Consider the following 144179-nt stretch of genomic DNA (forward strand, 5'->3'; position numbering starts at 1 on the left):
GGGACCGAAGCCCGAGGCTTTGGACTTGGAACTTGGTATGACTAATGGTACAGAGAAGGTGAGTTAAATTATGAATCTAATTCCCCTCCTCACTCCAGTAACAAAGGAGGGTAGGAGGGGATTACGCACCACCACCACCACCACCACCCAGGTGTTGAAAGGGATGTTTGTATTTTGGTTTCTTGCTATACTTATGAAGCAAAGATATTTGCTAATCTGGCTGTTAATTGGTTAAATGGAAATGGAGTGTTTGGATCCCTAAAACTGGGTGAACATAATTGGTTGGGGCTTGAGCTAATAGCACAGTCTAGTTTTATAGCCAAACCTCCTTAATGATACTGTGAAGCCCTGGGGGGAGGGATAAGATATAACTCACCTGGCTTTTAAGCAGTGGGAACCAGAGTAGTCACTGTTGCACTCGTAAATTTAATTACCAGCCTCATAGGACACCTATAAAGGGATTATGAAAATGTAAATTTATTTTTGAAAAAAAGCTTATAGACACATAGTTACATTTTAGGGAAGAATCTGAACCAAATGCAATACCTGTCAACTGTGAAGAGAAAAATAAAATGGCTGTAAGCCTTCCAAATATATTTTTTCTTTCTTTCTGGTAACTCATTTTCCTTTCACCTTTTTTCCATTCTCCCTTTCTTTCTTTTGCCCCTGTTCCACTTAAGTAGAACTTTTAAAAATGGTGCTGGAATGTGCTTACTATATTAAATCCCAGTGCCCACCCCAAGTTGGATGGGTATCTCTATGATATCTTGGGGCCCCATTTTTCCATTTTTCTATAAAGGTTATTTCCCATAGTTGAACTCTGTAAATACACTGTTTAATGGGATATTTTGCCTAGATGATCCTCCAGCTCTTGTCTCTCTCTAACCCTGTAGCTATGGTCTATCATATGTCTCTTTGGAGACATATTATATTACTAATGCCGTTGTGCATTGGGGAAGAAGACTGCATGCTTTACTGACCTCACAAACAGGAGACCTTGGTTCAAACACTGTCTTTGGCACATAAGAGTTGTGCGACCCTCTCTGAGCCTTAGTTTTCTCATCTGTGAAAAGGACGTGATATTTATTGTCGCACATACTTTTCATATTTGTCCCGTGGATCAAGGAGGATAATGTGGATAAAACCTTTTGCAGAATATTAAGTTCTCTATGAATTTCAGCTTTTAATTATTACATTTAACTTCATTATTTTTGGTCAGCTGTTTTTCAAACACCAAATAAAACCCTTTCACAGAGCTGCAAAAAAAGTGATGTCCCGTTGTTATCACCAAATCAATTGGCCTTTTTATCTCAAGACATATTAAGGCTGCAGAGGTTGGCTGTTGGTGAAGAAATGTACCTTTGCTTGATGAAAATATGGTAACTAGCTAATCAAAACAATTGCATATGGAAATTACATTTTTACATTGTAGGGTACTGGCTCATCTCCAGAAGTAATCTTAGTACCTTGACCCAAAGCCCCTGATAATTTCTTTTTGGTGATATTTTGCTAGCTAACAAAGAGATCTGCCTGCTAAGGTAAGAAAAGAGGCCTGCCTAGAATTAACAGTATTGCTTTAATTCTTGTGCTTTTATACACATTATAGTTTTTGCTGCTGTGACTTTCAGGAAGGACAAAAACAGCAATGTCATAAGCTTCTGGCCCTTTGCCTCACAAAGAACTCTGTATTTTCAAGTGGATAACATTTCTCCAACCCCGAAAGACTAGAGGCAACTTAAAAAGATAGATGGCCCCTGAGCTGACAAGTCATTCTAACCACTTGAGAACCCCTGAGGCATTTTTGGGAGCCAGTAACATGATTGCCTGTGGATCTGCCAGAGAATCCAGATGGCAGCATTGAAATGACTTCAGTGTGTTGACAAACATTCAGACACAGTGTTGTGTGTGACCCTCTGTTTTTCAGGGAGTGCAGCTTCCATTTGTACCAGAGGAAAGGAATGGGAGGAATTATCATTAATGTTATTGAATGTGATTTTCTGCAGCTCCCTTAGATGAAGAGGAAAAAGGGAGAGGGAGAGTAGGGTATGATCACCAAGCTTCAGAGAGAGAGGAAAAAAAATACACATCCTTTCTCATCACACTGAGTGTCTGGCTCAGACTACCTCAGGAGGAGGAAGGCAGCTGTGAGTAAGTGGCTCTTCTGTAGTATCTGGAGAAAGGACTAGTGGACAACAGCTTGTCACCTCTGGCATCAGAGTAACTATGTTGGACTTTCAGTTCTATATGAGCTGAGCATGATGGGCAACCCAGGTCTAGTACCCTCCCTTTCAAGTATGAAAATCTGAATCAATTAGAGAATAAATAAGCTTTTTCATACCTTTCTGCCCTGGTGGGTGTCAATTCAGAGTCTGTTCTCAGGTTTCTGTGGGTCTTAGAAACCTATGTAAGATATATGCTTGACTTCACCTAAACTCTGCCTTCCTCTTGAACTTGTCTGGAGAGTGTCCTGCCTCCTCACCTTTGCTAAATGCCATTTGCTGCACTGTAAGGTTCTCTATCACCCCCATCCTCCAAATCTCTGCAGACCTTTTCATATACTGCCCTTCAGGATTAGCTTAAATGCCACTTCCTCAGTTGATCATTCCCTGATGCTTCTCCAGTCCCACCTACGTGAAGTGATTTCTCCATCATTTGATCTTCAAGCACTTGATACTATCATTTTGCCTTAGTATATTCTAAGTGAAAGAATGTCAGTCAGGAGACATGGGTTTGAGTCATGTCTGTGGAACATATTAACTATGTGATCATGACCAAGCCAATTAATTTCTCTGAGTAAAGTGGAAATAAATCAATAAACAAATATTAAGGTCCTATTATATGCCTACATAAAGATAAAAATGAAATAACCTCTGTCCTCAAGAAACTCACATTATGCCAAGAGTAGCAGGGTGTAATGGATAGAAATCTAGCCTGGGAGTCAGAAAGACCCATGACCAAATGCCTACATCTAATAGAGATTACCTATGTGAACCAAAGCAATTCATTAAACCTCTCAGTGCTGCAGACAACTATCTAAACCTATAAATTGCTTCTCCATTGTAGGTATAAATTGGTGGAAGAAATTCCCACAATGGGAATGTTCCCTAAAAAGTGAAATCGAAGGAATAAACATTTTTATCTGCGAGGTGGAGGAAGAGGAGAAAGAGAAAGAGGAGGAGGAGGAAGAAAAAGGAGGAAGAGGAGGAGGAGAAAAAATTGCTTTTCTTTTTTGTACAGAGTTGGAAAACAAGAAGAACATGGGGAATGCTATAGGTGTACTTTACCTAGATTTGAGCAAACCATCTGATATTGTTGCTAATAACATTCTTCTAAAAAAATGGAGACCCATGTTTTCTAAAATTTTCTGATCTTACATCCCTAACAGTGAAACATTTTTGAACACATACTCTTAACATATGCATATTTACTTGTCTATAAATTATGTATGCTGCTGTACTGATAATTACATATCAAAAAATATAAACAAAATAGAAATTAGAAGAATGAGATAAACAGGGTAATATTTGAAAAATGTTTTACTTAGTACAGAAAGCATTCTGCTCTCAATAAAATAATAAAGACATTTTTGGTGAGAGTAATGCTTCATTATTTATGCAAATCTTGTTTTAAAACTTTGTGATACAAAGATTCAAAGGTCAGGTTCTAAGTTCAGGTTATTTCAGCACTTGGTTTTAATGACTGTCATAACTGAACAAAGAAACTTTACAAAGATATATGGATGCAAATAGAAAATGTTCGTTGTTGGCTGTGCTGACTTAATCATGATACTTGTTTTTCAATCCCATCCACTAATTTTGCAAATTATGAAGTTCAGCTGGTAAATTTCCATCTTCTCTAATGTCAATGAGCTATTCTTCCAAATTAATCAGGAGATTTTGAATTTTTATATTTTTGACAATTAAGATCAAAACCCTTCTAACTTTCTTCATCGAGAAGATTTTTAAACAAGTTAAAATATGTGTTTACAGATTTTTCAAATGTGCAATTTTTAAAAAGATGATACACTTACATGGTTTGCCAGAACCAAGAGGGGAGAAATCAAATATCTACTAGCAGATGATGATCACCAGTGTCAAATGCCAGAGGTCACGAAAGATGAGATCTGAGAAAGATCATTAGATTGGACAATTAAGACATCACTTGGAGACTAGAAAGATGGTATTAACTTCTATGGAAATAGAGGAGTTCAAAGAGGGTGGATTTAGAGAGGGATTAGATGACTTACAATTGATCCTTTCTATGTCTACTCATTCACTTCCTCCAAAAAATGAAAAGAGTGAGTGTTGGACTCTTATTCACCAGTCACTATCCTGGAGAAGTATCTGAAGCAACCTAAAGATGCTGTGGTATTCAGGCAGGAAATTTTTCCTGCACAGTTTCTGGGTGTCCCTAACTTAAGGTTAGATTTAAAAAATGCTGGGGCTTTATGTATACAAAATTGGAAGGCCAGAGTGGGAAGGGTTGACTGGATGAGTATTGATTTAAAATGGTTGAAGAGGTAGTATAGTTATGTTAAGACAAGTCAACAATTAGCTATCACAGGGAGAGTTGGATGTGACCCATATTCCCATCTTCCAAATGATTTAAAACATGTATGTGGCATTAGTCTATGGAGTCCACTGGACTAAATGATCATACAATTATATGGAGCCCTGGTTAAATAACCAAACTCCAAGAATGGTGGTCAATGCTTCAATGTTAACTTGAAAGGAGGTTTCCAGTAGAGCATCTGAAGGACCTGTTTGGCTTTGTGTTATTTAATGTTTTAATCAATGACTTAGATAATTTAAAGAATGATTTGGGTAAATCCATAGATATCATGTTTTTTCACCAAATTTACAGATGACCCAAAGTTGGAATGGACAGTAAATACACTAGATGAAGTTAGTTTTCAGAATATCGTGACAGAACCTCATACCAAGATAAGGTCAAAATGGGTACATGATTTAGACATGAAGGATGATATCAGAAGCAAATTAGGGGAGCAAGAAATAGTTTACCTGTCATATTGATGGAGAAGGGAAGAATTTGTGACCAAAAAAGTGATAGAGAACATTATGAAATACAAAATGGATAATTTTGTAAATGAAATTTAAAAAAAGTTTTTGCACAAACAAAACCAGCATAACCAAGATTAGAAAGTGGAAAGATGGGAAACATTTTTACAGCCAGTGTTTCTGATAAAGCCTTCATTTATAAAATATATAGAGAACTGATTCAAATTTATAAGGATACACATCATACCCCAGTTGATCCATTGTCAAAGGATATGACCAAGTAATTTTCAAATGAAGAAATTAAAGCTATGTATAGTCATAAGAAAAATGCTCTAAATCACCACTGACTAGAGAACTGCCAATTAAAACAACCCTGAGGCACCACCTCATACCTATCAGATTGGCTAATATGACAGAAAAGGAAAATGATAAATATTGGAGAAAATGTGGGAAAATTGTAACACTAATGCATTGTTGGTAGAATTGTGAAGTTATCCAAACATTCTGGAGAACTATGACCAAAGGACTCTCAAACTGTGCATACACTTTGATCTAGAAATACCACTACTAAGTCTATATCCCAAAGAGATTACAAAAAGGGAAAAGGACCCACATGTACAAAAATATTTCTAGTAGCTCTTTTTGTGGTGGCCAAGAAATCAAATAATATTATTAGCAAAGTGGCTATAGAAATATCCAAAGTAATTATCTCAAGAGATGTGGAAAACTATTTTGACACAGTGCATACATGGAACTAAATTGAATTTTTCTTAATAAGGTAAATAATATGTACCAAAAACCAAGGGCTTACTTTATCTTTAAAGAAAAGAATTAGAAACCTTTCCAATTAAGTCAGGAATAAAGCAACAAAGACCATTGTCTCCATTATTTCTTAAGTATAGTTTTTTTTTTTCTTGACTATACTTATATTTTCCAGGGGGGTAAGAGGGAGACTTCCTTCACTCCACTACCTCTAATAGACAAGACACATTATCATTCACTGAATATTCAATTAAGTTGAATAAATATTAAACACATAACATGTTGGAGGCACCATGATAGACACTGGAGAAGAAAAGACAGACAAAATAACCTAACCCACAAAAAGTAAAACCAGGTCTTACTCTCCATTAGCTCACATTCTACTGCAAGGATAAGACATATTTGTGAATAAGAATATGTGAAGCAAACATAAAGTAATTCCTGAGTGGAGAAGGGCTGGAAAGTGCCAAACCTTGAGTAGGTCAGGAAGGGTTTTGAGTAGAAGGTAACATCTAAGCTGACCTTTGAAGGAAGTTAAGGATTACAAGAGGCAGAGATAAGAAGGGAGTGTTGTCATGTTGTTTCAAAGGATTCTTTGGAAAGGCTCACAGAGAGGACTGAAGACTACTGGTTAGTACTCTTTGGATCATAATGAGGTCCTCACAGGTGGACCACATATACCTTCATTCTAAAAGACCCATTCACCCAAAGCTTTCAGAATATGGTGACCCATCAATTCTAAGGTAGGTGTTTTGAGTTATTTTTCCAATAATGGTGACAGATTGGTATAAGTACCAAACTTAAATTAGTCTTATGAAATACTGGCTGGGTGACCAAGCAATCCCTGGACACATTTATACATCTGCCCACTCCAAATGGCGTAGTTTCTTGTTGTGAACCTCACTTCAAGTTATCATGAAAGTAAAACATAAATGAGCATGATCAGGGAGAACCAAGTATACAATTCTGGTCTCTGGTACAACTGGACAGAAAATTCAAGGCATTAAGAAAGCACTGCTGGCGCCATGATTTTGTGGCTAAATTAAGGCAAGTTCTTTCATTTAGCATACATTTTCATTGCCCCGTGAGATCAGAAAAAGGAGAGATATCAGTGTGGACTGGAGTAGTCTGGGAAAATATCAAGGAAAAGGCAGGGCTTGAGCAGGGCCTTGAAGAATTGCTAAGATTTTGATAAATGAAAAGGAGTTAGAAGAGAGTTCTAATTCAATAAGGAAACATCATCTTTTCTTTATTTTTCTGTATTTTTCCCCATGGCTTTCATCCAGTACAGAAATTCTTCAGTTGTCTCTTATTGAACTATTTTCCAGATCAGTTGTTTTTTTTTATATGAGCAATTTCATATTTTCTTCTATTTCTTTAGTCTTTTGACTTTGTTTTATTGTTTCTTCATGGCTCACGGAGTCATTAGTTTCCACTTGGCCAATTTTAATTTTAAGGAGTTATTTTCTTCAGTGATGTTTTGTGCTGTTTTTATGATTTGGTCAGTTCTTATTTTTAAGGAGTTATTTTCTTCAATATTCTTGTGCCTCTTTTCTTATGCTGTTAATTCACTTTTCATAATTTTCTTACAAAGCTTTCATTTCTTTCCATTTTTCCTATATTGCTTCTATTTGATTGTTAAAACATCTTTTTGCTCTCTTTAGTTGTTCTAGGAATTTTTGTTGAGCTTTGTGTTCAATTTGTATTTTTTTTAGGTTATACATATGTAGTCATGCAAAATACTTCAGTAAGAGTCATGTTGTGAAAAACTACATTTCTCTCTATCCTATCCTGCCCCCCATTTATTCTATTCTCTCTTTTCACCTTCTCTATCCTCAGAAGTGTTTGCTTCTGATTACCCCCTCCTCCAATTTGCCCTCCCTTCTATCATTCCTCCCTCTTTTATCCCCTTTTACCCTATTTTCCTGTAGGGTAAGATAGATTTTCATACCCAATTGAGTATGTATGTTATTCCCTCCTTGAGCCAAATCTGATGAGAGTAAGGTTCACTCAATCCTTCTCATCTCTTCCTTCTGCCCTTTCATTGTAAAAGCTTTTTCTTGCCTCTTTTATGTGAGATAATTTACCCCATTCTCACTTTCCCTTTCTCTTTCTCCCAATACATTCCTCTCTCACCCCTTAACTTTATGTTTTAGATATCATCCCTTCATATTCAACCTACCTTGTGCCCTCTGTGTGTGCTTGTGTGTGTGTGTGTGTGTGTGTATTCCCTTAAACTACCCTAATACTGAGAAAGGTGTAGTGAGTTAAAAATATCCTCTTTCCATGTAGTAATTTACTCAGTTCTATCAACTATAATATGTCCCTTATGATTTCTCTTTCTTGTTTACCTTTTCATGCTTCTCTTGAGTCTTGTATTTGAAAGTCAAATTTTCTATTCAGCTCTGGTCTTTTCATGAAGAATGCTTGAAAGTCCTCTATTTTATTGAAGATCAATTTTTTCTCCTGAAGCATTATACTCAGTTTTGCTGGGTAGGTGATTCTTGGTTTTAATCTTAGCTTCTTTGACCTCCAGAATATCATATTCCAAGACCTCTGATCCCTTAAGGTAGAGGCTGCTAAATCTGGTGTTATCCTGGTCGTATTTCCACAATACTTTGTTTCTTTCTGGCTGCTTGCAATATTTTCTCCTTGACCTGGGAACTCTGAAATTTGGCTACAATATTCCTAGCAGTTTTCCTTTTGGGATCTCTTTCAGTAGGTGATTGGTGGATTCTTTCAATTTCTATTTTATCCACTGGTTCTAGACTATCAGGGCAGTATCCCTTGATAATTTCTTGAAATATGATGTCTAGGCTCTTTTTTTGATCATGGCTTTCAGGTAGTCCAATAATTTTTAAATTATCACTCCTAGATCTATTTTCCAGGTCAGTTGTTTTTCCAATGAGATATTTCACATTGTCTTTTATTTTTTCATTCTTTTGATTTGGTTTTATAATTTCTTGATTTCTCATAAAGTCATTAGCTTCCATTTGCTCCATTCTAATTTTTAAGGAATTATTTTCTTCGGTGAGCTTTTGGATCTCCTTTTCCATTTGGCCAATTCTGCTTTTTAAGGCATTCTTCTCCTCATTGGCTTTTTGACCTCTTTTGCCATTTGTGCTAGTCTATTTTTAAGGTGTTATTTTCTTCAGTATTTTTTTGGGTCTCCTTTAGCAAGTCATTGACTTGTTTTTCATGGTTTTCTCACATCCTTCTCATTTCTCTTCCCAATTTTTCCTCTACTTCTCTTACTTGACTTTCAAAACCCTTTTTGAGCTCTTCCATGGCCTCACCAATTCATATTTTTCTTGGAGGAGATGGATGTAGACTCTTTGACTTTGTTGTCTTCTGGTTGTATGTTTTGATCTTCCTTGTCACCAAAGTAAGATCCTATAGTCTGATTTTTTTGCCACTGTTTGGTCATTTTCCTAGTCAATTACTTGTCTTTATAAGGTCTTTGCTAAGGTAGGTCTCTGCTTCCATTGTGGTGGGTGTACTGTCTTAACCTTCAGGGGGTTTGTACAGCTGTTTTCAGAGATATTTCTGGGGACCTGTAAATTTTCAGTTCTTCCAAGCTAGTATGATTAAATGAGAGGTGTTTACTCCTCTCCTGGCCAGTGCTCTGGTGTGTGGGTGACCATAAGCACTCTTTTCTGCCTTGGGACTCTAAGGAGGATTCCCTTTCCACCACCGCCACAAGCTCTGCCACACTAGCACTCCTCTTCTCCCTAGAACTGCCACCCAGGATTATCACCCAGATCAAAGCATGGACAAAGCAAGAGAATCCTGTCTCAGCTCCAGCAAAGAGAGCCCTCATATCCCCCTCTGATAAGCTGCTGGATCCCCCCACCATCTGTGGGCTGAGAGCTCTGGAAGTAGCTACTGCTGCCACCACCTTAGGCCTGGGGCTAGACCAAGCTTCTCACTCATCCAGGTCCAACAGATCATTCCTACTGACCTTCTAAATTGTCCTTGGTATTTGTGGGTTGAGAAGTCTGGAAACTACCATAGCTGCTACCACAGAAACTACCACAGTCCCCTGAGACTTGCTCCAGTCCCATCTGTGTCCATGTGGCCTACCCTGCACTGTGCTCTTCTCTCAGACCCCTGCAACAGATCTTTCCTGTTGACTTTCCAGGTTGTCTTGGGCTGGAAATTTGTTTCACTCTGTCATTTTGTAGGTTCTGCTACTCTAGAATTTTAGAGTCATTTTTAACAAGTATTTGGAGGGGTTTGGGGGAGAGCTCAAGCAAGTCCCTACTTTTACTCTGCCACCCAAATCTGCATTTTACTTTGAGGCTTTGTTTATGGAGGTTTTCAAGTCATTGTCTTCAGATTTTGTATCTTGGGTTCCCTATCATCATAGTTGCTTTTCATGGTTAGATTCTTTTCATTGTTTTTTCCTCATTTTTCCAGTTTCTTTACTTTAGGACTTGATGTTGTTTTGTTCTCCACTTACCTCTTGGCAGTGGAAGTGAGGGAAAGGGGAGGATGTTTTGTGTATTGTTGAGTTTTCATAGACTGCTACTGCTAGCAGTCACAGTTAGTTTACTAGAAGGTTTTTCAGTTTCAGAATGACTGGACTGCTGGTTCCCTTTCAGTTTTAATTTCTTGCCCTGATTGAGTTTACTGAAAGCTTATGGGCAGTACTAAAGTCTAGAAATGAGTCCCCATTCTACACTTGGGTTCAGAGCCACATAGCTATGTTTTTGGAACTTATTTCTTGTTGCTTAAACAAGTAGGGCCCCTGCTTCTTTGCAACATGATGATACCCATGAGCATTTCTCTCTGACCTAGAACTGTGACCCAGAATTGGGTAATGGGCAACTGAACTATCGGATGATACCCATTCCTATTCCTAATGCAAATACAGAGATCCCCTAGTATCTCTTTCTGCACAGATGTTCAGTCTTCTTACTGTCTTGCATGCTGGGCTGCTCCCTGCCACTGGTGCCACCACCAGACCCCAGTGTGCTTATACCTAGTGCTGCTTCTCTGTGTTCCTTGCAAACCTCAATCTTGGTGTCCACAGATCTCTCTATCTGTTTTTCTAAGCTGCCTTTAGTTAGAAAAATGACTCATTGTGACTTCTGGTTTTCTTAATCAGAATTTGGTTTGTCATATTTTTTGGTTGTTGTGGAAGGAGTATATCGGGAAAACTAGGAAAAAACAAACGTGACCCATCATCATCTTAAGAATTCCCAAGCATTCACATCAAATAGACTTTGGCAAAGATAATATATTTTATTCCAGCTTACTTGAGATTACTATGATGTTTTAAAAGTTCAAGAGATATAATTTTGGGGTACTTAATCATTTTATAATAATTCTAACATCTTACAAATAAAGTAGATCAGTGACCTTCTTGAATGCCGAAGAGTGCTCAAGGTGGTGGGCTCTCAGTTTAAATGCCCTTGGAAAAGTGAGTATTCCTTAGGGAGGCAATCAATTCTGATTGGTTAATAATTAATGAAAGACAATGGATATTACAATGAGAAGGGCACCTATTCTGGTGAGGGACTGGGGGATGTAACTTCAATCCTGTCATTTACTTCCAAATCACCCCCAGCCTCAAATAAATTTAGACCAAGGATCCATATCCCCCACCCAAGCCTGAGCAAAACACCTTCGGCCAGGACTTTCACTTTAGATTAAATTCTTTTCAGGGTTGGGTGACATAGCAATACTTAGATTGAGGAGAATGTTATTCCTATCTGCTATCATCAGTCCTGTCCTTCAGAGGCTAAGGCTTGAAACGAGAACTTTAGAAAAAGGAAGAGAACTCTGGATCTCCCCAAATCATTGGTTATTAATAATGATTTCTCTCAATACTATACCATGTTTCATCTTTTGTATAAGAAAATGATGATTCTGACCTACTATAAGGAGGCTAAGCCCTTTGAGTTGTTTTTCAAGCACTATTGATGAATTTCCACTGACCTATCTCTTCTCTCTGGGCTTGCCCCTTGTGACTAATGAGATTAGGTTTGTAAGGAATTGCCACAGAACTGACCTGTAGAGCACAACTAAATTAACTGGCTAATACAATAAAGTTCTAAGTCATGACCTGGCCCTCATTAAACACTAGGTTTTAAGTCAGGGATTGACAATCTCTTTGGAGTGTTGGCACCCAGTTGTTGAGACCGTACAGTACTATGGAAAGAGGGCTGGGATTTGGATTCAGAGCACCTAGGGTGACATACAGACTCAGCCACTTGCTACTAACATAGGCAAGTAGCAAGCAACAGACTATGTCTGCTCTCAATGAACCAGTGCAGGGAAGCATAAGGAAGATCATTGCCTTGTAGGATAGTCAGATTTGGTCATAACAACCCATGACACAAAGAAAAATTCAAAATGGCCTTCAGTCTTGTGTGGCCTCTTTTTGTTTCTGCCAGTGACCATGGTATAGTGGTGGAATACGGGGTTGAATCCTAGTTTTAGGCCATTTATAAACATTAACTTAGAAGATTGTAGTCTAAATGTAGACATACTACTAAAGCAAAAATTCTTTATTTCTGAGGGTGGTATGGACTGCATTGGCTATCTAGTTAAGCCTAAAAACCCCTTCTCAGAATAATGTTTGTTATCTACATTCATAAATGAATAAAATGCTAAGCTTCAGCTAGATGATGGTGAAAATAAAGATGTAATTTTTTCCCACACCTGGGTTCAGAGACCCCCTGAAATTTATACATGGATTCCTTGAGTGTCTGTAGACCCCAGGTTAAGAATTGATGTACTAGAGGAACTGAAGCATATCAATCTTGACATTCTTACTATAAAGGAAAGTAGAAGGCAAAAATAAGTTGCAGATAAATGGAAATATGGCTTGTAGGTTCTTCTTGGAGATGCAAATGAAGCAGTTGGTAGAAATGATTGTCTCATCCTTACAAAGTCACTAAAAACACCATTTCATAGAAAAGTGGGCAATATTACAGTACTTATTATAAGCACTTCCAAAAATATAATTATTAAAATAAATTTACCTTATATAATAACATCTTTTGCAGAGGATGAAAAGGGAGAGAATTCAGTGAAGAACTCAGTAAGACCCCTAAATTAAATCAACATATACCTGAGTATTTGATAATTTCAATACAAAAGTGGGCTTTGAAAACTGTGAAAAGAATCTTGGAAACTATTGTTAGAAGATAAGAAATGAGAGGAGCCAAAGGCTTATAGAAAATAAAGAAATTTCGTATGTATATATAATAAATTTTTAGGAGAAGTACTGGAAATGTTAATTAATCAAATAACATCATAAAGCATGAAATTGACAAGAAAAACTGCTTACCAATGTGGCAGTAATTTCCAAATCGGTCAGCCAGTCAATCAACAACAAATATTTATCAGGCATCTAATGCATTCCAAACACTTTGCCAGGAGCTGGAAATATAAATATAAAGAAGAAAGCAATTCCTCACTTTCAAGAAGCTTACTTCTATGTTACATGTTTATATGTATATATGTGCATTTTGGGGGAGGTGGGGAAGAAGGATAGGGACAACATGTACAGATGTAGGTATATCCAAATAAATACAAAACAAATACAAATATAGTTCAAGAACGAGGGCACGAATGGTTGGGAGATCAGGAAAGACTTCATCTAGAAGGTAGTACTTGAGCTGCATTTTGAAATCAGCTGTATCTATACAGTGGACTAGTTTATTTATCAGAGAAAATATTAAATTAATGTCAGGCTATGAGAATAAAAATAGGAGATAGTGTGTAATTAAAGTAACTCCAACATGACCTAGTAAACAGCCTAACACTGAAAAGTAGGAAATGTTTAAAGAACAGAAGTTAGCATGGACTAATGCCATTTCCTAGAGAAGTGTAACTATTGTAAAACCAAGTGCCAAAAGGAGATGAATAAAGGGGCTTAGAAACTGCTTTAATCATCCAACATTAATCTTTATGACAACTGCAGAGATATATAAGCCAAGATTAATGCAAGTTAGAAATATGCCTATTTGTAAAAGCCTACACAGAATAGAATATCATGAGCAGAATCTCCTCATAAAAGAAAGCAAGAAGCAATGGAAAGAAAAGTATGTTTAGAGAAAACTTGGCAATATACTCAACAAATCATCCTATAGGCATATGTTAGCTTCTGTCAAAGATCAGATTAAGCACCATTTCTTCTTCCCCTGAAATATTTATTTATTATATATGTAGGTGTATCTTTTACATACTTTTATATGCACAGCACATATCACCTTATCTAATTTCATTTTTATCTTTGTACCTCTGAAAGTTAGCCCAATGCCTGATACATAATAGGCTTTTAATAAGTTTGTTCATTTATTGTTTTGTTGCTATAAGGTGAAACTGCAATATGAATAACAGATAAATCTCTTGAATCTTTAATGTCTCCCTATCTACTGGTTCCTAGTCTCCCTCACCCATATAAAAAAAACTGTCACCATCCCCACTAAATATCATTTTATATTTCTCCTCCCCTTCTTGGATAATATCCTTAAAGAAATCATTTATATTTGAGGTCTCCACTTCCTCTCTTCTTGTTCTCTTTTAAATCATCTACAATGTGGCTTCCTATTTCATCATTCAGTTGGAACTGTTCTTAAAGTTACCAAACATCTCCCAATTGACAAATCTAAAGCCCTTTTTTCACTCCTCATTCTTCTTTCACTCCCTACAACACTTAGTATTGTTGATAACCTCCTATCTGATACTCTCTCCTTTTGAAGTTTTCATGTCACTAAAGACCATGTGCATTATTTTCTCCCTGTACCATGTGGTCTTCTATATTTTTCATTGTCTATTCATCATTTCTTTACCAACTCCTTGGTTACCTTTTACATCTTCAGATTTACGCCTTTAATAATGTTTCTTTTATGTAACATTCTTAGTGATCATTCTCTTTTTCCTTAAAATTCAGGGTTTTCTTCACTAGATATTAAAGCAATTGAAATAGATAGTTGTCATTTATTCCATATCAAAAATTCTATCCTGTGCGTTTCTTAGATATAATCTGGAAGGAACCACAGGCAAGCCTCTGGTTGTGGAACATGCTGTGTTCTACAATCTCATATAATGAAGCCCAATCTTTAATATGTCGATTGCAAAATAATCCATTAAAGATCCAAAACCTCATTAAAATAAAGACAAATCTTTAGTTCTCCCAGGGTTTACAGAGAATCATTTGAATTATAAAACTTTTGATGGAAAAGAACATTTTCAAAAATTAGCACTAATAATATTATATTATTATCTAATATCTAGTATAAATGTGAATACAGTATTATGCTGCTTTTAACAGAATTGTTGTTGCTTGTCTTTCTTTCTGAAAGAAGACCATGGCATCAGGAAGGAGATGCCATGACTTGCAAATGAATTGGATTTAAGTGAAGGAGGACTGTGCAAAGTGACCAGCCTCACTTTTGCCTCTGAAGCCATCTGTATCCAGTGGCAAGACATAGATTAAGACAACTGGAGATGGCCCTGATGCAGTGAGAGGCCTTGGCCTTTTTGACAGGTATTTTTATACAAAATCCAAACAACCTCTGTATCTGTAGACCCTAGCCTTAATTCACACTGACTTTTTTTCCCTGACATACAAATAGCCATATCTAAACTAAATTTTCTCTTTTCTCTCTGGAGGTCCCTCTATCTCTCTGTCTCTCTCTTTGATTCTCTTTCTGATTCTTTGTCTTTATGTCTCTGCCGCTATCTCTCTGAATGTTGCAGATTCTATCTCTGTTTCTCTCTCTCTCCTCTCTCCCTCCTTCTCTCTCTCTCTCTCTCTCTCTCTCTCTCTCTCTCTCTCTCACTCTCTCTCTCTCTCTCTCTCACTCTCTCACTCACACACACACATACACACACACACACACACACACAGACTCTTCCCATTTTATACCTATACAGAAAATGTTGGGTCTCCCAAACCTCCTCACACATGTCACAGTGATTCTTATTCATTCTACCATTCATTTTATTTTTTTCCTCTTTTTACACACACTACTCTTCTCGCTACAAACTCCCAGGAAACTCAGTCTGAAGTATAGGTCTCACTATGCTCCTTTAATCTCCATACCCAAGGATGACTTTCTACCACCAAATCTTTCCTAAATACCATACATCTGAAGTAAACTAGGGCCTAATTTGGCAGCTATCATGAGCACTTTGGCTCATTGCTTCTGCACCAAAATAAAACTTGCTGGAAAGTATGAATAAAGCATTGGCATACTTGTCAGGTAAGCTATTTCTCAAAAGTGGGTCCAACGATAAACAGGATCCTGTAGTCTATTGGGGAAAAGTGAATAGGAAAATCTTCAGAATAACAGTCTGGAGACACAACTAGTCTGACTCCTTTAGTATTTTTGGACCCCGTCATCTAAGGTCTTGAGCTCAAAGAATGACCACAAAAGACCTGGATGATACAAATCTTTGTTGCAATGTCAGTAAAGCTCAGATTCTCAGGTCCTTTGAACTATTCTTTTTCCCTTGGAATGTGTTGATGTCAGTGATTAGGACATTCTGGTAATTAGAGAGGCTACAGAACTCTGACAAAAATACCAGCATTATGGAAACTACTTCCTGCCCTATCACTTGCCTCACCCCCAGAGAGTTTCACTTAGGCCCATTTTTAGATATTATGTGGTGATTAGATAAGCTGAAATTTTGCTGACTTCTGTAAACTGCTTCTAAAATTATTTTTCACTTCTGTTTGTGACTAGCTTTCCCACTCCCCAAAGTCTGTTGGTTCATACAAACTTGGTTCGATCCTGGGTTTTTATCCCCATCCTCCCCCAACCCAAAGGTACATTTTTTTCTTTGGCTTATTGTCCCCTTCTTAGAATAAAACTATTGGGGAAATCTGAATAAAGCCTTGATATGTTAATATCTAGGTTTCCTCAAAGGTGGATCCAAGGACAAGTAGAGTATCATGGTCTAACATTCTTTAAGGGAAAGTGACAGAAGAACAGAAAAATCTCTGGTGACATAAGTAGTAGAAATTTTTCTCAAATGAAGGAAACAAGGATGGCCTAAAGAGATATATGAGTAAGCATTTACATAAATATTACCTTAGAGTTTGCAAAGCACTTCCCAATTATCCTCTCATTTCATCCTTACCACAATCCTAGCAGGTAAGTGCTATTATTATCTCTACTTTGCTGATAAAGAAATTGAGACAGACAGAGATTAATGACTTGAATAAGGTCACACAGCTAGCAGGTAATTGTTGATAAATGCCAAAAAAGTAGCATTATTATTTGAGAATATTACCAGCAATAATAAAGCCCAGTGGGTGTTTGGGGTTTTTTTGTTCCAAACTGCTAGATATCACAGAAAAATCACTGAGACTTCCCTGTACAAACACAGATCCTCAACTCTTCTTTGACTTACAGTCATAGAAGTGCCTGCTGCAATGAGGTTAAATGCCTTGCCCAAGGACACTGTCAATATGAATCAAAGGAAGGACTTGAAACCAGGTATTCCAGACTGCAAGGCCCGGGCTCTATCTACTATGTCACATTTCCTCTCAATGGACGTTATAGACAACAAAAAAGGATTTTTTAAAGCTCTCTGGAGAGCGAGAGGCTTAGGATCTCTGTTGGTAGTGGATAGAGTGATGATAAAGGAAGAAAGATTAAGTTTTTATTGTGCTCCTTTCTCTTCCAAAGAGAATGATCTTTGGACTGAGAAAGAGAAAATGAAAAAAGTTTTGAAGAATTTGAAATCAAAGATAAGTGAGGAGATTATAAGACAATACCCGCAGAAGCTTAAGTCAAGAAGTCCAGATAAACTGCATACTGGTCTGCTGGAAGAATTGACAGATACAATTGCAGGACCACTATTGGTGATCTTTGAAAAGCAGCGAAGAATGAAAGCCCTCTGGCTGCCACAGGAGTGCCAAAAGTTCAATTTTCAAAAGAAGCAAAACGATGGGGTCTTCAAAGTATAGGCCAATAAATTTTGCAAGATTCTAGCAAAAAAACGTTAAACAGAGTTTTTGTGGCCATTTACAAAAGAAAAAGAAGTATTGATGACTGCAAATCTGCCTGGCTTCAAAAACAAAAGGCCAGTATTACTGATCTAAATTTGTTTAATTTTTCTTAAAAAAGAAAAAGAAAAGGCCAGAGTAATTAGGCCGGCACCTCAACATAATTTCATAGGCATAATATACGTATATTTCTACAAAACATTTGACCAAGTCTCAATATACCCTTGTGGACGAGATGGAGAGGTGTGGGAGAAATGATAGAATAGGAAAGTATATTTGGAGGTGGTTGGATGTTCAGGCCTCAGAACTAGTCATTAATAGACTGATATCAGTTTGGAAGATATCTACTAAAACTTCCCAATGATCTGTCCTTGGCCTTGAGATGTTTATCATTTTTATTGATGACTTGGATAAAGCCATAGAGAGTATTCTTGCAAAATTTGCAGAAAAGTTGCAAAATTAGCACAAATGTGAGAGGATAACAAGTACCCTGAATGGCCAAATCAAGATCACAAAAGACCATTAAATGACAAGATGAATAAAATAAGAGGAAATCAAAGAGTAGATCATGGAATACAAATGCATATTAAGAAAATATACTAAAATCCAGAAATGCAAGATTCTAAGGTGGAAGTATAATGGAGGGCATTGTGTAATAATCAATTTAGGAAGAAAAAGAAGTGATATGGTCAGGAAAGAAGGAGAATTTCTATGAGAAATCCATAAAGATAATCAAAGTAGCTATTTATATATTGTTTCAAAGTTTAAAAAGCACCTTATATATGTTATCTAGAAGATTTAAAGTTGCAGGATTAAGTTCAGTAAAACAATTTCACCAGTCCAATGGGGATATTTCCAGAAGAAGTCAATGAGAATTGTAGAAGAATGAAAGAATATATCATTAAAAGACTGGTTGAAGGTACTGTGAATGTTTAACCTGAAGAAGAGATGACTTAAGTGGGGATTAATATATCTTTATTTATTTGAAAAGCTAAAATGTGGAAAAGGATTTAGATTCATTCAGATTCATCTTAGAAGAGCAAAGGGATAAAGAAGCAAAATGGCAGATATAAGTAAATAAGAGGGGAAAAACTTCTAAAGATTTTAGTTTTCCAAAAGCAAAATTAGATGCTTCAGAAGGGAAAGAGATCTCCCCTTATCTAACAGGACTTTTAGGAGAGGCTGATCACTTTTCAGCAATGTTGTAAGCAAGATTCTATTGTCAGAATTTTCAGACATTGCTCCCCTCCACATACTCTATAGTCCAGACATCATATTGGCTCACTATTTCCCCTTTTTCATCTCAATCTCTCTCTCTCTCTCTCTCTCACACACTCTCTCTCTCTCTCTCTCTCTCTCTCTCTCTCTCTCTCTCTCTCTCTCCCCTTCCTCCCTTCCCTCCCTCCTTAACTTTCTCTCTCCTATCTCACTTTTCTCTCTACCCTCCTTTCTCTCCTCTTCTCTGTTTTTCTGTTTCTCCTCCCTCCTTTCTCCTCTCTCTTGCCTTCTCTATCCTCTGTCTCTGTCTCTGTGTGTCTCTATGTGTCTCTGTCTCTTTCTGACTCTGCCTCTCTCTAATCTATCTATCTATCTATCTATCTATCTATCTATCTATCTATCTCTGTCTCTCTCTGTTTCTCATTGTCTCCACCTCTTAAAATCTCTGGCTTCCATTAGGATTCAGCTTAAATCCCATTTTGTGAAGGAGGATTTCCTGATCCCCATACCTGCTACTTCCTCTCTATTTACCTTCCATCTAAGTAAAGGTGACTTTCATCATTACATATACATACTGTCTTCCTATTTTAATGCAAGCCTGTTCAGGGTAGTTGAGAATAGGGATTTATTTTGTTTGGGGACCTAGGGAACAGCAAGAGAATTAACTATTATAATAAAATGAAAGGTCCTGGAGTACAGAAACTGTTATCCCTGAATTCCTAACACCTAGCACAGCATTTAATAAATGTTTGTTTATAGATTAATTGATTGAATTTATGTCATGAGGTCAGTAAAAGCTTCATATTTAAGAATAATTTCTAAAATATTCTTTCTTATGGTGCGTTAGTGTCAGCGATTTGGTAACTGTGAACATCAGAGGATGTAGGACACTGAATGAAAGTCTAGGATATGTGTTTCCCATCACCAAGCATCCTTATAGGAAGTAAAAGAGGAGTTGAAGAATATCTGATATTTCAAGTAGACAAACTTTCTAGTTTATTGTATATTTGCAAAGTTCTATTAGTTTCACCAAATGAATATGATCCCATCTGATGAAAAAATGTTTGACAGTCTTTAGTAATTACAAATGCTGCATTTTGATAAGGATTATAACAATAATTTCATCTGTAAAATTCACATGGACTATGAAGAATGATATTGAGCAATCCTTTTTCTCCTTACTTCACCCCCTTCTAACAAACAAGCAAAGGCTTTGGGAGATATGGAGATTGAATGATGACCCTTCAGTACTCATACTGCTTATATGAAGGACTCTCTATATTAATTTTGAGAAGTATTCTCAAATTGCATAAGAGGGTATGTTCTCTTTCTGTAAAAAAAAAAAGTGAGGAACTGTGTCCATTTCTAGTAAAGATGATTATATAATTAATTTTTCCCAGTGAGAATACATATTTCACTGAGAAGGATTATTCATAGATTTCTGGGCTGCTAAGGGAGGAGGGTAGATCAATTAAAAAATCCTTGGTAACTGTAACAATATCCCAAGTGGGAGACATCTAATTAATATATGAACTTCAATTAGGTTTAGGTACACAGACCCACATTTTTGTGAATATAGTTGTTTATTTTTTGTTATTTTCCTTCTGTAATGAGTATAATTAGTACTCTTCCCCACCCTCCTCTATCCATCCACTCTGGCTTGAGCATACTCCCCTAGAACACGTGTAAAGTTGAGCTTGTCTTTCGTGGTCGCTTCCCATAATAAAAACTGTTCAGCCCTGAAGTGCTTACACTTTAGTATGACAAAACAATCCTCTTAGACCCTTAGTACCACGATGGCCTCTGAGCCAAGAACTCTTAACTCAGTAGACTTTTAATGGATAAACAACCTCTTCTCTTACTTTCTCCTCCCTCTCTCTGGAATGCATGACATAGAACTGTCTAGAACCTCTAAGATACCCCATGATTGGAAGAGAGAAGATGACCACCCCTCCACACACATACCTATAGAAGCTGCTCCCACATGGCATCTAGAGGGTGTGCTTATCTAAGTAACCCTGAATCATGAGCTGAAGGCCAAGGCTACCTTTTCTGTTTTGTGGTTTTTTCCCTGAGCACAGGTGACCAAACAGTGGTACCCCGTTAGGAGATGTTTAGACAGTGCAAAGCTGAGGTAAAGGAGAAATATCTATTATGAAATGTTTTAAGGTTGTAAGTATTAAGTTCTCAGGCAAGTATAATAGGAATTTGGTGTTACTATATCATAGCTTAAATATAAACTTACAAACATATGATTCTTTTATGTTTAAGTTTTTCTTTTTCTGTGGAGAAAATACATTGCTGAACTATATCAGATCCATACTGTACCTTGAACTCCTTTTTAACTCTTTCAAGGAGACCATTGACATGAGCCAAATTTAAACTTTGAAGAATTTTCTTTGGAGGTTCAGAATGGAGACAGTAAAGAACCAGATAGTGAGGGGTGGAGGGAAGAGCCTGACCTCTCTTTTTAGAGGCCAAGATCCCCTAGGGTTAAGTCATAAATGTGAATGCAGGGCCAAAGGCTTCTTAGTGGGAGATGGTGAGTACCCCAGCCCCCAGGGACCCAGTACGCCTGTTAATACACTTTTATTGATTCATTTTTCTTTACATCACAGTCATTTCTGTGGAGAGATATCCCCTCCCATCCTTTGTGACAAAGCAACAACTAAAAGAAAAGCAAGTAAAGACTTTTGATACAGAATACCTGACAGTGTATGTAGCATTGCATCCTTGTAATCTCATCTTTTTACCATAAAATAAGCAATAAGATTTATTCTCAAGGACCTTCACAGGTTGTATTTAGACCCTCAGAGTTTGACTTCCTTTCAGTGATCCTTTCATTTATATTATTGTAGACTTTGTAAACAATGTTGACTTCTTTTTCACTCAGTGTCAGTTCATAACAATCTTCCTATGCTTCTCTGAATTCTTCACATTCATAATATCTTACTTTACAATAATATTCTATTACATTCATATGCCATAGATGTTGGTTTTTTGTTGGTCATTCCCTATAAGCACCACCTTGTATAAGTACTCCTTGGTCTCTCTTGCCCCCTATAGGTCACCACCTAACTTATGTACCTTTTTATTTTAATTTAATTTTAAAAATAAATAATTAATTATTTTATTTAAAAAGATCCCTGTGGTAGCCACCATTATTTTGGCTAACTCAGATGTTCTAGGTGAGCCTCTTCAGATCAAAGACTAATCAGGCATCATAATAAATATATTTGGGCTATTGTTGCACTTTGCTTTTTAAAGACTAAATTCTGTTTTTTACTAACAGAAATCTATTTCCTTTCCCTCCAAACCACTCATCCAGCCAATATAAGAAAGAGAAAGAAAAGCAAATCCCTTTCTAACAGATACTTAAAGTTGAGAAAAGACAATCCCTGCATTCACTACATCAAAAAAGTCTCTGTATCCCAAGTTCATTATCTATCAGGATGTGGACAGCATGATTCATCATCCATCAGTTCTCTGGAATAATGGTTGATTGCTGGGTTGATAAGAGAGTTTTTAAGTCTTCAGAACTGCTCATTTTTGTAGTGTTTTAACTTCTTTTGAGAACTGGCCAAATTGGAATAAATGCCTGAGGAGAGAATTCCATTGGCAAATAGAATCATTAGTGCAGGTGGTTGGGAACAGGTACAACTAAGCCCAGCTGCTAAGAATTTTTTAAGAGTGTTTGCTAACCAGTTGTAAGCATATCTGACAAGATGAATCAGAAGTGGACAAACACTTGCCAGTATCATTAAATAAACCTTGCAGCTTGTTTTATTTTTGCAGAATTATGCTAGTTGGCTTTAGAATATAGTACTTTTCTGGAGGTGCCCCCACCAAGAGGACATGTGGCAGAAGAGTCAACCCAGTACTATAGTGTGACAGGCAGCCTGAAGAAATCTAGCTCTTGAAGTGCAGTGGGAGGGAGTATTCTAAGTCAAATGTCATCCTTGGTGATATGGAGTATAGAACTATCAATGATTTCTGCTGCCTCAGTAGTGCCTTGACAAATGATGCAAAGGTAAACCAAAAACCAGATTAGAAAAGTTAGCGTGACATAGAAGACAAAATTATGCTATTCATGAGTGCTAGGTCTGGTCCTCAGATACTTACTAGCTGTATGACCTTGGGCAAGTCACTTAAACTCTGTCTGTCTTCGTTTCCTCACCTGTAAAATGAGAATCATATTAGCTCCTGTCTCCCAGGATTGTTGTGAGGATAAAATGAGTTATTCATAAAGCATTTTGCAAAAATTAAATGCTACCTATTGTTAATCATTATTATTTATTATTATTAATCAGGATCCCTGATTCACCTAAATGGTACCCACTGCAGGAACTTTCCATAAAATTAATGTTGTTATACACACAAAACTCTATAAAATGGTAGGAGTGAAGCATCAGGCTTTATGAGCACAAGGAATCCTTAAGCTCTGCAGCCACACTCATTGTTGATTCACTTTTTTGAACTATACACATGAAGAAGTGAATGCTAGTGGAGCAGCCAAGCAACCCTTTTAGTGGCTAAAATAATGGAATCGTGAAATTACAGCCCTGAAAAGGAGAAATTGTGTAGCATACTAGATAGAGTAACTAGATTGGAAGTCAGAAGGAATAGATTTGAATTCATCCTCTAACATGTACTAACTAAAAATGCCCTGAAGAAGTCTTTTTGTGAACATTATTTCTTCACATAAGTATGTAAACACATATATATGTATATATGTATATACATATAATAGTACTGCCCTCATAGCATTGTTGAGAGGATCAAGAGATGATATATCAAATACTATGTAAATGTTGCTATCAGTATTGCTGTCATATAGTTTAAGGGTTCTTAACCTTCTTTGAGTCATAGACCCATTTAGGATTCTAGTTTCAGAATAATGGTTTTAAATGCAAAGAAGTCAATTACATTGAAATACAGCAATCAAAATATATTTTTAATTAACTATTTTTTTAAATAAACAAGTTCTTGAAGTTTATTTTTAGTTTTCAATATTCAACAAATTTTCTTCCCATCTCTACTCTCCCCCCCCCATTGCAAGGTGGCATGTATTCTAATTGTGCCTTTCCCCAGTCTGCCTTCCCTTCTATCACCCCCCTCTTTCCCCATCTCCTTTCCCCTTACTTTCTTGTAGGGCAAGATAGATTTCTATACCCCATTGCCTGTATATCTTATTTCCCAGTTGCATGTAACAACAATTATTTAACATTTGTTTTTAGAACTTTGACTTCCAAATTCTCTCCCTTCTTCCCTCCCCACCCTCCCTCCTTGAGAAGGCAAGCAATTTGATACAGGTTGTATATGTATCATTATGTAAAACACTTCAATAATAGTCATATTGTGAAACACTAACTATATTTCCCTCCATCCCATCATGTTCCCCTTTATTCAGTTTTCTCCTTTGATCCTGTCCCTTTTCAAAAGTGTTTGATTTTGACTACCTCCTCCCCTAATCTACCTTCCCTTCTATCATCTCCCTGCTCTTATCTATTGCCTTCCCTCCTACTTTCTTGTAGGGCAAGGATGTCCAATCTTAGGTTTTTATTGAAACAATAGACAATATATTTTGATTTGCCATTTTAGTGAGAGCTCTGAGGTAGCTCAGCTTTGTTTACTAAAGCATCTGTGTAAATGTCTATGCTCGTAAGTGGGCCGCAAAATCATACTTCAGGCCAAATGCAGCCCCTGGGCCACATTTTGGACTGCCCTGTTGTAGGCTAAGATACCCAATTGAGTGTGTATGTTGTTCCCTCCTTAAGCCAAATCTGATGAGAGCAAGATTCATTCCTTTTCACCTACCCCCTCTTCCCTTCCGTTATATCAGCATTTTCTTGCCACTCTTATGTGAGATAATTTACCCATTCTATCTCTCCCTTTCTCCTTCTCCCAATATATTCCCTCTCACTTCTTAATTTTATTTTTTAAAAATGATCCTTTCATATTCAACTCACCCTGTGCTCGCTCTCTCTCTCTCTCTCTCTCTCTCTCTCTCTCTCTCCAGATATATATATATATATATATATATATATATATATATATATATATATATATATATATATATTCCCTTCAAGTATACTAATACTGAGAAAGGAACCATGAGTTACAAATATCATCTTTCCATGTAGGAATGTAAACAAAACCGTTCAACTTTAGTAAGTCCCTTATGATTTCTCTTTCCTATTTACCTTTGCATACTTCTGTTGATTCTTATATTTGAAAGTCAAATTTTCTATTCAGCAATGGTCTTTTCATTGAGAATGCTTCAAAGTTCTCTGTTTCATTGAAAATCCATATTTTGCCCTGAATTATTGTACTCAGTTTTGCTGGGTAGGTGATTCTTGGTTTTAATCCTAGGTCCTTTGACCTCTGAAATACCATATTCCAAGCCCTTCGATTCCTTAATGTAGAAGATGCTAGATTTGTGTCATCCTGATTCTGTTTCCATAATACTCAAGACCATGTACTTCTGCCACCAGTTTTCCAACTGGTCCAACAGTTTTCCCACTGACCTGATCAGTTGTCTTTGGCATTTGTGGGTTGAGAAGTCTGGAAACTGCCACAGCTCAGTGATTCAGGGCCCTGAGGCCCGCTCATCAGGTGTACTCTGGCCTGGTCTCTTCGGGTACAGCCCACACTGCACTGTACTCCACTCCCAGCTTGGTGTGATAGACCCTTTCCAGCAACCATCCAGCCCCTTCTTGGTCTGGAGACTTGTTTCACTCTGTCATTTCATGGGTTCTGTAGCTCTAGAATTTGTTTAGAGTCATTTTTAACAGGTGTTTCGAGGGATTTGGGAGAGAGCTTAAGTGAGTCCCTGTTTTCATGCCACCATCTTTAAGTTAAGCTTAAGGTCATAGGTCCTTGATTCTAGTCCAAATTGTACCCATAGCATGAATCCCTTCTACAAAATCCCCAACAAATAGCCATACAGCTTCTCTGTGCTTAGAGTATATTCTAGAGCCTACTAACATAGTTCATCAAAACAACCTGCAAGATTGATTTAGTGATAGTGGCAGGTGTTTGTCCACTTCTGATTCATCTCATGATGGTTAACAAACACTCTATTCTGAAGATCTTCAGCGCTGAGGAATTCTTTTTTAAAAAACAAATTATTTATTTATTTATTTATTTTTAACATTCATTTTTAAAAATCTTTGAGTTTTGAATTGTCTTCCCCCATCCTGTTCCTCCCCAACTCATTGAGAGAGCGAGCAAAGTGATATCAATTATACGTAAGAAACTATGCAAAATATATTTCTATATGAGCCATGCTGCCAAAAAGAGGAAAATAAAGAGTTAAAAATTATGCTTCAATCTGCACTCAGACTTTATCTGTTCTCTTTCTGGAGGTTGATAAACTTTTTCATCATGAGTCTTTAGGAATTGTCTTGGATCACTGTCTTGTTCAGAGTAGCTAAGTCTTTCATAATCAATCATCCTTACAATATTGCTGTTAATGTGTACAATGTTCTCATTCTTCTCACTTCATTTTGCAGCATTTCATATAAGTCTTCCCAGGTTTTTCTGAAATCATCCTGCTTATTTCTTATTGAACAATGGTTTTCCATCATAGCCATACCACAACTTGTTCAGCCATTCCCCTATCGATGGGAATCTTCTGAATTTCCAATTCTTTACCACCACAAAAAGAGCTGCCCTCTCTCTCTCTCTCTCTCTCTCTCTCTCTCTCTCTCTCTCTCTCTCTCTTTCTCTGTCTCTCTCTCTCCATATACACACACATATATACTTACTATAAATTATTTTCCTTATTTTAAAATCTCTTTTGTATACAGACTAAGTAGGGGTGTCATTGGGGAAAAGAGTATGCACAGTTTTATAGCTCTTTGGGCATAATCCCAAATTGTTCTCCAGAATGGAGGTACAGACATGCTCACAACTCCACCAACAGTGCATTAGTGGCCCAATTTTCCACATGCCCTCCATCATTTGTCATTTTCCTTTTCTATCATGTTAGCCAGTCTGATAGGTGTGAGGAGGTAAGTGCTAAGAAATTCTCCATCTTCAATCATACAAGTATTTATTAAGTGCCCACCATATTTTAGGCACTGGGTAAGCCTGTGGGGATACAAAGGTAAAACATGCTCTGCACCCAAGGAACTTACCCTCTATATATAGAGACAACATGTGATATATATTTGTATGCATGTGTATATTGTATTATATACTCAGAATAAAGAGATAGGGAATGGACCCATGGCTTCATTAGTGTGAAGAACTTTCTCTATCTCTGAGAGTTGGTGTTTTCCCTTCAGATTCTAGTCTTAAAGAGCTGTCTAGAGTGCTGAATGGTCCAGTGACTGACTTGCCTTGGGTCATATAGACAGTATGTAGCAGAGTCACAGACGCAAATCAGAACTCCCTGGCTTTGAGGCCAGCTCTTTATACACTATGTCATGCTCCCTCTCTATACAAAATCAATATAAAGTAATTTTGTCTTTAAGATTTTCATAGCTTTAGTTGTTAGGAACATTTTCCACTAAATTGAGTTGAAAATAGTTACTGTATTTCTTGTACCCTCTGGTCCTAATTCTACTTTCCAGGATCAAAGAAAATAAGTTTACTCTTCGAATCATAGTGTAGTATAAGGCACATTAGATTTGGAATCACAAGCCTGGGATGGGAATGAATGCTTTCTCTAATACTTTCTGTATGACCATGAGCAAGTTACTTAATCTCTCCTGGACTTGGTTTTGTCATCTAGAAAATGATAGCATTGGGTTAGATGTCTCTAAAGGCTTTTCTAACTGAACTCTATGATCCTTATGAACCCTTCATATATTGAAGTGATCCAAGATGAAGCAACCACAAAGACAGATAGTGCAACTAGTATAACAGAAAAAACTACTTTGAACAATGTGAGAAAGCCACTGACTGTGGGAGGGAGAACTAGAGGCAGCCCAGTATGGAATGATATTATTTGGTGTAGGGTTTAGTGGTCATTCTAAGCAAAGATCACCAGTAGATGAGGAAGATGAAAAGCAAATCCTTGAGTAATTACAAGCCCTGAAAGTCATATCCATAAAGCAGAAGACAGGCTTTCTGCATTCTCAGAGAGAAAAAAATCATAGGGAACAGTCACGGATTAGTCATTTCATTCTCCGTCATTCAGGTGTAAAGTGACATTATCACTGACACCATCATCCATTATCATAACTGAAATCTCAGAAAGATTTAGCTCTCACAATCATGCGTACCTGAGGAATGACTCAATAGGTTGAGCAAGGAATGTCAGCAATAAGATCTGTAGAGACACAGGCTAGTTACACCCCAGCCTGGTATAGGGAGTAGTGGCATGAAGATTCAAAGAATGTTGACATCTGGTGAAGACACCACTGCTGAATTTGAGTCCCCAAAGTGATGTTAATTACACTAATGATAAAGAACATAAACTCCAGGAGTAAGAGACTGGTTAGTGAATGGACTGGCCAGATGTGATTTTCCTGAGACCCAATATAGAGCACAGGCACATTGTGTTAGCCCCAAAGGTAATATTGGGCTTCATATGCACATAGTGGTATTCAATTGTTTTGGGTCTTTTGTGGCTTTCTAAAGAGACCATTCTGACTTAAGTAGACATGTTGGGAATAAGTCTCATAGACCTCAGGAATGGTGAACTCTTGGAGAATGAGTTATGGAGAGAATCCATCAGTCTGGGATAGCAGAAAGAGTAGAATAGAGAACATGAGCAAGTGCCTACCTCTCCTTCCCACCATCTCCCCAACACCATCTTTCTCTCCTCACACACAAGAGATACAACAGAGACAAGATATTTAGTCTCAGAGAACATTTGACCTCTTGGAGTCTCAGTTTCCCTAACTGAACAAACGTGGGGGGTGGGGTTGTCATGGTTGTACTGGTGACATATTTTTCTTTCCATGTAAAATCTCACTCCAGGCTATTTCTAGCAACACTTGGTAATCCATTAAGGGAGGGAAAACGTGGAACAGTGAAGGAAGGAAGAGAAGACAGATCAAAGCAATTAAGTCTAACGTCCACAATGAAGAAGGTTTCCATTCCCCTGGCAGGTATTGTAGGACAACAAGAACAAATAATTTTAATATCTTTACAAGCACACTGTAGTTGAATAAATAAATGTCAGTGCACAAATCAAAGTGCCTTGCCAGTCAGACTGCCATCAGCATTTTCTCTCCCGATTGTCCCTCTGTTGGCAGTACAGGAGACAGTGAAAGCTGAAAGCAACCAATTGGTTTACAGCCTAGTCCAAGCTTTCCATGGAGACAGGCAATTTGATATGCCCTATTATCAAAGCCACAGCAAACATCTGCCATGGGAAAAAACCTTTGCATAGCTCTGTCCAGAATCAGTGAAAGGCCAGTTCAGCACATTAGTAGAAGTTGGTTTATGGGAGTACCTGGGGAAATGACCTGCAAAGCTGGTTCCTTGGCTACATGGTATTTAGATTTTAACCCATCTGGACCCACTCTTAAAGGCAGAGCTATACCTAGAATATGGCAAATAAGGTTTTGTCCAGGGGCACCATCATGGTAGGAGATGGGGAATATGTTCACTTTTCAGAAAGATGACCCTTTTTACTGGGGTAACCCTACAGCCCTCTGCTAGCCCACATAGCCATATCCAGTCATCATTACAGAGTTCTGTTGCCCTAGACCCTTCACCAAGGAGAGCTCCACCCAGAGTTGGACTGTTCTTTATGCTGCGTACCCAACCACAACTATTTTTTCCTGAAGTGAAACTATTTCTGGATATAGTTCTTAGAAGTCTATTGGTATTTAGAACTATATCTCACACAAAACTTTCATGTGATTCCAAATAAAAATATTTTGTGATATAATCTTGGCTACCCTACAATTTTTGTTTGTTTGTTTCTTTGTTTGTTTTTAAGGGGATTCTGAATTGCTTAAAATATCTTGCTAATGTGAAGGCCCAGAGAGCATTTAAATTGCTGGCTGAAATATGTTTCCAGGAACTCTATTTGACTCTGTTACTATTCTGTGGCCAAAAAAGGCTTGGAAGTTTCTGCTCTCATCTTCTTACTTTCCAAAGACATTGTCCAATTGATATCCATCTGAGTTTAGGCAAGTCTGCCTTGGGCCAAGAAAGGTCTGGAGAGGAGTTGTTTAATTATTTAGCAAAGTGACTGCCAATACATAGCCCTGACAAGTTTCCTTGACCACATTCTTTTTTATGTTGTTTGGACAAGCTATTCAGAGAATAATTATGCTAGCTGTAAACCAAGCCTGTAAATGTACCTAAACAAATAATGTAAATACAATTATCTGCAACAAGCAAACTAAATGGATGATTGTAGGTACTATTTAAATTTAAAGTACAGGGTTGTTTTCTCTGTGTGTGCGTGTATGTGTGTGTGTGTGTGTGTGTGTGTGTGTATGTGAGACATGCGAATGAAATTGACCTTGAAGAAGAATTATATTTCTTCTTTTTCCCCTTAGTTTTCATTTATTTATTTATCTATCTATTTAGTTATTTATTCATTTATTTTTTGCCAAGGGAAAAGACAATGTTTATTAAGGGTTTGCTATATTGGGTTGTCTTAAGAAATCCCACCCTTTGTGATGCCTGTTTGCACAAGTGCCCCAGATCAATCTGAACTGAGATGGATTGAATCTGAGTGCCTTCATGGAGGCAAGATGGAGATTATATATACAAAGGTTGTGGGAGGGATTGAGGGGTGGTCTGGGGTGACTAAAGGAGGGGTTTAAGGAGGGACTTGAGGAGCAGTCTAAGGAGGAGCTTGATGGAACTGGGATGAGGTCAGACTCCAGGGTGGGAAATAGCTGAAGGCTACATGGAGGTGACAGACAATAAAGGGATAGGGTAACAGAGCTAGGGTATAGATATTTTGATCAGGATTAAGGGTGGGAAACAGCCGGACAATAAAGGGCTAGGCTAGGCAGAGACTTGGACCCAATGATAATGCAAGGCCCATGGCCTTAGGAGAAGGCCAGATCCAGTTGGAAGACTCAGGAAGAGTTCAAAGGGGCTCCCAGAGACTGTACTCCAGGTTCAAGGGGGTTCTCAGAGACTGTACCCTCATCATTCCCCCCCAAACAAATAGGACCCAAATTCTTTTGGGATCCAAGGGGGTTCCCACATTCTAAACCCCATCATTCTCCCCTCAAACAAATGGAACCCAAATTCTTTTGGGGTAAAGGGTGAAATTTCTTACTGCTGACAAGGGGGGTAGAGCTGTCCCTGCCTCCATGGGTCCCACTCAAGTGATACATAGTCTGAGCAGTCATCTGGAAGTTGATAGCTTGGAGCCTGGAGGAGATAAGCTTAGCAAGGAGGTTAAGCAAACAAGCAGCAAACAGGCAGTATAGGAGTATAGAGAAAGGACAATTTCCCTGGTGTAAAAGACAATTTCCCTGGAGGGAATTAAAGATGACTATTTCATACCTAGCTCCCCTAATCACTTGTTCTATGTACCACACTACTTCAGCGTTCAGGAGTGTGTGGCACAGCCAGATTAGGTCAGGGATATCTAAAAGCAAGCTTGGTATTTGGTGAGCCTGTGGCTAGCCAGCCACTGGTGGTCATCTGCTTCTAGGATGCTCTGAACTCAACTGGGAGTCAGAGCTTCTAAGGGTTGGTCAACTAGAGGTTTAGAAGCTTCCTCAACTGGAATGGCTATAGCAGCCAAGGTGTCTAATTGTTTTGAAAAATAGGCAACTGGCTTGGGGTCAGGTCGTAAGGACTGGTCTAGGATTTCCACAGCCTATCCTCTCCTTTCATCAACATACAGAGTGAAAGGTTTTTCTAGATTAGGTAGAGCTAATGCTGGAGTGGTGGTCAATTTAGTTTCCAAAGTCTCAAAAGCTTTAGCTTGTTCAGACCCCCATTCTAGAAGGAGTGAGTCGGGGCCTTCAGTGGAGTCATAAAGAGGTTTAGCAATGACACCAAAATTAGGGATCCAGAGTCTACAAAATCCAGCCATGCCTAGAAAGGTCCAAAGTTGTTTCTTAGTGGCTAGAATAGGAATAGACAGTATTGTCCTCTTCCTCTCCAAGATTAAGGATTGAGAGGTAGGCATTAGTTTGTGTCCCAGATACTTTACAGACTGGCATGCTATCTGGACTTTGTTCAAAGAGGCCCTTTAGCCTCGAGTACCCAAGAAGTTAAGGGTTCCTGCAGCAACAGCCAAAGAAGCCTCCCAGGTGGGGCTACAAATAAGAATATCATCCACATACTGAATGAAGCTACTCTCAGCTAACTTCAGATCCCTTAAATCTTTTCCCAAAGCCTGGCCAAATAAATGAGGGCTATCTTGAAACCCTTGAGACAAGACTGTCCATGTTAGCTGACATGGGCTTGATTCCTCAGGAAGTATCCATTCAAAGGCAAAAATATGTTGTGCGTCTGTGTGCAGAGGTATACAGAAAAAGGCATCTTTGAGGTCCAGGGTGGAAAACCATTGGGTACCCCAATATGGATTGGGCCAGTGTGTAGGAATAACAGCTTCATTAACAGCCTTGAGATCGTCAACCATTCGGTAATCTCCATTAGGCATTCTTACGGGAATAATTGGAGTGTTGCATGGAGATTGACAAGGGATTAGAATTTTATGCTTCAGGAATTTTTTCAATTAATGATTGCAGTCCTTCCCAAGACTGAGGCTTAATTGGATATTGATGGTGATCAGGGAACACATTGGAATCTCTGAGGCAACTAATGGCTGGGGTGGCATGAGTAGCTTTCCCAGGAATTCTCTGATCCCAAACAATTGGCTTGACTGTCTCCCACACTTCTGGGGGAATGTGGAGAGGTCTGTTGAGCAGAGGGAAAGGGGTGATGGGAGGTTTAACAAGAGAAAATGGACTCCCCAATTTCACTGTCGGGTCCATTCCCAACAAGTGGGCAGGGCCAGAGGAGAATGTAAGGGAGGAGTGTTCAAACAACAGATCCTTAATGCCCATCACCCAATGGGTCGAGAGGCGCATAGGGCTAGAGCAATTAGTTAAAACAAGAGAAAATAGCTGTGATAAAGTGGGTAACCTTACCTTCAGCCTCGATTTTGCCCACGACTTCCGCGAGAGAGGTGGAGAAAGTGGCAGCACTGCCAAGCCCCAGGCTTTCCCCTCCTTCCCAGTCTTGAGAAGTCTGGAGGACAGGGTACTGGGAGGAGGCTCTACCACTTTTACAACCTTGGGGATAATCCTTCCTACAATGTCCCTCCTAGTTACATACTAGGCATGGTCCTGGAGGCATGGATCCTGGAAGCTTCCTCCAGGGGGCACCCTAGAGAGGCACTCCTTGGACCAGCGACCCTCCTTGTGGCATCGAAAGCAGGTTTCCCCACTGCCCAAACTGCCAGGCTTCCTCCAAGGGAGCCGCCTGGAGGGTTGCTCCTTGGGTCTTTTCCTGGCCATGGCAGCAGTCAAGAATAGAGCATGTTCTCTGTCTCCAGCCCTTTCCCTGCATATTCTTTCCTCTGCTTCAACCAGTTCTCTATTGTTGAAAACTCCGAAGGCTGTCTCCAGTAATTGGGCCTGAGGTGTTTGGGGTCCCATTGCCAATTTCTTCAGTTTCCTCCTAAAATCTGGGGCAGACTGATTAATGAAATACATGCTAAGGATTGCCACCCTTCAACACAATCAGGATCCAAATTTGTATACTTCTTAATATATTCTACTACACAGTTTAGGAAAAGGACAGGGTTTTCCTTTTCTCCCTGAGTAATTGCCCTAATTTTTTGAAAATTTATCTGCTTTTGAAATGCTGTTCTTAGGCCTTCTAGCATGCAAATTACAGTATGGTCTCTCTTTTCTCTATCCTTACTCTTTTGATAATTCCATCCTGGGTCGCTATTGGGAACAGCAACTGCACCTGGGGGATATTTTGTGGAGTTATTGCTACCCAAATGATCCCCAAATTTTTGGGCTTGTTCCCAGATCCTCCTGTTCTCCTCAGTGGTACAACAGATAGAGAAGAGGATATGCAATTCACCCCAAAAAAGCTCAGATTGTAGGGACAGATCCCTAAAATCCTCAGTAAACTTAGTGGGGTCTTCTGAGTATCTCCCCAGTTTCTCTTAAACCTGAATGAGATCTGAAATGGAGAATGGAACATGCACTCTGATTGTCCCACAGGGTGAGGCAGGCACTTCCCTCAGGGGAAAAAGCCTTGATACCTGAGGAGGGGTAGGGATCAGAGGGAGAGATACCCCAGAGACCCGAGTGGTTGCCACCTCAGAGAGGGGGACTAGGGGAGCAGATATTGCCGTGGGTGCAGGGCCCCTGAAGGGACCACAGAGGGAGGCACCTCAACAAGACCCTTAGCTGGAACCTGAACAGAGGTTGCCAAGGGGGGAAGGGCTGAAGCCCTGGGGGCCATAAGAAAGGGGTCATCCAAAATGTCCTGTTCACCCGCATTGCCCCTTTGTGGGGCAGCTCTAGCTGCAAACATGTTGCAACCTTTTAAAGGCAAACTTTTGGGAATTAAAAAGGATTGAGCCATTTCAGGCATTTGGGCTGGAAGTCCCTTCCTCCGTGGTAAAGGAGAAGTTAGGAGTAAATGTGAGAGACAAACAAAATAAAACAAGACAAAAAAATCCCACAAGAATGTACCTGCTGGAGTTTCCCAATTCCTTAGCATGAAGAGAACCGAAAGAATCTGGCATATGCTCCTGGATGGGGTGTCTGTCCATGTCCTCCATACTTCAGAAGCCGTGCCGAGGTCCATGGCCTCCAATACAGCCACTGGACCAAGAACCAGCTGAGAGCGACAGGCTGAGTGCAACAAGACAGCCTCCTTGCTGTCTGACCTACCGGGACCTGCTGAGGTCAGGCCCGAAAAGCACCTCCCAAATGCTTAGAGAGTGAGAAGGGGATTGGGAGAGGGGGAGGTCCACATACCTTCTGTCTTGGCTGCAGAAGAACTTGAGATTAGCAGTATTATAGGTCAGGGAACCAAATGAAGAGGTTTGGGGTTGAGGGGTGCTTGACACCCCAAAGTACCGACGGGGTCCTGCCAAAAGAATTCAACTCAAGCCTTCTCAGCCAAGGGAAAAGACAAAGTTTATTAGGGGTTTGCCATATCGGGCTGTCTTAAGAAATCCCACCCTTTGTGACACCTCTTTTGACAAGCGGGCCAGATTCAATCTACTGAGCTAGATTGAATCTGAGCCCCCCTTAGCTTTTACGAATAATCAAATGAGACAAAATGTAGGTTGTTTAAGCCTCTCAGTATCAATGCACTGATGTATAGAAAGGGATGGATTTTAGTTACATCTTGACTATATGCAACAAAAAAAGAAAGAATTGTATACTTAATTTCTTGCAAAAATAAAAAAGGAGGGAAGAACTATCCTCCTCCCTTTCCCCCAAAGTTCTAGAACAATCCCTAAAGTGTTTTTTTGGGGTTTTTTTTGGGGGAGGGGATTGTATCAACATTCCTGGGAAGTAGCACCAAGTTTTGTTACTTTCATGTTACATTTGGGCAGCAAGTTGAGCAATGAATAGAGCCTCAGGCTTAGAATCAGGAAGACCTAAGTTCAAATGTGACCTCAGATACTTATTAACTGTATGACTCTGGACAAGTCACTTAACCTTTGTTTGTCTCAGTTTCCTCATCTATAAAATGGGGATAAAAACATATCTAGGGTCATTGTGAGGATCAAATGAGATAATAATTGAAAAGCACTTAGCATAGTGCAGGTGGCACATAGTAGGTGCTATAAACAGGTTAGCTGTCATTATTATTATATTTATTCTGCTTACATGGATTTGGCCTAATGTTCAGTGTGTTGTTTTTTATTTTTGTTTTTTTTTTAAATGATAATGGAGAGATAGCACAGCATGGTAAATAGTGATCTAGCCTGGGAGCCAGGATGATTGGGGTTCAGGTCCTTTCTCTAATATGCACTGATTATGTTGCCTTGGTAAATCATTTCACCTCTCAGTGCTCTAGGCGGCCTTCTAAGACTATACATTTTAGAGAAAAAGTGCTAATCTGCATTGGTAGAGGAGAATACCTCATCAGGGAGTTCTTTATTACATTGAAATTAGAGGTCCAAGTCTCTATCCCTTTCCTTCTCCCAATGGACCACCATCTGTTATTTCACTGATCTAAGGAATTCTTGATGAAGAAACTCCCTTTACCCAGGTCTTCAGACTCCAAGGATGGCTCTCCACTATGGTACATTGCCTCTTTCAATGTCCCACACATAATACCTAGCAGTCTTCCTTTCAGTAAATTTTATTTATATCATATTTTATCAGAGTCTGGCACTAAGCTAGCTACCATGTTGAAAGAAAATAAATAAGGAAATTAATTCTAACTTGTTGGTACTCATACTGGATTAATGCATTATCCTTTCCAGAAACATTTGAGTAATAATATACCCTGAAGACATAACAGCAACCCCTATTGATAAGATTTCAGACTTTAAGGTGGGTCATTGCACAAAATGCTTTGGAGGCAGCAGTGAATTACAAGTGGCCTTCAGCTAGATGGTACAGTGGATAGTACACTGGGCCTGGAATCAGGAAGACCTGAGTTCAAATCTGGCCTCAGACATTTACTAGCTATGTGACTGGGCAAGTTATTGAACCTCTACACAGATAGAGTATGGGTATGATAATAGCACCTACATCACATGATTCTTATGAGGATCAATGAAGTAATATTTGTAAAGTACTTAGGTTAATGCCTGGCACATAGCAAGTACTTAATAAATGCTTATGCCCCCTCCCCTTCATTTTTTAGGGGTAGTTGATATTCATCCAAAGACTTTAGGCAGAAAGGATCAACACGACTCCTTTCTTTTCCCAGTATGGGACTGTAGAAAGTCAGAGTGACATACAAATAGAAAAATGGAAGGAGAGTTTCTGCTTGAGGTTGCCATGAGGAATGTGGAGCCAGTTAATAGCAGCAACTCTGGTGCCAGATGAATTCTGGGAATCTATAAGGCTAAGCAAAGAGTATTGGGAAATTGAATGAGTGATAGAGGATCCCTCTACAATTCCAGGAAACTATAGCACCATGCTGAGAAATGGAAACTCAGACCAAGAGAGAGAGTGCACATGATCCATTATGCGGATGCTAAGTATGGCAGACCATAGAGCGAAAGAGAGAAACTAACATGAAATTGACTTCAAGGTCCATAGTAACATTACACAAAGTAGGAACTTTATTACTGGAAGGAGCCCGTAAGTATCATCTTGCTAAAGAGACCCTTTCTCTTTTCTACATTTGTGCAGTTGTTCATCAAGCAAGGGACAGAATAGCAAGATTCTACAAAGATTTATTGTTCCACTTGAATTTAAGGTTCTTCAGTGATTCTTTTCATTTAATATTCTTCACTTTACAAACCTGTTTTGTGACTAATGCTTTTTGATAGCCTCAGTTCCATGAGCCAGATTCCGATGTTCCCAGAAGGAACTCTGTATAGGGCTAAAGCAAACAGCAGAGATTATAATTAGAGAGGGCTGTCCTTGATTGAACTCAGATCATTTGTCAGAAGCCAAGCTTTGATGGGTTATATATCTCTGATGCTATGGATAACTCTGGCTCTGCTCCTGATTCCTAGTACTAAGCTCATCAGCAATAAGAAATAGCAATGATAACATTTCTAATTTCCTTCCTAGTTCAGCTCTTGAAGGGGATACTGCAAAGGACCATAATAAGAACTTCTGTTTAGTAATCCCTTGTGTCGGGTAAATCTGCTTTTCACTGCTCTCAGACAGTAATCCCCTATAAAAAAGTCAAGTTTTTCCTCTTTTAATCAAAGGTCTTCAAGCTTTGAAAGGTCCAGATGCCCCTGAGTTTTTCTATGGTATTTCTAAATACATAAAGAGAAGCCTAAAAATACCAAATTCAGTCCTATTCTTCTAGACTTACTGACAGGCAATGGAGCTCTAGACTTTAAGCTAACAGTGAGATCTGGATTATTGGAGGAGAAAGGCTATCAGAACTTACTAATCTGACAGATATATGATCTCAATATCCCACAAGAGCCTAGATCAGGATGAATATGCTGTTGCGAAAAGTGAATCACACTGGGAGTCAGGAGATGGGGGTTCTAATCCTGGAAGTATCACTGCCTAGCAACATGTTCTTGGGCACAGTCCTATGACACTATATTCCTCACTTTCCTCATCTATAAAATGAGAGGGTTTGGGCTAATCAGGGCTTTTTTATTTGGAATCAGTGACTTTTTAAAAAATATCTTCATAACTGCACTTCAATAATGTTGATTTCCTTTGTGAGTCTGTGTATTTTATTTAATGCATTTTAAAACATTCTAGAAAATCATCAATAGGCCTCATCAGACTGTCAAAGGGGTCCCTCACACACACACACACACACACACACACACACACACACACACACAAACACACACACACACAATCCTTTAAGAATCTCAGCATTAGATTATCTCTAAGGTTCTTTTCAGTCCCCAAACCCTGTGATCTCTAATAGTAGCCACAGTAAGAGGAAGAGGAACATCCTCTATGTTGAAAACATATGATTCTAAGAATCCTGTTAGAGGAAATGAGAACCCAGGAAAACTAAAAGAAGAATTTTTTTTAAATTGGCACCAAAAAAGGAACATATTGAAAACAAATGCTTAATTATCTCATATGGTTCAGATATATAGGTAGAAAGATAGATAGATAAATAAATAGATAGATAGATAGATGGATGGATAGATATGTTAAAGATACTCCTTCATTTTCTTAAGCCTTTGCATTTTCTTGTTAATTTTCCTCCATGAACAAAGCCTCAAAAAAGACAAACTAATACTTTAGCTGTTTGAAGAGACTCATCCTTTTCTTTTTTCTTGCCACTAGTGGAACAGGCTCTCAACCACTCTTCAGTGGGCCATATCCTAAACACATCTTTATTGTGTCATGACATTTAGCTTTCATTACTTTCCTTTGGTTGAAGTGGTAGTAACGAAAGCATACAGGTAGTAACATGGTTGCCATGAGTGTGCTACTGAAATTAGAAAGGCAGTACAGCTAATTTTTTTGAGAAAGAAGTACTCAATTGTTGTAAAACAAGCAAATAAACAAAACAACAACAAAAAAGTGAAGGTGCCAGCCTTTCTGCCAGATAGAGGCAGATTATAGGTAATTTATATGAACAGAGCTTGCCCAGGCTTTGGGATTAGTATTCCTAAATTAATTTTAGTACTGTAGAGATGACTAGGTTGACAAGACAAAAAACAGAAAAGCCAGGTGAGACCTTGTATTGGTAATTAGCGTGGGACTTTTTTTACTGTTTTTTTTTCCTTTTGGAGCACTTAGGTAATCAAGTGCCTTTGATGATTCTGGCCGGCCTTTGATTCTTTGATTAAATTGGGAGTCTTTGATGACCTGCTTACATCAAGGGAAAGCCGAGTTCACATAGGTTTGAGTCACATAGTTGTGATGCCCTTTGACCCTGAACAGGGTATATAAACTCAGAGGTTAGCATTTTGCTTGGGGCTTTCACTCACTGGAAGAGTGTTGTGTGATTTGACGAGACAAAACTCTGGGTAGCCACTGGAGCCCCCTGGCTTTGAAAACCCAGATATTGGTGCTTCTCTCTCTGGTAACTATGCAATTCTTTGTTCAGACAGCTAGAGGCCTGTCTGTTGATATGTGTGTGCTTCCTCTGTCTATATTGTCTCTGTTTGTAATTTCTGTTTGTATTTGTTCTGAAGTTCAGGGTGCTGGCTTTTCCCCCTGAACTAAGTGAATGATATATGTATGTTTGACTAAAGTAAGATTGTTAACCCCTTAAAGCTGCTTTCTTTAGAAAAGAAGATCAAAGAACCTGTGCTGGCAACCCTTCTGTGTGCTATCATTGTTGGCCTTACACAGCCACAGTAGCAGCAAACTACATTGTTGTTACAGACCTCTGTATGGCTACCACAGCGATTTTCCTTATTTTTCTTTGCATTTCCTTGTGTCATGTGGTTCTTGGGAGAGTTTTGTGTAAGGACCATACTGCAAGCTCCTGGAGGTCTTGCTGTAGTTTAGTGTGCATAAGAAGGCCTAGGGAATAATGATATTATATCACAAGGTCAAAGGCACCTGTGCATTCAACTATATATCTTTTGAACCCCTCTTTGTTCTCTGGGAGTTAACTACGCTAGAGATCAAGATGTCAGAGGTCACAGGGACTTAGTGGTACACAAATATTATAATAATATAGTTGGCATGTGGAATATGGAAGAAGAGCTTGATAGACTTGTGGACAAGAAGACATTTTGGGGAAATACTCCCTAGTGTGAAAGGTTACTGAGAAAGCATACAAATACTTAACAAATCATAAAAGATTGAGAAAAAACCTGAGGATATAATTCACTAAATTGCTGTTTCTGTGCACTATGATTAGTGTTTATTCATGCACTTAAAAACTCAGTGCATTATATTTAAATACTCTGATAGATACTAGGGAGAAATACAAAGATAAGTCATTATTCATGTCCTGAGGATCTTACAGTGAAGGATTCACAAATATAGAATGAATATTTGAAATTTATTAATAAACCCTAAACCTCATTTTATTCAAAAGTTTTGAATGTCTCTATTATAAGCCAAATCTTTTAAATGTTCTCACTCCTTATGGCCTCCTGACTTTCCAGGCTTCCTTCAAAAATCAGCTCAAATCTTTCCTTCTGTAACAGGACTTTCCTGCCCCCCACCCCAGTGTCTTCCCTCTGAGATTACCTCTAATTTATCCTGTGTGTATTTTGTGTGTATATACATATCTATACAGATATACACATGTATACATATAGAGGGAGAGAAGAGAAAGGGAAGGGGGGGGAGAGATAGGGTGGCGCAGTGGATAGAGTGCCAGGTCTGGAGCCAGCAAGACCTGAGTTCAAATGAGTCTTCAGACACTTAGTAGCTCTGTGACCCTGGGAAAGTCACTTCATCCTATTTGCCTCATTCCCTCATCTGTCAAATGAGCTGGGGAAGGAAATGGCCAACTACTCCAGTATCTTTGCCAAGAATAACCCAAATGGTGTCATGAAGAGTTGAATACAACTGAAATGACTGAACAAAATGTCCTTTTCATGTTGGCTCCCCCATAAGAATGCAGGCTCCTTGAGGTCAAGGACTATTTGTACCTTTCGTGGTATCTACAGTACTTTCTATGGTGACTGGCACCTAGTAAGTACTTAAATGATGTCTGGTGACCTGAGTTGACTTGTTGACATTGTATTTATATAGCACTTTATAACTTTCAAAGCCTTTCACATAATAACTCCTTTGATCCTCACGATGAGCCTGTGAGATTTATAATACTAGAATGTTAGAGAGAGAAAGAACTATCAAATCTAAAATTTCTCATTATAGAGACAAGGAAATGAAAACTTAGAAAAGTTACCTGTATTGCTAAAGGTAACATAAACAAAATAAGTGGGGGAACCCTCACTTGAATGTAGGTCTTCCCAGGCTTTTTTCCATTACTTTATGCCACTTCTCTGAGGCAGACACCATTTTGTATGTTTGGCAGAAGTAGTGCACTGAAAGATCAATGATTTGTCCAAAGTCACACAGCAACTTAGACACAAATCCAGGACTAAAAAACAGAGTTCCTTTCTCCTAACCTAGTATTTTTCTGCTATTTGACACAATGATTATTTTTTTCCTGTCTTTTCTTCAATGAAGATTCTAATGACCTATGAAATAGTCAAAAGATGGGACAGAGAAAAATGAAGCAGAGAACTGCACCTAGATCAATATTTTTCAAAAATCTGAATTTTCTAATTAATAACTGGCAAACTTATATAACCAGACCATAAATTTGAATTTAAATAGACAGTACCCTGGTAGACTTTAAGAAAATGCAGTTTCTCCAAGAGTAAATGAGCATTTTTCTAATTACTTTAGGAAAAGACTCCATTTAGACCCCAGACACCTCTAAACCCTGCTGCTGGTCACAAGGGGCTCCAAGATAGTGTGGATGAACGGACTATGATGTTGGGTTTTATCTTTCTGGGTCTCAGTTTTCTCTTGTGTAATATTATAAAAATTAACAAATTCTCAATATATTGTTCTTATAATTTCCATGGAACTGCCTGGTGTATAGAGCCTATATTACTAACCATAACTTCAAACTAACAATGATGAAGCACGCCTCCTGCCTTTTGACAGAGAAGTGGTAGACTAAAAATGCAGAATGAGTCATATCTTTTTGACAGGACATGTTTTGGTTTATTTTTATTAACTGTATTTATTTGTTACAAGGAAGAGCTACTGTTCTTGGAAGGACATGAGTTAGTAGATAATGATGGAGATTCGGTAAAAGAAAAGAAAAAAAAGATCTTCAATAAAATATTCCAATTATTTAGGAGAAAAAAGCTCAGAAGGATATACAAAACAAGTGGTAATGTTGTTACATTATTAAATTTAATCAACATATTTTTTAAAACAGCATAATAGAATTTCGTGGGTTCATACACAATCCTGTTATTTTTCTACTCTTCTTTGTATATTGAAATGTTTGGATTTGCTGATGATTGTTAGTTTCATAACAAAGACAAAAACATCTAAAATATTCTATGATTCTATTGCTATTATTAAAGAATAATTACAATATATAATATTATATATAATATCTATATAATACATAATTATAATATATTATTTATATAGCACCTTAATGTCTACATGGGGCTTTCCTCACAACAATTCCATGAGCTATATAGGGCAAATATTACTATCTTAATTTTGCAAATGAAGAAGAGAATACTTGAAGAGGGTGTATTTTTCTTCATTTATTTAACAAGCATTTATTAAATTCTTACTGTGTTCCAGGCATTTTTCTGTACTGGAGATACAATAGAACTTGTCCTCAAGGAACTTACCATCAGATAGGACAAAACAGTTCAGAAATACATGTGGTGCAAGGTAGGACTAAGATAAATGTATAGGACAGGTCCAGCAAAGTACTGAGAAATTTGTGTAGAGAATGACCACTTTTACTTGAGTTTTGTGTGTGTGTGTGTGTGTGTGTGTGTGTGTGTGTGAGTGAAAGGGAGAAGGTGGAGAGAGAAAGCAAGAGAGAGAGAGAGAGAGAGAGAGAGAGAGAGAGAGACCAGGGGGATGAGAGGGAGGGTAAATGATCATGAAAACCTTCCTGGAAGAGTTGCAACAAGTAGAGACAAGAGAGGGTCCATTCCACACATGAGGGAAAATGTGATCAAAGAGACCATGATAAGAAGCAGAACTAGGAAAAGACAATAAAGTTTGATTTTAACATAAAATATTTAATAGGGAGTAGCATGAGACAAGATTGAAAGGGGAGTTTGAAGCCAGACCTGCCCCCAAGTCACACATCTAATAAATGCCAGAGACACATTTTTTAAAGGTAGGCAGGTCAATAGTATTCATTTACTATATTTATGCATAGTCTTGTCGTTTTCCTTGAAGCATTTAGGGTAAATATTCGATCAAAAATTTCTTTAAAAACCTAAGTTTCCCAAGTAGTGATTCAAAAACTTTCATCTTTCAAAATTCAAAGTTATGACACATTAAAGTGGCAATAGTGATTTAAAAAATAGATTAGTTGTGGGAAAACATGCACATTAATATATTTTTGACAGAACAGTGAATTTGTTCAAGTGTTCTTAAAAACAATATTTAATTAAAAACAATGAAAAACAATAAATTCTTCATGTCTTTAGACCCAGTAATCCCACCACTAGGCATATGTCCCAAGGAGGTCAAACTGGGGTTTATGAATACTATCTTTCTTTAAAAAACATCAAATATGAGAAATTCTTAGACACATTGGAAGACTTCTCTAAACTTGTACCGCCTTAAGAAAACAAAGCCATCAAAACACTATCTCTTTCTTTAACTACACATATATTTATGCATATACACTTATATTTATATTACAGTAATATAAATGAGGGAACAATAAAATCAGTGTTGTCAGAGCCATTCAGACAGCAAAAGATGAAACCTACTATGTATCCTCTTAGTGGAGAGACCAGGGGACAAAAGTTGTTGAGTATTGCCTATGTAATCAGACATGGAATCTGTACTGGTTTAAATATTTTTCTTTGTGACAAGAGAGGGAGGACTCAGTGGGGGAGGTGGCAAATGGTGGCACATAATCTTGTAAAATAGACAGGAATGTAAAAACAAAGGCATCGATAAAATTTAAAAAAATAACTCATACATATCTCACCATACTACCAAATTTCATAGTAATGGTTTTAATTGCTGGTACAATTTTATGACTGGTTTGTCTTAAACTATGCCAGATTTCATGGTGATGACCTTTTCTTTGGTCCATCAAGCTGTTTTTAAAAGTGTCACTAGACCAACAATCTAGCCCATTTATTCCTGACTCAGTCATATATATGTTTGCTTTCTCTTCTTACTGAAATTTCACAATACCAAAAGAGGCATTTAAAGTCCTCACAATCTTGAGAGGAAATCTTTGAGGCCAGCACTAAAACATCTTTTGAATGGCACTGTTAAATCATAGAATAATTTAATGCTGAAAAAGTGTTGCATTGAAGACATCATGCATTATTTTCTCATTGAATTCAAACCCTTGTCTTCCATCTAAAGATAGGGATTAAAGAATTATAATAAGACCTCTCATTCTGCTCTCATTCTGAATATTAGATATTGCGACCAAAAAGATGGTAGTGGAAAGTACAAAAATTAAAAGGTTCAAAGTACCATGTGTAAAATGCATTCTACTCATTTAAGCTTTCTATGTCTCAATACTGGGGTGTGGTAATGAATAGTAATTTCTGTGTCACAAAATGATTAAAAAAACTCAGTCATTAACTCAAGAACAAGGATCACAATGTAATTATTTCCTTTAAGGTAGAAAGGTATGCATGGGAAAATTTGTGACTTCTCAGTCTAAATATTAGACAGTGAATATATGATGGACATCATCCTTCTTACCCTTCTCGTGGGGCAGATTGTAGATGGTGAAATCCCTGTTGTAGCAGGTCTATACCAATTACACAAACTAGGGATTATCAGCCTACCCTTAGTCTGGCTTTGCAAGTTGTCTTAGCCAGAATCCCATAGTTCTAGGCCCACCCTAGACTTATTAAATTTTCTAAAGATTATCTGCACTTGTCTCCCCACTTTGACCTAGAACACTCCCATACTAGATTCCCAAAAAGCCAGTTCTAAAGTCTCAAGCACACACATGTGCACAAACATACATGCTCATTGGAGTCCTTCCTCAACCAAACTATCCCAGAGGCCCCTTCTCATTGGATGTTCAAGCAAAGCCAAGTGGCCATAGAGTTTATCTGACTTCCCAAAATCCCTTAGCATCCAAACTAGAACCATGGGATTTTCTGAGGAGGTTTTGCATCCAGATTCTTCACTGGTTCTTTTAAGAGCAATAGGGACATCTGATTAAGATATTAATAATAGCTAATATTATATAGCACTTACCATGCGCTAGGCACTATGCTACGCACTCTATAATTATTATCTCATTTAATCCTATTATTATTATTATTATTAATGTTATTATTATCTCCATTTTGTCAATGAGGAAATAGGCAAATTGTGACTTGCACAGCATCACACAGCTGGATTTGAACTCAGCTCTTCCTGGTTGCAGGCCCAGCACTCTATCCACTGCACCACCTGCTTCTCTGTCTCTAGCCATATCATTCCTGAGAAGGAATAAGTTATAGACGTAAGGGGCAGTGATTCACAGGCTGATGTCAAGGTTTGACTTCAATGGTCAGAAAAATATTTTGAATAAAGCAAATTTCAAAGCTTTGAAGAGCAATGAGCCAATTCTCTATTTCTGCTTCAAAGAAATAAGCCAATTATGTGTTTGGTTAGCAAGTAGTTCCTTTATCATAAGCTATTAATGGTCTTTACTAAATAAAACTGTTTCAATTTCACAAACCTTGTGTTACCATGCAGGAGACGAACTCAGTCATCCCTTTCATGTGAAAACACTTCTCATGAAAACATAAAGCATTACTTAAACCAAATAACTCAGTTGGGGAAGCTTAAAAGCAAACAGGATAATTCATTTCTGTTGTAAGAAAATGCACATTTGTCAGAAATTGCACTAAATTAATAGCAGCTAGAATGGGACAGGTTCATCCTATGTTGAAATTGTTCCTTCTTTACCCAGCTTCCCTGTTCACTGCCAGGAAGATTGGGTTCCTTTGCTAGGAGCCTGACAACATAAAGGGCTGTCCAAAGGTCAGAGGTATAACTAGGAATGGGTGGCTGGGATTTTGCTTCAAGCTGCTGACCTAAAGGTCTATCAGTAGGACTTGTTCATAGCATTTCGACAGAACAGAAACAACAGAACTTAGGACCCAGTTAAACAACAGAACTTAGGACCCAGTTATCAAGAACTATTGTTTAAAATAGTAAGCCACTTGATGGCTGACTGAATGTCCAAAAGTTTCTTTTTTGCTGCATCAAGGTGGTTGTCTACCCCCTCAACAGAAAGTATGCTTAATGTTACCTATCCCAGGCATTTTTTATGGTACTTGTCCTGGATATAAAAATTAGTAATGATGGATCTGAATATTTGTGGATCTGTAATAGCTTCTCTGTTACAACCATCCCCCAGCTTCATCCCTATTCATTCCTTGCTGTCATCTATCCATAATACCTATGTTTTTTTTTTCATCCTGGAGTGCACTGGGGAAAGGGTGTAGGAGAAGGAAAGAAATAATACTGATAATCAGAAAAGTCCACAGTGAGAAGGAAAATTGCTTCAAGTGATGCTGAAAGCTAATAGTCCTGCTGCATAAAATAAGTAGCCCTTTTCTAAGAACTAGATCACTGAGTAAAATGGAGTCCACGAAAGATGTGTCCTGAATTTACAGTATGTGAGTTACGATTCCTCCCTTGACTGATCCACTTCACTACTGTCCCTTTCCCTGTTAATAGAACAAAGCATTTTAAAATGTTTACTAGTAATTTTTTGAGGAAACTTTTTGTTCAATTTTCTACAACTGATTAAGTATTCTAATTATGAAGAGCTATTTGAATTTTAGATAAGTAAAATGCCAGTCACTCTTTTGCTCCTTGGTAAACATCAAACTCAATTTCTCTCAGAACCCTTGGTCAGAAATCATTCATTGTATGTAGGCTACAGCCGCTGACTCAGATCTAGCCCATATGCTTTCTGAGACCCACTTTAAAGTAAACAGGATTTATCAGCCTTTTCAAAATAAATAGTTCCTTGCTGAATATGTCATTTATCAAAAAGTTTTAGTCCAGATTTTTCTCAGGGCTTCAAAAGGTTTGTTGTGGATGAAAATCTGCCCACTAAGGCTAAGCTCAGTGAGGCAGGAGATGGAGTGGGAGCCAGGCAGCCTATCAAAACTAGCATGAACAAGCACCTGAAATTCCTATATTTTCTAAGAAACAGGCATGGTATCATGCAGAACATAAATTCAAACCATTGTTTTTCATTCCAAGGATTCTATAGTCTCTATAGTTACTTCTTAATAGCCAAAAAACTCATAATCAGTCTGTAAAAATAGAAACTTTGGACTGTAAATGAATAAATCTTTGGCGTCTCATTTAAGCATTCAAATAGTATTTCCTGATAACGGATTCAGCATTCAGTTTGCCACAGAACTTTGCTCAAAGCGTCTTAAACTTGTTTGACAGTGATGACTTTTTGAGGGGAGGGGAAAAGAGGAAGCTAATTATGGTTCCAAGACAAAACAATGATTTTTTCATATCGATGATTTTATTCAAATGAGAACTGGAAAATATAGGCATTGAAGTAATATCTAGTTTACATGCTATTTAGAAACTCCATTAATGTCACTTAACGCTGAGCCTTAGGACAATCAAGAATATTTAGAGACAAATATTAATCACAAGTCTATTTCTATTCAATTCAGCAATCAATTATTAAATACTTCATATGTGCAGGAAGCAAGAGGCTAGAAATTCCATCAGCCAGCAAAAACTGTGTGTGTATGTATGAATGTATATGTATATACACATACACATATGTATATGTGTATGTGTATATATGTGTATGCACACACACACGTAATATATATACATATTTATATTTATATATGTATACACACACATATATAGCCAACCAGCATGACATGGGAACCCAAGGATAACACTATGTTAAAATACATGTTAACTTACAAAATCATTGTACACAAGAATAGCTGCTAGTATCATTTCACAAAACAACAAAAAGAAAAACCAGCATTTAAAATTTAGAATACAAGTCAATAAATGACTTCGTTTCATTACAGTTATAAATCAAGGCAGGGAGAATTATCAGTTGACACATAAAGAAGGAAAGTCTCTATGGGGCAAGTGGGCTTCTAAACTGAAGCTATTTCCCACTGGGATTTTTAGTATATAAAAACCCCAAAATAAAAAAACAACACACTTGATTCACAGTTAGTCATTTGCCTTAGGGAGTACTTTGTTGTGTCTCAGGTGAGAGAACAGAGATTTCCTGGTCTGCCAGACTATAATTGAATTTGATGGTTTCCAACATAAGAGAGTCTATCTTTACACAAACATTGGTCTAAAGTAAGATGAAATAGGTGTTTGACATGGATGTCCATTTACACCAAGAAAGAGAGTTATTCTAAAATGGCATTATTCATGGCAAGAAAGGCAACATGCAGTACCTCCTGTGAGTGATTATATTTCTTCCCAGGGTTTCAGAAATATTTGGCAGCTCGATACAATGAGAGCAATGTCATACTGAAACTGGAGTACCACCTACAGGACCTTCCCATCCCCTGGGAATCCTTATCTACCTGGATTCTGCACTGGATCTCCTCCCTCTTAGTGGTGAAAACTTTTAGTAAAGATATATCTCTTTGTTTTATGCCTCATTTGGTTTCTATTATTAGTCACTGAACTTAGTTATATCTGATGTTTCATTTTTCAAGGAATCTTGAATGGTCTTGATATATGGACAAGAGACACTTTGTTATTATGTTTGATTGTTGAATAAAACTCACAAAAGCCTGCTTGTTTTCTATCAACACCTTCATTGAGGATGTCTTTAATATATGTATAAATGACTCTCATAAATATTTGAGATGGACAAGTAGGTATATAGGTCAATAGTTACTGATGTTATGTGGATTACATTTTTTTCAATCTTCTCAGCCTTTTGACATCTTGCATATTGTGCCTTCAGTTTTCTAACAATTATATCCACCTCTAGAATTGATTTTCTTTCTATATATTTGGTCCATTCAGATGCTTTTCCCCATCTTTGTGTTCTTTCTACTTTTTTAAAAGATCATATCTAAGGTTGTCACTTTAGGGTTCAGGTATTGGAGTGTCACTGTCCTTAATGAAAAAAAAGCTTTTAATTTTTACTTTTTTCCATTTTTTCTTCTCCTTGTGGTCGTCCTTCCTTATCCTTGAATGCCCTTGAGATGATTTTACTTAGTTAAATATCTTGCTAAGCTTTCTCTAAACTGGTTTTACCCATTGCTTCTATCTGCTTTATGACATGATAGTTCTTATAATAATGCATCATCCTTCGTAATATTTTTCAAATGATTTTATATTCCAACATAGAATTTTCTTTGCCAATCATCTCTATCCATTTGTCAAATATGCCAAATTTTTGCTGGCTTTGGCAACTTCTGGTATCTTTGGTTCTCCTTGTGGAAATTGATGTTGGTTTAACCTCGGGATTAAATTATTACACTCGATGTAATTTGTGTTATACTCATCTCATTTTTCAATTACTATTTTACACAATTGAAAGTTAAGTCATTTCAATAATTGTATGTCTTATCTTTTTCTCATTATACCTCTTACTTATTTTTCCTAATGCTGATCTTAGCTCTGTAGACTCTACACAGAAAGCTGACTCACAGACAACTCCCACATCAATAACGAGTTTTTTGTTGCCTGTTAAAATGTAATCTATTTTATTCTTTCTACTGTTATCTGGGGCTTGTAATTCTGGCCCATAACAAATGTTTAATAAATGAATTTTCACTCATTCATTATGGTAGTCCCCCAGGACTTAAGCTGGTTAAGGTCTGATGAGCAATGATTGAGAAGAAAATGGGATTTCCTAAGGTGTTGAGTCATATAGAGAGCTGTGGGTGGAAAGGATTATTAGTCTTAAGTGGACAAAGAAGAATCCAAAGCACCTGAATTAGAATTGGGATCCAAGGCAATTGGTACATAGGGCAGCAATGGCAGCAGAAATAAGGAAGCCATGTTTGTAAGTCTGATCAAGGAGGGGTGACTGAAAGCTAAGCTAAAGCATAAGTAGAAGGAGTCACTAATGATGCTTGTGATGTGGATTCTAGTTACGCCCGTAATGGCCAATTGGCATGTTTCATATTTTATTAACTGCAGGTTGTTCAAATGCATTAGTGCTGCCTTGCCTGCTGACACTTCCAGCATCTACTATACCTGCTTATAGTGGGATTTGGAAATACATACACAAATTTCACAGAATCTCTGAATTTGGAGGCCATCTGGTCTGATCTGTCCCTGTTATATTTTCAACAAGTTGTCTCTAACCAATGCTTGGAGATATCTGATGAGAGGAAACTCACTATTTCATGAGGGATCCTATTCTACTTTTGACCACTCCTATTTTTATTAACTTTTCCTTAAATTAGTTCACAATTTAATTTAATTCAATTTCTATTGAATTTCCAAGTAGCAGTGAAATTATACAGCATCAGTCTATTATGGATAAAACTGGTGCAGGTTCCTGGCTTTCTTAAATAATTCTCAATGATTTATAAGTAGAAAGGGACAAATCAGATTACTCAGAGATAAATGCTAGCAAGGCACAAACAGCAAATAATTAAGGGACAAGAGATTCTCTGGTGGTAGTAAGCCTATTATGGAAATGATTGACCATGAGTCCTTGCAGCATAAGGAGGTAAGAAAAGTCAAAGCAAAGGTGATAGGTGACTAGAAAATTAAAGTGAGATTAAGCTACAGGAGACTATGATTAAGATGAAAAATTGATGCAGGATGAGGGAGGGAGTGGGGGAGGCAGGGCAGCCGAAGATGATTATTGTGAGAAGAAAGAATTTCAGAGTTCAGGATCATGGAGATGAACAATTTTTGAACTCCTCAAATTGTTTATCTTTATCCCACTTTAGTCACCCATCAGATGACCCTATCATTCAAAACTACTTCACCATTCAACTGAAATTGTTCTCTCCAAGGCCATTAATAATCTCCTTATTTCCAAATCCATTACCTTTTTCTCAGGACTTAACATTCTTGACATTGCTACGAGTATGGAAACTTCTGCATTCTTTCTTTTCCTCCAAATTATCTCTCTTCCCTGAGTTTTCACGACTCTGCTTTGCTTAGTTTCCCTTTCTAGTTTTAGCTGGATGCAGCTCCAACTCCTTTCTAGGTTTATCTTCAATATCCTATTGCCTATGTATGATTGTCTAAGGCTCAATCCTGGTCACTCTTCTTCCTCTTCCCTCTCGATTTTTTCATTAACTCCTATGGTTTCAAATATCTTTATGGAGAATTCCCATCTATAATAATAATAAAAAATAATAATAATAAATAATCCCCTTTATATAGCTCTTTATGACTTTTAAGCATTTTATTTTTGATATCTCATTCCATTCTCACAACAACTGTGCAAGGTTAATGCTATTATTATCTACATTTTTGTAGATGAGGAAACAAAGACTTAGAGAGTTATTATCATGGATTGTTGCAGAATTAGCAGAATTGCTAAGTCTTTCACAATTGATCATTATTACAATATTGCTGCTACTGTGCACATTGTTCTACTGGTTCTTTTCACTTCACTCCGCATCAGTTCATATAAGTCTTCTCTGGGTTCTTTCTGAAACCATCTCCTTTATCATTTCTTATAGCATTGTAATATTCCATCACAATCATATACCACAATTTGTTCAGCCATTCACTAACTGATGGGCTTCCCCTCACTTTCTAATTCTATGCCACCACATAAAAGGAGCTGCTATAAATATTATGTATATGGGTGTATATATATACATATATGTGTGTGTGTATGTGTGTGTGTGTGTGTATGTGTCCTTTTCTTCTTTCTTTGATCTCTTTAAAATATAGATATGGCAGCAGTATCTCTGGGTCAAAGGATATGCACAGTTTTATAGACCTTTGGGCATAAATTCAAGTTGTTCTCCAGAATGGATAGAGCACTTTGAACACCTATATGATGAATCAATGTACCTATTTTCCAACTTCTCTTCCAGCATGTCAATTTCCTTTTCTGTCGCATTAGCCAATCTGATGGCTCTGAGGTGGTGCCTCAGAGTTGTTTTAGTTTGCATTTCTCTAATTATTAGTGATTTAGAGCATTTTTCATTTAACTATTGATAGCTTTGATTTCTTGTGAAAACTATATGTTCATATCCTTTAGCCATTTATTAATTCGGGAATGATTCTTATTTAAATAAATTTGGCTCCATTCTTTATATATTAATATATATATATACATATATATACAACATTAATATCCTTTATCAGAGAAACTTGTCATCAATTTTTCCCAGTTTCCTGATTTTCTTCAAATTTTGGATGCATTGGTTTTGTTTTTGCAATTAGCATTGAGGTTGGGATTATTGCCTTGCTGATACAACATTTTATTGAAAATTTTTGCATCCCAACATTCATTAGGGGAATTAGTCAACATTTTTCTTTCTCTGTTTTTCTCCTGGCTTAGGTATTAAAACTACATTCATGTGGAGGAAATGAATTTGGTAGAACTTCTTTATATATTTTTTAAAAGTAATTTATATAGATTGGAATTAATTGTTCTTTAAATGTTTGTTAGAAATTGCTTATAAATCTATTGTTTTTTCCCCCTCAGGGAGCTAATGTGTTGGTTGTTCAAGTTCTTTTTATAACATAGGGTTATTTAAATATTCTAATTCCTTGGTTAATCCAGACCAATTTTTATTTTTGTAAATATTCATCTATCTCATTTGCATTGTCAAGTTCATTGGTATATTGTTGGGGAAAATAACTCCCAATAATTGTTTTAATTTTATAGTTATTGGATGCACATTCATTCTACTTTTTTTGATACTGGTAATTCTGATTGCCCTGTTCTCCAATCAGTCCTCCCTTCAGTCACCCCACTTCCCCCCCCCCATTCCCTTTCCCTTTACTTTCTTGTAGGGCAGGATACATTTCTATGCCACATTCCCTATATATCTTATTTCCCAGTTACATGTAAAAACAAGGTTTTTTTTGAGCATCTGCTTTTAAAACTTCGAGTTCCAAATTCTCTTCCCTCTTCCCTTCCCAGCCACCCTCCCTAAGAAAGCAAGTAATTCAACATGGACCACACATGTATCATCATGCAAAACACTTCCACAATAATCATGTCATAAAAGACTGACTATATTTCCCTCCATTCTATCCTGTCTCCCTTTATTCAATTTTCTCCCTTGACCCTGTCGCTTTTCAAAAGTGTTTACTTTTGATTGCCTCCTCTCCCTATCTGTCCTCCCTTCTATCATCCCCCCTTTTTATCCCCTTTCCCCTACTTTCCTGTGCAGTAAGATACCCAAATGAGTGTGTATGTTATTCCCTCCTCAAGTCAAATCCAATGAGAGCAAGATTCACTCAATCCCACTCACCTGCCCCTTCTTCCCTTCCAACAGAACTGCTTTTTCTTGCCACTTTCATGTGAGATAATTTACCCCATTCTATCTCGCCCTTTTTCCCTCTCTCAATATATTCCTCTGTCAACCCTTAATTTTATATTTTTAGATATTATCCCTTCATATTCAACTCACCCTGTGCCCTCTGCATATACATATATACATATATATGTATGTATGTATGTATATTCCCTTCAACTATCCTAATACTGAGAAAGGTTTCATGAATTACACACATCATCTTTCTATGTGGGAATGTAAACAAAACAGTTCAACCTTAGTAAGTTCCTTATGACTTCTCTTTCCTGTTTACCTTTTCATGCTTCTCTTGATTCTTGTGTTTGAAAGTCAAATTTTCTATTCAACTCTGTTCTTTTCACTGAGAAAGTTTGAAAGTCCTCTATTTTATTGAAAATCCATATTTTGCCTGCATGATACTCAGTTTTGCTGGGTAGGTGATTCTTGGTTTTAATCCTAGCTCCTTTGACCTCTGAAATACCATATTCCAAGCCCTTCGACCCCTTGATGTAGAAGCTGCTAGATCTTGTATTATTCTGATTGTCTTTCCACAGTACTCAAATTGTTTCTTTCTGGCTGCTTGTAGTATTTTCTCCTTGATCTGGGAACTCTGGAATTTGATAACAACATTCCTAGGAGTTTTCTTTTTGGGATCTTTTTCAATAAGCATTCAGTGGATTCTTTCGATTTCAATTTTACCCTCTGGCTCTAGAATACCAGGGCACTTTTCCTTGATAATTTCTTGAAAGATGATGTCTAGGCTCTTTTTTTATCATGTCTTTTAGGTAATCCAATAATTTTTAAATTATCTCTCCTGGATCTATTCTCCAGGTCAATGGTTTTTCCAAAGAGATATTTCACATTGTCTTCCATTTTTTCATTCCTTTGATTCTGTTTTATAATATCTAGATTTCTCATAAAGTCACTAACTTCCACTTGCTCCAATCTAATTTTGAAGGTAGTAATTTCTTCAGTGGTCTATTGTACCTCCTTTTCCATTTGGCTAATTCTGTCTTTCAAGGCAATCTTCTCCTCATTGGCTTTTTGGAGCTCTTTTGCCATTTGAGTTAGTCTATTTTTAAGGTATTATTTTCTTCAGTATTTTTTGGGTCTCCTTTAGCAAGCCAATGACTTGTTTTTCATGGTTTTCTTGCCTCACTCTCATTTCTCATCCCAGTTTTCCTCTACTTCTCTTACTTGCTTTTCCAAATCCTTTTTGAGCTCTTCCATGGCCTGAGAGGAGTTCATGTTTTTCTTGGAGCCTTTTGATGTAGGCTCTTTGGCTTTTTTGAGTCCTTCTGGCTGTCTGTTTTGATCTTCTTCATCACCAAAAAAAGATTTTAAAGTCTGATTCTGAGTCTGAGTTCTTTTGTGCTGTCTGCTCATGTTGCCAACCAACTACTTGACCTTTGAGCTCTTTGTCAGGTTATGACTGCTTGTAGAGTAAAGTGTACTTTGTCCCAAGCTCTAGGGGCTGTGCTGCTGTTTTGAGAGCTACTTCTACTCTATAGTCACTGCAAGCTCTGCCACAGCAATGCTCCTCCTCCCCCAAGAACCACCAACCAGGACTGTGACTCAGATCCAAGCAGGGCAAAGCAAGAGAATCTGCCTCTGTGCCAGCTACTTGCACTCCCACTCTGTTCTCCCTTGATTCCTCCCACTGTGTGAGCCAAGGACTCTGGAAGCAGCTGATGCTGGAGCTCTGGAGGTAGTGTCAGGAACTCCCTGCTGCTGCCACTGCTGCTGCCACTACTGCATCACCTCTGCCATCCCCAGGGCTGGGGCTGGACTGCTCTCACCCTGATGCAGCAGTTTTCCCACTAACCTTCTCTGTGGTCTTTGCCATTTGTGGGTTGAGAAGTCTGGTAACTGCCACAGCTCAATGATTCATGGCCCACAGGCCTGCTCTGCCCCATGCCTGGTCTGTTTGGTCCTGGTGTGGCCCAAACTGGGCTATGCTCTGCTCCCAGCATGGTGTAATAGAGCCTTCCCAGCAACCATCAAGGCTCTCCTGGGATGGAAACTTGCTTCCCTCTGCTATTTCATGGATTCTGCAACTGTAGAATTTGTTCAGAGCCATTTTTACTGGTGTTTGGAGGAATTTGGGGGAGAGTTTAAGCAAGGCCCTACTTTCCAGCTGCTATTTTCACCTGATATAAGTATTTACGATATAAAATTTCCCCTACATACTGCTTTTGATATGCTGCCTCATTATTTTCATAATCTTCGATGAAATTATTGATTGCTTTTATGATGTTTTCTTTGACCCATTTTTCTTTTTAGGATTAGAGGCTTTATTTGTAGATATTTTCAAGTCATTGTACTCTTTTGTGTTTGTGTCTTGAGCTTCTCTGTCACCATTCTAGATGTTTATGCTCAGGTGTTGTTGTTTTTTAATTGTTATTGTTGTTGTTCACTCATTTTTACAGATTGCTTCTTGATTTTGGACTTTATTTTAGAGTTGGGCTCTACTCACCTCAGGAGTGGACAACAGGCAGGGGAGTCTTTCTTTTGTGTCTTTCTGCTGCTTTCATAGCTTGGTTGGGGGCCTGCATGTTGTTGGTGCTTTCCATATGGTAAAAATCTGGTCCAGTTATAGCCTTCCACATCTGTATTTTGCTCCTCAACTAAGAAGGTCCCTGGTACTTAGAACTAGATGAGGGAGACAGGGCTACCAGATCTCAGTTGATTCTGTGCCTGGTACTGATACAGGGGTTCCTGAGCTCTCTTTCTGACCAGGTATTCATTCTCTTTACCATCTGTGGGCACTATTCCCTGACATTGTTGTCACTGTAGCCCGTTGCCATTGCTTCCAGTGCACTGTGCTCTTGGACAGTCCCTACTCCAGTGGCCACAGATCTCTCTTTCTGTCTTCCTAGACTGCCATGGGCTAGGAAAAATGACTCACTGTGACTTTCTTGGCATGTCCCCTCAGAATTCAGTTTGGCATTTTCTGTGGTCATTTCATTGAAGAAGTTTTGGGGGAAGTTTGGCAGTTGTGACTTTTCATTCCACCATATTGACTCCATTCCCTCCATTCTTTTCTTACAACATTCTTATGAGTGGAATGGACTCTCCCCCCCTCACTTCCTATTGAAAATCTTCCCTTTTATCAAGGCTTAAATGAAGTGCTACTTCCTCCTTGAAATCTTCTTCAACCTTCCCTCCTATACTACCTGCTGTAGCTGAAAATGTTCTCTCCCTTTTAAGATTTCTCAGTTTGCCTAGATCATTCCTTTGCAATTTTCTCCTGTACTATATCTATTTGGATTAATACACTTTCACTACATCTGATAATAAGCTCCTTGAATGGTTAGATCCTATATTGAATTTGCTTTGGTATTATTCTTAGTGGCTCACAGAATAAAAGTGCCTCAGTAAAAAGAGGATTGGTCTAGATGAGGCTATGTGGGCTCTTCTAGCTCTAAATCTATGATTCCACAATAGCTGTAAAATAAATATTTGCTGAATCGAATGATAAGGGAAGGGAAGAAAAGGGAAAAGAAAGGAAGGGAATGAAAGGGAAGAGAAGGGAAGGGAAGGGAAGAGACATGATGTGATATGATATAATATGTATTATAATTAATATATGATATGACATGGTATAATATTACAAATCATAAGATATATGCGATTATAATATCTGATAAAATAATTATAATTTCTGTCGTTCTCATTTCTATTAACCATTCATTTGTGCCAATAAATTCAAAAATTATCTTTTGGACCTCTAGTGATTCATAACTTTACCTGCCCTAGCAAAGGATAGAAATTCAGGACAAAGCCCTCACCAAAGGCCACCAATGTGACTCTGGTAAAATATGATTGAAATCCTTTGTTGAACACTTGATCTACTTCCTATAAAAGTAGCTCTCCAAAGTAGCTGGAGACTGAGAAATTGGACTAGGATGATGTTTACAATGATGTTTACAATTGATTTTACATAAAAGTGGTTATTAACAATTAAATTTATTCAAAAATGGAATAACTGCTTGTTAGGCAATGAGTACCTCCATCTCTGGAGATGTTCAAGCAAGGCCACTTGTTCAGTGATATTGTATGGAGGATTGTTTCAGTAGATAAGGAACTACACTAGGTACCCTCTGAGGTCCCTTTCTAATTAATCAATTCTATTTTTTTAAAAAAAAAGGAAAATTCATGAAGCTTTACACCTACTGGAGCAGTGCAGTCAAATGAGAACCCGAACAGCTATGTGTATAATTACAAACATTTAGTCAGTGAGTAGCAAGTAACAGCTGCCAGTAATACATCTGATGAAAGCTAACATTTATATAACATTTATTATCTCCTTCAGTCTTCTTTCTATATTCTTCCACTCGGGGCTACTTGAAAGAAGCAGATTAAAGCAAGAAGAGACAGAACCTCTGGTTTGTTGTTTGTTCGCCTGACTAGATCTAGTCTACAAAAGATTCTGCAACTCCAATTGTTAAATAAAAAACAAAAGCCTAGAATTAAATTTAAACTTATTTTTCAAGTTCAGACAGAACCAAAATGTAAGTTCTTTCAACTGTACCTGTCAAAATCACTTTCCATTTAAACTCAAGGTGACTAACTTTTACCATTGCTATCAAAAGTAGAAGACTGCAGGCATGAGCTATAGCCCCTTTGTATAAAAGGAAGGACTGAAAGTTGTCGGGTCATATAGAGCATAACCACAAGATGATGAAAACTAAACTGCAATAAGATAAAATATAAGGCAATGTTTTAATTCAATATTTATTTATGGCATATTTTTAATTATATAGCTATGCCATAGTATGTCCAATGAAGACAGTAGATAGGAGTGAGAGAGAAAGGGGAAAAAAGAAAGAGGAAGAAACAAAATGATGAAAAGAAGACAGAGCCACACAACAGAGAAGCAGAGTGAAGAGAGGTTCAGTAACTAGTTAATTACTTGTCACTTCCTCGCTTCTGCATAGCTGTCTGTGGAAGATGGAGAAAACAGTCTGGATAGCTCTTGCTTATGGGGTCCCTTCTTTGTCTCAATGTTTGTTTTCCCAGCAATGTGTATCCTTAGGGAAAATATCATGTGCCTATTCATGCTTTAAGCTACTTGAGGTCTTGGGAGGAGAGGAAAAATAAAGAGGAAAGACAGAGGATAGAAAAGAATTTGAATAATTGTGACTATGTATCAAGATATTTAAAATTCCAATCTTGGTAATAACTCTGGGTTCTCCCTTATCCTTTGAATGTCCCTTTATCAGAGGTCGTGGGACCTTGGCAGCCAAAGTTTATAGAACTCTTGCAAATATACACTCTGTAGGCTGAAAAAATCAAAGTAGTGGTCAAACATAATAGGAGAGGTTTATCTCCTTTGTCTACTGGTTAGGCAGCTGGAAGTCAACATAGAAGCTTTGGCACAGTTAGATACAGCAAATTGGCTGCTAATTTCCCAACCTCCATAAGAATTAGCCATGAAAGGAGCAATGTAGCACTTGAGCAAATCACAGCTGGTACAGTTTACTTAGCGTTAACATAAGTCACTGTATTTACTGATGTGCTGTGAAATGTCATGGTGTTCTCCATTAGTTACTTGGTAAGTAAATTGGAAATTCTGCTGCAAGGGAGCCTGTAGTAACATGCCAGTACTTTCAAGGCTAGTTTAAGCAATTTATAGCACCTCTTCACTTTGAGGAAGAGAAACACAGTCCTAAGGTTCCCAGACTCATTTTTGGTTAATATGCTGAATAACTGCCACTGTTCCAACCAACCAAAACATCCTGAACAGTATTAAGAGGACTGATGCTTTCGAAAATAATTATTTGATAGCATATGAAGCATCTCTTTCACACAGCGTCTTTGAACTAATTATCTGGCATAATTAGACTGGTAGGAAGAAGTCAGAAAGAAGCAAATCATTTTCAGCTTAATAACCTCCTAATTATCAAGCACACAGCAGGGGCTGTGGATAAAAGGGAGGTGTTCGGCTACTGAATCGCTTTACAAAGCTCCTCTGTGCTTTCTGTCCTCTCTGCTTTATTACATTGATAGCCCCCAAATGTTGTATTTATTAATAATTTTATCATGAAGCAATACAATTATGAATTTATGAGTTTAACAGAACTCCTTTCTGTGCCCAATAGATTTTCCTGTCCTTACAAATTATTAAATGATAGTGACGTTTTCTGTCCTCCTCACTAGCTTCCCTAGAAACCAACAAGCAAAATCTTGTATAACTCCTCTATCTCTTCAAATCCTCAAGGTGCTTGTTTTACTCATTTCTACTTCTCCCAGGAGTTTTGGGTTTTGGGGGTGGGGTTTGTTGTTGTTGTTTGGTTTGGTTTTTCTTAGGGGGAGAGCCTAACCGTGTGACCTAGGAAATCTAGGTAGTACAATGGATAAATCACCAGGCCTGAAATCAGGAATACTTGCATTCAAATCCAGCCTCATACATTTACTAGCTCTCCATGTTTGAGAAAATCATTTAACCTATGTTTGACTCAGTTTCCTCATGTGTAAAATGGGGATAAAAATAATACCTTCCTCCCATGGTTGTTGTGAGGATAAAAAAAAATTTGTTTTAAAGAACTTAGCATGATGCCTGACACACAGTAGGTGTTATATAAATGTTAACCACTACTACTACTGCTGCTGCTGCTACTCCTATTACTCCTACTACTACTGTTGTCATTTTGCTTCCATGGACCTCAGTTGCCTCATTTGCAAAAGGAAGATTTTGAACTGATTGATCTCTAAGGTTCTTTTTACTCCTATAATTTCTATCATTTCTTTTGGATTCAGTAAGTCAAACTTCTTTTGGTTATAGCAATGGCCTTGAGAACTACTTTATATACCTTTTTACCAGCACAGTTGAGTCAAAATTCATGAATAATAATTTTAAAATATTAAACTAATGTAATAAATAAGAAGTTAGGGTGACATTTATAAATTGAGGAATGTTTAGAAATTAATAGGTAAAATACAGAATCATAACAAGGAGTTGGAAGGGACCTCTTAGATCCATAAGACTTAGGGCTGAGAGATACCGTAGAGATCATCTAACAAATTTGCCATTTTAAGAAATAAGAAACTGAGCTCTATAGAGTGTGTAACTTTCCCAAGATCACATCAATAATGAATACCAGGGACTGAATGATACCTCAAGTTCTCTGGCTCTAAGTAATCTTCTTCCACAGAACACAGTTGCTTCGTGAAGGTCAAAGGCCATTTGAAACAGGAATCTTCTATAATATACTTGTGCTTTTTTTCACTTTTTATTGAACGGTTCCAGTAACAAAACATTCACTAAAACCTGAAATAAGCCATTTCAGTTTTGGGCAGCTATAATTATTAGAAAGCATGGTTATATAATGATTTGAAATCTTCTTTGTAATTTACATCCTATTTCTTTCTTCTGAAGCCAAGAAAAACAAGTATATAATAATGCAAACAATTTTTGTTGTTCAGTTGTTTCAGTCTCTTCATAACCTGATTTGGGGTTTTCTTGGCAAGGACATTGGAGTAGTTTGCCATTTCCTTCTGTAGCTCATTTTTTTTAGCTTTTTAATTTTTTTTTTATTTTTTTATTTTTTTTATTTAATATATTTAGTTTTCAGCATTGATTTTCACAAGAGTTTGAATTACAAATTTTCTCCCCATTTCTACCCTCCCCTACACTCCAAGATGGCATATATTCTTGTTGCCCTGTTCCCCAGTCAGCCCCCCCTCCTGTCACCCCACTCCCCTCCCATCCCCTTTACCCTTTCTTTCTTGTAGGGCAAGATAAATTTCTATGCCCCATTGCCTGTGTATCTTCTTTTCTAGTTGCATGCACAAAGTTTTTGTTTTTGTTTTTGAACATCTGTTTTTAAAACTTTGAGTTCCAAATTCTCTCCCCTCTTCCATTCCCACCAACCCTCCCTAAGAAGTCAAGCAATTCAACATAGGCCACATGCGTATCATTATATATAACCCTTCCACAATACTCATGCTGTGAAAGACTCACTATATTTTGCTCCTTCCTATCCTATCCCCCTTTATTGAATTTTCTCCCTTGACCCTGTTCTCTTTCAAAAGTGTTTATTTTTGATTACTTCCACCCTCATCTGCCCTCCCTTCTATCATCCCCCCTTTTTTTATCTTCTTCCTCCTTTATTCCTGTGGGGTAAGATACCCAATTGAGTATGTATGGTATTCCCTCCTCAGGTCAAATCTGATGAGAGCAAGATTCACTCGTTCCCCCTCACCTGCCTTCTCTTCTCTTCTCTTCCTACAGAACTGCTTTTTCTTGCCACTTTTATGCAAGATAATATACCCCATTCTATGTCTCACTTTTTCCCTCTCTCAATAAATTCTTCTCTCATCCCTTAATTTGATTTTATTTCTTTTAGATATCTTCCCCTCTCTTCAACTCACCCTGTGCCCACTCTCTCTCTCTCTCTCTCTCTCTCTCTCTCTCTCTCTCTCTCTCTCTCTCTGTGTGTGTGTATATATATATATGTATATATGTATATATATATGTATATGTATATGTACATATACACATACACACATATATACATAAACATATATATATATATGCATATTCCCTTCAGCTACCCTAATACTGAGGTCTCATGAATCATACACATCATCTTTCCATGTAGGAATGTGAACAAAACAGTTCAACTTTAGTAAGTGCCTTGCAATTTCCTTTTCTTGTTCTTTTTCTTGATTACCTTTTCATGCTTCTCTTGATTCCTGTGTTTGAAAGTCAAATTTTCTATTCAGCTCTGTTCTTTTCACTGATAAAGCTTGAAAGTCCTCTATTTTATTGAAAATCCATATTTTGCCTTGGAGCATTATACTCAGTTTTGCTGGGTAGGTGATTCTTGGTTTTAATCCTAGCTCCATTGACCTCTGGAATATCGTATTCTAAACCCTTTGATCTCTTAATGTAGAAGCTACTAGATCTTGGATTATTCTGATTATGTTTCCACAATACTCAAATTGTTTCTTTCTGGCTGCTTGTAGTATTTTCTCCTTGATCTGGGAGCTCTGCAATTTGGCGACAATATTCCTAGGAGATTTCTTTTTGGGATCTATTTGAGAAGGTGATTGGTGGATTCTTTCAATTTCTATTTTGCCCTGTGGCTCTATAATAACAGGGCAGTTCTCCTTGAGAATTTCTTGAAAGATGATATCTAGACTTTTTTTTGGATCATGGCTTTCAGGTAGTCCAATAATTTTTAAATTATCTCTCCTGCATCTATTTTCCAGGTCAGTGGTTTTTCCAATGAGATATTTCACACTGTCTTCCATTTTTTCGTTTCTTTGGTTCTGTTTTATAATATCTATATTTCTCCTAAAGTCGCTAGCTTCCACTTGCTCCAATCTAATTTTTAAGGTAGTATTTTCTTCAGTGGTCTTTTGGACCTCCTTTTCCATTTGGCTAATTCTGCCTTTCAAGGCATTCTTCTCCTCATTGGCTTTTTGGAGCTCTTTTGCCATTTGAGTTAGTCTATTTTTTTAAGGTGTTGTTTTCTTCAGTATATTTTTCAGTATTTTTTTGGGTCTCTTTTAGCAAGTCATTGACTTGTTTTTCATGGTTTTTTCACATCCTTCCCATTTCTCTTCCCATTTTTTCCTCTACTTCTCTAACTTGCTTTTCCAAATCCTTTTTGAGCTCTTCCATGGCCTGAGACCAGTTCATGTTTTTCTTGGAGGCTTTTGTTGTAGGCTCTTTGACTTTGTTGACTTCTTCTGGCTGTATGTTTTGGTCTTCTTTGTCACCAAAGAAAGATTCCAAAGTCTGAGACTGAATCTGGGTGTATTTTCGCTGCCAGGTCATCTTCCCAGCCAACTTACTTGCCCCTTGAGTTTTTCAGCGGGGTATGACTGCTTGTAGAGTAAAGAGTACTATGTTCCAAGCTTGGGGGGATGTGCCAGCTCTGCCACACCAGCACTCCTCCTTCCCCAAGGAGCCCCAACCCGGACTGGACTTAGACCTTCAGCAGGCTGTGCACTCCTGCTCTGATCTGCCACTTAATTCCTCCCACCTGGTGGGTCTGGGGCAGGAAGCAACTGCAGCTGTAATTCTGTAGCTGCCCCACCTCCACTGCCTTAGGGGCAGTGGCCAAACCATGAACTCCTTTTTTCACTCTGTCCCCAGCAGCTTTTCCCACTAACCTTCTCTGTTATCTTTGGTGTTTTTGGGTTGAGAAGTCTGGTACCTGCTGCAGCTCACTGATTCAGGGCGCTAGGGCCCACTCCACCCAGCTCCTGGTCTGGTTGGTCCATGCAGCCCACGCTGGGCTCTGCTTCGCTCTCAGCTCCATGCAGGATAGACTTTACCCAGAGACCATCCAGGCTGTCCTGGGCTAGAGCCCTGCTTCCCTCTGCTATTTTGTGGGTTCTGCAGTTCTTCTCTGTTGTCTTTGGTGTTTGTGGGTTGAGAAGTCTGGCAACTGCCACAGCTCACTGATTCAGGGCACTAGGGCCCGCTCTGCCCGGCTCTTGGTCTGGTTGGTCCACGCAGCCCACACTGGGCTTTGTTCCAATCTGCTCCTCTCCCAGTCTGTGCGCAAAAGGCCTCACCCAGCAACCATCCAGGCTGTCCTGGGCTGGAGCCCTGCTTCTCTCTGCTATTTTGTGGGTTCTGCAGTTCTAGAATTGGTTCAGAGCCATTTTTTATAGGTTTTTGGAGGGACTTGGCAGGGAGCTCACACTGGTCCCTGCTTTCCAGCCACCATATTGGTTCCGCCCCTCTCTCTAGCTCATTTTTACAGATGAAGAAACTGAGGCAAAAAGGGTTAGGTGACTTGCCTAGGCTAGATTTCAGCTCAGGTCTTCCTGACTCCAGCCCTGGGTGCTCTACTTACTGCACCATCTAGCTGTCCCTATCAAGGTACATGGAATACTATTGTGCTATAAGAAATGACAAGCAGGATGGTTTCAGAAAAACCTGGGAAGACTTATATGAACTCATGCAAAGTAAAGTGAGCAGAACCAGAAAAACATGGTAATGTTGTAAAGAACGATCAACTGTTAACGACTTAGTTGATCAAGACATTTCCAAAGTACCCATTGTTTTTTGTCTGAAGAGAACCATGACATCAGGAAGGTGATGTCATGACTTACAAATGAATTGGATTTAAGTGAGGGAGGGCTGTGCAAAATCATTGGCTTCACTTTCTTCTTTGGAGCCATCCGGGTCCAGTGGTGAGATATAGATCAGGATGACTGGAGATGAACAAAAGACAAACATCAACAACGACTTTCCCTATGACCTGGGAAAGACCTTAGCTTAAAAAGGTTGAAGTTTCCCAATACATCTGGGGCCATCTCTGGTTGTCTTGATCCATATCCTGCCACTGGCTCCAGAGGAGAAAGTGAGGCTGGTGACTTTGCACAGCCCTCCCTCACTTAAATCCAATTTATTTACAAGTCATGGCATCCACTTCCTGATGTCATGGTCCTCTTCAAGAATGAAGGCCAAAGAACCCATGATGAAAGACACTTCAGAGAGAAAACTGATAAACTCTGAACATAGAGTGAAGCATTATTTTTTTCTCTTTATTTTTTTTGTTTTTTTTTTAAATGGTTTCTTTCACAATGTAGCTAATAAGGAAATATGTCTGGCATGTTATGTTATATGACAGAAAATGACCAATTTGATTATTTTCCTTGAAAGCGGCTTATTAAATATTTAGAAACACAACCTTGGTTCTAACCCTTGATATTGCACTACCTAGTGGCAAGGCTCTCCCCTTTCCCCTTAGCCTCAATTTCTTAATCTGTAAAATAAAAGGGTGGGGCTAGTTGATTCCTTGAGGTCTTTTCCAGATCTAGGAGCTTTTAATCTTAGAATGAAACAATCACTATATTTGAAAATTGACTCTCTGCTCCTTGAGATGGCTGATGGTACTAAAGACACAGAATCCAGATGGTCACATAATTGCCTTGGCTTCCCACCCTGTTTTTCAAAGATAATCTCATAAAAACAGGAGAGAGGGCATTTGCAAAAATATGCTAGTAATCATTTTAAAATCCAAAATACAGACCACAAACTAAGGACATGAAAACCTTGGTGAGAAACAAACATATGGTGACAATGGTGATAACTGACAGTTTTATATAAAAGTTATATTACTTCCCTTTCTATCATTTGGGCTTTATGCCTCATTAATCAAATATAGTTTGGCAAGTAAAATGCCCAAATCTATAAAATCCCTACATCTGTCTGGCTCATTGGCCCTGAGTTTTATAACTGCTTTAGGGCCTAACTATCACCACCTGTTCACAACTTCTTCTATTGGCATGTAACCTGGAGCACCAGCACAAAATGGGGGTGGGGGATGGAGAGGGAAGCACTGAGCATTATTCTACAGTGAAAAATGTATTCATAGAGGCTTAGAGATGGAAAGGATTGCTTTTTACAGATGAGGAAACAGCAAGAGAGCAAGAATATGTGTGTGTGAGAGACAGACAGAGACACAGAGGGAGGGAGGGGGAGGGGAGGGGGAGGGCGGAGGTAAGGGAGAAGAAGGGAGAGAGAGAAAGATTTCCTCAAAGTCGAACTGCTTGAGGTCTCTGCATTTTAATTTCCATTCATGCCTGGGACTCATCCAAAATACAGCACACATCTCTCATTTGAAGAAGGCCAGTTGATCAGGGATAATTACCCAAGGCTTCCTCTTTGGGCTGTTTGTTACTTATGGGATCTTGTAAAAGGTGCTGATCCTCAACCTCATGTGATATTATCATGGTCAATATGCACATGTTTTCTAGGCTTCATTGCAAGTTTGCTCATTTATGAAAAAAAAACTTATCATGTAGCAGCATGAAAAGATAGTTAGCAAGCACGCATAAGATGAAAGCACAAGAGGGATAAGCAGGCTATCTGTCTCCAATTTGGATATATACAATACTTTCACTATATCCCCATTGCAGTCAACAATGTGTTAATCTCTTACTTTGCCCTCAGACCTCCATGGCATCACACAATCTGTCATCTATACTTTTTCTTTAATCTCTATCTTTGTATGTTCATATCCATTAAGTGAATCCTGCTAAGGTTTCTGCAATAATGAACTTCAAACCCCATATGTGGCACTCATGATACAAACTGAAAGAAGACAGATTAGGGAAACCACTTGAGTTCAGTTCATTGACAGTGTTTATTTGGTTGAGTGTATAGTACATCTCCACGGCAGCTGGGGCAATTTAGTTCACATTCATAACTTGCTCACATGGGACATTTCACTTGAATTCTATCTCTCTAGATGTTCTGATAATAGTTTTGCTAAATTCAATTTTTAGAGACCAAGTTTGTACTATAAAATAAATTTACCAGAAAACAGTTCTAAAATTAAATTTTGAAAATAACAATCAGGAAGAATAAAATATACCTATGCTCTTCTATTTTCTCTTAATTAATCTTCTCTTTATTAATTATGATTCACAAAAGATCAGTTTATAAAATTGCATAAATATCCTCAAAACATCATTCAAATCCACTTTCTAATCAATCATGGACATTTATAGGTCCATTGACCAGTATGTATCAAACAGCATATCCTATGTGAAGGAAATGTTCAAAGACAAAAATCAAATAGTCATTGCCTTCCATGAGCTTACATTCTATGGGGGAAAATAACATATACATGTGTATGGACATACACATATACACATACAGTTATCCTTGCCACATCAGTGGGGTTAGGGGTATTGTATCCCCATTATCTGGAAAATCCTTGTAAAGCTTTTTGGCCCTCCCATTGTTCCCCAGAAGAAGTATGAATTACTGTGGTGCTAAAAGATAAAATATGTTGATATTATACAATACTATACCTACATTTTATGCTTTTCTGAATTTCTAAACTTTTTCTGTATCATTTGCTGGCCTTCATGTGTTATCTACAGCTTCTGCAAAACTCCCCCAAATTCCCATTTAATTTCTCATGCCGACCCACAATATATTGAAACCACATTGGGGAAAGTCATGAGGTGGAAGAGATAACTGTGTATATATACATACATACACATATATATGTATACACACAGACACACATAAAAGCACAAGCTAATTAACACTGGGGATCAGCAAAGGCCTCTGCAGGAGATGGCTTTTAAGCTGAGCTTTAAAAGAATGTAGAGACCCAAAGAGCTGGAAGTGAGGAGAGAGTACACTGAAGACATAAAACTGGCATTTCCTTTCAATTATATTGCATATAAAGATAGAATTTTACTGTATTTCTGTAGAACCAAGACCAAGTTTCATTCATTTTGATTCACACAATGGGCCTGGGGGATGAAGGTGTAAGGTATTAGATGCTTTAGCTGGTATAGATACTACCACTAGTGCCTTTAGAATGAATTAGAAAATGTGGAAAGGGCAAAAAAAGTGAACAGAACTCTCCTCACTTGACCTGCACCCTACCCCCTCTCCAAAATCTTCTTTCTGAACTCATTGTACTTAAGCCAAGGCAGAAGCCAAGTAATGAAGGAAGCTGTGTAGGAGAGAGCATTGGATAGGTCCTTGAGCAGGGGTGGGGAACCTGAGGCCTCAAGTGCAACCTTTTGACTGGGTCCAAACTTCACAAAACAAATCCCCTTAATAAAAGGATTTGTTCTGTAAAACTTGGACTCTGTCAAAAGGCCACATCCAAGAGCCTAGAAGGCCACATGTAGCCTCTAGGTCACAGGTTCCCCACCCCTGTCCTTGAGCCTATAACACTGAGCCACACATTTCATACTACCTGAAGTATGAGGTCAAAGACAAGATTTCATTTGATGTCAGGTACTAACTTGGATACTCTGAAAGATTGCTAAGTTTTATTAGTGTGTTTAGTACTTCCACTGACACTAGCAATAACTCTTCCGTGGAGTCTTAGTTACCATGGCCAAAAACAATTCATTTCCTGGTCTCCAAGCTTCTGGTGATGAGCATTCCTCCTCCCTCTTAGCAAGACTTCTTTTTGGATGACAGATGCACCATCTAGACTGAAAGTTTTTCATTAATAAGCTTCTGAGACCCCAGGTCAACACCATGCCATGGTGAGACATCGAAATAAGACTTTAATGCAGCAACAAATTTTAAGGAAACATTTTTTATAGCCAGCAAGTTTACTAGGTTTATTGTGTGACGTGTGCAAAGATCGTTTCTCCACACTGAGCAGCATCCCAGCATGGTGTCTTGTATAGACTTCGGTGGTCCATAATTTCACTGTTCTAAGTATTCTTTCCACAATGCAGATCCAATCCCTCTATACCAAAGGTTCTTAACCTAGAATTCATCGATTCTCAGGGAGTCCATGAACTTGGTTTAAAAAAAAGTTATATATTTTTACTTCTAACTGAAACATAGCATTTCATTCAATTATGATTTTAAAAAAAAACAACCCACGTGTTTAAAAGGGGTCAATAATCTTCATCAGACTTGCCAGAGCAGTCCATGACACAAAAAAGTTGAAAATCCCTGCCATTGTATTTAGTAGATGGTCTTCATGAGTTGTCAGAACCAAAAAAAGTCACCCCCTCTACCAAGTCTGGCAATAAGCCTATCCAGAGTTAGCTAGGTTGGTCCTCAGATGACCAATATATCATTCATCACAACAAGCCAATATTTAAAGCCTTTAACTTGTCAGGATCATCAGAGCACAAGTTCTACTGACACAGCCTTCAACTAATCATGCAATAAAAATTTATGAAGCATCCACTGTAAGACAGGCTATATACTGGGTATACAAAGAAAAAAAATGAAATAGTCCTTCCCTCCCAAGAATTTATTACTCTTTTTGATATAGAATGTAAGGTAGAACATGTAGGGGGTAGGATACGTGCACACATAAATATATAAATATACAAAGTAAATGCTAGACAATGATAGGAACTCAGGGTCACCTCCATAATACAATGGGAAAAGGAGCTTCCTTCTGCTTCTCAAGTAATGTTTGCTTTCTGCCATACAGGAAAAAAAGATATAGCTTTTACCCTAGTCTGAGAACTGACTTTCTAAAGCAAATGGATTGAACAGCAGACTTTGGTCTTTTGATTTTTTTTTATTCTGAAAAGAATATGCTAAAGAAGTTAGGATCCATACTACCTTTCCACTTAATTCAGAAAATCAGGACTTACATAACCAAATTTCTTACAGGGTGATTTAGGACAAACGATAAAATGACAAAGCATTACATGTACTTATGAAATTCTTTAGCTCCTCCATGGCTTTAAAAAAATAAAATTACTATCTATTGGGTAACTTTTTTTCGAAAGTCATATCAAGAGATTATTTGCTTTGATGTTTGGGAGTATCCTGCTTACTGGTATATCTAGGCACTGGCCCCAGGCTCAGATCTGTCAGCTTAGTGACACAAGCCAAATTTACTAGTTTCTTGTCTCATCATGGTGACAGTAGAAGTACAAAAACTCAGTACTATTTAAGACCTGTCATATATTCTTTTCTGAGTTATGTTTTGCAGGAGATTGAGAGCAAACAAAGACCTTAGTCCTTGTAAGTGTTGGCAAACGGGTGTGGGTGTGTGTGTGTGTGTGTGTGTGTGTGTGTGTGTGTGTGTGTGTGTGTGTGTGTGTGTGTGTGTATTTTGGGAGAAGGTAAGGAATCGGACCTGAGCATAAGCCCTGAGAGTGGCAGAGAACTCTGTTGAGACAGGACTGGGAGATACTGTTTTTTTAAATTTGAAATTTGTGACATTAAAATGATTTAGAATTTGTGTGTTTGTGGGAGGGGGAGAGATCCCTTTTTAAAAGTTCTGAGCCACCTGGCCACCTATAGCTGGGTGAGCAGGTCACTAGTTTTCATGAACTTCCCATGCTTATGCTAAAGATAATGAATCTTCCAAAGCGCTGGGGAAAAAAGTCAATAACATTACTCCCTCTATTTTTTTTAATCTTAAAAAGATAGTAATTCTACTTGAATAGCAAATTACTAAAGGTCTTAAAAATGTGAACAAAGTTTAGAATGATGGTAAACTATATTTTGTGCCTAAGTTTATACACACACACACACACACACACACACACACGCACACGCACACGCACGCACATATATACACACATATACATATATACATATACATGTATATGTGTATATGTAATATATACATATATATGTATATATATACATGCATACATACACACACTCATATATCATTATTGTGATAACAGACAAAGAATCACAAAGATTAAGGAGGATAGAAAATCCTGATGAGAAACTAAATCTATTTCACAATTTTGTTCAGGGCAAGTCTCATTGACAAAAAAGATAGTCCAATCCCAATCTGACTTGCTTGGTTAGTGGGATTCATTTAGGAAAAGATTTCAGTTAACTCAAGCTAGACAGCAGTAGCCTTAAAAAATAAAAATATTGGCCCAAGAGGCTCAATGATTCACAATTCAATTGCTAAGGAAAAGAAAGGGGCCTGATGTAGATAGACTGTTTCTAGAGTCAACTAGAAACAGAGAAGGGGGAAATTGGGCATAGACTCTGAGAGTGGCCCTCCTGCCATCATTTAGACCAACAGGTAGAGTCCCCATAATGTGGATGGCTACATCTTCCCTCACGGTTCTAGAAATAACCTTCAGGACTGGGGAGGGAGATGTCCTACTACTATTATTCAGTAACTCTTATCCTGTTTGTTACCCCACAATTACCAATCACCTGGCTAATAGACCCCTAACATAAAATGCATCAATTAGTTCTCTTTTATGTGGGAATGTTTTTAGAGAAGGTATAGCGAGAGCCAAAGTATAGTAACACCACAAACCAGGACTATACTCTCTTCTACCATCTTGGTCCTTGGAGTTAGTGGCCTCAGGCTTAGAGAGGTTGCTACAAAAAAAAATCCTCCCCTCCCCCTCATTGAGGTCATTTCTCAGTTTAGCATTCCTGATCAAAGTCACTGCCTTGATGGCAAGATGTGGTATCTTGGCTCCCTGGCCATTTCATAGTTGATCTGTGTCATGCAGGCTGCTCATCGAGGAAGGCTCCTTAACAGACATGGCTATGACTACCAGCAGACTCTTTTATTGACTCTAAATCTTAGTCCAGGAGAAATGTTGTAGAAGTGGAAAATGCAAGATTTAGCAAATGATTGACTATGTATGGCGAGGAAGAGTGAGGCATCAAGGATTCACACCTATAGAACCTCAAAGGGAACCTTCTAAAGGCCTTCACACAAAAGAAACAGAAGAAGAGTTCTCACTGGTTTGGCCTTTGATTTGTTGTTGCAGTCTGAGAAACTGGAAAAGAAACTCAGTTAAGAAGACATTAAGTCAACATATGTGTCAGATTATAAATGAATCACTTCATTGAAGGAGCATATGAGTTCATACATAATGGATGGTCCAATGACCCACATGTACGTGCTGTTCTATTAATATTTGTTGACCGTGATTATTATTTAAGTTTAAAAGGTCATATAAACCATAATCCAAAGAATTATAAAGCCCCCAAACTCCTTTTTGATTGTTACATAACACAAATTCCAACATTTCTAGTTTATTCACTTACCTAAGGTCTAAAAGGGAAGGCACAAACTCAGTCCTTCCACCAAAGAATGGGCAAATCTATGGAGCAGAGATAGTTAAAGTAAATTATAACAAAACATCCATTTAGAAAACAACATCTTAATATTCCCTTATTCCCCACTCCCTCAAAAAAGGCAACTAACTCTAACAGACTTTTTTTAAATTTATCAACACAAGAGTTTGTAAATGGAGACAAAAAGTATTGTGCTATATCTCTGTGACCTTAGGTAAGTCACTTCTTCTCTAAGGCTCTGTTTCCTCCTCTATTCTATGATGAGGTTGGCCTAGATCTAGGTCACATCGAAAATCCTTTCCAGGCCTAATATTCTGTGAACATATGCTATCCTACTGGCTCCACAATATAAATCATAAGAACAATCTATAACATGGAGAGAGAGAGAGACATATTCCATCGCAAATTGGGCTTACCAGACACACAGAATAAAACAAACAAAACCTCGACAAGACAAGTTGAAGCATGCCAGATAAAATTATCAAGATTGCCAAACACTATGCAGGGAACATGATAGCAAGGCGGTAGGGAGTAAATGAGCAAGATCTTAGGGATTGTCATATTGTTTCATGCTTCAGCATAATATTAACTCAGTTAAAGCAACTGTAATTGTCTGAGAATTGAGTAATGGCAGTACTTACACAATCAATCACTGGGCTTTAGCTGCATCCTCTGCCCCAGCTTCCCCTATCTGTTCATGCATATGGAGTTGATTGTGGATACAAAGCCTTTTTAGGTTGAGCCTATAAAACTGTAAAGATTCATTGAAATTGATTTCTGGGAAACAAACTTTTTCTTCCATATTTGGATTTTATGCCTGCCTTGTTTTTATGGTGCAGCATCTTTCATGGACATCTGAAGGCAAGCAGTGGATATGCTTTTGGAAAATTGTCTATAGATCATATCTTCATGAATCCAACCTTTGAAATGCATGAGAAAAAATATTTTTAAAATTCATAAGAGGAGCCCTGTGACAAATACTTTTGTAAGAATAGTCATTTTGAATTATAAAAATTCTGTTTCTCCTTGGTTAAACTTAAATTTTTTTTCTCATAGTGGATTTTCCTAATGGAAAGCAAAACCACTCAGTAAAAACTCATTTATTTGGATTTCACAAATTCTGAATCTTTGATCATTTTGCCAAGGTTGGCTACCCTCCCTTTGCTTAGTTACTATTTCTTAATTGTAAATCAGTAGTGTAAAAAATATTGAAGGGCTGGATAGCCATAGCATGGTGGCAGGTAATGAGTAGAACTTGGAGTCAAGTTACATAAGGATTTGATTCTGGATATGAATTTTACCAGCCCCAGGTTTGAATTCTATTTCTAAGTACATTAAAAAAAAGATCTTCTCCCCACTCCCAATCTCACTGGCTTCAGAAAGCTTTAAGAAGATTTAAAAATGCCTACTAAATAAAATTGAAGAGGAGGTTTCTTCAATATGTTCAGCATAAGTCCTTCAAAAGCAATCAAACAAATTGAGACATTTAAAATCAGTCTTATCTTGTTCATTAAAGCAAGTTATCAAGCTTCAGAAATTCAGGGGGCATATATTCATTTTTTCTTCCTCCTTCCTTCCTCCCTTCATTTCTTTCTTTCTTGCAAGGCAATCAGGATTAAGTAACTTGCCCAGAGTCACACAGCTAGTAAGTTAATTGTCTGAGGCTGTATTTGAACACAGGTTCTCCTGGGCCAGTGGTCTATCTAGTGCACCACCTAGATGCCCCAATTATTTTCAAATATTTGAAGAGTTTTCATGTGGAAGAGGAGAACTGGGTGGTTCCAGAGTATAGAACTAGGACCAAGGCATGGAAGTTACAAAGAGGTAGATTTTAACTCAGCAAAAGGTAGGAATTGCTGACAATCTAACAGTGGAAGCAGATACAATGCAAGTTAGTGAACTCTCCAGTATCAGGCAAGGGTTAAAAAACTATTCCTGCTTCAGGTGAAAGTTTATATTAAAAAGAGCCCATGGGAGACATTTGGGTACCTTGGGCATAGCTTGAAAAATGCATTTCTTTACCTTTGAAGTTGGGTCCATTATATGTTACTCTCAAAAGGACTTCCAGGAGCCAGGATGGTGGAGTAAGCAGTAAATCTCTATAGTTCTCCCATATTCACCTCCAAAAAACCAAAAAACAGTAAAATAGTGCCCCAGAACAAATCCTGGAACAGTGGAGCCAGTAGAAAGATGGGGTGGAGTATGTTTTTTTAGCTAGGGAGACTTGGAGGATCAGCAAGAAAGGTCCATCTCACTTAGGTAAAAGGAGAGTGCATTTCAGGACAGGAAGCATCCCAGTAAGCCAGCAGCAAGCCCTACCTCAGCAAACCAACAAGAGATCCTGAGCCCCAGTGTGGTGGAGCCAGCAAAAGCCAACACCAGGAGAACCCCACCACCACACACACACACACACACACACACACACATGCCTTAGCATAGCCAGGGGAACCAGCAGACTCTAGCTCTAAGAATCACCATGTGCTTTGTAATTCTGGGTGGACAGGCATCCTCCAGCAGCTGGACCTCCACATGCTTCAGCAGACCTTTGGACCAGTAGGCATCCTCCAGTGGCCATATCCTGCCTTCCCCCATCCTCCCCCTTCACCCCCCCCTGCACCAGCTTCAATATTGTCTGGGTTGGGCAGGCATCCTCCAGAGGCCAGGCCTCCACTTGCTCCAGTGTAGCCTGGGGAAATGCAGAAAAACCTTGCCTGGCCTCAGCACACACCAGACACCATTACTAGGACCCCAGCTGTATCAGGAGGGCCGAGTTTATAATCTCAAAGAGGATCATAAACATGTCTGAAAGGTTCGGAATCGCCGGATAGAAGAAACTCTCAAAGTAGAAGGCAGAAGAATCAAAACATTTATTTAGGCTCAACAGTAACCAACCCATGAACCAGCAACCCCATTTTGATATGTTGGTCATAATCTTCCAGGCCCAATAAGTACGCCTTGAAAGAGTAACCAGGAGGCTACAGAGAAACATGATTGCGTAAAGCAAAATCATGTTTCCCCCTTGATGGTAATAAGATTACCCACTGGACTGAAGTTTTTGTTCAGCTTCCTCCCGTAGATCAGCTCTGCTGCTGGCAGCTCCTGCCTCAGCTGTGTCTGTTTCTGAAACTGAAGCTGCAACTGTAACTGACGATGTAACTGTCGTAACTGCCTCTGGCTCCAACCGGAAAAGGAAGAGAAGGAGAGAGAACTCTCCGAGCTGTCCTCTCCCCTCTTATAGGGTCTCTGACATCATTAAGCTCCGCCCAAATGACCAGGGCCGATTGGTTCTTGAGTTGGCCCCTCCCCCTAGGGTAGACCAGGTTCTGGAGCTAACACCTCCCCTCAGCCAGCCCCATGACTCCCCACACAGGAAGCCGTCTGCCTCCCGGCATGCTCCCCGGGCCTCCTGCCCCGGAAGAGCAAGCCACAGTGTCCAGAGGCTCAATGAGGCAAGCTGAGCCATTCAAAGAAAACAAAAGCCATTATGGCTACACCAGCTCAGCACAAGGTAAGCTGCCAGGCCTCTATAGCCTCCATCAGTGCCAGCCATTCCCCATTCCTTCCCCTCAACATAGCACCAGACAGGAGGGTTCCCCATGAGCTTCAGGGTAATATCAGTACAGTATGAGGTAAACAGCTAGGGCCTGAAGCTATCAGCACAAGAAGCCTGAGACAGTGCCCCTTCCACCATGGGAGCAGAGACCAAATGTTAAAAAAGTAAAAAGGCCTAAAAAAGATGAGCAAAAAACAACAACAAAAAAAAAAGAATCTGACTGTAGTAAGTTATTATGGTGACGGGGAAGACCAAGACAGAAACTCAAAAGAGAACAATGTCAAGACACCTATGGGCAAAACCTCAAAGAGAAACAGGATATGGTCTCAAGCCCAGAAAGAACTCATGGAAGAGCTCAAAAAGGAGCCTAAAAATCATATAAAAGAAGTAAAAGAAAAAATGGGAAAAGAATGAGAGTGATGCAAGAGAATTATGAAAAAAGTGTCAACAGCTTGGAAAACAGCTTAAAAAGTAGAAATGGGAGGGTGAATCCAAGATGGTGGAATAAAGGCTGGAACTCACCTAAGCTCATGCCCAAACTCCTCCAAATACCTTTAAAAATGACTCTAAACAAAATCTAGAGCAGCAGAACCCACAAAAAGATGGAGCGAAACAAATTTCCAGTCCAAGACAGCTTAGAAGTTGAGCAGGAAAGATCTGTTGCACCACAGCAAGAGATGAGCACAGTCCAGTGCAACACACACTGGGCCCCAGCAAACCCAGAGCAGGCCTCAGGGTGACTGAATCACTGGCAGCAGTGGTAGTTTCCAGAACTCTCAGCCCACCAAAGACAACTTAGAAGGTCGTCAGGGAGGGTCTGTTGCCCCTGTGTGAGAATGGAGGGCAGTCAGGTGCAGGCTGCACCACTATAACCCTTGCCCCAGGAAACAGGAGTATGCCTTGGGAGGGACTGAATCAGCAGTGGCAACCACAGAGGCTTTTTCCTGAGCACTCAGCCCACGGACAGTAAGGGAGTCAAACAACTGGTCAGAAGGAGATTACAAGGGACTTTTTGCTAACGCTGAGGTAGAACTCTGTTGCTTTGCCAATACTTGGATCTGGGTCACAGTCGTAGGTGGCAGTCCTAGGGCAAGGAGGAGCACTAGAATATCAGAGTTTGCAGCCACAGTGGAGGAGGGATCTTCCTCACAGTTCCAGGGCAGAAAAGAGTGCTTGTGGTCACTCATAGAGAAGAGCACAGGCCAGGAGAGTAGTCAACATGTCTCCTTAGATAATAACATTTGAAAACTTACAGGTTCCTAGAAGTAGCTCTGAAAACAAGTTCATAAAACCCCTGAAGTTTGGGAGAGTATGCCCTCTACCCTGGATGCAAACTGTTACTTTAACAAGTCAAGTAATAGTCTGGGAAAATGAGCAAACAATGGGAAAAAACTCGGACTATAGAAAGTTATTACAGTAACAAGGAAGATCAAAACACATATTCTGAAGAAGACAATAAAGTCAAAGTTCTTACATCCAAAGCCTTCAAGAAAAATATGAATTGGTCTCAGGTCATGGAAGAGCTCAGAAAGGATTTTGAAAATCAAGAGAAGTAAAGGAAAAATTGGGAAGAGAAATGAGAGTGATGCAAGAAAATCATGAAAAACAAGTCAACAACTTGCTAAAGGAAAGCCTGAAAATACTGAAGAAAATGACATCTTAAAAAACAGACCAGGCCAAATGGCAAAAGAGGTCCAAAAAGCCAATGAGGAGAAGAATCCTTAAAAAGAAGAATTGGCTAAATGGAAAAGGAGGTACAAAAGCTCACTGAAGAACATAATTCCTTAAAAATTAGAATGGAGTAAATGGAAGCTAATGACTCTATGAGAAATCAAGAGACAATCAAACAAAACCAAAAGAATGAAAGAAACAAAAGACAATGTGAAATATCTCATTGGAAAAACAACTGACCTGGAGAATAGATCTAGGAGAGATAATTTAGAAATTATTGGACTACCTGAAAGCCATAATCAAAAAAGAGCCTAGACATCATCTTTCAAGAAATTATCAAGGAAAACAGCCCTGATGTTCTAGAATAAGAGGGTAAAATACAAATTGAAAGAATCCATCAATCACCTCCTGAAAAAGATCTCAAAATGAAAACTGCCAGGAATATTATAGGCAAAATCCTGTGTTCCCAGGTCAAGGAGAAAATATCATGAATGGCCAGAAAGAAACAAGTTAAGTGTTGTGTAAACACAATCAGGATAACACAAGATTTAGCAGCTTCTACTTGGAATATGAGATTCTGCAGGGCAAAGGAGCTAGGATTACAATCAAGGATCACCTACCCAGAAAAACTGAGTATAAACCTTTAGGGGGTGGGAATGGATATTCAATGAGATAAAGGACTTTCAAGCATTTTTGATGAAAAGACAAGAGCTGAGTAGAAAATTTGACTTTCAAATACAAGACTCAAGGGAAGTATAATTCTAGTTTTAACAGCCATAAATTTTACCCCCATTGCCCTAAGAATAGATGTGCTTGGGAGGCTTTGAATGCTGCTAGGCACAGTTTTCTTAGGGCTAAGTCAATGCTAGTCATAACTTGAGTGTTAGCAGTTTTTTTCCTGCAGCATCATCCTTGCACCATATCACCCAAGAGTATGTATCCAGTTTGAAATACATTTTGCCTCAAATCAAGAAGCACCTAGCTTTTCATTATGGTCAAAATCCTAGTCCTAGAAGTTATTCCCCCTTCTTCTTTTTCTACTTCTGTAAAGCAGGGGCTGCTGTTTAGAGGTATTCTCTTTCTTGTCCCTGACTTTTTGGACTTCAGAATCATATCTTCTCCACTTCTGGCTTATTTTTGAACTTTCCTTAGAGTCTGGGGCTTCCTTATCCAGGAATAGCCTACCATCCCTATGGTCTACTTCCATAAGAACTGCCCCCTTCTCCCATTGGTGAGTTCCTCCTGGAACTTCCATTTCATGGAAGGGCCCAGGCCAGCCAACCTTCATTCTCCTCTAGGTCCAATTCCTGACTCTCCAGACTTCCAAACCATGTCCTTGTACTGGATGCCATCCTCTTCTACCCCATTTCATCTTTCTTTTGTGGGTTGTAATTCTTATAACGTAAACCTCTGGAGGGCAAGGACTGTCTTTTTCTTGTACTTGAATCTTCAAGTGAGTGGAACATAGTTAAGTACTTAATAAACACTTGTTTCCTTCCTCTCTCCCTTCCTCTCTCCCATCCCTTCCCTTCCCTTCCCTTCCCTTCCCTTCCCTTCCTCTCTCCATCCCTTCCCTTCCCTTCCCTTCCCTTCCTTCCTTCCTTCCTTCCTTCCTTCCTTCCTTCCTTCCTTCCTTCCTTCCTTCCTTCCTTCCTTTCTTCCTTCCTTCCTTCCTTCCTTCCTTCCTTCCTTCCTTCCTTCCTTCCTTTCTTCCAGTGTAGTATAATAGAAAGAGACGTGGACTCAGAATCAAAAGTCCCAGGTTAAAATACCAACATTGTTCCTTACTTGTGTGACATGGAACAAGTCATTTCAAGCCTCTGTAGGCTTGGGAGTACTGGGCTGAACTGTCTGCAAGCTTTAAATCTATGAACCTATGTTTGATTCTACACCAGTCTAGCTCTAAGAGAGTAACAATGTGGATGAAGCCTTCATTCAAAGAAGGGAAAGGAACAAGCATTTGTATTGCCCCTACTATGGACCAGGCACTATGGTAGGCATTTTACAAATGCTGTTATTTGATTCTTCCAACAATCCCAACATCAGGTAGGTCTGTTGTTATTCTTATTTTATAGTTGAGGCAGCTGAGACAAACAGAGGTTAGTTAACTTGACCAGGGTCACACAGCTAGTAAGTGTCCAGCTCTTTATATTGACCCCTCTTTCAAGAAGGTTTTTTTGCTATACACCTTCCCTAGCTTAATCTGATCTCTTCTCATATTTCTTACAGTATTTTGTTTTGATTTGTCTTTTGCTCATATCACATTCTACTTTGTATGATACCCATCTGTGTATATGTCTGATCCAGCCTAAGGAAGGGAAAGGAATAAATATTTACTGAACACCTACTATCTGACTGGCATGCTACTAAGAGCTTAATAAATATTGTCATATAGCATATATGTGTAAATGGTAGAAAATTAAAGCAATTCAATCCAATGATAAGTTCTTATGATGTCCAAAGTGTTTTGCTAAGCACTGGAATAGGATATAAAGATAAAAAACAATACAGCCCCTGCCCTTAAGAATATTATAATCTAATAAGCTGGAGCAGCTAGGTGGTATAGTAAATAGAACCCTGTATCTGCAGTCAGGAAGATCTGGGTTAACATTTGCCCTCAGATACTTGCTAGTTTGTGACCCTGGGCAAGTCGCTTCAACTCTCTTTGCCTCTGTTTCACTGGCTTTGGGATGGGAATAAGAATAGCACCTACTTCACATGGTTTGTGAAGATCCTGACTCTAGGCCAAGTGCTTTTTCCTTACTGTGTTGCCTAAATCCCTTGGTAGAGAGTATAAAAGTACAATAACACTTACTAAAAGTAGCAGTAACCAAGAAATAAGATAAATGGTTGCAAATAAGCTTGGGAAAGTATAGGCCAAGAAGTGTCTTTAGAGATTGTGAGCATCATTGTTGGCAAGGTTTTTGAGAGTGACAGCACCAGAGACTAACTGTTAGCAAAAGCCTCTATGCAAGGCAGTCTTTCCTCACCTCAGAATATGAATTTTTGCGGAAGGAATTTTTTTCCTCTTCCACATTGGTGTGTGTCAATAGAAAATATTCACAATTAATTAAAGGGGTAGGACAAGATTGGGAGGGGGTGTTGCTATGAATGATCTTATTATGTTTTTCTTCATCATTTTTCTAGTATATTTCAATTAAAATTTTACTATTTTATTTGTGGTTCCTGCCTGGTCTGTGAAATAGAGTCTGCACTGGATGGTGGCTAAAATATATATTTCACCTACAATGAACCTGAGTAATATGGGAAACATGATTCCAGTGTGAGGACCATTAAATGTAGAAACCAAAATATGTATACTTTATGGTAAGATGTGTATACTGTACTTAATTATTCATTATTAAATATAGCATAAATTGTTAATATTATTTTAATGAGTATCTTATTTTGAAAGGTGACATAATACTGTATATATACCATGTATGATTTCTACATAAGTGACATCACAATGTTAGTAATAAAGTCATATTTTGAAAATGTGCTGTAGATAAAATATTACTCATTTAACAAATGGTTACTCAGGAAGTTGACTTTCTTCTTAAGTAAGCATTTCAGATAAAAAAAATTTTCTATATTTTAGAGTAGAGAAATATTTTGTGCAGTGCCTTTGATATTTTGTAAGTGCCTAATAAATGCTTTTGAAATTAAAAAAAAAGTAGAAATGGTCAAATGGAAAAAGAGATTCAAAAATCCACTGAAGGAAACAATTCCTTAAAGAGTACAGTTGGCCAAATGGAAAAGAAAATACAAAAGCTAATTGAAGAAAACAACTACTCAAAAGTTAGAAATGGGCAAGTGAAAGTTAATGACTCTATAAGACATCATGAATCAATCAAAAAAATTCAAAAGAATGAAAAAATGGAAGAAAATGTGAAATACCTCATGGGAAAAAAAAAACGACCTGCAAAATAGATCCAGGAGAGACAATATCAGAATCATTAGACTATCTGAAAGCCATAATCAAAAGAAGGATGTGGACAGCATCTTTCAAAAAATCATCAAGGAAAACTGCTGTGATATCCTGGACCCAGAGGGCATACTAGGCATTCAAAGAATCCATCAATCACCTCAGGAAAGAGATCCCAAAACAAAACCCCCAAGGAAGATTATAGCCAAATTTCAAAACTATCAGGTCAAGGAAAAATACTACAAGTTGCCTGAAAGAGACAATTCAAATATCAGGCACAATCAGGATCATACAGGACTTTGCAGCTGCAACATTAAATGATTGGAGGTCGTGGAGCATGATATTCTAGAGGGCAAAGGAGCAAAGACTACAACCAAGAATCACTGGCCCAGCAGAATTAAGCATAATACATCAAGGGGCGGGGGATGGCATTCAATGAAATAGAAGGATTTCAAGCCTTCATAAAGGAAAAACTAGAACTAGAGCAAAAATTTGACCTGTAGTATCAAGACCCAAGAGAAGCATAAACAGGTAAAAAGGAAAAAGAAAATATAAGGGATTCAATAGGGCGAAATTGTTTACATCCCTACATGGGAAGATGATACTGTTATCACTAACAGTATAAATAGAAGGAATATATATAGACAGAGGGTATGGGTATAAGGCGAATTTGAGGGAATGATATAAAAAATTAAGGGATGAGAAAGAGTAGTACAATGGGTGCAGAAGGAAGGGAGAGGTAGAATGGGGCACATTATTTCACATGAAGAGATACAAAAGACCTAGTACAGTGGAGGGGAAGATGGGAGGGGAGGGGGCAATGGGCATTGCTTCAACCTTACTCTCCTCATTATTGGCTCAAAAAGGGAATAATATACAGAATCAATGGAATGTATAAATCTATCTTACCAAATAGGGAAGAAGGAGGGGAAGAGATTAAGTAAATGGGACTGACAGAAGGGAAAGCAGATCAGGGGAGGTAGTAGACAGAAGCAAAAAACTGGTAAGGTGAGAAAGGGTGAAAGAAGGGAGAGGACAAACAGGAGGAAGAATAGAATGGAGGGAAATCCACAGGTAGTAATTATAATTATGAATGTGAATGGGATGAACTCCCCCATAAAATGGAAGCAGGCGTCAGAGTGGATAATTATGTGTTACTCTCCATGGCAGCCTTCAGTTTTCACTATCACATGTACTTGACTTATCACAAAATTTATTCCCATGTTCTTCAGAATATGAAATTTCATGGCATTAAAAGTATGTACATTGATAAAATATGAAATTTTAGAAGTATCCTCTGTCACATCTTCCTAGCAGTACATCCTAGGTGGCAGCCACATTTGCTTACTCTTTGTTCTAGCTTTGCTCCCATCAAAATTCTATTCCTATTCTAAGTTATAATAATAATAACTAACATTTGAAAAGTCCATTTTTTGCTTTATAATCTCAACTGATCCTCAGGCAAGCATAGAAGGTTGGTGCTATTATCCTCTATTGTAGATATAGAAACTGTAGTTGAGAGAACTTAAGTGACTTACCCAGATCCACACAGACTGTCATGCCAAAGGCAAAATGCAAGCTCAGGTGTTCCTGACTCCAAGTCCAGTGCTTTATCCACTTAGTTGTCTTAATGGCTCCATTTCCTAGTTAAACTGGTGAGATTTGCTTGTGCTTTACAACTTCAAGAAATAATTCCAATTTATTTTACCCTGTGGCTGTGTTTTTGAAGTGCCCTCAAGCAAAATGGAGGCCACCTAGAACAGAGGCATCAAACGTGTGGGAATGCTGGCAGACACTCTGAAAGTGGTCCAAATCAGACTTAAAATGTAAGTCGGAAATATTTAAGATAAATAAAAATATAATAGAATATAAATAATGTTAACACATGGTTTCCTAAGTCAATATGTTTATGTAAGGGGCATTTCTATTTGAGTTTCATACCACTAACCTAGAGAACCATCTAAATAGGATTATGTGAATACAGTTATGCCCCTCCTCTATTCCTTGACCAACCCACAATCCAACCAGTTTGCTCTTACTAGCTTTGATGACTTGAAGGTATTTAGCATTGTACCAGTTGATAAACTGAATTTCTCTAGAGAGTAGTATCCCAGATTTTCAGTGTTTATGAAACATGAAGGAAAGCTCATGTCAAATCCCCATCTTTTATGGCACTTCTAGGTGGCCTGTTGGATAGAACACTGAACCTGGAGTCAAGAAGACTTGAATTCAATTCAATCTCAGATACTTAGTAGGGTGTCACCCTGTGATGTAACCTGCTTTACACTTGATTTCTTCATCTGTAAAAGGAGGAATGATAATAGTAGCCCCTTTACAGGGTTCTTATAAGGATTAAATGAGATAATATATGTAACATGCTTTGGAAACTTTAGAGTGCTATATAAATGTTAGAGGTTGTTATCCACACTTTAGAATAATTGTTAAGAGATTGATTTACAGTACAGAGCTTCTGAATTTTTATAGACATTCTAACTTATTTTGATCATGTGCTCTTAGTGTGAGAGGCAGCATGGAGTAGCAGATAGAGAAACTGTCTCCAACTTAAGACAAACAGCATTTAAGTCTTGCCTTTGACACTTCCTGGCAGGGTGAATCTGGGCCAATTGCTTAACTTTTCAGTGCTCCAAACAGCTTTCTAAGATTATAAGTTACAGAACACTTGTGGGTCTATACCAGTAGAGGGACTACCCTCACAAGGGCACTCTCTACTCCAATGAAATTACCTAACAGGGGAAAAAATTTCAACATGATACATGAGGGTAACATCCTCAAATCTAGATTACCTCAGAAGTCAAGGTTGTCTTGTTCTAAATTTAAGTTACAGATCAGTAAGCAAATCTATTTTTTAAAAAATCCTGAAAATACTGAAGTTGAATATCTCAGCAGATATAAACATAATCTCTAAAATTTCCTCTGTAAATTAAATTGCACCATGCATAAAACAAGTAAGTTGACAAATTCTAGGAGGCATTTTAGTATATTTCTAAACCTCTGTTCTCCAGTACAGGGGTAGGGATGTCAAGGGGTTATCAAGGGACCAGAGGACAATTAGTGATTTTTGTGCCAGAGGAATGGCCAGTGCTGACAGGGGGAAGAACAGTGGAGAATAGGAGTTCAGTAAAAGTATGTATGGGAGGGGAGGGGAGTGTACCTAGGATGAGGCCACTTTTCATGTTTTGAAAGGTAAAGATGGCAGAGAAGGTAGAAGGAGGAAGTGAGGAAGGAAACTATGGTAAAATGGCATGTACCCTCTATATATTTCACTTACTATTGTGGGGAGCAAGAATGCTCATATATTGTCCATAAGGAGGAGGGAGGCATCAGATTTCAAGTATCAGCCAAAAAAAGTAGCAAAAAATTCTTATAAAAAATGGAAAAGGAATAATAAAAGAGAGAAGTGAAGGGGGAAATCTGTATTTCTAATGTGTTGAGGAATGAGATAGGAAACATTAATCATGTCCCTATGGAACACACTAGCTTTATGGGAAGCTCCCAACGTCATGGTTTTGATCTGGATAATATTTACCTCCCTGAGCTAAGCCAGAAATATATTTTTATATGAAATTGAGCTCTTTACCTAAGACATATATACTTTTTATACAAAATTGAGTTTTTTACCTAAGAGACAAATTGAATCTTGTGCAACAATGGTGTTATCCAATGGAAAAGCACTTGGGATTTATACAACAGATAAGGACAAATAAATGGATTATGGTGACTAAGTCCAGGCATCCCCTCTGAAAACAGAAGCCACCTTTCAGTTCAACCTGTCTTTATATAAACAAACTCTTCAGCAGAATTCCTGTTTGCTACAACCTACCCCCTTGAACAAAGGGCTCTAATAGCTTTCAGTTCCCCAGGATGAAACAGCAGGATCCTAACAATAACATATAGGCACATAAAAATCAAAACATAGAAATTAAAGGATTAAGATTTTTCCCAGTCTTGTATCTCTATCATAATAGACTCAGGAATACATGGCAAAAGTGATATTAAGATTCATCATAAGGCATTTGAGTGTCTCTTGCTATCATCAGAGGAATTTACTATGAAAATAAAAAAGGGAGATAGGAAAGAAGTAAAATTTCATATGTTAGGCCTGGGCTTGAATGTTGTAGCCTGCCCTAACATTATTATGACATATGAAGGGGTGAGCTGGAGCCACTCTGAGCAGCTTGTGAGAGCCAATTATTGAATTTTCAGTGTGAGCATCTATATCTTGTTAATTGGTAAAGGCTACAAATCAGGACTTGATTTGTTTTGTTGATTGCCTCCAGTAGTGGGGAACTTGTGTCCCTCTAGGTCCTTGAGTGTGACCCTTTGACTGAATCCAAACTACACCTTAAAAGGGTATTTTTCCTGTGAAGTTTGGATTCAGTCAAAGGGCCACACTTGAGCACCTAGAGGGCCACATGTGGCCTCGAGGCAGCAAGTTCTCCACCTCTAAAGACTCTGAGTCTCTAGACTTAAGAAAGTGAAGGAGAAAATATGAATAATTTGATTAAACTTAGAAGTCTGTCATGCATACATTTTTTTTCTCTTTACAGAGTCGATTGTTAAATACTTACCAGCACACCAATGGATATAACTGTGGAGAAAAACTCCTTTTACTTTATTTAATCCCAGATGGAGGGATGGAAAGGGCAATTCATGCATCAGAAATTCACGTTATTCAAGCAATATAGCAGTGAGGCCCACATTCTAACAGGTAAGAAACTTTCCTGCTCAAAGGTGAAATGGAAAAAGGAATTTCACTAGAAGTTTATTTAGGTCACTGGTATAACCACAATTTGGCTAGCAGCTGCTACAAGACCAGCAACAAGAGCTGCCAGCACAGCTTCCTTGATCTGCTTTACTTAGGAAACTAACTTTAAGGAGTTACCAATCTCACTTTAATCCAACATACAAATATCATTCACTTAGTTCAGGGGAAAAAGCCAGCACCCTGAACTTCAGAGCAAATACAAACAAATTGCAAACAGAGACAATATAAACAGGCCAAATAACAATTCATAGTTACCAAAGGACCAATGGGTCGGGGTTAGCAAAGTCAGGGAGGGGAGGAGTTACAACGATTTTCCCAGAGTCTCAACACTCTTCCAGCCAGTGAGAGCCCCCCGAGGAAAAACGCCAACCTCTGAGTTTATATACCCTGTTCAGGGTCAAAGGCGTCACAACATGCAACTCAAACCCATGTGGCCTAAAAGCTTCTGACATCACAAACATGTGACTCAAACCCACGTAATCTAGTCTTTCCCTTGAGGCAAGCAGGTCATCAAAGATTCCTGATTTAACCAAAGAAACAAAGGCCAGACTTATCAAGGGCTCCTGATTAAATAAGTGCTCCAAAAGAGAAAACAATAAAAAAGCCCTATCTTAATTGCTGTAACAACTGGTAGGACTATGGGTTAAACCCATATCTTTTCATTTTCAGCCTCACTTTCCTTGCACAGTGTGAAAAGAAAAATGGAAGGATTATGGTATCATCAATATAAGGAATTTCCAATATGGGACCTCTCTTGGCAACCTATTATCAGTAGGTATGTTCTAGGGAGTTGCTTGAAGTTACATATCCTGACCAGGGGGCAGCTAGGTGGCACAGTGAGGAGAGCACTGGCCCTAGAGTAAGGAGGACCTGAGCTCAAATCTGGCCTCAGATACTTGACATACTTACTAGCTGTGTGACCTTGGGCAAGTCATTTAACTCCAATTGCACCACCTTTCCCCCTCCAAAAAAGAAAAAAAAAAACATCCTGACCAGGGTCACACAGTAGTTGTCAGGGACAGGCTTTGAACCCTGGTCTTTCTCACTATAATCCTAGCTCTCTACACACTGCAACATGTTTCTTCTGTCTTTTGATTACACCATGCTGGTTACCAATAGAGTCTGCGTGCTTAACTCTTCAAATCTTATGCCAGTATTTTATTCCAATAAAATATGTCTACACTGATTACAATGAAATAGTCGGCTTTGGGGCTGATAGTGGGCATTTTCCATTTAAACTGTCTCTCATCATCACCTGAAACAAGCCAAGACAAAAGGGCCTTCCTGAAAAGACAAAGCTGACAGAGCTTCTGAGGAATCTGACAGTGATTTGCTCTAACAGGCTGAAACAGGTGGGAAACATGGAAGACTTGTTGAAGGTTCTTAATTGCAATCTGGGTACGTCTTGTGAACAGCCTGTATTTAGATTGTCATTTTTTTAATGTCAAGTAACTAGCGGCTGAGACCCATTGCCCCTTGGGAGCTCAACAAATTGGAACACTATTTACCAGAAATAGCTGGGCCTGTTTTGCATGCAGTAGATGCTGCAAAGCTTCCCCAGTTTTCCTCTGGTGTGGAATATTCTTACACCAACAGGCAGAGGCTGAGACTTCTCGCTGAAGCTTAAATACTTCATCATTTTTCTGCAGTCAAGGATTACTTATGAATAATCCAGGGAGGTTAAATAATTGCCCCCAAGTAGTGCTAAAATATTTTTTTCTCATTTTCAGGTCTGATATATTGGTAAAGTGAGTTGTTCTCGGTACATTTCCTCCTATTAGAAGAGATTTGCATCATTGATGTGTTTGGTATTTCCTGCCGGCTATTTTGTCTGAAATATTGTTGAATGATGTTTGAATTTGTTAGATTCCAACCAAGATCCAAAACCTGTTGCTAATTAGGATGTCTTCTTTTCAGGTTCCTTTTTCCCACTTCCTGAGGAGGCTGAAGTAGATTCTGTGTCCCCTGGCTAATAGCTGCTGGCTATTATATATATTAAATACTTACCAGCACACCAATGGATATAACTATAAGAAAAAAACTCCTTCTACTTTATTTAATCCCAGATGGAGGGATATATAGCACTTACTATATGCCAGGTACTATATTAAGTGCTTTAGCCATATTATTTTATTTGATCTTTAAAATAACCCTGGGAAGCAAGTGCTATCATTATCCTCATTTTTATAGACAAAGAAACTGAGGAAAATAAAGGTTAAATGACTTGCTCAAGATCATTCAAGGCATGTGTCTAAGATCACATTTGAACTCAGGTCTTCCTGACTCCATGCCTGACACTCTCACCACTTCACCATTGTAGCTACCTCTAAGGTATCTCAATTATTCCCCTGTTACTGCTCAATAACCCCATCTACCTTTACTAGCTTATTCACCACAGTGACCATTCTAGAAATTTTTATTTCTCTTCAAAGCCCCTCCTATATCCTTCCTCCAACTAATCCCAACTAATTTGGTAGGTACTGTAGTTTCCTAAATCACTGGAAAAGGGGAAAAAAGATTGTCTCTGGTCTCATGCTCCCTCGGCTCTCCCGTTTCATTCCTCATAATTTTTCAGCATCATTGTATAATCTCAGGTTTTTGTCCGGTCACCAAAGAGGCAGTAACAATAACATACATTTACATACTACTCTAAGGTTTGAAAGCACTGAATATATGGTGTCTCAGTTACAATTACCCTGGGCAGTAGGTACTTCAGTTTTTAATATATCCATTTTATAAATAACAAAACAAAGGCTTAGAGGGTTGTGACTTTGCCCATAATCAAACATATAGTTTTGGCCAGAAGCAGGAATTGGGTCTACCCTGCCTGAATCACAGCCTAGCCCTTTATAGACTCATTTAAACTACTTCTTACTTCCCTATTCTTCCCACAGATGGATCAAGCTCTCTACCTATGTCCTCAATGCCATCTCCTGAAATAATTTCTAAGCAAATTCTCTATATGAACCCTTAGTCCTGTGCCTTCCTAGATCCTCAGGCATATTGTAACCTCACAGCCATCCACCCTCTCCAATCTCACTTTATCTACTGTTTCCCCCACTGTAGCCTAAACATACAGCAGTGTGTTCCTCACTATTTAAAAAATCCTTCACTCTCCACCACTGTCCTCTGAAGTTATCATCTTCTCATAGTAGAACTCCTTAAAAAGTGGCTGCATTTACTGCTTCTAATGCCTCCCCTCCAATTCAGTTGTCAATACAGCTTACAACCCAGCCACTCAACTGAGAATACTCTCACCAAAATAATAAGTAATATTTTACATTTTTAACTTAAATTTTTTTATTGTGAACTTAACATCAGTAAATGTGATCATTTCATATACAAAGAATAGTAAAAGAAATCTATTGTGAACAGTTAGTCAAGATCAAATTTAATTTAAATTATTACCAATACTGCTCAGCTTCTTCTGGGTCCTCTTCTGAGCACACACATATACATATACATAATACATCATATATATGTATACATATATATGTATATACAAAAATATATTATATGAGTATATTGCATTATTATAATGAATATATACATCATGCTATTTATATGAAATATATTATATAGTACACATATATACACATATATATGTACATTATATAGTACACATTTTCTCTAGCTCTGTAAAATATTTTTGTTAGTTTGATTGGTATGACACTAAGTAAATTAACTTGGGCAAAACTGTCATTTTTGCTATATTGGCTTGGCCTTTCAAGGGAAATTGATAATTTTCCAAATGTTTAGATCTGACTTTATTTGTGTGAAAAGTGTCTTTAGGGGCAACTATATGTGCAGTGAGTAGAGCACTGGCCCTGGAGTCAGGAGGATGGACCTGAGTTCAAATCCAGCCTCAGACACTTGACACACTTACTAGCTGTGTGACCTTGGGCAAGTCACTTAACCTCAATTGCCCTGCCTTCCCCCCTTCAAAAATCAAAAAATAAAAGTGTCTTTAATTTGTGTTCATATAGCTCCTGGGTTCGTCTGGGCAGATAGACTCCCAAGTATTTTATATTGTCTACAGTTATTTTTAAAGGAATTTTTCTTTCTATCTCTTCCTGCTGGACTTTGCTGAATATGTAGGAACGCTAATGATTTATATGGATTTCTTTTATATCCTGCAACCTTGCTAAAATTGTTAATTATTTCAAGTAGTTTTTCAGTTGATTGTCTATGATTCTCTAAGTATACCATCATATCATCCTCAAAATGATATTTTTGTTTCCTCATTGCATATTCTAATTCTTTCAATTTCTTTTTCTTATCTTATTGCTAATGCTAACATTTCTAGTGCAATGCTGAGTAGCAATGGTGATAATGGGCATCCTTGATTCATCCTTGACCTTACTGGGAAGGCTTCTAGCTTATCCCCATAGCAGATAACACTTGCTGATGATCTTCGATACTACTTATCATTTTAAGGAAAGCTGTATTTATTCCTATGCTCTCCAGTGTTTTTAATAGGAACAGGTGCTGAATTTTGTCAAAAAAATTTTCTGTATCTATTGAGACAATCATATATTTTCTTTTAGTTTTGTTATCAATGTGGCTAATTATGCTGATAGTTTTCCTAATACTGAACCAGATCTAGTTCCCCTTTTTAGGGAGACCAAAAGTGACTTTCCCTAGTGTTTCAAAGGAGAAGTGCTAAAAAAAAAAAGTTTGAAGGAAGGCCTAACATCTCTCATTACACCAGACTTCCCCAGGATCAAATCAGGTGTGATTACAGAGCTGAGAGGGGTCTCAATACAGAGAAAGAGTACAGGTACTACAGCTCTCTTGAACTCAATGGTTGTGTTCTTATTATTACACAAATAATATTTTCAAGTTTTTGAAGATGTTTTGCTTAATGGATTTGCTAATCCTTATAACTAATTTTAAATGTATAATTTTTTTTGTTTTCATGAAACTAAATGAAAATGAAATCTTTGACTGGAAACCTTTTTCTCAAACAAATCATAACCATGGGATATCAAGTTCCTTCAGTAATACCTCATGTAGCACCTTGTCTCTAAGGCAGTTGTCATGTAATGTTATGTGTTATAATTATTTGTGCTTCATTTCTTTACTAAGTGATAAAAATCCATGAAAAGACATCATACCTTACTTAAACGTCTTTCCCAAAACTCATTTGGGGCCTCTGTCCACTATCAAAAGCCATGGTTGCTATACAGAAGCTGGGACTAAGAAGTCTGCCTGGCTCCCACGATCCTATGATTAAAAAGTTCCCCTGGTCCTCAGTTTTCTTCTCATCTATTCCAAATGGCTTAGTCATTTCATTTCCATACCATAAACCAAATTTATGATTGTATCAACTTCAACTAGTATTATGCTCTGCTTGTTTCTAATACCTTGTATCTCATGTCTTAGTTCCCATTCAGATCTTCTCTTTTCCACCTCTTTCTCCCAAATCCTAATGAGAAATAAACTATAGTAAACCCCAAGTTCCCCAAGTTTTAAGATTTCCCTATATATGTACATCAAAGACCCTCCATGGCTCCCAGTCAGTCATCATTCAGATGCCCTCTTCAAGTTTGTTTGTTTTCTGGAAACTTTTTCCTTTTTTTAATCCTTTGCCATCCAACATTGCCTGCAAAACAGGATTTTTTTTGAAAAAAAAAAGAGTCTTTGAATCTGATTTTTGAGAAGAGGTGATCTTTTCAATTGCACATGAGAAAATAGAGAAGTGGGGAGAAAGTGTTTTCACATGGATCTAGAGGTCAACTGAATGACTGGAGACCTCTTCTTTGAAATTTTCCATTCTGACAAGTGATGGAAAAGATATTTCTGTAAATATCAATGTGCCATTACCTCTCATAACCTTCCCCCTTCTTCTCAAGATAGTATTTCAAAAACTGGCACAAATATAGAAAAAGAAAAGCCTTGGTGGCAAAAAATTAGGTTGCCATACACAAATTAGGTGGTGATTACTAAACCAGCTTTGTCACTATAGAAACTAGGACACTTGGCCACCTTATCTAGGGTTACCACAGACAAACTGAAGCAACAATTTAAAAAGCTTAAGTATTTCATATTATCATAATAAAACACATTTTATGACACCCCACAATTATGACACAGAATTTTCCATATGCCTCAGAGATGAATGTTGTGAAAGCTCTCAGAGAATAAATGTTTGTGAAATCTAACCACTAATAAAATGTGTTATGTATTTGAAATCAAACAGGATGGGTCTCGCTTCCTTGTCAAAATCTAATTTTTTCTTTAACACGATTGAGTACATTTTAAAGTTCAAAATCAAAGGATAAGAAATTTGTTCTATGTACCACTGCTACTGAAAGGAAAGTTTTAAATTCTATAGTTAACATTTATAAGAGAAAAAGCTTTATAACCCAAGGTTTCATTCAAAACCTGAAAAGTACCATATATTTTAAGTCACCTATATAGAAAAATAAAGACCAAAGCCATAAGTAAATAAAAAATTTACAAGAACTTTAAAAGATTATTTGTGTAACAATAAGAACTCAACCATTAAGGCTATTTATGTTGGGGGCAATTGTATTTTCCCTCTTTACTATGATACCTCTCTCGGCTTTGGACCACGATCACAGATAGGGTTTGGTATCTAAAGAGACAGGTTGAGTTCTTTCTCAGACTCTCTGGGTTTTAATACCTCCATCCAAAAACCCTGGGGAAAATCACTTTTGGCCTCCTAAGAGATAGTAGAAAGGTGCTCATTGTACAGTGTAACTAATGGCATAGGTCAGCCATTCATTTCTGATACACAAAGAAATGCTTAATATAAGAGACTCTTGGGAGTCTCTGACCTAAGTATGTCTGACACAAGCATTGGCAGTAGTATAAATACTTTTATACTCTCTGGGAAGGTGGTACTTAAAGCATCAAAGCATTAAGCATTTTAGGGAATTAACTCAACATTTTATGTTCACCTTGGCTTTGTACTGTCCATAAAAATATCACCATGTCCATATTTCCTAAAAAGCCAAGGCAGGGGTTAGACTCATCTTCCTGACAGTAGACATCTTCTCCAAGAAATTCTGCGGTAATTGAAGGGGCTTTCTCTTAAAGCTCAATTGGCACTATGTGAAAACTCAAGAACTCCTGATCATTTGAACTCACAATTCTGCTTCCACAGCTGGAAAAATCGTCCCAGGATCACTGGTCACTAAGCTATACTCAGTAAATAAACAGAAAAAGTGTCAAAAGACCAAGGTTCAAGCTCGCCTTAGCTGGGTATGTCCCTGTTGTTACATGTTCCATAGCTATCATTTGGGGAGAGGCATCACCCAATCTCTCATCCTTCCAAAAAGTGCTAAACTCAGCTAACTAAAGAGAGAACAGGGAAAACATTTGGAAGCTGTCTCTCCTTTTAACTAATGCAGCAATCCCACCTTTCTAATACTTTTATGGCACCCAACTAAAGATCAGGGAAGATATTGGGTTTTGATATATAATTCTGAGAGTTACAGGCATAGAAATGGTGATTAAGATCATGGGAGTTGATGAGGTCACTGATGGTATATGAAAAGAAGAGAGGTAAGCTCAGGACAGAGCTTTGGAAAACACAGTCCAGAAGCATGATTTGGATGATGATTCGACAAAGGAGAATGAAAGTGATTAAATGAGTAAGACAACTAGAAGAGAGCAGTGTCATAAAAACCCAAAGAGGAAAGGGTTTCCATGACAAAAGAGTGGTTAACATCATTAAGTTCACTAAATAAATTTAGAAGGGTGAGGACTGAGAAACGTCTATCAGATTTGGCAATTAAAATATTACTTGCAACTTTGGAGGAAGAAGCTTCAGTTGAGTGACGAGGTCAGAAGCCAGATTGTAAAAGGTTGAGGAGTGATAAGAGAAAAGAAAATCAAGGCAATGAGTGCAGGCAGTTTTTTTTTTCAAGGAATTTGGCTGATAAAAGAAGAAATATAGGACAATAGATTGAGGGGATGCAAAAGCCTAGAGAAGGATTTTTTTAAGGGTGAGGTAGACTTGAATATTTGAAGAAAATAGAGGAAGTAACAGTACTGAAGATTAGAGGGGAAGAGGGATAATTGAGGTAGAAATCTGTTAGAGAAGACAGAAGGGCATAAAATCAAGGCTATATGTAAAGAACTTGTCCTTGGCAAGAAAAATTATCTCAATGTAAGAAACTGGGGAAAAAGAAGAAAAAGTGATAAATGACCTTTTTTGTAAAGTAAGATGAGGTAAATTTTTACAGTAAAGTAAGAGGTGTGTTCCTTAGCTAAGAGAGAGATGATGAAGGTGTGGTAGGCTTGAGGAAAGCAGAAAAGGTTTAGAATAACTTCTGTGGGAAGTGAGATAGAGGGTCAATTGGGAAGGAATAAAGGGGTTGGATTTTATTCCATAGATAGGAGGAAGGGTACAAAAAATATGATCAAGGTGAGGGGACACTGAGGTCAGTTTGGAGTGCATAAAGAGGAGTTCATGAAATAAGCTTGAAAAGGCAAGCTGAAGTCAGATTGTGGAAGGGCCTGAATTCTAGGCTAATGGGTTATCATTGTATTCGATTGACAAAGGAATGTTACTGTCCAGATCCATCTTAGGTATTATTAGCTAATGAGCTTTTTTGCTTTGTAGCTTGATAGCAATAAACTCAGCTGCCTTGCTGGAGAAAGTTTCTATCTGCTGACCTAAATGATGCTAACTATGTAAAATATTTCATTAAGTAGTCTATATTCTTTGAATGCGTATTTAGGAATAGAGCTGCTCTTTTGCACGTCAGTATTTTAAGTACATTAGATCATAGGGCAAAGAATATTTGGAAGCAGGAATAAAATGATCTGCAGGTAAGATTTGCAGAGGTCCCTGAGCAAGTCCCATTAAAGTTGTGTGCTATTGTGAAAGAGCACTTGATGGAATCTAAACAATGGGAAGTATGGATATGTGCCCATCAGTCCTACAAGCAGGAGAATGAACTCCAAAGACATACTGAAAGATTGCCATCAATGTATCTGAAAAGCAAAAGGTTTTATTGTAGGCAGTACTCCTAATCAATAGGGAACCTTAAAAATCCATTTAGAACTAAGTCGATTATGTTGACAGAGTAAAGAGAGAAGTTAGAATCTGGCAATTAATAAAAACAATAAATCCATCAACTCATTACTCTCGTTCATTTCACATATCCAATCGTTACTAAATTTTCACATTTCTATTTCCACAACAGCTCTTGCATAGTCCCATTTTTGTCCTCTCACACAGACACCACCCTAATTCAGGTTCTCATCACCTTTCCCCTATATATTGCCTCATGTCTGTCCCCTCTCTCATCCATCCTCCACACAGTTGTCAAAGCGATGTTTTCTAAGACACAAGTATGACCTGGTCACTCCCTTGCTCAAACAACTCCACTGACTCCCTATTAATTCTAGAGTCAAATATTAATCCTACTGTTTGGCATTTAAAGTATTTCACAGCCTGGTACATTAAACATCATTCCCCTTCAAACACTCTTGTGGCTAGTCAAACAAGGCTTCTTTCACCTCACCTACAACACTGGTTCCCAATTCCTGTCCTCATAAGCTGTCCAAATTCACTGCAATATACTCCCTTCTCCCCTCCAAATTTAGTAGCCCAAGTTTCCTTCAAAGTTTAGCCTGTTTTCCAATGTGTCCTCCAACACACATCATTTTTCTTATTTTTCATCTTTGCCTTGTTATTCTTAATCTTTTTATCCTCTAAATTAATTTCATAATTTTTCTATTTCTATAAATTAAACAATTGATAGTTTGATTGACATGGCAATAAATAAGACAACATAGGAAATAATATTGGAATTTGTATTATATTGGCATAGCTGAACCCTTAGTAATTAATATCTGCCCAATTATTTATTTCTGTAAAAAGTATCTTGAAGTTATAGTCACATAATTTGTGTGTGTCTGTGTATATGTGTGTGTGTGTATGCCCTTGTGGTCAAATGATACCTTCTACATGAGGCTTTTCCTGCCCTGAACTACTCCCCTATCTGTACAAATTACTTTTTTTCCATCTTGTGTATTATATGTGTATGTATACACACATACATACATACATACACACATACATACATACATACGTACATGTCATACTACTCAACAGAATGTAGGTTTCTTGAGCATAGGGAGTACTTCATTTTTCTTTTCTAACATCAAAGCCTAGTGGAAGGCAGTGTGACTGTATATATTTTCCATGTAAGTTATGCATGTCTTCACTTGGTCTATCTAGATGTGGCTTGCAGAGAGACATGAATAGATGTCTCTGGAGTATACTTTGCCTCTGCCTTTCCAAAGCTGACTTTAATTTCTGTCAGGAGGCGATGCAAGAGATTGGCACCAGAACTTTGCCGCTCTACTATCATCAGATAAAAGCGGTACTGGGATAGAATTACATCTTTTTACTCCCTTAAGTGTTGTTAGTCTAGGGGAAATAATTTTTAGGTTCAAGTTTAATTCCAGATCAGTATTCTTTAACAATGTGCCTCAAACGATATATCCAAGTTCCACAAGGACTACACACAGTGAATAGCAAATAAATTCATTTATCCAAATTGATAGCAGACATAAGTCAGTAAGGGCATACAGTAAGAATAAAACAGACAATGAGGGAGAGAGGGAGAGGGACAGAGAGAGGGAGAGAGATAGGGGGTGAGGAGAGAGAGAGAGAGGGAGGGGGGAGAGAGAGAAAAAGGGGGGGAGAGAGAAAGAGAGAGAGAGAGACAGAGAGAGAGAGAGAGAGACAGAGAGAGAGAGAGAGAGACAGAGAGAGAGAGAGAACACAAGACCCCACCCAAAGGGAAATTCCCCAAAGTCTGTACTATAATAAGTGGGCAAGGTGACCACTTCTTCATATGTTGACCACTTCCCAGAATCTTTCTCTCTCTTCAGGTACTTTTGCCTGAAGATAATCTAAAATTATGTGTCTTCTCTTTCAAAGTTAGAAGACTAAAGAATCTCACTTCTCCCATATTCAACTCTGTCCCTAACATAGGCAAGGAGCATCTAATAATCCAATTTCATCAATAAGGAAAGTCTTATGCAAATGAACTTTGAGCCTCAGGTTACACTAACAAAATACTATGGCACAGAGCAGAGCAAATGCTTAACAAAGTCTTGTTGAATATTAATTAAATGATAGCTCATATGTTGAACATCATAAATTCATATGTATTGCTTCCCTCAATAGAATGTAAGCTCTACGAAGGTAGAAACTTCTTAAATTTTTGCCTCCACATTATCAGTACCCGGCACATAGTAGATGCTTAATAAATATTTATTGAATAAATGAGTGAGTAGAAAGCCAAACCTGTGTCAATTAATCTACAAACATTTGTTAAGTGCCTACTCTGTGCCAGAAACTAGGCTAGGAGTGGTTGTTGTCGTGTTTGTCCTTCATTTTCGAAGAGGACCATGACATCAGGGAAATGATGACATGACTTGCAGTTGACTTTGATTTTAGTGAGGGAGGGCTGTGCACGGTCACCAGCCTCACTTTCTCCTGCAGAGCCATCTGGGTCCAGTGGCCAGATATTCATCAGGATAACTAGAGACAAACATAAATGTAAATTTGCCCCATCTTGGAGAGGTGACATGAACATAAGTCTAGAGGAGGAAACAAAAGTCCATATATGTATTTATAGGATACGTGCAAAATGGATACAAAATAATTTAGGAGGAAGGGGCTAGAAGGTCAGAGATATCTCTAAGGTGATAAGGTAACTAGGCTTGCTGGATATAAATATTTGATGGTCACTAGGATAGATATGAAAATTAAATCCATAGGAGCTGATGAGGTCCCTAGAAGAGTGTAGAGAGAAAAGAGAAGAGAGCCCAGGACTGAACCTTGGGGCATATGAACAATTAGGAGGAAGCATAAAGATCATATTACGACAAAAAAATGAGAATGACCTATTAGACAGGAAGTAGGAGAACAAAGAGAAAAACACTGTCAAGAAAACCCATAGAAGTTCAGGCTGTGTGGACAAAGTTCCTGAATCACTTCTTTTGTCTGTTTATTTATTTATTCATTAATTATATATTTGTTGAAGAGCCTATATGCAAGACCATCTATATTAATTAAATTCCTGGGATATTTGTCATAGTTCCATTTCTTACTATACAATGCAAAGATGGAATTTTAGGCTATCCTTTTTAAGTATTTATGTGGCTGTACCTATTCCCCATAAAATTAGACTACAAAACAATCATTTCAACTGTCTTCCAAACTTGTTTGTTTTACTACATAAGCAGTTTGGTGAATTGTGTCTAGATGTCTGTTAAAAGAGCTGGTAAAAAAAAAAGCCTGTCAGGAAAAAAGCTATCAATTCAACATCCAGATGCATTACACCAGAAAAAAAAACCACTGATAACTTTTCCTTATAGTATCAACATGTATTTGATGCTGTTCCTAGTGTGAGGAAGTAATATTAAAAGATTTGAAAAGATGATTACTGAATACTTTCTGGAAATGATTGACTCATTTTATTCATAGCCCAGTTTTAAATTTACAATTTTGATAGGATAGTAATATAAGTAGGAGAGCTAGGTGGCATGTGGATGGAGCACTGAGTCCAGAGTTAGGAGAACCTGAATTCAAAACCAGTCTCAGATACTTACTACACTTACAAGCTTTGTGACTCTGGAGCAAGTCACTTAACGCTGTTTGCCTTAGTTTCCTCATCTGTAAAAGAAGCTGGAGAAGAAAATGGCAAACCACTCCAGTATCTTTGCCAAGAAAACCCCAAATGGTGTCATGAAGAGCCAGAGATGACTCAACGACAACAAATAATATTCACCTCTCAAGACCAAATTAATGCAGGCCAGGGTGAGAAATGGCAAGGGTTCTGCATGCCCTGAAACCGTTTCAAATAGCTTTGAATTTCTGGCAAGAACCTTTAAACTTCAGCCAGTTTGGCTCTGACAGAATGCTGATTAGTTTAGGAGCACCCTGGCCAATGTAATTAAACTGCTCTTATAGATCAAAGGTACAGGAAGGAGGGCGTAGGTTGCAAGTTGGTCCTGCTCAGAACACTGATGAAAATCAACTTGACACTAAGTCAAGCAGAGTAAGTGGCTCTCCTTTGTATTGGGTTACACAAGGAGGGAAAATATGGAGAACAAATTAGACAATATCATATCTGATGGAAGTGTGTTAGAATGATGGACATACCTTGTGTATGTGTGAGATAGACTGAAGACAGACTTTCCTTAGGTACCAGTACAAGATCTTGAAAAAAAATTGGAAACAGGTCTCATGGTATCACACACTTTTTTGCCAAGTCACGCAACAATGTATTGCAAACAAGTACATGCAAATCATAAAAAATGACTTCTTTCCTAAACTAGATTAGATGCAGATTCGATGAAAATGGGCTTGAGGAATTACTAAAATCTGAAGAGGGATAATAAAGACTCTGAGGTCATTGAAAATATTCACCTTGATGTAAACTCCAAAAAATACATCTAATAACAAAATGAATAAAAAATAATGACAGTTCAAATAATTTTGAAAAGAAGATGACTATGCATAGACTGGAGAATCAAAATGTTATGTATTATTGCCATTACCATTATTGGGAATATGACTGAGCTCATTTTTTTGATTTTATAGCTAACATCTGTACTGATTTACCTGTAATAAGACATATAAATTTTGCTTTTCTCAGAATTCATTGTTGAATTGTTTCAGTTATGCCTGCCTCTTTGTGACCCCGTTTGGGGTTTTCTTAGCAAAGATACTGGAGTGGTTTGCCATTTCCTTTTCCAGCTCATTTTACAGATGAGGAAACTGAGGCAAACAGGGTTAAGTCACTTGTCTAGGGTCAGACAGCTAGTTAATGTCCAAGACTGGATTTGAACTCAGGTCCTCCTGACTCTAGGCTCGGTGGTTTATCCACTGTGCCATCTAGCTGCTCCTATCTCAGAATAATTATGGGTATCGCTAGTTTTCATGTTAACAAGTAGAGTTTACCTTGTTTTCCTTCAAACTCTTCGTCAGTGCTTCCAGCGATGAAAGGATAGACTTGCCTCTGCCCACCCTGGTCCCTAGACCTAATCCTCTAATGATAAATAAAGGGGGCCAAAAAAGAAACAGCATAATGCTAGCCTTAGATTCAGGAATGCCCACCTTCGAACCCTGTCTCTAGCATTTTCTAGCTTTATGGTCATGGGCAAGTGACTCAATATCTCTGACCCTCAGTTTCTTCATCTAAAAAAATAGTATCTATAGTACTTGACTGAAAAGGCTATCTCAAACACCAGATCCTAAGCGGCACAATAGATACAGCACTGGGCCTGAAGCCAAGAAGAGCTGAGTTCAAATCCAGTCTCATCTAGAAATTAATTATATAACCTTGGGAAAGTTACTTAACCTCCCCCTGCCTTAGTTTCTTTAACTGTAACATTGGAGTAATAATAGCACCTACCTCACAGAGTTGTTGTGACATTCAAATGAGATAATATTTATAAAGTGCCTGACACATAATAAGTGGTTAATAAATGCTTATTCTCTCCTTCTCCTTCTTATGAAATAGTGTATGTAAAGTGATTTGCAGACTTTAAGGTTCTGTATGAATGCCAGCCATTATTGTAAAAAACGTAAGAGGAATGAAAATGAGCATAAGAAATAAGGAACAGCAAGGATTGATAATGTTTAGGAAATATTACAAATAGGGTCCAGAAATGAAATAAAATCGGCACTAAGGATATAAGACCCTGGATAATGCAATCAGTTTCTGAGAAAGGATAGCTTAAAATGGGAAGATTGATGAGGGAGGAGAGAAAAATTACGCAAAATATGTTGAAAGGACTGAGATTCATTGGGTACTTGAGTGGTGTGATTTCTTCAGTGTGGAAAATTCTTAGAGTAAAACTCCCACTATTAATGCAAATCAGAAGCTCTGTAGTTTATAGCCTTTGAGTTGCCTAGGGCATGGAGAGATTAAACAATTTACTCTGGTTGACACAGCCAGGATGCGACAAAGGCAAGCCTTCAACCCAAATCTTCCTGACATTAGGGGACTTCTCTATCCATTACACCACACGAGCTCTCTTCAGATTTTAACACATGTAAGAATGAGTTTGGATTGAATACCCAACATCACTTTAGCTTGTCCTATAGAACAAAGCCAGCAGCTCAGAACCAAGTGAATTATACATTTGTTTTAGTCTTCTAAAAACACATACATTTTTCTAACACATATGTTTTCTCAGACTTTGTTCCTGGCTATTTATTATCTAAGCTGGTTTGGTGGGGAGGCAGGGGTAGAGTCCCTTAAATGGCAGACACTGTATCAGGTATTTGATAACTTCTTTTAGTGGAGGAATCATTATTATCCTCAATACTGTTAGCCACTGGTTCCTTTCTCAGGATTGTAGAAAAGGCTTTTCTATTTTTGAGCCTCATCCACATTGCCAGAGATTAGTCTCCCAGCATTTATCTCTTCTGTAAGACTAACATGCAATTAAGTAAGAGTCAGATCTTTCTCTGCTCAGTATCTTACAGCCTTGGGAGCTTGCCTGAGAAATTCCTGTATACTTTAAACAGATGGTTACAACTCTTTCTTTGGACTCCTAGAGAAGAGCAGAGGAGACAGCTAGGTGGCACAGTGGATGGAATGTCAAGCCTGCAGTCAGGAAGACCAGATGGTCTCAGACATTTCTAGCTGTGAGACCCTGAGCAAGTCACTTAACCCTGTTTGCCTCAGTTTTTTTCATCTGTAAAATGATCTGGAGAAGGAAATAGCAAATGATTCTAGTTAGTATCTTTGCTAAGAAAACCCCAAATGGGGTCACAAAGAGTCGGACACGACTGAAATGACTAAATGACAACAAGAGAAGAGTAGGCCTGAAAAGCGAAAGTAGGATGTAGTGAATCCTTGGGCATTGCCAAACAGTGAAGAAAATTCATCTTTAAGGCAGCTAGATGAGAGAATCATCCTTTCAACCCCTGAGGAAGAAATTGCTCTTTTTGTCTCTCATTTCATTGAATAACAGACTGTAAGAGCTGAAAGGGTCCATTTCCATCATTTTAGAGCTGGAGAAAAGAGGCCATAAAGAGCAAGCAACTTGTCTGTTGCCTTATAAAGCAAGTCAGTGAGCAGGAAAACCATTGGTAATGCATAGAGGAAGGCATGTACTTGCCTCAACTGGCCCCCATTTGAGGGGACTTAGGGGAGTGCATGAGCTGTGCCTGTCTCAATTGATCCCATCAAGACATAGGGGTAGTTGCCTTGTGAGAAAGGTGATTAGGGAATGCTGTAGGAGTTGAACTTCTCAGCAACCTTGTGAAAAGTCTAGACTAGAATAAAGCTGATTATTAAACCTTCCAAAGCTGTCTGCCTGTCTGACCAGATCATGAGTGAGCTTGTTAGAGGCTGGAGTCTGAAACCTCCAGTGGCTCCTGTGTGTTTTCTGTGAAACAGTAGCCAAGACTACAACCCAAGTTTCCAAGTCAGGAGATTTTTTTACAAGAAAAAAGTCAAAGAAAATGGTTTGATACATATATGCAAATGGAAATATATAATATATATATATATGTGTGTGTGTGTGTGTGTGTGTGTATATAGGTTTATATGTATATCCACAAGCATATATCTAGATGTGTAGGTTGTATGCTTATATATGCATATTCAAACACACGTGTATCTGCACACATGTACATACACTATATACGTATTTACACATGTGTGTGCACCTGTACAGATACATATGTGTATGCTCTGTTTGTATAGATTTTAAGAGCTATGATAGCATAATTCTTGCAATGCAGATGATCCTGTTGGAATAAAGATGGAATAGGATAGGATAGATAGGATAGGATAATAACTGCTCATTGAATTTTACCAAAATTGATCATTTATTATTTCTTTTGTGTCTACTTGATAGGTAGTATTGAAAAAAAGCTGTAGTGGTGAACTTACAAGTCTGGTTCCCCCTCTAAAATAAGATCAGTATTGGGGGAATGTCATTTTAAATGATTGCTCATTTGCTTTTAATAATATGATTTCATAAATACATAGCTATGGTGACTTCGAATCAGAAAGACCTAAGTTCAAGTCTTGCCCTTGACACCAAACTGGCTACATGATTCTGGGTAAGTCACAACCTTTCAATGCCCTAGGCAATTATCTCAGGCTACATTGCAGAATTGTAACAATGAGGGAAAGGGTGGGGGAGAGGCATTGGATTTACACATCAAAAGTTCCCTCTACCAATATAATTACAGCTGAGAATCCAAAATCAAAACCAACAAAAGATTTTCTAGAAGACCTGGGTATCCGGGTCCTCCATTTTCTGCATGCTATAATTCACAACATTTTTACAAAGCATCACTTAGGTCAATAACAGGGCATATCTTCTAGCACTATTAGCAATCTTCAAAGACAAGGAGTCCAGAATTATCAGAAGAATCAGTGTCTTTTGGTCAAGCAGCTGGCAGCTAATCACTTTCTAAATTCAGCATGTTTTAGAAGTGAACTGAGTCCCTAAAAGCAGGACTTAGGTTACGTCTTAGAAAAAGTGTATGCTTGTCTGCTGCACTGTGCACAGAATCATTTCATCCCATTAGACTCTCTGATTTTCTATAAGAGGTTTTGTCTCTTATTTAGTCACCAACTATTCCAATAGTCCCCTTTGATCTCTGACACAGGTGTAGCCTATTCATATTAAGGATAAGAGGGATATAGCCTCATGAATTTCCTTCTATTTCAAATTGCAGATAATTTAGAGTAAAAACAAAACAAACAACACCTTCATTTCATGATGTAGTCACCATGATTCTCCCTTACAGGATTCAAGATGTGGTCACTGAGAAAGACCTGGAGAAGCAGAGGATCAGGAAGAAACAACACAGAACCCTACTTGTTCTGATCAAGTGGAGAATAAAGGAATATAATCCATCCTTTGAAGAAATACAGAATTTCAACACCAAACTCTCATCACACAGCTAACAATTTCTCTTTTAAAAAAACTTGAAAAATATAGGTCCTTCTAATTGCTTATCCCAATTATTTCAATAGGCCAGAAAAATTGCTAGGTTTGAGGTAGTGTTGCTATATAAAGACCCACTTGATGAAGATTGTAACTCACAAATTGGAAGGCTTATATCCATGATTCATTTAGTGTGGGTGAATTTCCTAATTTGTAAATCCATGAAATACTAGTAGGGGATGGGATTGGTACCTATGTGCAATTTGCTTCAACAGGCATTTATTAAATGTCTATCATGTTTAAAGCACCATGCTAGGCACTGTGAGGTTAAATATATGGTGCCCTGAAGGAATTGATCATTTAAAAGGGGAGATGATATATACACAAATACCTTTTATACAAAGTAATTTCTCATAAGTTTGTGAGAAAGCAAAATATCCTGGGTGACAATGGGGAAGTCATTTAACATCTCTGGGCCTTAGTAAATCATCACTAAAATGAAGGGTTTGAATTAGATGGTCTCTAAAATTACACACATACACAGACACACACACACACACACATACACACACACATGTTTCAGTTCTAAATCTTATGTGATATCAAGAAACAGTTTGACTAGGTTCTTTTGGTTATTATTGTTTCAGCTTGTGGTTTTTTGTTTTGTTTTCTCCCCCACTGAATTGACTGGATGTTAAGGGATCATGGGTATATTATACTAGAGACACACATGCACATACACACAGAACTTGTTGTCATGGTATGGTGGAAAGCATATGGATTTTGAGTCAGAGAACAAGAGTTTGGGTACTTATGTGACCCTGAGTGAGTCACAGCATCTCCGGGTCTCATTTCTTCACCTGTAAAGTAAGGCAACCCTCACTGGATGAGAGGCCCTCTAGGGTATCTTTTTAGCTTTAAATCTACACTCCTATAATATCCTATGATCTGAGAAAAAATAAATTTTGTTCAGGGCAGTGGCAGGTATAGTTTTATTGAGGATATAGAATTTGTAAAGGGCATTGAAGGGTCAATAGGATTTCTACTGGTTATAAAAGTGAAAAAACCCCATCTACAATTAATAGTGTGGGAAAAGACATGGAGGCAGCAAGCAGAGGTGGCACTTTTGTGGAAGGGTGGTGACAATTCATATTACTTGCCACAGAGTATATAGATAATGCTACAAAGATAGGTATTTCTTTTGTAGACTTGCATTGAATTCAAGTGAACACAGTCTGTCCATCCACATATACATAGAGACAGAAATACATTCAAAAATGTGCGTGTGTGTGTGTGTGTGTGTGTAAAAATATATGTGTGTATATACAAAAGTATCTATAAAAGACTAATCCCAGAGGGAATAAAAGTGTTTCTTTCCAAGCCAAGAATTCAATGAGCATTTATTGAGCACCCTCCATATCCAAGGTACTCTGCTATGAACTTAAGATGTAAAGAGAAAAAATGAAACAGGTCCTACCCACAAGGGATCTTATTTTCTACTAGAATTTTGGACTTTTTTATGGTACACAATGGGGATATATTTCAGTAGTAGGCTGGTATGACCAGTTGTGTCTTGAGAAAGATTAACCTGGTAGCAATGCAGAGGATGGATCAAAAGAAAGAAGAACTGGAGAGGAAAACAATATTTGGAAAGTTATTATAATAACCCAGTTGAGAAGTAATATGGGCTGTAAACAGAGAGGTGATAATAGGATTGGAAAGAATAAAAGTAAGAGGGATAAATTAAGTAAAATCAAAACTGGGCTACTGATTATGTAAAAAAAGGATGAGTGAAGGAGGAGTCAGTGAATAAGAACTCAGATTGTGATACTACCATGAACATACATAGGCAAATCAAGAACAGGAGCAAATTTTGGAGAATAGGCAACAAACTTATTTTTCAACAGATCATGTTTGGGTTGCTAGTGGGACATGCAAGCCACATGTGTATACACATAGAGATTCAATTCTTGAGCTCAGGAAAATGATTATGACTGTTTCAATCAATTTAAGAGTCAGTTGTATAATGGCCATCATTTAAATAATGGAAGTCGTTAAGATTGTAAAGAGAAAGAATATAGAGAAATAAGAGAGCCTTAAAAGGAGGCTTGGAGTACATCTATGTGCTTATGTTTGTCCTTACTAGTATCATTTTTACTATTAACTGACTATTACACCCCCCTTGGGGGCTGTAAGAGGAAAAGAAGTCAGAGACAGAAACAGTAGTTATAGAAGCAGGAAAAATATTAAAGATTTTGGTGTTAAAATAATTTTTAAAAGGAAAGAATTACACTGGGAAATCAGAAAAAGTTTAGTGCAAGAGTTGATTCTTGAGCTTTGTTGTTATTTGTTGTTCTTGAAGAGGACCATGATGTCGGAGAGGAGATGCCATGACATGCAAGTGAATTGTATTTAAGTAAGGGAGGGCTATGAAGAGTCACCATCCTTACTTTCTCCTCCAGAGTCATCTGGGTCCAGAGGCGAGATATAGATCAAGATGACTGGAGGTGGCCCTGGACGTAGTGGGAGACCTTGGCCTTTTTAAGCTAAGGTTTTTAATAGGTCTCAGTTTGACTCAGGCAGTGCCAATTCAGTGATTAAGGCTAGGTAAGAAATGAGGCAGAGAATGGCTTCTTTTACTTAGTTAAAAAAAATCAGTCCAAGGCAGAGAATGGCTTGTTTTACTTAGTTAAAAAAAATCAGTCTGGGAGGGGAAGGCACTTGAACTATGCTTTTAAGAAAGTGAGAAATTTCACAAGGTAGAAGTAAAGAGTAAGTCCATTGCAGACATGAAGGACCATCTGGGCAAAGACAAGGAGGTAGTAGACAGAATTTCCTCTCCTGTGGTATTTTAACACCTCAGAGACCAGTTTGGATGGAATGACAAGTGTACTAAGGGGAGAATATGATAAAAGACCGAAAATCAAGGAGGAGCTGTATCATGTCAGGCTTTAAAATGCCAGGCAGATGAAGTTGAATTCTTTGTTGCACAAAAATGGAATAAAAATTATATATTTTTTTATCTTTTTAACTGGCATTTCACTCAGCTCTCATGCCCTTCTCACTTTTCCCACCAATGCCATCCAACACCCTTCCCCACTAAACAAAAAACATATGTAGCAATTTTCCAGTCTTATGAGAAGTACAGCAAATGTACATAAGAATTCTGGTTTAGGAGAAAGTATAAAACCCTGGACTGTGATGTATTCTGTTCTGTCCTCCTATTCTTGTCCTTACTAGTATCATTATTACTATTAATTGACTCTTACATCCCCCCTTGGGGGCCATAAGAGGAAAAGAAGTCAGGGACAGAAACAGAAGTGGTCATAGAAGTAGGAAAAATGCTAAAGATGTTGGTGTTAAAATAATTTTTAAAAGGAAAGAATTACACTGGGGAATCAGAAAAAAAGTTTAGTGCAAGAGTTGGTTCTTGAGCTTTGTTGTTGATAAAATCAAGGGACTTTTAAAAGCTGAAAAGGAAAAAGCTAAAGGAAGACCTGGAAGTCATTGAAAATCTTCACTTAAGGCAATTGAGATACTCAAGCATGCAATGCCAGAAATGATTTCTGTAATCAGCAGCTGGACTTTTGATACAAAATGTTGAAAGTTCACCCAAACATTTTGAATTTGAATTTTGAATCTGAAATTCTAACTTGTTATAATCGTTTGGCACATGACAATAACAGCCTCTTAAATAAGACAAATTGACAGACAGGCTTATAATTGGTTGTCTGCTTTAAAATAATACCATGAATGAGCCAGAGATCTCAAAAAAGTTTCCTTCCTGCTTCACCCTCATTATTAGAATTGTGCTGTTGAGCTTCAGTGATAAATCCTAGTAATTCACAGTTTCTGTAATTATCACAGAGAAAAAAGAGAACCATTATGAATAAATATTGAAAGAATACAAGTAGAGGGAGGGAAAGCCTGTGGTGTTGTATTTCTAGTCTTAATAGTCTCAATAAGAAGTCACTTCCACCCTCTACAGTGTCATAACTAATGTCAGCTCCAAAGGAATTGTCGTCAAAGTTCTTTCTTCCAAGATCTTTATTCCTTATCTCAGCCAAGTGTTTCATTTGCCAGAAACTAGATAAGCTAAGGACTTAAAACAAGCAAACAAAAAATTCAGTAGATAACACAAAAAAAGGGAATGTATTGGTAAGGGAAAGAGTATGGTAAGTCCCAATATCTCATAATCATCGTCATTATCATCCATACCAATATATCATATTATATATCATATATCATCATCATTATTATTTAAATATTGATGGTGATGATGATGGTGCCCTCAAAATTCAACCTATTTTCTATGGCAGGGAAGAAAAAGCAGCAAAGGCAAAGTGAACATGGCCCATCTCAGCAGCAGAGAAAACCTGTAAATTTCTAATCAAGTCTCTAATGATATAAAAAGGGCTCCATAAGGAAACATCAGCTTGTGCATGTGTGTCCTGAGAACAATTGTTTCTGTGAAAGACTTGAGCCCTGAAATGATGGTCAATTGGAATAGCATCCTGGCCAATGGGATGAAATTAGGTAAGAACTAAAAGGGAAGACATAAGTTTTTGTGTTATTCCTCCTTGAAACCATCATGATAATCAGTTTCACATGGAGTACAGTGGAGTGAATTGTACTCCATCATATTCTGGTGCCACAAAATACAAATTAGAAATGCCAATATCCTCCTCCTGTTGCAATACAGATGGCTCTTAACAATTGATGAAACGGGACCTCAAAGGAGATGGATAGATGACAACAAAACTTTCATTATACACTGACACTATACTATAGTAAAATTGGAAATAGATCTCATGCTGCTTTATGCTTTCTAATATTTTTTGTCAAAGACCAAACAGTGTAGAGAATTTTTTTTAAAATCCCCATGCCTAGATTTGATGAAACAAGATAAAATCAAGGGACTTTTAAAAGCTGAAAAGGAAAAAGCTAAAGGAAGACCTTGAAGTCATTGAAAATCTTCATTTTAATGTAAACTCTGGAAATTGCCCCTAGCAATAATTGTTTTTAAAGAGATGAAAAAGACAGCAGGGATGTCTCCAAAGTATTTTGAAAAGGAAACAAATCACATAAAGTTGCAAGTTGACCCTACATCTAACTATCATGATAATCAGCTTAACAGGATAGATAGAGGAGTGAATGGGTCTCCATCTTAAATTACCATTTGTAAAGCCCTTTTTAAAGTGTGACAGCATGAATTCAAGTAAAAGGACAATTAGACACAAGTACCAAAGAAATATCACAGTAATTCAAAAAAGCTGGCATCTACCATAACCTTCAGGAATGAATGCATTTCCTGTCAGAAAGTGTAAAAATGCTTTGGATCCTTTGCATTTGCAATGATAAGAGCTCTAGGAAAAAGGCAGAACTGTCAATGAAAACCATAAGGACGGGAGGCAAACAGCATCATGGCAGAAGTTACTTGAGATAACTATAAAAGATCTAAGGAGAAGCAGCTGCTATATGAAGTAGACAACTGGAACACCATATTAGCCATTTAAAGGCAGAAAGGAGACTTATAGTACATCATGCCTTTCCCTAGGATAAGCTGATCATATGAAATCTCATTATCATGCTAATTGACTCATTTTTTGATACTTAGCACCTTCTCAATTATTTCAGTTTAGTCCTGTCCAACTCTTTATGAATCTATTTGGAATTTTCTTGGCAAAGATACTGGGTGGTGTGCCATTTCCTTCTCCAGCTTATTTTACAGATAAGGAAACTGAGGCAAACAGGGTTACTTGATTTGCTAAGGGTAATATAGTAAGTGTCTGAGGGGGTTGTATGGAGTGTTCAGTGAGGATTAGCATCCCTGGCGTGAGGGATCCTTTTCAGGGATGTTCATTCATCTTTGGCATTGCAACTGTCACTCAACTCTCACCTGTAGCTACAAGAAGCTGTAGTAGGCAGAATGGCCACATCCTTGTAAAACAATCTCTTTTTTGTTTGTTTGTTTTTTGGAGGGAGATGGGAAGGCAATTGGGGTTAAGTAACTTGCCCAAGGTCACACAGCTAGTAAGTGTGTCAAGTGTCTGAGGCCAGATTTGAACTCAGGTCCTCCTGACTCCAGGGCCAGTGCTCTACTCACTGTACCACCTAGCTGCCCCCATTAAACAATCTTGACAGACTGGCTAAATCAGGTTGAGGGTAACTGACAGACCTCAAACCTGTTTGGGTGTCAGAAGGATGTCTGCCCCAAGCTTGAGAAGACTTCTCCCAGTCAAATGGGCCAATGAGAAGAATTTGTTTCAATAGCCATGAAAGTGGCTGAAGCAGGCTCTGTAGAGCACTTAAAGCTTGGCCAGACATAGAAGACACCAAGGTCATCCACTGCATCCTGGGCCATCACCAGTCATCTTGACTTTTCCCTTGACACTGGACTTCAATGATTCCGGAAGAGAGAGCAAGGCTGATGACTTCATGTAACTCTGTCTCACTTAAATCCAATTCATGCACAAGTCAAGACATTGCTCCATGACATCATTGGTCCTCTTCAAAAATGAAGGATGAACATCAACAAGAAGTGTCTGATACTAGATTTAAACTCAGGTCTTCCTGCCTCCAGGCCCAGAGCTCTATCAACTGTACCACTTGGCTGCTCTTCTTTCAGGTATTTTTCCCCTTTAGTTGGAGGTGGGTAGAGCAGTAAACATCCCCCAGAGCTTCAGAACTCTTTCACCATCATCAGCTATGCTTGGTTTCCCCTCCAGGGAACATAAAGCCCCAGCAGGTATCCCCTATGGCCTCCTCTTCTACCCCATTTTTCAACTTCCTTTTGCATGTTGTCTGCCCTTATTAGATTGTGAGCTTCTTGTGGGAAAAAAATCTTTCTTTTTCTTATTTGTATCCTCAGTGCTTAACATAGTGCCATTCACATAATAGGTACTTAATAAATATATATTGAATTGAATTTAATTGAAAGGAAAATGAAAAACATAATAAATAATAACATAATGAAAGCACTTCAGAAATTCAAGATTCACTAGATCAGTGCTTTTTAAATTGTAGGTCACAATCCTGTATGGGGTCAAAAAATTTTGACAACAGTAAAAGGTTTCTGAATGTGCAATGACTAAAAATTAATTCAAAATCCAATGAGTAATGAATCCAAGGTGTTTCTAGTAGCACTTGCCCATGTTACATCGAGCAACTTCACTGCAGCCTTGGTTCTGAATACAAAGCATGTGCATTTTGCACTACACATGCCCTCAGGCTACATAGCCTCAACAAACACTGCTGAATGCGGGCAAAACACAAAAAGGAGTCAAAGGAGTCAGCCATGAGTGGAAAAAGTTTAAGAAGTCCTGCACAAGATCATTAACTGAAAAAAAAGTCAGAACTTTATGAAATGTACAAAGTAATGCAAATAAACACATAAATTGTTGATTAAATGCATTTCTACAAAGGCTCAAGAAATAAAGAAATCAATACCAAGAGAGAAACTCCAAAGAATAAGGATGAAGAAAATTTGTGGTCATCCATATATTAGCATGAAATGCAACATGATGAAAACTGGAGTTGGATTAAATGAAAAACAGAAAGCTTGTGCAACTGAATAGATACATGAAGGGAGGTGCCTAAAATTCTAGTTGCTCTGCAAAACCAGAAATTTAGTAATATCAGATAAGATCATTAATCATTGGTACAAATATTCTATAGTTGCATTACTAAGTTACATTACTAATTCATATTCATGAATTACTAACAAAGCACTTGACCAGCTTCTTCTCAGATGCCAGCTTTATCTTGTTTACTTAACAGGAGATATCATAGGTCAATTACCAAAAGATTAGAATGCCAGTGATCTCTTTAAAAGTAAGCTTATTACATGTTACTGTACTTTATACAAAGCATTAATAGTTTTTATTCATTATATATATATACATATACATATATATGTATATATATACATATATATACATGTGTAGGTAACTACATTAATATGTATATAATCTATATGTAAAGTAGCTGCTGAAGTTTTCATCATTCACATGTATACATAGATCAATGGATGGATTGATAGATTAGACACACATACACGTATACCCTATCTCAAGGAGTATATACATATAGGCATATGTATATGTGTATGTTAATAGATAGATAGATAGATAGACACATATAAGAAAACAATATATTGGTTTAAGGCCAATAACTGTAATACAGAAAGTCCCAGAGGTATAAAGATTAAATCATTACCCATTCTTTATTGTTGAGTCATTTCAGTCATGTCCAAATCTTCATGAACTTATTTGGTGTTTTCTTGGCAAAGATACTGGAGCGGTTTGCCATTGCCTTCTCCAGCTCATTTTCCAGATGAGGAATTGAGGCAAACAAGGTTAAGTGACTTGCCCAGGGTCACATAGCTGGTAAGTGTCAGAGGCCAAATCTGAACTCTGGAAGATGAGTCTTTCTGACTCTAGGCCCAACACTCTATCCAGTGTACTGTCTAGCTGTCCCCATTATCCATTTAGCAATTATTAAATAAGCTCACCAAAGCACTTATATTGCCTGCATTAATTATTGTAAAATCTTGCCAGTTCTGTACTCTTGATTTATTAATGAACGGCAAATGCTTAAAATAGAAGCAATTATAGTGAAAATACTAGACAATTTGATGACTGCATTGACAACTATTCTCTATCTAAAACACACCACCAACAAAATTACGTCAAAAACCTCTACCACAAAATGTGCCATTTTTCATAGATATGGTTTGTTTATTTTGGTGGGTTTTTTTTCAAACTATAAGTCCATTATTGTTTCCAAAATAGAACTAAGTGTGGTTTTCAAATTAAAGGGAAAATTGAACTAAATATCATATTAATTATATTCAGATAATACAAAGATATATGGATCTCTTCAAAAAACACATTCAAAAGTTTCATTTCATGGGGTGTTTCTCCAATGATATCATAATATCATTTAGGCTTCGTAAGTATAAAATTTTTATGTATTCCAAAGAAAGATAGAAGTTAAAGGCAGTAAGCTTGATTCTAATGATCACATTGAACCAATGGATGAGGGTAATACCTATAGATGTCTATTGATGTCTATCACCCAAAAATATCAAAGAGGGGGATGAGACAGAATGTAGTAAATAAATTATTAGTGTTTTGAAATCAAAATTGAATGGGAAGAACTCATTTAATATAATTAATATCAATATAGTTTCATAAATGTTCACTTTTGGAACCATAAAATGGACCACTACAAATTGGGAATGTATTATAATAAAACTAATATAACATGGATTCCATTGAACAAAATGTTAAGAATTTTTCTATAATAATGGTAATGATATTAATAATACCACTCATAAGTTGTAAAAATTTAGCATTTATCAAATATCCAATATGATATGACCTAGTGGCTAGATTATACAGTTTTAATAAACTGACAAATGACAAATCTCCCATACTACCAAAAAAATACCTTGAAATAATCTTGAGAATTTGACAAATTAATGGTTCCAAAATCGGAACATTATTGCATATAAAACTGTTGGCCACAGTCACCTAGATATAAGTTGTATCCAAAATAAAGGTAAGAATATTTTAAATAATTTTTTTTATTTATTTCATTAAATGTTGCCCAATATATACAAAAAATTTGAATTCTCAGTTTTTTTAAAATTATTGAGTTACAAATTCTCTTTCTCCCTCTCTACTTTCCTCTCTCAATGAGAAGACAATTGATATCAATTATACATGTGAAGTCATGAAAAATATATTTCTGTATTAGCAATGTTGCAAAAAAAAAGCACAAAATAAACAACAAAAGAGGAAAGTGAAAAAAAGTATGCTTTGCTCTGCATTCAAAGTTTTGTCTGTTCTCTGGAGGTGGATAGTATCTTTCATCATAAGTTCTTTGGAATTATCTTGAGTCATTGTCTTGATCAGAATAACCAAGTCTTTCATAATTGTTCATCCTTACAATATTGCTTACTGTGCACAATGTTCCCCTGGCTCTGCTCATTTGCATCACATTTGCATGAATTTATATCAGTCTTCCAAGGTTTTTCTGAAGCCATCTTGCTCTTCATTTCTTACAGCCCAATAGTATTCTATCATAATCATACCAAAACTTGTTCAGCCATTCCCCAATTGATGGGCATCCCACCACTTTCAAATTCTTTCCCAAGACAAAAAGAGCTGCTATAAATATTCTTGTACAAACAAGTCCTTGTCCGTCTTTGGATCTCTTTGGAATACAGACCTAGTAGTTGTATTGCTGAGTCAAAGGGTATACACAGTTTTATAGCCCTTTGGGTGTAGTTTGGATTAGTTCACAACTCCATCAGCAGTGAATTAACCTCTCAATTTTCCCATGCCATACCCCCTACCCTGGCCAGCATTTGTCATTTTCTTTTTCTGTCATGTTAGCCAATCAGATAAGTGTGAGGTAGTATCTGAGAGCTGCTTTAATTTGCATTTCTCTAATCAGGAATGATTTAGAGCATTTTTTTATATGACTACTGATAGCTTTGATTCCTTCTTCTGAAAATTGACTGTTCATATCCTTTGACCATTTATAAACTGGGGAATGACTTTTATTTTTTATGTTTGGCTCAGTTGTATACTCAGTGTATACTTGAGACACTTGCTGTAATTTTCCCCCAGTTTCCTGTTTTCCTCCTAATTTTGGCTGAATTAGTTTTGTTTATGTGAAAGCTTTTTAATTTCATGTAATCAAATTTATCTATCTTACTTCCCATAATCCTTTCTGTTCTTGCTTAATCATAAACTCTTCCCTTATTCATAGATTTAGCAAGCACATTTTTCTACGCTTCCCTAACTTACTCATGCTCTAACCCTTTATTTCTAAATCATTTATCCATTTTCACATTATCTTGGTATATGGTGTGAAATGACATGTATGCCTAGGTTCTGCCAAACTGCTTTCCAGTTTTCCTAGCAATTTTTTTTTCAAATGGTGAGTTCTTACCTCAAAAGCTTGGATCTTTGCATTTATCAAACATTAGATTACTATGTTCATTTAATTCTGAGTATTATATACTTAATTTATAATGCTGATCATCTATTCTACTTCTTTACCAGTATGAGATTGTTTTGATGATACCACTTTGCAGAATAGTTTAAAATCTGGAACTATTAAGCCACCTTCTTAACCCTTTTTTCCCACTGATTCCCTTGATATTCTCGACTTTTTGTTCTTCCTGATGAATTTTGTTAGTATTTTTTCTAGCTCTATAAAAGAATTATTTGGTAGTTTGATTGGAATGACAGTGAATGAGCAAATTAACTTAGGTAGACCTTTCATTTTTATTATACTGGGTCAACCCACCCAAATTAATATTTCTCTAATTGTTTAAATCTATCTTTTTTGTGTGAATCTTGTGTGTGTGTGTGTGTGTGTGTGTGTGTGTGTGTGTGTGTGTTGTGTTCATATAATACCTGGGTTTGTCTTGGCAGATAGATTCCCAAATATTTTATTTTGTCTGCAGTCATTTTAAATAAAATTTCTCTTTCTATTTCTTGGTATTGGATTTTGTTGGTACCATACAGAAATGTTGACAATTTATGTGAGTTTTTTTAATATCGTGCAATTTTGCCAAAGTTGCGAATTTCTTCAATTAGTTTTTACTTGATGCTTTAGGATTTTCTAACTATATCATCCTGTCATCTACAAAAAGTGATAGTTTTGATTTCTCATTACCTATTTTTCCTTTGTTTTTCTTGTATTATTGTGAAAACTAGCAACTCTAGCACAATGTTGAATAATAGTTGTGATAATGAACATCATTGTTTCATTCCTGAGCTTATTGGGAAGGCTTCAAGTTTATCCAAGTTACAGATAACACTTGTAATGGTTTTAGATAGATAGTACTTATCGTTTTAAGAAAGACTCTATTTATTCTTTTGCTTTCTAATGTCCTTCCCCACACAGAAATTACTATTGTATTTTGTCAAAATCTTATTCTGCATCTATTGAGATAATCATATCATTTTTGTCATGGATATGGTTGATTACGTTGATAGGATTTATACTAGGAGTGCAGGGCTGGTTCAATATTAGGAAAACTATCAACATAATCTACCACATCCATAACAAAAATTATATGATTACTTCAATGGATGGAACTTTCATTTTTTATGATATTGGGTCAACCTACACATAAGAAATTAATATTTCTCTAGTTGTTTAGATCTGCTTTTCTTGTGTGTGAAAAGTTTTTTTGTTTTGTGTTCATTTAATGCCTGGGTTTGCCTTGGCAAATAGACTCCCAAATATTTTATTTTGCCTGCAGTCATTTGGATTGATCACTGTATATGATCTTTGTGATATATTGCTATAATCTCCTTGCATAAGTAATCTCCCAATCTGCTGTAATCTCCTTTTTGCATAGATATTCACTAGGGAAATTGGTCTATATTTTCTCTGTTTTTCCTCTCTGTGGTTTAGGTATCAAAGCCATATTTGTGTTATAAAAGGAATTTGGTAGAACTCCTTCTTTACATATTTTTCCAAATAGTTTATATAGTGCTGGGATTAATTATTCTTTAAATGTTTAGTAAAATTCACTTATAAATCCATCTGCTCCTTGAGATTTTTTTTTCCCTTAAGGAGCTCACTGATGGCTTGTTCAATTTCTTTTTCTAAATAGGATTATTTAATTATTTGATTTCCTCTTCTGTTAAACTGGGCAATTTATATTTTGGATGCTATGTCATTTGATGCATATATATTTAGTATTAATATTACTTTATTGCCTATTGCTCCTTTTAGCAAGAGATAATTCCCTTGTTTATCCCTTTTAATTAGGTCTGCTTTTGTTTTTGATTTGTCTGCAATCATGATTGCTACCCCTCCCTTTTTAACTTCAACTGAAGCATAATAGATTACATTTAAATTCCTTATCTTAATTCTGTGTGTCTCTCTCTGCTTCAAGTGTGTTTCTTGTAAATAACATATTGTTGGATTCTGATTTCTATCTGCTTCCATTTTATGGGTGAGTTCATCCCATTCATATTCATGATTACTAATTGTGTATTTCCTTCCCTCCTATTTTCTTCTATTTATCCTCCTCTCCCTTTTTATCCTGTTCTTCCTCTCATGTCTGTTTTGCTTCTGACTGCAGCCTTCTTTTATCTACTCTCCCTTTCACCACTCCTCTCTTTTTTCTTCTCACCTTACCCTCTTATTTCTCTGTTGAGTAAGATATATTTCTATTATCAATTGAATATGTGTATGTACATGTATATATAAATTTATGCGTGTCTAATTTTTCCCTTTCTGAAACAATTCACATATGAGTAAGCTTCAAGCTCTGCCTGCCCCACCATTGCCATTTTCCTCTCCACTGTAAAAGTTCTTCCTTGTGTACCTCTTTTATGTGAGATAAGATGTTTATACCAAATATTCTCAATATCAAAATTAGGTAGCATTACAATCTTTTGAAATGTACAGATCTAGTTGGAAGAAATCAATAATAATAGCTAATACTCATTTAGCAATTTAAGGTTTACAAAATATTTTACTGTATTTTCTCACTTGATCTTCATAACAATTTTCTGAAGTAGGTGCTATTATTATTCCTTTTGTGTGTGTGTGTGTGTATACATATATATATATATATATACACATATATATATGTGTATATATATGTATATATATATGGGAATTAAGATGAAGCAACTTGCCCTGTGTCACCCAGTTAGTGTCTGAAAACCAATTCTTGACACCAAATCTAGCACTATGATAACACCCAGCTCCCTCAAATTTTAGATAGATAGATAAGATAGATAGACAGACAGATAGATAGAGATAGACATAGAGATAGAGATGGAGATAGATATAAATATATATCATGTGGTAACAGGAGCAGGTTTATAACATCTCCATAATTCTGTCTGCCCTGGGAATTATACCAAAGGCAATTTCAAAGAGCTTATATCTTAATATAGTTTTATTCAATTAAAAAAGCAATTATTTTATCTACCTGTTCAATAGTCTAGAGGATATTGAATATAAAATAATAATAGCAAGATTTCAACTTGTGGCAGGACCATTTCAATCTGAACTCCATTGAAAAAGATGATAATGACATGAATGATAATAATAAAACCTTTCATTGAGCCTACATACGATGAGCTTATATCCAAATACTTTTACTCAACTATAGTCATTTTATCTACCTATGCAGTAGTCCACAAGACACCAAACATAAAAGAATCATAACAAGACTGGGACCTATCTGCAGACCATTTCTATCTGAACAACGTCCAGGTAAACGTAGAAAAAGATAACAATAAAAGGAATAATGAAAAGCTTTCAAATTATAGCATATTAAAAGTAATCAAAACCAAGTTGGAACAAGACAGCCTTGGCTTCTGCAGTCATTAGTTATTACATTTTCAACTTCAAGCTGCAAAGTCATAATGGAAACTGTGTGAGGTAAATAAAATGTGAGGACTTCACAGGGAAGATATGTATAAATATATATCTATGTCTATTCATATCTACACTCAGAAATGTATAAAAATCAAGGAATAGGGAAGTGGAAAAATTCTGCTGAGGCCATGAGAATCTGATGGCTCAGCCTGTGGGAAAGTTTACCCTGAAACTTTTGTTCTTTCTTATGGTTCTGGTTTAAAGATTTGCTCAGTAAGAATAGGGTCACTGTGACCTGCTTTCTTTCACTGTAAAAGTACTGTAGAAGAATGGAGAGGGTCTCCTCCTCCCCTTATTCTATTCTCTTTCTTCAGATTTATAGCAGTTGTAATCATTCACTAAGGGGATGGGAATTGTAGTTTCTGTGCCTTGATTTCTTTGTCTAGTTTTTCGTGCTCAGATTGTAAGCCCACCTCCTAGCCAATGGTGAGAAGGGTCAGAGGTGAGTGGGAATTCTCTTGCCTTAGGTATAATTATTGGTGCTTTGCCCCTTGTACTCTGCCTCCCTTGCTGGTTCTCTTCTGTGCTGACAGAGGATGCCCTATTCTCATGAGAATTGAATAAAATTCAATTTCTGTTCCCACCTTGAGATGGCTCCTTATTAGTATTATTTGGTGAGGGCCAAATATCCCACACAGAAACCAAATAGAAAACTGAATTCTGGGGCTATAAATGCAGGACATGTCTTTAAAAATTTAAAGAGAGTAAGAATATGGTTAATATAAACTCCAGTGTCTACTTGTGTCAACCAACAGAATCTAACTAATGAATAAACCCCTGGTAATTTGTCATTTTCTGTGAGATTGTGATGTAATTATCAGAGCCTTATGAAGAAAGGCCAATTTTAAATCATAAATTTTCAATAAAATAAATTCACAGAGAATAATTACAGCCAGTGAATTAAGCACCACAAAAGTAATTCTTGTTGATTTTATCTTCTCCCTCTGCTAAGCAGTCAAATGACACAGTGAATAGAATGCTAGGTCTACAATCAGGAAGACTTGAGCTCAATTCCAGTAGTTCTATAACCATTGGTCAAATCATTTAACCTCTGTTTGCCTCAATTTCTTCAACTGCCAAGTAGGAATAATGATAGCCCCTGCCTCTGGAGGGTTGTTGTGAGGATTAAAGGAAATAAGAATTGCAAAGCGCTTAGCACAATGTTTTGCACACACTCGGTGTTTAATAAATGTTTCCTTTCCTCCCTCCAGCTTTCCTTTCCCCATTTCCCATGGCCATTGCCAGGCTTTCTTTTTCCAAATAGTGGACCTTGACCAGCAAATTAGAAATTGAGAGTGACCCAAACGCTTCAATGCTAATATTCTTGACCTTCGATATTAAAGTAAGCAAACATAAACATAGCTGGCGGGCAGCCAAAGCCTATCATTTATGTACTTGCCCCTACTGTCTTTGATCAGAAATAAACCATTCTCATAAAAAAGAAGAAATAAAAGATAAGGATTACCTGCTTCATTGTTGTTGTTCAGTCATTCAGTTGTGTCTGACTCTTTGTGACCACATGGTCTTTTCTTGGTAAAGAATATGGAGTGGTTTACCATTTCCTTTTCCAGTGTGTCCCTACTTTACAGATAAGGAACTGAGGCATTTAGGGGCAAGTGTCTTGCCCAGAGTCACATATAAGCGTCTGAGTCCAGATTTGAACTCAGATTTTCCGGATTCCAAGCCAAGTGCTCTAGCTCTATCTTCCCATTTGATGTAGCAGGGATAAAATATAAAACTGAGATCTTGTGAGCTTCTAGCTCCCATCTTTGATTTCTGTAAAAATACCAGGAAGCCTATAACTTTTCAAAGTCATTTCATTGATGATTGTAAATAAGGACTCCAGCTCCTTTTCACTGATGCTTAGGAAAACAGCGCAATTCACCAGAAGCCAGACATAAACACTTAATGTTAGACAAATGAGATCCAAAGCCCTGGGTGGTTTCCCATTTTTTGGTGAATAAGAGCACCTCGTGCAGGTTAAATGCCCAGTGACTATTATTCTGTTCTTCATCCAGATCCATTGCATTTCTAAGTTTGCTTACTTGACTGACTCTGACAGTGTGGTAGCAATCAAAGCACAGCAACGGAGTCATTATTGAAACCTGCAGGAATATTACCCACCACAATCATTTCCTTCAAGCAGGGCACTATTTATGTGAATAAGGCCTATAAATGTTACACCTAAACACTTCAAAAAGTAAAAAAGGAACTTGACAAACTACCAAGTGGGATATGGAAGGCATAAGACATACAGGACCCACTGGATGACCTTGGCAAAATGGTGATGCAAAAGAAGTTTGTTTGCAGTGTTCTTAGCCCTTCCTTTCATTGATTCCCACGGTATCTTCTTCCAAGGATCCTGGTGTTTTCATAAAGAGAAGCAGGGTAGTTTTTAAGAAAGAACTGTGGGAGTTAGGAGATTTAGGTTCTAGGCCAAATTCTGCCACATTTCTGTGTGAGGATCAAAGGTTTTGAGATGAAAAGAACCTTAGAGTCCATTTAAGAATTTTGCAGATCAGTTAGTCAGTCAATCAACAAGCATTTACTAAGTACTTGGTATATGCCAACTTGACGCTAAGATCTGAGAATAACCAAAGTCAAAGGTAGAACAATGCCCACTCTCAAGTTCACATTCAAATGGAGGAGAAAACAAATAATCCTATGATAACCTATATAATATATAACAATGAATACAAGGTGGGCATGGGAGGTAGGACACTACCCACAAAGGCTTCATGTTGAAAGGGGAACTTGAACTGAGTCTGGAGGAAAACAGCGATTCCAAGAGATGGAACTGAGGAGAGAGTGCTACTCACCCCTAGGAGATAGCCAGCAAAAAGGCGAAGAGATGGAAGATGGAGTATCTGTGTGTAGAACAGTGAGTAAATCAGTACGATTAAATTATACAGTCCCAAGAGGACTGTAATGTATAAGAAAACTGGAATGGCAAGAAGGGGCCATATTGTGAAGAGCCTTAAATGACAAAAAATAAAAAAGGAACTTATATTTGCTCCTTAAGACAATGGAACTACTGAAGTTTGTTGAATAATAGAGTAAAATGTCCAGACCCTTTTAAAAAAAATATTACTTTATTTTTCCCCATTACATATAACAATAATTGTTAATATTCTTTATTGTTTTTTTTTAAAGTTTTGAACTCCAAATTATTTCCCTCCCTGAGAGAATAAGCATTGTGAGACCGGTTATAGATGTGCAATCATGTAAAACATTTCCACAATGCAGACTTATACTTTTGGAAAATTACTTTGGCAACTATGTGGAGAACAGGTGAGAATGGGAAGAGGCTTGAGACAGGGAGACCAAACAGGAGACTATTGCAATAGTCCAGGTGAAAGGTGATGAGGGACTTTACTAAGGCAGTAGCTATGACAGTATAAAGGAGTCAGATGTGACAGATGCTATGGAGATAAAAACAATATTTGGCAAGTAATAGTTATGTGGAACGAAGGGGAGGCAGGAGTTGAACATGAGACTGTTTCTAAATCTAGGTGATTGGAAGGATGGTAGTGTCTTTGACAGTAATAAAGAAGTTTAGAAGAGAGGAGGATTTTGGAGGAAAGTTAATGAATTCTGGGTCAGCTAGGTGATGCAACAGATAGAGCACTAGAACTTGAGTCAAGAGGACCTGAGTTCAAAATCCAGCCTCAGACACTTACCGTGTGACTCTGGGCAAGTCACTTAACCCTGATTACCTAAAAAGGAATGAAAAGAAAGATAATGAATTCTGTTTTGACAATATTTATTCAAAATGCCTCTGGGATATTCAGTCTTAATGGTCTACTAGGTAGTTAATGATAGGAGAGAAATTGGGGGTGAATTAAGATGTAGGCATCATTTGCATGGAGATAATAATTAAATTCATGGTAAATGATAAGGTCCCCAAGTGAGACAGCATAAAGAGAAAATACAAGAGGGTTCCAGACAGTTTAGGGGTACAGCTTCTAAGGAGGTATGACATGGATGATGAATCAGCAAAGAAGTCTGAGAAAGATAAATCGTATAGGTAGGAGTACCCAGAAAAAGCAGTGTCATGAAAACCTATAGAGGAGAGAGTATCCAGGAAGAGAGGATGGTTAACAAAGTCCTAAGCCATAAAAGAGGTCAGGGAGGATGAGTTTATAAAAGAGAACATTATAGCTGTCAATTAAAAATCACTGGTGACTTTGGAAGGAATTGTTTCAGGAGCCAGATGAAAAAATAGTTACAAAAAGGTAAAGGAGAATGAGGAATGATGGATAATGATTATGTTGGACTAAATAAGTTATTGCTGGCATTAGAGAGAAATTTTAGTAGAGTGGTGGTCCTGGAAGCCAGACCTTGAAAGGATTTAGAATGAGACTCGTACCAGGAAGTAGAGAAAGTGAGTATAGACTAATCTTTTTCAAACTTTGTCAGTGAAGGTGGACACTTTTCAGAAAAAGCAAAATCAAGGGAATTTTTTAATATATGAATGTAGTCTTAAGCAGGTGTTATGACTCACACAAAGGAGCCAATTGAGAAGGAAAGATTGGCATTGGGTTAATAGACCATATTTCTGCAGGATGCATCATGGAGCAAGACCCCAGTGGAGACACCCCAAAAATGGGATCCTATGTGGGTAGAGGGGTTGGCTTTGAGAAACATGGTTAATCATCTCATTCCATGAGAAAAGGATGAGAGAACACATAGCTGTTTGAAATGTGAGATCAATCAACAAACAGTTATTAAGCATCTACTATGTAGAATCCTGTACTATGTAAAATCCCTTGATTTTGCTTTTCCTTAAAAGCATCCTCCTTCACTGATAAAGTTTAAAAAAGATTAGTCTATACTCACTATTTCTACTTTCTGGGAAGTGACTCACTGTAAACGCTTTCAAAGTCTGGCTTTCAGGACCACCACTCTACTAAAATAACTATAATTCCTCATGTGCTAGACATTGAGGAATATAAATGCAAAGAATGAAGTCATCCCTCAACTGAGTAGTTTAAATTCTAATCTATGTCTGATTCAGGTCAATATGATGCTTCAGGTCTGGAATTGGAAGGGACAGATACAATATGTAACAAGTTAACAAAAGGACATTTACTTAGCCATAGCACAGAAAGGCTACTCAGCAAGGATACAGCATCGACTCCAGCAAATTCAGCTTCCCTCTCTGTTTTGGCCATGATGGTATACTCGTCAAGTCTGAGGAAGAACAACTCCTACCTACAACTCCTACCTACTCATGTTTTGACTTTTGTACTTGGGCTACAGGGTTGTTGCACCAACCTGCAGCCCAGATCTCCATTCCCTAAATCAATTATGTCCTGAGGATGGTTGCAAAGCCTTTTAAAGGAAAAAAATCTAGCCAAGCCTACATGGCAGATCTCGGTCCCACCACAGGGGAGATGAGTAAACATATCAGATGCACTCAATCTTTTCTAAAAAGTAGGCAGTGAGGCAATCTGCTAGGTGAGAGGATCAGTGATAGGAGGTTTGACTACTTGAGTTGAGAGGAAAAGGTTTATAAGAACAACTGCAAACATATTAGACTTCATAAGAGATTAATAAAAGATAGTTTTTACTTCAGAGGGAGAGGTTATGGTCTTCTTAAAGTTTTATAAACCATAAATTAGTTTCAGTGACATGATGAAGATAGTGCAGGGTGAATGGTTTTGAGTTGTATGAATGAATATTATTAATGAGTATCATATCCCAGGTAGCTCCACAACTTTAACTCATGCTATTCTCCCTGTCCAGAATGACCTCCTTGCTTCTCTCTACTTTGCCAAATCCCATGGATCCTTCAAGGACTAATGCAAGTCCCACTTCTGCATTGTTCTACTTTTTGGTCAATTGGGGTTACGTGACTTGCCCAGGGTCACACTGCTGGTAATTGTCTGAGGCCAGATTCGAATTCAAGTCCCCATGACTCCAGGACCAGTACTATATCCATCACACTATCTGGTTGCCCTTTGATTATTCCTTTTACCAACATTGCTCTTTTTCTTTCCTAATCACGCATGCCCTATTCTTCAAACTCTGTTATTTAACTTGTTTATACTCAATTGGTCAAATCATTACATTATTTCATGTTTGTTTCACATATGTAAGTCTTATTTCCCCCAAACTATTGTTTGCAGCAAAGAACATGTCTAATGCTACTTTATCTTCTCAATAGAGACTATCATGGTACTAAATATAGGATGCCTCTCAGTAAAAACTTGGGATGGGTGAGACCTGTTATTTCAATGATGTAAAATGGGGAAACTCATTTTATGATTGAAGATCAGTGCCTTTTCTGAAACTTAGAATCATAGATAAATGCCTGGTGGCACACCCCAGGGTTACACAGTCATCATCATCATCATCATCATCATCATCATCATCATCATCATCATCATTGCTAACTTATATAGCACTTACTATGTGTCAGGCACTGTGCTAAGCACTTTACAATTATTGTCTCATTTCATCCTCACAACAACCCTGAGAGGTAGATGCTATTAATGTCCCAATTTAAAGATAAAGAAACTGAATCAGAGAAAGGTTAAGTGACTTTCTCAGGGTCACATAGCTCATAAGTGTCTGAGGCAGGATTTGAACTTTGAACTCAGGTCTTCCTGACTTCAGGCCTAGTGCTCTACCCTCTGAGCCATCAGGCTGTGTCAGAGGCAGGACTTAAACTCAGATTTTTCTGCCTCTGATGCAATATCTTTATTCATTATATCACACTATAAATACTTAATTTAATTGAAAATCTTCAAAGAAGATAATTTAAGAATAACGATAATTATGAAAAGTCACTGATTCATAATTATTATTTTTGGTTTTTACCAAAAACTTTACTCTTGGTATCTATTATTATTCTATGAATTCAGTCAAAATAATATTTAAACATAGTTTCATTATCTCCAAAGTCAGAGAGTATATGAATTTATAAAAGCAGATAAATGTATTAAAGCCATAATAAATTCTAAAACAGTCACTATCTGAATTGCTATGATTTTTCTTTCATAATCTTGTTATCAGAATGGGTTAGCAGAAAGGGCACTGGATTTTAGAGTCAAAGGACCTAGATTCAAATCCCAAGTCTGCTGTTTTCTTCCTGTGTGACCCGTTTAAAGTCTCTGGGTCTCAGTTTCCTCACTTGTACAAAATGGGAACTAGACAGAATGACAACTATGAGGTCATTTTCTTCTCTTGATCTTTGGTCATATGTCACTGTACCCAGTGACTATGATTAATTGAAATAACTTGTTTTATCTATTAGGAGAGAGGCAATGTAGATTAATGAATAGATATCTGGCCCAAAGGCCAGGACGATTCATGTCCAGCTTCCGACAGATACTGGCTTTGTGACCCTGAGCAAGTCACTCTCAATTCTTTAAACAACTCTCTAAGACTACAAGTTACAGAGAAGTTGCAAACTTGCATTGATAGAGGGAGTTTTCTCACGTGGGAGTTCCCTATACCAATGAAATCTCAGATTCATTTGATTTCTAGTATTTCACTGAAACTGTGGTTAAATTATATGACTTAATGATACTTCTCTGTATCTGAATAAAAGAAAAAAATTGAATTTTGAGTATTCATAGAGTCATCCCAGTTCAGATTATAGAAATAACACAGCTGTTATGCAGGCATCATTACAACTAGATTGCCTTTCTCCTAAATCTTCAAGGATTTTAAACCACTAATGGTCTCTTCTAAACCCTGAAGGCTTTAGTCAGAGTATTAGTTCACACTCAGAGATAGATGACTGGATAAACAGCATCAGAGAACTACAGGATGACACCAGCCTAGGGGCTAATATTCGCTATGTGGGCTGCAAAACCCAGGAGATTCAGAGTATTGCAGATTGTGTGTTTTTGCTTTGACTTGCTGTATCATTGCTATATGGTTTCTAATAAACCACTGGAATGTTTGGTAACAACACAGAAGTTAGGCTGGTATCATAAATACCTTAAACATTAGACTTCACCTTGTACTCTAAATGTGTTTTTGAAACTTTTGTTTAAATCAAATTCTCTAGTCTCTGAACTTCAAATCATGCTTAAAAACATGTCAACTTTAAGTTTTTCTGGATTGCTTGCTCGATCTCCTCTTGCACCTGCTCTTAGAGGCTGTCAATGTGGTGCATTTCAAAGAGAGCTGCTTTTGGAGTCAGAGAACCCTGAGCCTGAACCCCATCATAGAGGTTTACTAGCTGTGTTACTCCAGAGAAATCACTTGGTTTCTATGAGTCTCACTTTCCCCCACTGTAAAATGAAAATGTTGGAATCAGTGATCTTTAGGGTCCCTTAGAGCTTTAAACCTATGAATCTATTATCTCATTCCATTCATTCATTCATTCTGGCTAGTATGTGTAAAGCACTGTTGGAAAAATCTTGTCCTCAGCTGAACAGTTAATAATTCGCAGACACCAAGAGAGAGTCTTAGAGGAACTGGATATTTAGTGAAACCTTGTGATAAACAATTCTTTGAAAGAATGAATTTGTCTTTGCATGAGTTCATATTTTTATATGATTTTTCTTCATGCAAAGCACAGCTTAAAGTATCAACACTCTCTAGTTTACAGTATCTTGCTTCCTTTTTTCCTCACGAACTACAGCTTGAGACACCAGGATACAAAAAGAAACAAATCAAACTATACTTTGAAAACGATACATTTTTGACTGAATCTAAGGGTGGGCTTGAAAATGTTCTATTTGGCTCTGGTGCCTTAACTACTGCAAATACTTTTTTGATTGAATTAACTAATCTGATTTGGGTGTGAACAGGGCCTGTTGTTGCTGTTGGTCCTTCATTTTCGAAGAGGACCATGGCATTGGAGAAATGATGACATGACTTGCAGTTGACTTCGATTTGAATGAGGGAGGGCTGTGCAAGGTCACCAGCCTCACTTTCTCCTCCAGAGCCATCTGCATCCAGTGACCAGATATTCATCAAGATGACTAGAGGTGACCCAGGATGCAATATCTCCCTGAATCAACCAAAGCCATTGCGGGAAACACTGGACCAAGCCCTAAGCACTTTGCATAAATGGGAGAAACCATCTCTGACTTGGAAGACTTTGAGTATCCTGACTGGAAGTAGCATGGAGCAAAAGGAAGACTGAACTGTGGCAGACAGAGAGGTATCAAGGAGACTTATTGGCTCTATGGGCATTATGGAGAGAGGATCTAGCCTGAGTCAAGTCCAAAGAAAAGGTTGGCTCTTTCCCAACATTCCCTCCCAATTCCTGTCAATTTACAGACAATATATATCTACTGTTTTGTTATCCAAATGATGCTAGATAACTGAATTTTGCATTGACTACAAAAAGGTCAGGGGTTAACTTAAGATTTCGTTGTTGTTTTTCAGTAGTTCCTAACTCTTCATGACTCCTTTGGGGGTTTTTTGGGCAAAGATACTGGAGTGATTTGCCATTTCCTTCTCCAACTCATTTTACAGATGAGGAAACTGAGGCAAACAGTGTCAAGTGACCTGCCCATGGTCACACAACTGTCAAATGTCCGAGGTCATATTTGAACTCACTAAGATGAGTCTCTCTGACTCCAGGCCCCACACTTTATCCACCATGCCCCTTATCCGTTTTATAACTAAAGACAGATATATGCATTTCTAGGCAGAGGAGGCAACCACTGCCTAGGTGTAGGAATTTTTCCTAACTGGGGGCTGAGTGACTGTTACTGAGCTCATAACTTATCATCTAAAATATATTTCCTAAAGCCAAAGAGAAGGAAACCAAGTATACCTCAGGGGCCATCCTGTTGCCACTAGGTTTAAAATCAGCTAATTTTATAACAAGATATTACGTCACTAAAAGCCTTAAACTTCATGTCATGGATCAAACTGGTGCTTTCCTAGAGCGGTGTCATTAAAGTGTCTTGCATATAATTATAAATACATGCTTAATAATTATGAATTAAATTGAATTACATCTCAGTCATCATACTATCCCTGGAGATCCATTTTTACCCTTAGTAAGTTTTAATAGTGTATTTATTTTCCTGTTCCCTCCCTATCTTTCCCCACCTTCCCTTACTTCAAGAAGCATCAAACCCTTCATATTTACATAGTGTGGGAAATAGTGAACATTCACTTCCTGCAAGCTTAAAGTTTTGGTGGTTAAAAGCTTCAATACAATGGCATCCTCCAGCTACAGTTTGGAAAGGTCAAGTGTAATTTGAAACAGTTTATAGAAAAGTAGAATCTGCAATTTATTCTCAGTGAAAGATGGTTCTCACCTTGCAAGTTCTTTCAATTTGGGAGTTAAACAAATGAATGCAGGTTTGAAAATGGGTGAAAAAGGGGAACACAATCCTAATTATATCTTCACACATCCCACTATGCTTTAACATTTTACCATGCATCCGTATCTCTGCTCAACAGTGACATTATGAAAACAATATGATACCTTGGTTTGGCTCCCATCCCATCACCACCTACTTAATACAGTGTCTAATACAGACAAATCATATTCCTGAGTGCACACAGAGCTGAGATTATTCTAACTGAAAGATTTCTAGACTCAAGGCAAAATTCAAACTCTGTCTACAATGGTGGTTACCAAATATGCATCAGCTGTAATACATGATCTACTAAGGAAGTCAAGGGAAATAAAAAACACTCTGAAACATCCAAATAAAGTTATCAGTGGTAAGATGAAGAGAAGAGTAATGAGAAAGAAGAAAAATTCTATGGGAATCTGAAGCAGGAATTTTTATTTCATGGTAAGAAGAGTAGCTAGAGCTTTTGACCTTTCTCCCATCAGTGAGAATGAAAGGAAAAGAAGCCTTGGGAAAATTCTAGCCAGCTAGAAATCACTTTGACAGCAGAAGCTATTTGCAGGCGATTTTTTAACCAGGCAATTGGATTAGTTGGAGGATCCAGCTAGAACGTGGGGTATATGTAAACAGTGAGTCATTGCTTTCGCATTTGGTGAAACTTCTTGGCTAAATCTTATTCAGCCCAGCATCCACATTGCTGAAAATTACAGTGCTCAGGTGAGCTCTGGCTAATTATGCTCCATGTGGAAACCAGGGGATAGAAATTGTAGTTGCAAAGTTGCCACTGACTTCAGAGGCACTGTGCAAAGAGCCTTGGACTGGGAATCAGGAGACATGGGTTCTCACCCCCTGGCTTTCCTACTAATTCACTGCGTAACCTTGGATACCTTGTGTCTCTCAGTTTCCTTACCTGTGAAATGAAGGCCCAGACAATCTCTACAGTCTTTTGTAGCTTGTAAATGTTGTTACCCTAAATATTCTGAGCCAGTTTTCAAATAAGAAGATTATATTAGGCTCTCACTTTCATGCGTTTCTTCCTGGCAAATTGCACTGGGGCCTCATGGCTACCACAATGTGTTCCATAGATAATGGTCTCACTTTCCTCAAAGTAGAATGCCCTTGAACCTGGTAAAAAGCAAAGGCTGTCCCTCATCCTAGTCTAAGGAACTTGTTCTATTCCTAATCAAAATCCTATTCACTCTCATTTTCCTCTGCACAAAGGAAGAAAGTGAGGACAAACCTTGGCCATTACTGTTCCCTGCCATCAGCCTTCTAATCTACTTGTTATAGTCTTCCACATCAAAGAGCTAATCTACTGTCACAGCTTTAACTATCACCTCCCAAAGACAACTCCTGAATCCATCCCTGCCCTCTTCTTTTTATTCCAGTACTGTATTGTTAACTTGGTATTTACCAGTAAATGTCCTGCCATCACTATAGGGTCACTTGGCTCAAAATTGAACTTCTCATCTTTCTCTCAATACCTGCTGCCCGTTGAAATTATTTCGATTATGCCACTGGCACCACCATTGTCCTAGTCTCCCAGAGCAGAAACCATCTTAATTATCATTAATGTTTCTCTCACTTAAGTCTAGTCTGCCACTGATTTCTTCGAGTTCTTTCAAATGTCACTGATTTCTCTTTCTTTAGTATCTCTGCTGCCACTCAAACTCTAAGCTCTAACCAGATCAAATCTCAGTGACTTCAATGGCTTCTTGGCTATTCTTTAGTCTCTCTGCTCTGCCAACCCCATCCTATCTCTCTTGAATACACTTGTCAGACCAGCCATCCTAAAACACATCTTTCCTAATGGCACTTCCCTGACAAGTCCAGGCTCTTTTACTTGACTTTCAAGGCCTTCCACGTTCTGATTCCACTCTACTTAGGCAAAACTGTTTTCCACTGTTCCTCCACACACACCCTCCTTTCTAATCAAGACAGTCTTTCCAATTCTGTTCAGACATATCATATATATTGTTGTCTCTGCTTTTTAAAAATTCTATTTATTTTTAGTTTTCAACACTCACTTCCACAAGATTTTGAGTTCCAAATTTTCTCCCTGTCTCTCCCCTCCCCAAGACTGCATGCATTCTGATTACCCCTTCCTCCAATCTACCCTCCGTTCTATCCTCCCTACTTTCACCATTCTCTTATCCCCTTTCCATTCTATTTTCCTGTAGGGTAAGATATATTTCTATACCCCATTGCCTGTAGATCTTATTTCTCAGTTGCACGTAAAAGTAGTTTTTAATATTCACTTTTAAAACTTTGAGTTCCAAATTCTCTCCCTTCCTCCCTCCCCACCCACCCTCATTGAGAAGTCAAGAAATTCAATATAGGTTATACATGTATCGTCATACAAAACACTTCCATAACAGTCATGTTGTGAAAGACTAACTATATTTCCCTCCATCTTGTCCCACCCTCCATTTACTCATTCTCTCCTTTGACCCTGTCCCTCATCAAAAGTGTTTGCTTCTATTACCCCCTCCCTCATTTTGCCATCCCTTCTATCACACCCACCCCCTCATCCCCTTCCCCCCTACTTTCCTGTAGGGTAAGAAAGATTTCCATACCCAATTAAGTATGTTATTCCCTCCTTAAGCCAAATCTGATGAGAGTAAGGTTCACTCATTCCCTCTCTTCTACCCCCTCTTCCCCTCCACCATAAAAGCTTCTTCTTGCCTCTTTTATGTGAGATAATTTACCCCATTCTACGTCTCCCTTTCTTCTTCTCCCAGTATATTCTCCCCCCTCACCCCTTAATTTTATTTTTTAGATATCATCCTTTCATATTCAACTCACCCTGTGCCCTATATCTATATCTAGATAGATAGATTAGCTATATCTCCTCCAACTACCCTAATACTAAGAAAGGTCTCATGAGTTACAAATATCATCTTTTCATGTGGAAATATAAACAGTTCAACTTTAATAAGGACCTTATGATTTCTCTTTCCTGTTTACCTTTTAATGCTCCTCTTGAGTCTTGTATTTGAAAATCAATTTGTTTCTTTATCTCTCATTTTTTCTCAAAAATGCATTAAAGTACTCTACATCACTGAAAATCAATTTTCCCCCTTATTGATTGCACTCAGTTTTGCTGGGTAGGTGATTCTTGGTTTTAATCCTAGCTCCTTTGACCTCTGAAATATTATATTGTAAGCCCTCCAATCCCTTAATGTAGAAGCTCCTAAATTTTGTGTTATTCTGATTCTATTTCCACAATATTTGAATTGTTTCTTTCTGGTTGTTTGGAATATTTTCTCCCTGACCTGGGAACTCTGGAATTTCTTTTTCAGTAGGTAATTGATGGATTCTTTCAATTTCTATTTTACCCTCTGGTTCTAAAACACCAGGGCACTTTTCTTTGATAATTTCTTGAAAAATGATGTCTAAGCTCTTTTTTGATCATGGCTTCAGGTAGTCTGATAATTTTTAAATCATCTCTCTCGGATCTATTTTCCAGGTCTGCTGTTTTTCCAATGAAATATTTCACCTTGTCTTCTGTTTTTTCATTCTTTTGGTTTTGTTTTTTAATTTCTTGATTTCTCATAGAGTCATTAGCTTCCATTTGTTCTATTCTAATTTTTAAGGAATTATTTTCTTCAGTGAGCTTTTGGACCTCCTTTTCCATTTGGTCAGTTTTGCCTTTTTAGGCATTTTTCTCCTCATTGTCTTTTTGAACTTCTTTTGCCATTTGGCCTAGTCTATTTTTTAATGTGTTGTTTTCTTCAGTATTTTTTGGGTCTCTTTTAGCAAGGGGTTGACTCATTTTTCATGATTTTCTTGCATTGTTCTCATTTCTCTTCCCAATTTTTCCTCTACTTCTCTTACTTGACTTTCAAAATCCTTTTTCAGCTCTTTCATAGCCTGGGACCAATTTATATTTTTCTTGAAGGCTTTGGACATTGGGGCTCTGACTTTGTTGTCTCCTTCTGAGTGTATGTTTTGATCTTCCTTATTACCAAAGTAAGTTTCTATAGTCTGAATTTTTTCCACTGTTTAGTCATTTTCATTTGACTTTTTAACTCTTTGTTAAGGTAGGACTCTCCTTCCAGTGTAGAGAGTACACTGTCCCAAACTTAAGGGGTTTTGTGCGGTTGTTTTCAGAGATATTTCTAGAGACCTGCAAGCTTTCAGTTCTTCCAAGGTGGTATGATCAAAGGAGAGGTGTTTACTGCACCCCTGGTCTGTGCTCTGGTCTGTGAGTGACTACAAGTACTCTTTTCTGCCCTGGAACTGTGAGGAGGGTTCTCTGTCCACCGATGCTACAAGCTCTGCCATGCCAGAGCTGCTCCTTGCCCCAGGACTGCAACAGAGATCTAAGCAGGGCAAAGCAAGAGAATCCTGCTTCAGTGCCAGAAAAGAGACCCCTATAATCTTCTAATCAGTTGCTCAATCCCCTTACTGTCTGTGGGCTGAGAGCCTCAGAAATAGCCACTGCTGCCCTTGCTGTCACCTCTGCTACCACCCCAGGGCTGTGCTGGGGCTGGGGCTGCACTGCATTCCTTTCTCACCCAGGTCCAACAGATGTTTCCTACTGACCTTCTATGTTGTCTTTCGTGTTTGTGGGTTGAGAAATCTGGAAACCACCACAGCTTCCTGTGATGCAGTACTCTGAGGCCTGCTCTGACTTGGTGAGGCCAGGTCTGTTCTATCCTGGCTTGTGCTGGACTGTGCTCCTCTCCCAGCCTACCGCAACACACCTTTCCTGTCAACCTTCCAGGTTATCTTGGGCTGGAAAATTCATTTCACTCCATCTTTTTGTAAGTTCTGCTGCTCTAGAATTTGTTTAGAGGCATTTTTACAGGTATTTGAAGGGGTTTGGGGGAAAGCTCTGGCAAGTCCTTGCCTTTACTTCACCATCTTGGCTCTGCCCCCTGTCTCTGTATTTTTATACATGCCATTCCATACAAGGAAAATTACCTCCATCCTGCTTTACCCTTAACCATCTGTGACTTTAAATCTAGGGTTTTTTTACACTAAATCACTACATCACACCTGCTCAGATGGGAGTGTGGGTGTGAGGGTATGATTTTAGCCACTGCTGTTATGTGTGTGTGTGTGTGTGTGCGTGTGTCCCCTTTCTGTACTTCTACACTTTTCTTCTCCTAATGCCTTTCTCCAAATGCATGTTAACTCATGTTTTTGAAATTTATAGAAAAAACATCAGTTAAATGCATTGGTGCATGTGACTATATACTTGACAATAAACTTTCCTTTCCTATATTGGATTATTTATTTCTCACCTACCTTTGTAGCATCCTTTTGTTATAGTTTGAAGAGAAAAGATACTGAAAATGCTTTCCACTTCTTCCATTCCTCTGGAGGACTTTTGGTATCAGGAGTAACACCTGTTGAATTTCAGTTATGTGAAGTTTTTCAAGGAATAAATTATTCTTTTAAGGACTGAAATTGGTGAAGAAGAGAGTTAGGACTTTTAATGAGATAATTTTTTATAATATTGGCATAGAAACAATTAGCATTGTCTATACATGTGAATTAATGATGTTTAGAACAAGAAGGTAATTGCTACCAGGACCCAAAAAGCATACTTCCTTCAGCCCTAATCACTGACCAAGGAGTCTTTAGTGTCTTAGCATTTGAATTTGGTTTATAATGAAAGACCTATGCCTTTAGTCATACACTATCCTGAGGAACTTGGGCAACTCATAATACAGATCTTATTCACTCTCATTCCCCTTTGTCTTCTAGCCTTGGGGAAAAAGCCACAGACATAGAGAATAGGAAGTACCTTGCCCACTAGTGTCAGTGGTCCTGATACACTAGTCCTCAGGCCTCTCTTCTTTTCTTTCTGAACTCCTGTCTCAAAGAGATCATCCATTCTCATAGCTTCAACTGTGACTTCTAGACAAAGGATTCCTAAATACAGCCTATACATACCTCTCACCTTCATTTCAGTCTTCTATTTCAAACTTACTACTGAGCATTTCCCCATAGATATTCTGCCATGATCACAAATCCATCATGCTCAAAGAGTTTAGGTGACTTTCCCAAGGTCACTCAGGAAGATTAGGATTCAAATGCTTGATTTTGCATCCAGCCCTTTTTTAACCACTGTAAGGAAAGGCCTCCCTGACACACAAATATCTATTGATTTCAGTTAGTTGAAGCACTCTGTAAATAAATCAACACAAATAGGTTTTTGTTGTTGATTTTTAAATAAAGCTTCTTGAACAATTGTAAGCCAAAGGGGCATGATCTATATGTCTTGACAGCACACAAACCTGGCCCAAGGTGAATGGATTTGTGGACGGATTTGGGTTAAGAACATAGAGAAAACTTAATAGCATTCTCCTCTCAAATAGCTCAACCAAAGAAGCTTCATATTTGATGCCTGCAAAGTACCTAAGTCACCAGTTCACATTGGCAAAAGATATTAGAATAATTAAAATTGGAGGGGCGAAATAAACATAGAAGGATAGGATCTTCTTTCTGACCTTTTTTTGCTGGCAGAACCATTAGTGACAGTGTTATTCCTAGTACTCTCAAGCATATAGTACCTTTCACCCTAGTTAGTGTCCCAACCTGTTTGAATGTTTTGTTTAAACTGATTAGCAAATCATCTTATCCTTGGGGCCATGTCAGTATGTTCCTGGCTTCAGCTCAGTGAGCAGAGTGTTCTCAGAATACATGCACTGACCCTCCCATTTACACTGATTAATTCCTACTGCTGCTGAGAAAATGGAAATGTGGAATGACTACTAAGAACTAATGAGCATTTCTCAGACTTCAGAGGGACATAGGCCCAAAGTTGTGGGTGAGAGTAATAATTTTAAGGCACTCTGAGGCAAGCCTATAGCTAGCTAACATTTAAAGAGCAATTTAAAACTTGCATTTTATATTATCTTGGTTGATCATCAAAGCAACCTCATGAACTACATGCTCTTATTATCCCCCTTATCATCCCCTGAGGAAGCTTCAACTGAGAGATATTACATGACTTCTGAACTTTAGCCCAGCTAGTAAGTGTCTGAAGCAGAATTTGAACACAGTATTCCTGACTCCAAACCCAACACACTATGCACTGTCACCTAGCCACCTCTATGACATTTAGGTTCTATCTTTTAGTATTAATGTCAGAATACTTCAAATTGCTGAGAAGTGTCTCCACAGTCAAAAAGATAATGGCAGTAATAAAATGCTGATATTAGTAGGGTTCCAGTCACTTCCCCATTTACAAAACAAACAAATTAATGTTTCAACATTCTTCTCATTCATTATCAGAAGAGAAAACTTTTCTTTTTTTTTTAATAGTTTGTAATCTTTTCCCCCAATTACATGTCAAGACAATTTTTAGCATTCATTTTTACAAGACTTTGAGTTCCTATTTTTTCTCCTTCCTTCCCTCCTTCTTCTTCCCTCTTCTGAAAATGGTAGGTAATTTGATATAGGTTATACATGTGCTACCATGTAAAACATATTTCTGTATTAGTCATAGTTGTGAAAGAAGAAACAGATCAAAAGAAAAAAAACATAAAAAAATAAAGTAAGTGAAAAAAATATGCTTTCATATGTATGCAGAGTCCCTCAGTTCTTTATCTGGATATGGACAGCATTTAATTTCATGAGCCTCTTTTTGAGTTCGTCCATGAGTTCTCTCTGGGCTTGCCACAACTTTCTATTTTTCTTTGGGTTTTTGCCTATAGGTATTTTGAAATTATTGTTCTCTTCTGAGTTTGCATCTTGATCTTCTCTGTCACCATAATAATTTTTTATGGTCAGATTATTTTTTTGCTATTTATTGCTCATCTTTTTTAACCCTTTGTCTTTCTTTTAAATTTGAGCTCTGCTCCCAGGTTGGAAGGGGTACTATCTCAGGCTTCTTGTGCCAGGGGCTACAGGCCTTGGCTGTTTACCTGGTACTGCACTGATATTGCCTTGAGGCCCACGGGAAACTTTCTTCTCTGGTCCTGTGCTGAGCAGGTGGGGTAGGGGGTGCCTGGTGCTCCTGGAGGCCTTACGGATCTGGAAGCTTACCTGGTGCTAAGGTGAGTTCCTATTGGTGATGTGTGGCATATGCAGGCTAGTGGGGTGTTTCTGTGTTTCCCTGGAATACACTGATGCACATGGAGGTCTGGCTACTAGAGCCTGCTTATTTGCCTGGGGTTAAGCAAAAGCACATGGTGTTTCTCAGAGTTCCCCTGCTGGTTTCCCTGTCTATGCTAAGGCAGGTAGGGCTTCCTGGTGTTGGCATTTGCCCAAACCATTACACAGGCTCAGGATGTATTGCTGGTTTGCTGAGGTGGTTTTTACTGCTGGCTTGCTGGGATGCTTCCTGTCCTGTACTGTGGTCTCCTTTTACCTGAGTGAAGCAGGCTTTTCTTGATGATCTTCCAAGTTTCTTGGGCTCAAAGATTGTTTTACCCCATCTTTTTGCCAATTCTGCTGTTCCAGGATTTGTTTGGGGCACTATTTTATGGTTGTTAGGAGGCAAATATGGGAGAATTATGGTAATTTGCTACTTACTCCACTATCTTGGCTCCCAGAAGTCCTTGAAAACTCTTCTTAACTTCAAAGTTACCAAGAAAGTAGGTGGAAGAGTTGGGAGTGGGATCCTGACACCATTCATTCTATTCTAATCTGTACCTACAAATCTATATACAACAAAGTGGCTTTGAGTAGATGTCTTTGTGATTAAAGCTTTATAGAACATCTATTCAGATTAATTTTTTAATTTGCTAATTAGTGCTTGAATGAGTCCATCAAAACTAAAAGTCATAATAAATTGGGTAACTGCTGCCCCACAAATTTAACCCTCTTAACTTGATCCTCCAATGATCATTCATCCCATTTTACATAATCTCAATGTTTCTATTTGAAGATATTCCCAACGGGCAGAACTACTTGAAGATAACTATGTCTGACATCTGTTCTGAGGAGTATAAATTGACCCTTACTTCCAAACTCCAGGGTGCCCTGAAACTCTCTCTTGGTTGCATCCCTCATTCAATTGAGCTTGTAGTTGAAGCCTCAGGTAGAAAGACACTCCAGGTCACTGTTATATAAGCCATTGTTTAGACTTACTAATAAAATAATGACATTTACATGGCACTGTATGGTTAAAAAGTACATTATATATGTTTTGTTTGATTGTTCCAAAAAGACTGGGAAGGAGACAGCCTGAAAATTATCCACACAGTGTTTGGCTTGGAAAAAACCTTAGAAATGAGAATCATGTTGATTTAGAGTTGGAATGTTTTAAGTTGTTTGAACAAAAATGGGAACATTAAATATCACAGTCCTCACACTTTTGATTTTACTCTCAAATGCAGAAACCTTCCTTCAAGAAAAGCTAGTTACCATTTTGTGTTACTTATATGGAAACTCTACTATAAATCTTACATTTTAATAAAATTCAAAGGTCATCTATCCTAACCTGTACCTGAACATGTCTCCTCTACATCATTCCAGACAGCTCCACTTGAGAGAACATTAATGCCCAGAGAGACTAAGACAGCTGTTCAAGTACATAAAACTAATTTATCACAGAAGCAGGACTAGAACCCAATTTTCAGATTACCAAAGCAATTTTCTTTCCATTATTTCATGCTACCATTAATGAAGTAGCAACTGAGTCACTCAATCATTCATTAAGCAACTATTAATTAAATGCCTACTATGTTCAAAACACTAGACTAGTCAGTGGAGGAGATACAAAGATAATTAAGACATAGCTTTCTGCCTTTGTAGAAATTACAGTTTCCTACAACTTATGTAAACAAATATTATATAAAAAGTATACTACAATTCTAGCCATCTTCCAGCCTTACTGTGGGAGGTCACCTAGCAATGTTGGTTTCACTCATTAAAAGTTTCTGTTCCAGAATGTCATTTGTTCCATTTGTTGTTGTTCAGTTGTTTTTCAATCATGTCCAATTCTTTTTATTTATTTACTTGTTTGTTTTTAGTTTTCAGCATTCATTTCTATAAGATTTTGTGTTCTAAATTTCCTTTCCCTCCCTCTGCTCCCCTCTCCTCGAAATGACGTGCAGTCTGATATAGGCTGTACATGTACAATCGTATTAAACATATTTCCACATTCATTACATTTTAAAGAAGAATTAGTTCTATACATATCTTAGAAATAAGGCCTTTATCAGAGACACCGACTGTAAAAATTGTTTCCTGGCTTTCTGTTTCCCTTCAAATCTTGGTTGTATTGGCTTTGTTTGTGCAAAAACTTTCTTTAATTTAACATAACTAAAATTATCAATTTTGCCTTTCCTGATGTTCTCTATCTCCTTTTTGGTTACAAATTCTTCCATTCTCCATACATTGATAGGTAAACTATTCCTCGTTCTTCTAATTTGCTTATAGTCTCACCCTTTATGTCTAAATTGTGTGCCCATTTTGAACTTATCTTGGCTTATGGTATAAGATGTTGATCTATGCCTAGTTTATGGGTTTTTGTTTTTTTGGCAGGGCAATAGGAATTAAGCAACTTGCCCAAGGTCACAGACCTAGCACATGCATCAAGTGTCTGAGGCCGGATCTGAACTCAGGTCCTCCTGATCCAGGGCCAGTTCTCTACTCACTAGCCACCTAGCTGCCCCTTATGCCTAGTTTCTATCGTACTATTTTCTAATTTTCCAAACAGCTTTTGTTCATGTACAACTCTTTGTGACCCCATTTAGGGTTTTCTTGGCAAGGATACGGAAGTAGTTTACCTCTTCTTTCTCCAGCTCATCTTAAAAATGAAGAAACTGAGGCAAACAAGGTTAGGTGAGTTGCCCAGGGTCACAGCTCACAGGCGTCTGAGGCCAGATTTGAACTCATGAAGATATCCACTGTGCCACCTCGCTGCCCCTCTATAATGTCACCTTAGACCTTATTGTTGGATTCAACTCAGGAAACCTTGATTTTAGTTCCAGCTCTAATGCCTATTAACCAGATAGCTATGAGAAATATTCTTAATCTTTCCAAATCTCAGTTTCCTCGTCTATTAACTAGAAATCATAATACTTGCACTATGCAGAGGAATGAAAGCTCTTCGATGGCAGGGATTTTTCATTTTTGTCCTTCTAGCTCTAGTACCTAGCAAAGTGCCTACCACGTAAGAGATGCTAAATAAACATTAGTTGGTCGATTGATGGCTGAATATCTACTTTAATGGATTTTGTTGCTTTTTGGGGGGAGGAATAAAGTGTTCTGTAAAGCTTGGAGCACTGTATAAATTTGTCATTACTGTTGCTGCTGCTATGATTTCCCACAGCGATAGTTCCAAACGATTTCCTCTTTGTTTCAACAAGTACATAATAAATTCCCTCCAACCTTACCGATAGTGATGCCTCCTACAGCACTGAGGAGAATGAGGCAAACTGATGGAATCTCCCATAATGGTCTATTCTTCAAAACTTTTCAGCATTGTCACCCATTCTCCCCTCTTTTGCTTTGTTTTGAAGGAAGAGGTATCCACACACATCACCAAGACTAACTCCCTACCATACTGCCTTCTACTCTTACCTCCTCTAGGACTTGCTCTAACTACCATACTCTCGCACACATCTTCCATCTTTCCCTCTCTACTTGTTCCTTTCCATTGTCTTATAAACCTACCCAGCTCTCCACAATTCTACAAAGGCCTTTGATAGGTCCGTATATCCCATCTAGCTATCATTCATCACTTTCTTCCTTTCCACAATCACAAGCCTTTAAAAATAGTCTTTGCTGTTGTTGTTTTTCAGTTGTTTTAATGGTGTCCAACTCCCTGTGACCCCATTTTGGGGTTTCCTTGGCAAAGATACTAGAGTGATCTGCCATTTCTGTCTCCAGCTCATTTTACAGATGAGGAACTGAGGCAAATAGGTTTAAGTGACTTGCCTAGGATCACACAGTTAATCAGTGTCTGAAGCTGGATTTAAACATAGGTCTATTTGACTCCAGAACCTGTGTTCTACCCACCACACCACCCAGCTACAGAGCATTAAATAGCAATAAAACACAGGTTAAACACAATGAGTGACTATCAGTACTACCTTGTTCAGAGTAAAAACACATAACTACTTTTTTCTCAAGGGGAAAATTTTAAAAGGGCAAAAATATACATACATATACATATATATGTTTATATGTACATATAAAATATATACATATCAGTACAGTGGAATGAGTACTGACTTGGAGTCCCAGGACCTGCGTTCAAATACTTGTTTGTGCCACACACTACTTGTATAAGACTGAGCAAGTCATTTAGTCCCCTAACTTTCAGTTTCCTCATCTGTAAAGTGACAAGACAACTCATTGGCTTCTGAGACCTCTTACAGTTCTAAATCTATAACTCTAAATACTTCACATTGTCTTGATTAAAGTTTTCAGGGAGTATACTTTGTTTGTAGTTTGTCAACGATATTAAAACAAAATGTAATAATAAAAAGTCACCTACATCTGACCCCCTGTTTCACTATCCACTTGCTTCTCAGTCTGTTACACGTAGGCTTCCCTCCCAACCACTCCACCCAAACTGTTCTCTCAAAGATCACTGCTGTTTTCTGCTCACTGAATTTGGCCTTATTCCAGGCCTCATCTGTCTTGAACACTCCACAACATTTAACCCCACTGACTACCTTCTCCTTAAGAATACTCCTTTCTTTCTTGGCTTCAAGAACAGCATACTTTTCTAATTCTTATACTATACTATAACCAATTCTTCTCTGTCTCTGTTGGCTGGCTTTTCATTCTCTCCCTCTTCACACAATCATCGTTGTTCAAGGGTTTTAGTTGTGTCCAACTCTTCCTGACTCCATCTGGGGTTTTCTTGGCAAAGATACTGGAGTGCTTTGCCATTTCCTCCTCCAGTTCATTTTACAGATGAGGAAGCTGAGACAAACAGGGTTAAATGATTTGTCCACGGTCACCCAGCTACTAAGTGTCTGAGGCCAGATTTGAACTTAGGTCTTTCTGACTCCAGGCCCAATGCTCTACCCACCGCACCACCTAGCTGCCCATACAGTCTTAAGGTCATACAATTGTAGATTTAGAACTAAAAAGAAACTTAGTAGTCATTCATCCTGGCCTTCTCATTATACAATTGAGCAACCTGAGGCCCAGAGATGTTAAGTGAATTTTCCAGCATCACATAGCTAATAAATATTTCAAGGCAAGATTGGAATTTAGTTCTCCTTGATTCTAAGTCTCAAACTCTCCACTACACCATACTCCCTCAACCCTCTTTTATATATTTTTTTTTCCTTTGACAACAATCATTCCCATATCTTCAACTGCCACCTCCGTCCAGCTCATTCATAAACCTGATTCTCTGCCCGACCTCTCTTCTAAGCTTTGCACACATGATTCCAGCAGTCTGCATGATACCTCCTGCAAGATTCTCCTAGGTATCTCAAATTAAACAGATTCAGAATCAAGCTTGTCACGTCTGCCCCAAGGTTATTTTTTGTTTATTTGGCGATAGAAAAGTCAGAGACTTTTTTGGGGGGAGAAAGATGGATGAGCATGGATTTCAGCAAACATGTCTCATTTAACTTCTGTGACATTCATATTCAACCCCACTCATATACACTGTGGAAAAGGTAATGGAAAGCAATGTTTGGAAACGGTAGCTGAAAGGAAAGAGATACTGTGGGTACCATTCAACTCACAACAAGAAATACTAAAATCAAGGTCACCAATTCTGACATAAAGGTTTTCTTCTCCCTTTCAATAATAGTGATTAAAAAATCAGTGAATTGTTTTAAAAGCATGATGATTACAGCTCAATTCCTTATTCCCATCCCTGGATGGAAATGTATTTTCCATGGTACTTCTTCCTTTTGACCTTACTCTTTCTCTCAGTAATATTCTCACCATTAACTCGTTCTCCTAAATTTTAAAACTCTGTGGTTGTATTTGACTTAACCCTCTATCTCATCACTCATAACTAATTTTTTTGCCAAGTCCTGTCATTTCTACCTTTGTAATGTTCCTCATATATGGCATCCCTTCCCTTCTATTTATTCCACCTAATGGCTAATACAAGCCATCATTACCACTTCTCTGGACTGCTGCAATAAAATTCTGAAATATCTTCCTTTCCCACTGCAAGATCTATATACTTCATGTAAACTATTGTGTTTTGAAGGGTGGTGTAGTAAATGGGGATCCAGCCTCGAAGCCAGAAGCCCTGGGTTGAGTCCAGTCTCTGATACCTTTTGGCTATGTGACCCATCGGTGCCCTAGACAACTCTCTAAGACTATAAATTTCAGAGGTGTCAACCCACATGGGTAAAGGCAGTTTCCTTCCCTCAATTCCCAATACAACTGAAATCACAGTTCTATTTCCTACCTGATGGTGCTAACCCTAAATCCTCAAGGCTATAGTGACATGCAAACACTAGCAGGTTTTACAAAGCTGGAAGGCTTTGAGGATGGGGTCCAGTGATGGACTATAAGACTAGTCTTATTAAGTTGGGAGGGGCTAATTATTCTATTCATCACAGTCTAGTAAAATTTTATGCCAGAATACTTCATGAAGAAAATCTGCTAAGATATAGAGAAGTAGCAATCTGCTACTTCTGGCATAGGGGGTTCCCACATCAATGAAAGCACAGATATTAAAAATACTGAAGTTTTAAATAAACCAATAGATCCTACAGATAAAACATTTTGTAAATGCTTACTATATACCAGATGCTGTGCCAAGTGTGACAAATAGAAATATAAACAATCATGGCATTCTGATATCTCACTCATCTGTTCAAGGTCATTTTAGGGATGCCTGTTGCCTACTGAGTAAAATTCAAACTTCCTAGCCCTTGTATTGAAGGCCTTTCACATCATCTTTTCAGAATTAGCTCATAGGACTATTCTGTTCTACTTTAACCAAATTGGCTTAGTCATTGCTCCCTGCCTTCTTAACCCTGTGGCTTTTTTCATAGCATTCTCTATTGTCCTTCTTTTTCTTTCTGCCTATTATATTCCTACCCATATATTAAGCTAAAATGTCACCTCTCTCATGAAATCTTCCTGGTTCACTCTCAGGCCTCACATTTTATCTTACATCTCTCTTATGTATGTGGCACAAATGATTTTGTATTAATTTCATTTGTCATTGTGTCATGTTCCTTTACTGGGCAGTAAATTTCAAGAAGGCAGACACAGTATCTTATTCAAATTCTGAACTTCCTCAAATACAGAGCACAGAGCAGAAGAGTCTCTTGAAGTGACTTTAGGCTTTGAATGATTCCCTCCAATATTTTTCCTTTATCGTACCTGCCATCATGCAGGTCTGGAGTGATCATTTTGGGGATACAGATTTCTCATTTGTGTAACATATTTCAAGCAATACCCAATGTATGCACCATTAATTATATCAATTAATCTCCTTGAGAATGACGGTGAAATAGTAGAAATGTGTGTGGAAATAAAAGCTCTTTCTCTTGCTTCACTATTGCTACACTCAATGCCAACTGTCGCTTTAGTTTTATAATCACTATTTGGCTCAGTTTCTCACTCACAAAAT

Source organism: Trichosurus vulpecula, chromosome 2 (assembly GCF_011100635.1).
Source record: "Trichosurus vulpecula isolate mTriVul1 chromosome 2, mTriVul1.pri, whole genome shotgun sequence".
Taxonomy (NCBI): domain Eukaryota; kingdom Metazoa; phylum Chordata; class Mammalia; order Diprotodontia; family Phalangeridae; genus Trichosurus; species Trichosurus vulpecula.